The 121896-nt window shown below is 37.4% G+C and overlaps 1 protein-coding gene across 6 annotated transcripts; it reads left to right on the top strand.

Moving 5' to 3' along the window:
* The first annotated feature begins 4438 nt into the window (after positions 1-4438).
* On the top strand, positions 4439-76160 carry MTNR1A (melatonin receptor 1A). 6 transcript variants are annotated; one of them, XM_068942702.1, is made up of 3 exons: positions 4522-4810; positions 56132-56172; positions 68460-76160. In XM_068942702.1, the coding sequence occupies exon 3, from the start codon at positions 68594-68596 to the stop codon at positions 69326-69328; it is 735 nt and encodes a 244-aa protein (XP_068798803.1). In that variant the 5' UTR covers positions 4522-4810; positions 56132-56172; positions 68460-68593; the 3' UTR covers positions 69329-76160. The 6 variants fall into 6 exon arrangements, 5 of the variants coding, with proteins under 5 accessions (XP_068798800.1, XP_068798803.1, XP_068798801.1 ...); XR_011141042.1 differs by lacking the exons at positions 56132-56172; positions 68460-76160 and adding exons at positions 9625-9806; positions 12168-13803 and having other exon boundaries at positions 4722-4810; XM_068942700.1 differs by lacking the exon at positions 56132-56172 and adding an exon at positions 9625-9806 and having other exon boundaries at positions 4722-4810.
* Positions 76161-121896: the final 45736 nt, after the last annotated feature.

Here is a 121896-nt window from a genome sequence, read left to right as displayed (position 1 = left end):
GTGCTCTCAAGGCCTTGACGTGCCATGTCAAGGAATCACTGCCCAGAACCTCCCAATCCTCTGCTAAAACCTACTATTGTTTGTGACTTATTACACTGTCCAGCTGTTCTCTCTTTGTGAGATTTTTCCCTACCAGTTCCCTCGCACTCCACACTCTCTCCCTTCTTCCAAGTGCTCACTGTATCCGAATACAAACCTTTGTTCCTGATCTAGTTTTTTTTTTTCATGCATTTCTTTTTTGATCTTGTTCTGGTAGCCCTTGGCCCTATTTAGTTTCAGCATCTTCCCAGAGATTCATCTGATCCCTGCATTTCTGCTGTATCTCTCTTCCAAACTTGGTTTAATTTCTTTTTCTATAATGTCTCCTCAACAGGCCGCGCAATTCGAAGCACAGACACTTGTTGCTCAAAAAAGTTGTGGAACGTACCAGTGAAGATTTTTCAGAATAGGTTAAACAAAATGGTTTTGAAGATTATTTATTTGTAGATGATACTACTTTTGGTCAATGAGTTGGACTAGCTGACCCCTCAGAATAGACCCCTCTGCCATGCCTGTGTGTCGTTATCCTGACAGCAATAGAAAAATAGGTGTCCCTCTCCCAAAGCGTCCATTCCAGGTGAATGATCTGAAAACGATCACTGCTTACCTAGAGTTTCTTGCCACTTCTAACCACTGAAAAATAAAAAATAAAAATATGGTGAGTGGTGTTTGGCCTCCTGCTATAAAGTCAGATTAACTTAAAGCTGCTGTGAGGGGGAAAATCTCAGGAAAATTAGATAGAATCCTCTTAGTTTGGAAAGCATATACCTATGACCTCACTATAAGCTTCAAAGATGTTATGTTTTGCCAAAAATCTACCTCCAGCATCAGCTGTGACCAGAATGATTCTGAGCAGAAGAGGGGCTCCTCTAAGACTGACCAGACCAGTACTGTGTTGATTTATGTAATAAAGTAAATTCATTAAAATCTGATTATGATCTCTGCTAACTTTGCTGACTTCAGTGAAGCCAGACCTGAGCTAAACAACTGGAATGGGGAGGGAGGATGACTAACCATAATGGCTTGCTTGTTCTCATGCATCAGTCGTTCCTGTGCTGCTTTCACGTTAAGCATAATTTAACCTCACTTGCTAATTTTTTTAAAATGTATATATAGAAAAAAGTGTAGAAAATGTGAGAACAGAGAGGCCAGACTCAGACATTTTAACAGGGTACCAGATGAACTTTAAGACCAACTAACTGGCTCTGAATGCTAACCAGTGTGAGCTACCCTGATCCTGTTAGATCTGTTCCTTTGCCGTTTTCACGGCCCACTTATTTGGGTGGCACCTTGAAGTCTCTAACTCTTTAAAGTGTGACTAAACATCTGTAAAACTTTAAACAGCAGCATGTTTTCCAGGATGAAGTGTCTCTGTTAAGGTGAGAGAAGGCTAGCCCAGGAGGAAAGGGAAGGTAGTCCTGACTGTGAGCTGGCGCCTGACTCAGATACTGATGTTCCCACACTTTGAAAAGAGAAGTGAGCACCTAGAGGAATCCACACTTTCCAGCCTTAGAAAGGAAACTGTTGTTCACAGCACAGGGCTTTCCAATATATGTTGGCCCTTGCTGATGGTGCTTGGGTCACCCTTAGCTCCCACAGGGTTTCCTGGTATGACCCCTCCAATTCCTTTTCAGGTGCAGCCTTCCCTAAGCATTGCTCTCTCCAGCACAAGTGTCCTCTGTGCCCAATGTGCACTCTTGTCACAAGAGTCAAGTGGGAGTGAGTGATGCCTTCATTCCCCTGTGGGTCTAAACTGCAAACATGTGGCTGAACATCCCTGCAATGCGAAAAATGACAGCAACCCCCTCGTGGACTGGAGTCTCTCTCTCTCTTTTTTTTTTTTTTAAGCTGAATCCTGGGCTGATCCAATTCTCATCTCCTCTTTACCTTCTAGTTAAAAATATCTGACCTTGTGCAACTTCACATCTCACTCTCCGCTGCCCCTCCCTGCCAAATGAAACACCCCTCGAGGTCTTTTGAGGACCAGGCAGTTCTGGCTGGAAGCCCCAATTCCCACACGTACCTGCCTTGCTCTGTTCAGTCCCTTCTACTGGCTCCCCCCTAATTTTAATCTTCCCCCACGCCTGGGAAACCTATTTTTCATGCACCTAGATGGACACACAAAGGCTCTTTTTCCTCCCCCTGCAGAGTCGCCAGCGCGGGGGCGGGGGGGGGGGTGCTGGCTCCCCCCGGGTCCGGGGGGGGGGCCAAGCCGGCAGCTCCCCGCGGCGGGGCGCCGAGGCTGCGGCCCCCGCCCGCGCATTGAACCCCCCGGCCACCGACCCCGACTGCAGCCGCCGCTCCGGGCCGGGCTGCTGCTCTGCGTCTCCCCTGCCGGGCTTTATTCTGCCGCGGGTAGCGGGAGAGACTGCTCTGTGGTGCGGACACATCTCCACGGTCTGTCGTTTGCGGGGGCGGAGGAGGGGAGGGAAGGAGGAACGCTGCATGAATATTTAGCATTTTAAGTCAATAACTGACCAAGTAAATCGAAGCTCCCGCCCGGGAATCAAAATGCTCTCATGCACCAGCGAGGCTCCGCGCCGCATCACCCGCAGGGAGCCCACAGCGCTGGTGCACGAAAACCCTGGGTGATTTGGGAGCTCAGGGCTCCCCTGGCGCCCGCCTTAGCAGCCAAGCCGAGCTGTGCCGGGTGGGACGGCCAGGGGCTGGCCGGGGCAGGGGAGGGCGGCTGCCCCCGAGCCCGGCACCGGGCGGGCCCGAGAGGGCGCTCAGGGCGGCTGGAGCAGCACGGCCACCGGTAACGCTTCCAAATAAAAGTTGCTCCTGCACCAGCGGATGCTGTTTTTACCGAGGTTCCCGCACCCGGGGCAGCACCCGAGCACGGCACGCCTCAGCTGCCTTTCTTAGCCTCGCTGTTACTGACCGCCAGCTTTCTTGTAAAATCTGCTGCCTTCGTTGTCGTCACATAACGTGGCCAGGGGAGCCACCATTCATAATAACGGGTTTTAACCGTTCGGAGCGATGGCTTTAATTATGCGCCACCGAGGGCTTCCGTTATGAGACGGCAACGGCCAGGCTGCGAGGGCCGGTGAGGGTGCGCCGCCTGAGAGCAGCAGCAGCAGCAGCAGCAGCAGCAGCAGCAGCAGCAGCAGCAGCAGTTTCCCCAGCTGGGCGCAGCGGCTCCTCCCGGCTGAAGCAACCGCCCTCCTCCCAGCGCGTCTGCTCTCCCCGCGGGAGGAAGCGTCGCGGTCCCGCCGTGGTGCCCGTCCCCGAGCCTTCGGGCACCCCAGAAATCGCAGGACCTTAATAACCGCTTCCAGCATAATTTCCGTGCCCGGTTATCGCCTATGGCTACCAGAACTGCCCACGCTCTCTGTCAGGGCTCGCTTCTCCCCTGCAATGTTTAGCGGAGTGCAACGGGAACGACCACCTGAGCTCGCAGTCTCTGTTACAGTCTCTCAATGGGAGAGTCATGTCCCCAGTTTGATCAGATAATTTAGTCTTAAATTGCTTTATACCACGTACGCGAGGAGAGTCAGTGCAGTTATTTACAGTCAGAAGAAAACGCCTTTTTTTTTTTTTTCTACTGGAACATCCGAGGTGGGATGGACACCTGACTCACGCGCTCAGTTCCTCCTCAGGGCTGGGCAGCGGCTCCCTGTTTCCTCCGCGCTGCTTTTGGGGAGCGGCGGAGCCAGCCCCGTCGGGCTCGCCCCCCCGGCGCGCGGAAGTGGGGGGGAAGGGGCTGCCGCCCCCGTGCAGCGGCGGCACGTGCTGCTCTCGGGACGCGGCTCCTCACGCGCCCCCCACGGCGAGCGCAGCTTCGCGAGGAGCTTTTTATAGCACCACAGAGCTGCTCCGCGCGTGGGGGGGGGGGGGGCGGCGGGCGGTTCTCGCTCTTCGCGCCTCGCTCACGTTACTTTCCGAGTGCGGTGTTACATGAGGACGAAGGAGGAGGGGAAGGGTCTAATTAACGTCTAATTAAAAGTGCGCGTCTAATTGAAAGGCGGCGTTAACCGGAAAAGCTAAAAATAGCCCCCAACGCTATAAACCAAACAACCGCAGAACGAGCGAGCCCGGCGAGCGGCCCCGTCGCGCGCGCGCCCGCCGTCCCTCGGCCCGTGAATGAAGCAGCCGTACGTGAATGAGCGAGCCGGGCGCATGAATGGGGCCGCAGGGCCGGGCGCATGAATGGGGCGGCGGCGGCGGCGGGGGCAGGCGCGCGCGAGGCGCGGCGGCCGCGCGGGGGCGCTGTGGCGCCGCGGCGCCGCCCGGCAGCTGGAATCCCCCCGGCCGCGCACGTGTCGGCGGCGGGGGCGGCTCGGTGTCACCTGGAGGCAGCGGCGGCGGCGGCGGCGGCGGGGCGGGACGGGACGCGGAGGGGAGGCGCGGGGGGAAGGCTATAAAAGTATCCCACCGTGGCACATGCACACTTGGGGGGAAACTTCCGAGCCGAAGCGGCGGTCATGGGAGGAGCGCCCGCTCCCCGCGGCGTCGCCAGCCCCGGCCCGCCTTGAGGGAGCCCGCGGCCGGTCCCTCTCCCCCCCACCCTCGCGCCCCAAGAGGGAGCCCCGCGGCCGGGCTTTGCCCTGGGGTGCGGGGAGCGGGGGCAGGAGGATGAGAGTGAACGGGAGCGAGCTGAACGACTCCGTCCTCCCGCGGCACCCGCCGGGCGAGGGCGCGCCGCGTCGCCCTCCCTGGGTGATCTCCAGCCTGGCCGCCATCCTCATCTTCACCATCGTGGTGGACCTGCTGGGCAACCTCCTGGTGATCCTCTCCGTGTACCGGAACAAGAAGCTGCGGAACGCGGGTAAGGGCCGGCGGGGCCGCCCGGGGGTCCCCGCGGCTCCGCTCCGCTCGGCGGGGCCGGCGGCGGCCCGGGGCGCGCTTGGGTGGCGGGGCGCCGTGTCCTACTCGTCTGCCGGTCAAGACTTCGCCCGGGCTCCCAGCTCCAGGGCTGTGCCCGGTCCGGGTCATCGCGGGCTAGCGGTGACAGGTTGTGACAGGTGCCACGGGCTTCATGTTTCATGTTAAGTGGATGATCGAGCGGCAGGGGTATTTTTAGCAACTGCCACCGAGTCGCGGTGTTATTTTTAGCTCTTGTTCGGTCCCACCGAGCAGAAAAGAGAGAAACCACACGAGCCTTATTTAAACACGGTACTGGGGATGCTGCTGTGACATAGTGTGTGCCTGTGCATGCTAGAGGCTCTTCTGCAGATTCATGTTAAATAGAAACGTCTCCAACAATAAATACTATGGTTAGAGCTTCAAATTAAGCCAAATATTAAATTATAGCCATTGCAGGATTCAGAATAAGCAAAGACACTCCGTTCATTTTATTTGTTCACTTCTGACTTGCTATTTAGCTCTTTGGGGGATTGGAAACATCTAACAGAGAAACAGATTTAGACACGTTCTAAAAAAGTGTGATTTTGATGGGATAGAATCTGTCATGGTCTATTGAGTAAATCCCTCTTAGTTTATGGATTATTGGTTCGCCAGACAGGAACTTCTTCAGATTCATTCTGCTTTATCATGTCAGACCAGCTGCTGCGCACGTGTACCAAATCTGTGCACTCAAAACCCCATGCATCTTTCATTGAAAAAAATATGGGAGCATGTGAAGGGAGCTGCCTTGTTAATGAAAGCAGAACTCTGTTTTTTACTCCATGATAATTAAGAGGCATTGCTTTCATTTTTTCTCATGATTATCTGCCAGAATCTTTGTTTTAACCCCCCTAAACTCCAGTAGTTAGTCATTTAAAACTAATCTGAGAGGCAACTCAAGCCCTGCTTTTGCTATGAGCTAGCGTAGTAAAACAGCTAGTGTTGGACTCCAGTGAACAGTACCATGGTTGCCTTTCTAAGGTTAAGGCAGGTAATTCAAAAAGATTTCAGTTTTCATTTTTATTCAGTCATGGTGGAATGCCAACACAGAGGATCAAAATGAGGACAAACTGATGCTTATTTGTTTTTTTCCTTCTATGACTGCCACTGATGTAAAAGCTGTATTCTCCTCCTAGTTTCTTTGATACAAATACTTTCACTAAAGCTAGTAAGGTTATGTAGTGCGTTTCCCCAGAATTTAAGTCTGCTGTTGACCACCCTTATTCTATCACTTAGATCTTTATTTTTGTCCTGGACTCTTTTGATGTGAGGTTTTTATATGGAGGGAGAAAGGGTACCTCCATATAAAGGAAGAGAGCAGGCATATTACTGGGGTTACTCTAGGGCAAAGGGTGATATTCTACTCCCCCTAGTTAATAAAAATACATCTCAGCTCTTCTGTGGGGAGTTCATAATATAGATGTTCCTGGTAATAAGTTTGAACAAAATGTGGTAATTGGTGTCTTTTCTGGAAACATAATTGAATTACTGGGTTCTCTGTGTATGCATATTTTCTCTACTGCAGATCTCACATAATCCCTCTTGAATCCCCACACATGCTCACTTGCTCACTCTCATTGCATTTCTCATTCTTGCCTTTTCCCTCACAGTGGCTATTAAGAACTGCAGCAAACTGGCAACAGTTACCTACTACAGCTAGGCGAATAGAGCACTCCTCTGCACGTAAATTTTTTTTGGACTGGACCATGAAATAGATATAGTTCTCTGAAATCAACAAATAATTAGAAGTAGTAGCTACGTGGTACATGATGGGAAAAATAAAATAGTAAAAATAAGTTTTAAAGTTCCTGTGGAGACAGATAAAGTCCTCTGTCCTCTATGGATAAATCTAAGGACTTTTAGTACACAGATAAAAGAAAATCTTGGAAAGAAAATAATAAGCCTCATAAAATGGTATGTAAACTGCTTTTGACAAATCCCATGAAAAACTATGCCTGTGCATAACTCTACTTATGTGAGCAGCACCTTTAAACTTGGCATTGAATTCAGAGGGTTTACTCAGGTGAGTAAAATTATGAATAAGTATTTAGAAGACCCTTGCCTAATACTATTGAATATGAGGAGGAAAGAACTGCCTAAACTTCGTTTTTGTTAATTCAGTTTATTTAGGAAGAGATTATATTGAAAATACTGATTTATACATACAATTCAATTGTAATTTACTAATTATAAAGACAGTTACAACTTTTTACAGAGCTGTAATAAGAAAGAAACTTCTGATTTTACAACAACTATATTAATAAAGCTGGCACATTTGTTGAGGAAAAAAGACACAGGATGAAAATTCCACTGGAAAAAGGTCAGGGAGGAACAGAAGATACCTCCTGAAGAAAATGTATCTCATTGAAGACTTCCTTTCTTCCTTGCAAAAGAGGACTAACAGAAAAAAGGAATACTTAACATTTTGCCAAAAAGGTGGATTTAGTGGGGGAAAATATCTTGCATCTCTCTCCCACTCTCTCTCTAAGTATTTTTGGAAGATAACTACAAATTGAACCTGTGGACTTTTTATGGTTAAAAAAAGTGCATTGGGGCTTAGTAGGAAGGCCTAGACACCTTCTCAACAAGTGGTGTAACCTTCCTGACAGTCAGGAGGTTAGTAAAAGACACTGATCAAAGCAGAGGAGTCAGTATCTCAAAGAAGTTTGTCTCAGCAAGAGAGGAGTGTCTGATACTACAGACTCCTTCATAGCCACTGGCGTGGCTTCAATAGATGCTCTTCTAGACACAGAAGCCGATGATGCAACTGGTAGGATCCTCTTTTATTTAATGTACTTGACTTGTAATAAGTTTCATAGTTACGGTCTATTTTTTAATGATGACTTTATAAGCTAACAGGCACCTGATACCAGTTCAGTCCTGATGCAAACAGCTGCAATTTAATGCTGGTCTACACAAAGACTGAATTTGGTTTGATGTCTGTGATCTTTTAACTTTGAAATAAATTTAAAGGGAAACAGTCAAGGCATAAGGATTTTAATGCCCTTATTTTGACAATATGCTCATGAGTCTTAAACTTTAAACTTTAATAACACTCATCTTTTTAAGAGGTGTAAACCATCTTAATGTGTTTCATTTTCCACTGCTAATATTCACAGAACTGAAATAATATGGTAATTCAACAAAAGTTCCACTCTGAAAAGATAAAATGGCTAGCCTTAGGAAAGATGGATTAGAGAAATACTTGTAGTTTTTGCAACATCAAATGAAATTTTTACTTGAAACGCTCAACATTGGACTAGAGCAACTCAGGAAGTAGAGAAAAGAGATAACTTGAAGTGGCTTATGTAATGTTACACATAAATTCCTGTCACTGATTGTTAGTATCCTTATGCCTTCATTGTTACCTACACTGAGAAAACAATGCATCAAGAACATGGTAAAGGAGCAGTCTTAAGTCTTTGTGTTGACTATAAAGATTAGTTTATCACTTTTTAACTTAAAATGTCAGGGGAAGAGTCAACACACAACTGCCATTTTGGTCACAGGGGTTCTGGGTACTCAAGGATTGCGGGCCTGGACACTTCTTAAGGTCAATGAAGAAAGCTGTTTTGAACACTGTTATCCCACTTGTTCTTTCTCTTTCTTTTGGAACTGTTCTCTTGGCCCAGTGGGTTGCTTTTTTCTGGCCACTTTATGCAGAGCTAGCACTGAGGCCCAAAGGTGCCCAACTACCTCTCCAACAAACCTGTATGACAGAAGGGGCCTCCAGCAGGCCAGAGGAGATCCCCATCAGTCTCACCCTCATCTTCTGTGCCTGTCAGAAGGTGTCCTCTTGTCTGCTGACACCTGACACAGCTCAGGATAACTCAAGGACTGGTGCCATGCTGGTAACTAGCACCTGCTACCTCAGGGCAGAAAGCTGCCTTCACCCACTTCTTGCTCATCTCTGTTCTATGCTAGTCTCCTGCACATGGACACATTTGGATTTTTTGTACTTTTTCCCAGTTCCCCACATCCCTGGCCTTTTGTTGCTACAACTCTTGTGTTTTTATTACTAGTGAAGAAGCCAGACAAGAAATCTAACATTGCTGAGGCTCCAGGGCCCCAGAGCAGCAACTCATTAACCTCAGCAGGACTGCATGCATGCTTAAACTGAAGCATGCATGTAGCTACTTTTGTGAATGAGGCAACAATGAAAAAGGGAGAAAACAATGTTTATATGCTAAATCTGCCTCAGCTGCACTAGAAACAAACAAGTCTGTAAAGACAGGTCAGAGTGCTCAAAAGAATGAGCTTGAGAGTAATCCTTGAGCAAAATCTGTAAGATGAGTGAAGTCACTGATGGAAGAACTAAGGAGAACAGCTACTTAGCACTATTTTTTTTAATGTCCAACATTTGTTAATAGTACAGCACTGCAGAACTGGGGAATGGGATCTATCAATGAGAACTTTGTTTTGTAGGCTTTTCAGAATTGGCCTTTTTTTATTTGTTAAAGATGATATACTTTGAGCAGCACAGGAATCTGGTTAGTGAAGAGTGTTCCTTCCCTGCTGTATTTTCTAGAATATAAATTTTGAATATAGGATTGGAACCCTCTTTTGATAATCAGATTGAAGATCTCATCAGCCTTTTCAGAATGATTGTTCTTGATGATCTGTTTTGGTTTTTTGTTTTAAAACAACTTTTAATACAGTATTTAATATATCCATTTATCTAATAAATAAAACTCCTTCTGTGGATTCAGACTAACAGAATCATTGTTTTTATTACAGGTGATCCTTGGACTTCTTTTTGTGTCCGGAGAGAAAATGGGGGGCCTGACAAATGTGTGACTCAAGGGAGATGACCTATAGAAGATCAAGTTGTAGCAAAGTCAGGGTTCTGACGAAAACTGAGATGTTGTGACAATGAGCACTGATATTTCAGACATGAGTAACTTCAGATATTAAAAATGGTAAGCCAAATGGGAGAGGGGAAAATGTCTAGTGGATATATTGAACTTTGCCAGTTGTTGAACAGAACTGACCATAAAAATGCATAGCTTTAAATAAAGCTGTTCCTCAGACTGATTTTTGATGAATAATTTACTGAATCAAGAGTTTATTTCCAAAACTTGTTTAAATGGCACCGTCCTGTCAATGACCAAAGGTAGACATAAGCAGTTCAAATAATATTCTATTTTTTTCCTAATATAATATAGCCAAACCCAACTACTCCTATTTCTTCTGAAAGTTTCTCTTCTGAAGTTTTTAGAGGCAGTGCTTCTCATTTGCTGCTGTCAACAAGCGTTGGTACTGATAGCTTATACTATTTGCTGTCTCTTTTTAGATTATTTCTGGAGTTCTCCCTTCTCTCATTAAGATCCCTTTTCCTCTTTTCAGGTCTTTTCACTAGCAACTTTCCCTGATCTGCTTCTCCTACTCTCATTCCTTTTCTACTTTTTGTTAGCTGCCTTCCTGCCATGGTACAGCAGAGATAATTCACAATTTTCTAGCATAAGACATCAGCAGCAAATCTAGTTTTCCGTGACTGAAGTGCTACCAACAATAGGAATCCAATGCTAATACGACAATGTCCAACCTGTTTGTGCAGTGAGGCTTGCTTTCCTAGGGCAATAAAAATTGTGCAATGTCAATTCAGTGCTATGCATCACAGTTTAGTTTTGCAATCTAAAATGGGTTGCCACACTTGCTCTTGGCAGCTTTTTCTTCTACTCACATCACTCAGCTGTCTCAAATTCCAGATTAACCTTCCACTCCTGAGGAATGATTGCCAGCCTCTTCAGGAGAAGTGGTACTAACAAAACATGAACAAAATATATGCTAAATAATTCTAATGCTTGGTTATTTAATGAACAAATAAACATGTATTTAACATGTAGTTAAACAATGCTTGAGACTGTAGTACAAATTCTGCTATTGAAGTGCTCCTTCAAAATCTAGCCCTTCTGAAGTCCACAAAGATAGGCAGTTTTACAAGCGAGCAGGATCATCCAGGTTCCTACCTCACATAGTTCTCTCTTCCTCTTCCCTGAGGAAGAGGATAGCTTATTCTCTTCATTTTATAAATGACCTAATATAGCACCAGGTTGCATAGTTACAGATGCTTTTTGAAGAATAGTGAGCATCTTATTGATGATCATGAAAATGCAACTCTTATCTTGGATAGTTACGTACTTGAATTAGAGACTTGAAGTAGGTTGAATCTGGGGTAGGGGGAGAGGAGTGTTTGGTTTTTTTATCATGGAAGACTCCTAATCTTCTCCATTGCTAGAGTTCTAGGAAAGGTCCTTCCAGACTCCAATCAGACTCTTCAATTTTCCCTCACACCCAAGATCCCTGCTCTCTGAATCAAAATATGAAATAGAAGCAGCTGCTATCAAGCACTGTGAGTGACCAAACACTGGAGTTTTGAATGGAATTTTTCATTCAAATACATTGCAAGATATATGGATTGTCCCAGATTAAATGGATGTTATTTTTCTGTCTGTACTCTTAAACAGGCTATTTCAGCTACTTTTGCTATGTCAATTGAGCAGGATATGTAGTTCAGAAGATAAAGTCTAGGGTTTTTTCTGTTTAGGCCCATACAAACCTATTCCACATTTTGCTCCAAGTGATACTGAAATACAACATCTGTATATATCTTACCGCTTTGGCTTTGCTTTTTGGGGTGCACAGGCAAGGTTAAAAAAATTCAGTGTTCTGCAGGGAGAGGTTACCAAGCAAATGTACCCTGCTCCCATCCCAACATAGGCAAGCTCCTCCCTTGCTGCTTGATATTCTGTGAAGTCAATCAGTAACATCCCTTTCGTTAGAAGGCCAAGCTAGCTGAACCTGAATGAGCCTAGTGTGGTTATAGTGCAACTGTCCAATATTGTGTTAGTCAGCCGGACAAGACATCTTGTCTGCCAACTCTGTAGCTATTGGCCAAAGTGATGAATGGACATGAATATGATGTTCAGCCATGAAAATCAGTATCCAGTCAGACCCTAGAAAAGTTTCAATTTTTTTTTTGGTTGCTTTTGGGGAAGATTCATGAATATTCTTTTCCCTGTGGTAGTAGGTGTGGGCTTCATTTGATGCCTGTCTTCTACATTGAGCAATGAAAAAGTTTTTAGTCTTACTTAATTTTAAGGACACATTCCTTTTCCTGTCTGTGTTGGAGAGCAAAGAAATGTTTCTTTTCTCAAGGTAAAAGAGTGTTCTTACCCCAGTACAGTTCAGATATGGGCAGCTTCATGTTAGAGATGCTGAAAGGAAGGGACTTCTTTACTTGAATGTTCCTCATTAACTATCACTACTTGACCCTTCAGTTAAACATCACAAACTGCTCATGAAGTGAAGAATTGCAATGACTTTTTCGCCTCCGTCAGCACTACTTGGATGTTTTTTCTTGAGTAACAGTATCTACAGACTTATTCAGGAATACTGGATATTGCTGTGGAAAATGTGACATTTTGAAGAACCAATGTTTGCATAAATGTGAATGAACCAGTTATTTCAGTTGTATTTTTTGTTTTGGATGAAGAAATAATGGCCTATAAATAAAGTCCTAACAATTCATGTATCTTGCATTCATATGTTCTGACTTAATGTAAATAAATAATAATGTAATTAAAGGTATGTCTTCAGATTATCTCTGGCTGTATAATACTGGGATCTGCCTTCTCTAAGTCAAATATTGTAATGCCATTATCTAACATGCAAGTTCACATAATTGCGACTTATTAAAGAAACTTAGGTTTTCCTCCATATTTCTATTACCCCCATATTACATCTCCCAATCTTTACTGAATCTCTATGCTGCTGAATCAGCTATCGCTTAGAACAAACGACTGACAAGGAACTTCTGCATTCAGTCCAGTCCCCAGGTATAATAGGCATTCATACAAATCCCTTCAGAATCAGTCTACACCTTGAGAGCATATTGTTTTTTATTTTTTTCCTCATTCAAGCTGGATAAGGTTATTCTCTTGCCTGAATGTATTTCAGGTCAGTTTATTATGCTCTTTTGCTCTTCTACCACCATTGTTCTTTAGCATAAACTGCTAAAAATTATTCTAATTGAATAAATAGTAAAAGCATCTTAGGTGTTATTTTGCTAGTCCAAACAAGTCAAATATCAAACTCCATTAATTGACAAGATAAGCTTTCCCCTTCTGAGACTGGTGCTCTCCCCCTGTAAGTGTACCTCATCTCTAGAATATACTTTCCCTAAAAGCAAAATCCTGGTTGCAGTGAAGTCAGTAGTAAAACTTTTACCAAGATCTGGGACAGTCTCCTCTAATTTTTCTTATGTACAACACTTGCCTAATAATAAGGCTACTATACTGCTAAGAGCCTTAAACCCAAAGTGCTATAGGTAGAGAGGTTTCTACCATAACTTTCCTTCCTGTACCTGACCTCAACCCACAATCCAAAGACATAGGCTATGTTTATCTCCGTATGTCTCTGTGGTAAGATGAGAGACCACCATTTAAAAATCTACTATTATTCTGGACACCACCTTGAGGCATGGTATCTGGTGAAATCTCTGATGTTCTAAATATGGAGGGATTTATTACATACTTTAAGAACTCTGAAGGTAGAACCAGGATTATTGCTGAAGCACTGATTTCCTTGCAAAAAAGCTTGACTGCAGATAAGGGTCATTATACCCTCTGCAAATGCCTGATATGTATGTCTTGAGGTGAGTGCATGATGGAAAGTTAGTTACAACTTTATATACAGTAGAGAATTAGTATTTCAAGAACACTGCTGGGAATAAAGAAAATAAAAGGACTGTCTATTACTGCAATGCTGTCCTGTCTAATTCTTTTGTTTTGTTTTTAATGAATGGATTTTGTGTTACTTGGGTCAAGGACAGTTTGCTTGCACTTGAGTTGTCTGGTCAGATAACATCAGTTTATCCTTGATACTATCTTTGTCCTCCTCTGCTTTCTAAAAACTCATAGTTCTATAATATGTTCCTTAAGCAGAATAAACTTCAAAATTGGATCTCTGTTTCTGTAGCCTCATTGCACAGATCTACTGGTTTTGTTGCCAAACACAACATCATCATATATATTTATGGATGTTCTTTTTGAGATTTCTCTTTTCAATCTGACTACCTCCCACCGCTACCTTTTCAGCTCTCCTCTTGATTTTTTTTTCCTTGTGTAATGAACCATATTGTTGGGAATCTCCACAATGTCTCCTAAACCCATTTTATTCTCCTTCCCTGATGATACAACACACTTCAATACCTAAGTTATTAAAGGTCTTCTTAGCATTGACTGGGTCTGGATTTGGGGATATAGAATAGCACTGCTGTTACACAGACATATTCATATTAATGCATGCATAAATCCTATAGTTCATCATGCTACATGAAGTACTTGCTGCAAAGGTTTTTCAAATTTAAGGTATTTTCCACCTGTTTGATAAATTCATTGATATAGATGCATTTAGAAACACTTTCTCTGATTATTTTAGCCTTTTAATGGAAAAATACCCTTTTTATTTTCCTTTTTTTTTCTAATGATGTATTCACTGACAAATTGTAACATATTTTTATTTATTGCTTGTGAATATATACGCTTGATCTAGAAATGAGGACATCTCATATGTGGGAGAAGAATATTCAGCGTATGTGACAGGGAGGAGAGACAGTAGTGTCTCCCCAGCTTTTCTCCACTTAGGCATAGGTGGTAGCTTTAGTTCACAGTATAAATTAGAACAGTTTCAATATTTCTGTAATTTGCACTTATTTAACTGGCTCCCATAGGAATCTACGTTTAGGTGAACGCCACCAGAACACTGGTGCTTTCACTGGCCAAGCTCATTCTATCTATCCTGCATGTAACCATTAAGGGCTGTAGAGCTAACATAGTAATCTCCATCTGGCGGGGTAAGCCAGCTTTTCATCTACTCTGTATACTGATAAGTGCTGAGAAGACAACAGATCCAAGTTTTGTGTCTCAGCATATGTGAAATAACTAAAGCAGAGCTCCAAATGTTGGCATGTTTTCTTGTGCTTTCCTGCAGCAAAGATTTTCAAACGCTTTTAGCAAGTAAGTGGGCAGTTCTTTTGCAGTTTCTCTTAGAAATCTATGTACGTCCTACTTCTTTCATCTCTCTTCCTGATTCCTTTTTCTCTTGTCCATTCAGCGTACTCTACCACTGGGAATCTCTGCAGTGCCTGCTAAGATTGTTGACTATGAACATTTTGTTGGTTGCTGGAAACCTGTCTTGATTTTCATTGCTTTTATAGCATAATACTTGCTGTATTTATGGACTGCCTCCATGCCTACAGCATTTTCCTTCTGCCTCATATAGCCACTTTTGTTCAATTATTTTTGGATGCTTCTAGGAGTTTGTCCTGGTTCTGTTCAACACGTTTGTAGTTTTTCTTTGGACAGGCCACACCCACTAGGTATTATGCTGAAGGTGGCAGGAAGATGATCACTCCTATGTTGAAGAATAACTTTGCACGATCTTTGTTAAATTGCTCCTGAAGTAAATTAGGTGATTTTTCTTTTCCTTGCATTTTTCCACTGAGGACAGATCTGTCAGGTTTCCTCCAAAAGACTGTTGTTTTAGTGTTGTTTTTGACTTGGGTCTTTCCCTTATAGGATCCGTTATGCATTCTGTGAAACTGTTTTTCATACTCTTTATGGGATATAAAATACAGGGTGTAGAATATGGGATACAGAATACTGAGATGCTGCATTGTTCTTAGTGGCATTACAAATACTCGCATTTTAAAAGGGCATTGTGTGCTTACTCCTGGTAAGAATTTCTAATGCGTATTTAATGACAACCTAGAGAAGACTGTACAGGTGCACAGAGCTTGCACTTGCACCTTGTTAACAGAGCTGGAAGCATTCATTACCTAAAATGTGCCCTAAAGATATGACTGGATCTGACACGTGTAAAAAAGAAGCAAATAAGCTAAGTAGAAGCAGCCTAGTGGAGGTGGAATTTGCAGTCCACTTGTATTTGTTCTGTGTTGGGGTATCCCCTTTGTTACAATACTGATGAATCCCTTCATTGTAAGCATTTTTAGTGGGTCCTTCTTTTTGAATTTTCTCAAGCCATTCCAGTAACAAGGCAGAATGCTGCCAGAATGCTGGCTAGAGTCAGGCTGCCTGAGCATGCTTTTCTTGATAGACTACCACCAGAGCAGAGAATCGATTTCTAAGATCTTTTGCTTATATTCAGAGCTTCACATTAGTTCCTGCCACCAGGAACTAATGTTAGGATCTTCAAGATTAATACAAACTGTAATTCTGCGAGGGGGTCTTAGGGCTGTGCTATTAATTTTGCCATGGTGAATTCACCCTACTTACGTTTCTTCCATTTCTAGATGTATTTCTGAGTCTATTAACCAAAAAACATTTTTCTGAAATTTGTGCTTTTTAAGGGATGCTGTCAATCATTATAAATGTACAATGCTCTTCAATGCCCTTAGACCCTCAAACAATTGCAGACACTGCATAACTAGATTTATTTCAGTGATGGATACATTTGTGCAGAGCATGCCTAGTTTAGCATATTTAGACTTAGCAACATACAAGCTTTTCAGCTTCAGTGGCATTGTAGACCTTTCCAAGAAAAAGTATTAATAACTGTCCTTATTCTAGGCTGTTGTTTCCACTCACCTCTGGAGTGAACTCATCTCACCTCTGGAGGCCTTTTTAATTCCTTCACACCTTATAAGCACAGTCTCAGACTACCTTATCTGAAGCAGATCTGTTATGTCTATTAAATAAATAACTGTAATAATGCAATACCTTAGATTCAGTCTCATTATAAAGTTTGAGCGATACGTTCTCTAAATACAGTGTAGAATCCTACATTTCTTTGAACTCCAATCATTATATGTGATTTCTTCTATTCTGTAGTACTTCAGAGTTGAGGCAGATCTTAAAATCCTTTTTATATAGTTTGTGAAATTCTGAAAATGTACCTTGCATGTTGCAAGAATAATTCAAAAAGAAAACACTTGAATTTTTATTCCATATATCTCTCCTCACAAATGCCATTTGTTCCCAAAATTTTATTCAGAAAAAGAAAGTGCAGAATACCTTCAAACATTAGCTTGAAATGACCTGTGTAATTACATGTTCTTTCATAATCATGTTCTGAGATAACTTCCTACTTAAGTTTGCACAGCTGCTTTTGGATGAGATGACACAATGAAGATAAACATTAAGGATGTTGTTTTTATTTTTTTTGCAGTTGCTACAAAAACATACCATTTTGAGAGGCATCAATTAGATGGGAAAACTAATAGACTATGATTCATCTGATCTGCTGGGTTCCACTACAGTGATAAAATTAAAAATTTGCTATTGGATTATGGGTTTCTGAGTTGACTAAATTTCCTGATGTTGTCTGCTTTGGAAAATGCTACTGTTTCTAATTTTCATATTTTAGAGAAAATGACTGAGAAAACTACTTAGAAGATTACTGAGTAAATTAATGGCAAAATAGCCCAGGGGACATTTCAGTTCTTTAAATATCTTATCTCCATTTACCTCTCTTTTGACTTAGGTACGTCATGAAGATCATTGTATTAAACATATCAGTTGAGTAGTAGCGACGCAAAGTTCAAAAGCCCCTTTGACTGTACTGTTTTATTGACTTTTCTGCCTCATACTCCTAAGCTTCAGTAAAAAAATAGCTTTTGGACATTTCCACTATTTGTGACTCAAATGATATTTCAGATAATGCCTAATATGCCCCAGAGTGCATTTGCTCTCATTTCTTGCTCCAATGTCTAAAGTTCAAAAGGCTTCTTGCAAGGCTGGCCCTATATTCTATGTTTTCCCAAGTGAAATAAATGTTGCCATCTTTTCCACTACATTTACATTGCTTTCTATGCTGTTAAAATCAGAAACTTCACAGAAGATACTGGACTCTGATGAAAGCAGGACAGGGGCTTCAGTTGCCTTTTTTCTCCTTGCTAAGATTACTCACATCAGTTAAGCTAACGTTATTTTAAGCGTACATATGTGAAATCAGTAACCAGCCCCTCAGTTTGGCCAGAAACATACTGTACTGACTGGGAAAGCTTATAGTGCTTCTTATTTACAGATAGCTTTTATCTGTTTTCTCTTGAGACCAGCATGTGTGATGACTGTGTTCAGAAGACTGCAGATTATCGGAGAACAGCATGCCTAATACTCTGTCTAGATAAAATGAAAGTGGTTATACAGGACTGGTGGAGGGATCTCTGGAGTATGACAGAAAAGTTTTGTGCTTGCAATCTGTTACTGTAAAAGTTGCCTCCATTTTATCCAAGGAGCTAGTAATTTGGAGACCCTGTTAGTTACTTTCTTGTTTCTGGAGTCCCAGATATTAACAACGTTTTTAAAATAGCTAAACTGTTCCCACAATACTAGGCCTTCACAACCTTTGATTCGCATTTAGGATTTTACAAGTGAACTTCAATATTTTCAAGTTCAAATTCTACTTGCAAAGACCAGATGGAGGAACCATTAGAAATTAGGCTTGGCAAAGCAGAATGAGTAGTACCTCAGGGTAAGAGAATGCATTAGACACATTCTTCTGTAAGTTTTCAGAAACATAAACCTTTCTAGGGTCAACTTACAGAATTTATTGAGCTCTACAGAATCCTTTAAAGCTATCTCAATATTTCTCGTAGTGGTATTCTCTAGTGCCTGAAGTCAGTTCAGTTGATACCCCTTGATTTAAATGTGCAGTACCTAGCGAGAATAAAGAAATAGCACATTTTTGAGAACCCTTTTGCAACGTTACTAGTCTTAAAATATATGTTTTTGTGTGTCTCAGTTCCTTAGTCCTGACCATTCATCCTGTCTGTCCCTTTCCAAACCCTTCTGTAACCTACAGAATCACACAACTGCTAGTGTTGGAACGGACCTCTAAGAGATCATCTGTTCCAACTCCCTTGCTCAAAGCAGGGTCAGCTAAAGCAAGTTGCTCAGGATATTGTCCAGTCTGGGTTTGAATATCTCCAGGGAAGGAGACTCCACAGCCTCTCTGGGCAACCTGTTCCAGTGCTCAGTTACCCTCACAGTAAAAAAGGTTCTTCTTTTGTTTAAACAGAATTTCCTGTGTTTCAGTTTGTGCCAGTTGCCTCTTGTCCTTTCACTGGGCACCACCGAGAAGAGTCCGGCTCCATCTTCTTTGCTCCCTCCCTCAGCTATTCATCAACATCGATAAGATCCCCCCGACCTCCTCTTCACCAGGCTGAACAGTGCCCGCTTTCTCAGCCTTTCTGCACGTGACAGATGCTTCAGTCCCTTAATCATCTTTGTGGCCCTTCACTGGGCTTGCTCCAGTATGTCCACGTCTCTCTTGTACTGGGGAGCCCAGAACTGGACCCAGCACTCCAGGTGTGTCTCAACAGGAGTGAGCAGAGGGGAAGGATCACTCCCTTCAACCTGCTGGCGATGATGTTCCTAACGCAGCCCAAGAGGCTGTTGGCCTTCTCTGCCACAAGGGCACATCGCTCTCTCGTGTTCATCTTGTCGTCCACCAGGACCCCCAGGTCCTTCATTGCACAGCTGCTTTCCAGCTGATCAGCCCCCAGCCTGTACCAGTGCATGGAGTTATGACACTGCAGGTGTGTGACTTTGCATTTGCCTTTGTTGAACTTCATGAGGTTCCTATTTCTCCAGCCTGTTAAGTGCCTGAGGTCCCTCTGAATAGCAGCACAACCCTCTAGTGTATCTAGTGTAGATTTTGTATAATCTGCAGAAAGTTTTCCCGGTTTCAGTTCTGGTGCCTACTCCATACTGGCCTACTGTAGTTGCTAGTAATAACGTATTGGGAAGAGCATCTGCCCCCTCTTCCTGATCCTGGGCTGGATCATGATCCCTGTAGAGGTGCAGCTTTGCTCTCTTGAACACTGTAAAGAGCATGGAACATACAGATTGAAAACAGACTCTGTAAAAGATTTTAGCTCTTAAATATTGAAGAAATGTTTATAAGATTGAAGTTCTTCCCTTACATCCTGACTAACAAATTTTTCTGATTGAATACTACTAACATACTTTCTAACATACTACTAACATACTGCAGAAGAAAAAACCAGGAGTAAACTTTTTTCCAGTAAAATATTTTTATTTTAACCAGGCTTGTTGCCTTATTAACTTAATAGGAAACAGATCCATGCTTAAGGTGGAGAAACAGGTAGTTAGAATATCGTATCTAAGAGAATGATAAGGTAAATAATGATACAAGTCCAATTTATGAATTACACTGAAAGAAAGTTGTATCAAGACTCATTAGATAAACTGGAGAAACAGGGAAGAAAAAGGCCTTTGCCTTTTTTGCTTCATCAGCAAGAGAATTTGAACTGAGCACTTATGGAATATGAAATAAAAGGCAGTAAGAAATTAGTTATCAGTCAGCAAAAAGTTCTATTAAGTAGCTAGAATGAACATATTTTAAAAGTTGTATGGTGATTAATGACTGATATAAATACTAGCTCGATGGACAAAACAAAAATTTTCAGCTGATATTTAATATATCATTATCCAATATGTATGAAAGAAAATGTTTCATCCCACCTTCGAAATACCATTAAAATTTCATAATTACCTACTAAATGTTAAGAAATGTTGAAAGGTGAGCATACATTATTAAAGAGAGACTTTAGAGCTTTGAGGTTGAATGTAGACTTTTAGCTAGAGCTACACTAGATGTCACCATCTTTTATGCCAACACAAAATGATTACTGAAGTAAAACCAAACCAGAAATACTATTCCTTTAATTAAAATAATACTTAAGTTATGTGAAAAGGATTTTGCAGACGTGATATCAGAATACTTTTGTCTTCTAGTTGCCAGGTGATGCATCAGGGTAACAGATTTTGCTATTTATCACTTCAGATCTCAGATTTAGTTTAGATTGCAAAGAAAGTGAATTTACAATACCTGTATGCTTCCTGGTAGCTGCTGAAAAGAGTCTGGCATGACTTAAGCACAGGCTTCATGAACACCAGCAGAGACAAAATTTGAGTGTTTTTCAAGTATTTTGCACACTGACAAAATCGTCTACAAAAATTCTACAGTGCTCCATGGTCTGCGACTACTCAAACTGTACTAGAAGTTCTCCATCAGACTTTAAACCTCATTAGTATGTACTGTTAGACATATTAATGATAGCTTAAACTTTTTATTCCATCAATCAATTTGCAAAGAAAAAGATAGCAATGCCTTCCCATTGGAATATGGAGACACTGAGTCAATAATGTTTACATTTGCTACAATTGTATTAGCCAGGACAGGTCTGTCAAATTAGTCAGCTATCCTTTGTTTAGGTGATATTTTTAATTTCGCTAGAAAACCTTCAGATTATCAGACACCGCTTATAGTATCTATCAGTCTAGTGGGCCAAAGAAGCATGATTTGAATGAGGGGTGTTTAGAAACATAATAGTTTGCCTAAAACAGGCCAAGGTGACACTGAAGTGATTCAATAATAGTGGGACAATCTATCCTGTTACAATACCTTTACTTGCTTTTATGTCTGCTGAGTGCATAGAAGAGAAGATTTTCTGTGATCAAGTTAAAAAATTAAAGAAATTGTTCTAGTTGGTAATGGCACAGGGACTAGAGGCGTTTGGAACTCTTCTTCAGCTTGTCACTCCCTTAGCCTTGCGTTCTATTTTTAGCCTCAAAAAGTTGACTGGAGCCAATAGTGAACATTTCAATGAACATCCAGACAGATATGATGGAAGAAGATGCTTTCTGATCAGTTCAGTTTAAAGATCTCATGCTGAAAAAAATATATTATGTTTCTATCTTCTATTTTGATAATAGCTGAGATATCAACATCATAGTACCACAGTTGTTTTTCATGAAGCAATACTTAAATAACACTCGAAATCTTGGCCCAAACACTGCAAAACTTATTCAGGTAAAATTATTACTATTGCACCTAATAATTTTGCTCAAATAAGGGTTGAAAAAATAAGCCTATTTTACTTTCAGATAAAATTTACAAAGTTTCTTTTATTCCCAGAATAGCTATGAAAATCCAGTCGAAGCATGATTGTGATTCCCACACCTACCACAAAGTTTATCCAGTTGTACCTTTTCATGTGATGTAGCTGACAAGATTTCACTGATGGGAACAATAACAAAAAAATTGGGATAAACAGCACCTTTGAAAGTCCTATTTGAAACAGTAAATCAGTTCTAGAAATGACATGGAGTTACTCAGTTGCTTTGTGTATATGGCTTCTTTCACTTTTTGGAACATCTAATTGGGACAATCAGGTAGGTTTAGCTTGTAGTTGCCTTTGAATAGCCTGTTCCTCTGAATGCTTTAAAAAAGACTAATAATGTTATTGACTTTTTAAAGGTGTAGGGACACCTTTATGGTAAGAAGTTCAGGTCTCCTTTAGGGTACAATGAGCCCACAAAGTTGTTTATGCTCTTGTAAACAAGTTGAAATACCAGCCAAGTATCACTACGTGTGTGTGAAAATTCTACTGACAGCTACAGAGTTGTCACAGAATAAGGGCATGGCACAGCTTTAAAATCACTACAAGAAAAGCTAGTAATGCTTGTTACTATAATTATAGTCTTTGCCACATAAACTGCTGTCAAATAAAACCATCTAAAAAGTTTCTGTTGTGCTGACACTGTTATGTGTATTACCTTGATATTAATTTTAACAGACAAGAGTGATTTTGAGTTAGAAGTAATCATCATAGAGTTGACATTCTTTTTACATTATAATATCAGTTTAGGACTAGCAGCCAAATGGTCTCTCTCTCATAAAAGCAACAGCAAATCAATCATACTCCAGAAAAATTCCTCTCCCTGAAAAAATTGCAGTTCCTCATTGGCAAAGCTGGGGGGACATCGAGCAAACCACGTATCAAGCTGCTATTTTGACTCTCAGATTTGTTAATAGAGCTAAACTATAAACAGATATTTTCTGAAAAACATGGGGGTAGTCCCTCTGCTGTTTTTTTTTTTTTACTTTCCCTTTGAATTAAGCATAACAGGACATACCTAGATTGGGAGAAGCAATATAACTCTTTTAAGTTCAGGCTGAATAAAGCCTTTTATTCTTAAGTTTTTTGATCAATTACTTTTTTGTGTCGTGAGCTGATTTTACTTCATTTTCAAAATTCAATTCAAAATTGTAAATATCAGCAAAGTGAGAACCCCCCCTTTATATATATGTGTGTGTGCACATCTATATAAATATTCAAATTTATATTCATATACAATTCTATTTTGTTATGGTAGTGTTTCCTGAATCATAGGACAGATTCTGTTGACTAACGAAGTATCTGAATTCTGGAATCAAATATCCTTTAATTATATCAGAAGGACAAATACCCAGCTTGATCCTCTAACCCTTACTTAAATGCGCTGTAAACAGTGCGTAATGGCTACTTGTATAAATGAGTTTTTACAGTTTTAGAATTTCAGAGATTGTCAACAAGGATATATCAATTCTTAATTCATTAACTGGACTGAAATATCTCTTAAATAAGCAAGAAAGAAGTTATGTGGAAAACTATAGATCAAAACAATGTTTAGAAATAATACACCATGAAATAAACAGAAAATCAGAATATTAAGTCCTAAAATAATATTCCACCATGTGAAAAATGCTGCTAAGCATGCATGCTTAGCATGCTCAGTTACATGAAAAGCTGCCTAAAGTTTTAATGGTCTTTGATCATCTTCCCTGCAGAGCTCACAGCAGTTACTACTAACACAATGCATTTGATCCTGTCTATATTCCAAATAAACCTTTAGCAAATAAGAAGAAAAATCTCACTTATTTCTAGTCCAAAGTTGTGTTTTTCATTTATACCTTACCTTTTTTAATTTCTCTTCAGTGGCAAACTCATAGATATAGGAAGTGAAAACCTTTCTTCTCATGAGCTTTATCCAAAACTTAATTGATAGAAGGCATTACTCTGACTTCCGTTTTTTGAGTATATTCACAAAACATCTTTCTAAATTGTCTACATTTTGGAATAATCAGAAATTTTCTTTCATGTATGTCTTGTTATCTGCTAACTCTTTATTCATGAAATCTCAGCTAGAACGTGAAATATTCACAATGTTAAAATAATCTGACAGCCTCCTACTTAATTCTGAAAAACATTTTGTCAGCAGTTCTAATTCTCAGTTGAATCAATAAATTTCCTGCACAAAGCATATAGTCTATATTAAAATATTCAAGAAAGAAGTTCCTCTTAACATTTCACTTTTTTCTTGCATTTATACAAACCAATTGTACCAAGACGTAAATTAATTTATATCATTCAGAATATGATCTAAACTTATTACAAGATAACTCTCAACATTGAAAAACGTTTTTACCACAATAGAATCTACAGCTGTTGAATTCCCTAACCACTAAGCTAGTGAGTTAAAAAAAAAAAAAGGTGGTGTCCCTTTCCATGCTGTTTCCTGTAGTACCAATCCTGGGGATGCTAGAACTCAATGGTCTTCCAGCAATGTAATCTTTCTGGATCTTCATGTTTGGCTATGAGCCAAAATCAAGCTGGTCGACCCTACTAGCATTAAACATTGTAGATAGAAGTAAAAAGTGGATTACTACCAACAAAATTACGTCATGCTAAGTTTAGTCACCTCTGGAGCTAAGAAGCTGAAAGAAGGGTCTGCAACATCTGCATTTGCAGGACAAGTGTGTAGAATGGAAGCTCAATAAACATCAATCACTAAAGTTATTTTGTAGATCTACTCAAGATTCTGGTCAACTGATTCTGTGGTTTGCTTGCTCCTCAGCTTATTCTTTGTGCTTTTACGTTTTCTAGGAAGCTGAACTAGCTCCTCTGTGTCAAATGCCAGGGGAATTTCAAGTACTGCCAATAGTACTTAGTACAGTGCTTTAATCCTGGGTAAGCTACAAGTTCTTTGTGCACAAAGAAGGAGAGTGTGTTTCTTCCCCAAATTCTGTTGAAGGGGAAAAATGAGTGATGAGGGGGAAAAATGATGTCTGATGCTCCCTTGTTTTAGTGTATGTGTTTGCCAAAGAAAGGCTGTCCAAAAACAGAGACAGGAATGTATGCTGCTATTTTGTAAACAGTGCTGACCCTAACACTGAAGACTTCCGAAACTCTCTTCTTTTTCACGCTGATCTAGCTGCTCTTGTGACTTCTGCAACCATTTGTTCAGATGGTACGTTTTCAATGCACAGATCCAGATATTGCAGTTCAAAAGTTTTTAATGACCTAAACAAAATAATTTCAGAGGAAATCCTTACAGGACTCAGGGAAGAGCATGCAGCCTAGAATATCTATTGTCTGCTGTTTTATGCCATATGTTTCTGTGTGTTATAGCTGGATATCCCCAGCATTTATCTTCAAATGAATGGCATTACTGTATGGAAATTCCTAAAGTAACCTGATTAAAGGGTGGACTCTGTGATCTCCCCTAAACCCCAAAAGAAGCATTTGTCTCTTATCTTTGACAGAGACAAAAGGCAGAATTTGGACAGAAGTCAGACACAGGAACGATTTAGCTGACATCACACTGCTTTTGGTTCCTGCTCCAACAACTTCTAGAGCTTTGTCTCCTTTGGAGATGAAGTATCAGAGTCACTACTAAACAGTCTTTCACAGCAACATAAATATGTTATCAACTGCTTGCAGATGCAAACAAACTGCCCAGGGATTAAAATCTTGGGTTTGGGGGGTTTTGTGTGTGTATACTTAATATGACACATATCTGTTATAAACTAGCTGATTAATGAGCTTTTTAAGCTTTAGTGTTCAAACACAGGCCCTCTTAATAATATCAGAGAGCATCCTCAGCCTTTTTTATCTTTGCTTGGTCTTAGTTCACATCTCCTTTAATCACAGAGGAAGTTAGCTGTCCTTGATTTAGATTATATCAAACTGAAAGTTAAGTCAATAAAGACTGCAGTAACAAACTTATCTACTCCAGGGTGCAGCTATGTCTCTGTATTTCAGACGATTAGAACTACTCTATGTTTTTTTGACATACACACATGCACATCTGTGTTAAACCAAACTTTTCAGTTGCAATTGCTTACTGATAAGTTCAGTTTTGTGGAAATCTATTCTTTAGCAAGGCATATAATATGCAGTTGCCCATAAGAACAATTGCTTCATGAAATTAGTGAATACAATGTTATAAATCTTTTTAGAGACAATTTTTAATATCACTGATTACTGTTTTTCTAACATAATTAACTCACATAGCTCTGCACTACTTTATATATCTTTTTATAATAATTGCACACAGGTTACTGCATATAATGTGCAATAAAAAGTAATTCTTGCCCCACAAAATGTACAACATATGTACAATGCTGTAAGCTCATTAGAGATTTACAAATAACAGAACTAGTTTAAAAAGAGGTAAGATGCAAAGTCCATTTTAATAATGCCTCTTCTCAATACCATGACAATATATGCTACACTGAAAACTTGAAGCATATAGTACAAAACCTTTACTGCTGGAGAATATGCCAACAAGACACAAGTTATAAATTCATAGCCTATACTAAAAGCTTTCATCATATGAGGAATAAATTCTGTAATTCTGCTTGTATAGCTGAAGGGTGTAAGTAAACAGGAAGTGTCAACTAACACAATAGACAGCGTACAATCGATTTTTAATCAGTTAAGGTTTTATAACAAAATTAGTTTGTACTGATGCAAAAAATAACCTTTATTTTTAACTGATACTTTTGAATTTGCAGTCTAAGGCACAGAAAAGTATTACTACTCCTTATTGTTGACTAATGCTATTTAAAATATTTTACAGTCTCTTGTTCTTTTAGTCTATATGTCAGTCAAACAATTCTGATAGTGGTAAAGCCTATAAACACACCCGTAGTACTTTAGGAATGGTAATGGAATGCAAAAAGAGAATTAAAGAATGAATAATCTTATTTGATCTAATACTGTGTTTTTCCCCTAAAAAAATAGACATCTGAGGTAAAAGAAAATAGTTTTTTGAAGATTTGTTGGCAAATCAAACATTTGTTCTAACACTGAGTATGCTTTTATATTTCTATAATTTGGTAGTGATCCATTATAAGTGATACTATAAAACATCCTATTTCATAAAAACAACCAGAACATTATGAACAGTATGGCAGTGGAAAGATACATTAATAGTAATGCTCAGTACTATTAATAATTATTATTATTTGTACTATTGTCTTATCTATCTGGAGTATTATTTCATCCAATGAAATAACAATCCTCCAATGGCTGTTCCTTGATATCTGATTTTTGGATTTTAAGTTCCATTTGTGTAAACAGAATTTCAGCAGTTAAAATTTGCCTTGAGAAATCACAGAATTTCTTTACTGGTTCTAAATGATACTGCATGTGAAAATGCTGTGTCCATTCAGAATGCTCATCCCTAATTCCAGAGTAAGAGTGAGTGTGAAGCTTCCCAGTCTATCCTTCCTGAGGACTGAATCCTAGATAGCAGCCCCTTTGGGAAGATCAGGTACTTAAGGCCTGCAAAGAGACAGTTACTGAAGAGCAGCTGACTTTCTGTAAATTCTACCCTGAGGCAACTGGTTTGTGTGTCTTATTACAACAGTGTGTCAGTGGTTTCCTGGCTTATCCAACTGCATTAGCAGTGAAAGGACTGCCTGATGTTCAGGATGAGAAATGGTCTACTAAAAGAAAGGTCAAAATATGTAATCTCAGTAGGGCTGAATTTTGCTACAAGTGCACAAAGGAAAGATCATTTGAAAGAGTTATTTATTCAAATGAGTATTTCAAAAGAGCACTTTTCTATGTGCAATTCATTCAACTATAAGCGATTATGCACACATTTGTAAGAATTCTTGTGTAAGAACACATCACTTCGTGGACAGTTACTGGAAATATTTTCTAAATTCACTAAACACAAAAGCTCACTAGAGTAAGGTTATCCTCTCACTAAATAACACTTGCCTTCTCTCGCCCCACTGGCCTGAGTCTCAGAAGACATGAGTTTCATGCATTACATCCCAATAGTCTCCTTTGTTTTCATTTCCACGAACCTAATCTACTAATTGAAATATTACTTTCTAAACTGTAGAAAAAAGATGAAACAGAGACTTATGTTTGTGATGACAGAAATGTAATTACACAGCAATAGGAATAAAATGTACCAATTTCATGCTTATTTATACTGCCCCAGTCATGGATTGCACTTCTGTGTAGTAAATACTGTGCACACACAAAAAATGGAGGTCCCTATTAAAAGAATTGCAATCAAGTAATTACAAATTGGGTCCATGCAATTATTTAGCATTTAAGGTCTGATCACAGCAGTATTCTCAAATTCTCTGCTTATCAATCCTTCTAAGTGTGTGTCACAGCTATAACTTGTATTAGAGTTGGCTAAGAGATGAGGCAGACTGAAAGCTCATTTTGTATACATATACATACGTATATATTTGTGTATGTACATATATATTCAATGCATAGCATATACACATAAAATATATTTACCTATATGACATTTTTGTATTGCCTTGTAATAATCATTTCATTTTTAATTAACACCTACATAGCTCTGGCTGCAGATGCTTGGCCTGTCTACCCTTGCAACATGGGCGCTCCTACTGGTAGATCTGTGTTCAAACCTAATTTCAAATGGACTTTTGCTGATTTTCTCAAGCTGTTCTTTTCACTTCAGTGTATCATTTCATACACAGAATGAAAATCCAGAGCCATCTGCCCCATTGAATTCATGTATGCTAAGTTCTTACACTGAATTGCAGTAGATTTTAATAGCACTAGCGCTGCCCACATTTTGTTGTGTGACAGTAGAGCATCTGCGCTATCACAGAGTTTGGTAGTTTTCTCCTTATTCTGTTTTAAATCAAATAAACGATCCTTAAATGAGGTAAATGTTCTCAGTTTCTAGAGCTGTGACAGTCAGATCCTACACACCCCCATGTAACGATATTTGCCTATTTAATTTCAATTTTAAGCCATAGGAGACGATAGCATTTTCTTATTCAGTAAGACATCTGCTCATTCAAGCCAAAACAGAATCTGACGGGATGCTAGAAGGCAGGTTGAGTGGCCTGCCTTCAAAAGGTCTTTATTTCAGGTGTTTGCATATAATGTCATTTGAAACTCCTTACCACTTTCAGTGTGCTTTACACTACTGCAGAGGCTTCAGAAAGGACACTGGGTTTGGCCAAAGAGTCCTCTAGACATTCTTTGTTTAGAGCTGTAAGCTGCATAGAGTGGACAGGATTATTTTTATTATTATTTTTTGAGCCACCTGCAGTGAGATATGTGTATAATGTAGTGCTAGAGAGAAAAAACTAAGTTGCTTACCAGCAACTGGAGCTTTGCAATGCATGTTATCCAAATGCAGACTCTGCTTTCACTTACACTCTCCCCATCCCCTTACAAAAGTCCCTGACACGCTAGCACTCTGCAGTTAAGAACTGGGGGGTAGAAATCAAGTACCAGGCTCTCTACCCCAGCTGCAGTTTGGAGAGAACAGCAGGATGTTTGAACTCTATAGCAATATTCTTGAGATAAGCTTTCCAGTTGAAGGGTGCAAGGTGTATGTACCTACTGCACTGTTTTATGTGTATGTGGAGTTTGGAAGACCTGTAATTATTAGTGAGTACCTTTTTCTCTCTCTGACATGGTAGATGAGTTGTGGGTACTACTGACTGGGGAATAGTCCATTCTGTCCATTTCAGGAAAATCTGGATAGGTCAGTAAGTCTGTATGTTTTGCTGAAGACTTTTTTTAGAAACTTGGCTCCTGCTCTCTTTTAAATATAGTCACCTCACTGGGGACTCAGATGAAGTGTCTTCTTTTTTTCCTTTTTACATGACCTGTTTGTACAAGTGAAAAAGAGGGAAAGTGGTCACCCTTGGTTTCTTGTTTGTTTTTTTCAGACAATGTTCTTTTTGTGTAGTTCCATTTCAATATGAACATTTTAAGGATGTGAATGCTCCAATCAGACAAAGCTTACCCCTGAAACTATCTTGTGCTTAAATGCTTTGCTGATCTGGCGCTCAGCTGTAAATATCACCATTAGAAAACCTGGGACTAGAAGATATTATAAAGAATTTTTTGGCTTCATTTTGTCTCTTGTCTCAATTCAACTTAGAATTCAAATGTTTTTGAGAGTGGAAAATATGCAGGACACACAGAATGCTGTCACTTACTTTACAAGAAGTCCCAAGAATAACTTCAGTTACTTCAGACAGTTCTGTCTTCATCTTAAGTGTAACACCTCTGCAAAAGCAGAGCATGATTAATGTATTAACCATCTAGGAGAAAAAAATAGCTTTGGTGCCGGTTACACTTAAGAATAGGAGACAAATGTATTTTATTTTTTTATCCAGATGCTGACTTTCTGCTCAAATGACTTGACTCTTTTTCTGCTAAACAAAGTATTCAAAATGAAGTTCCTAAGACACATGTTTTTAGCAATGCTAACTGATGTATTTCTTATGTCACTATATCTTCATGCCTGGTATATCCACGTTCCAGTCACTCAAATCCATGGATTTATGTAAAATCAAAATCAGTTCCAACACACTGCATTCATCTTTTGCTTAGCCTTAGCTGCTTGGTTTATCACAAAAGTCATGTTAATAGAGGCAGCTGCATTTCATCAACATAAAGTTTGTGATGCTATCCTTTGAGTACTGATTGGCAAAGCTGTGCACATCAACTGTAATCTAAAGTTCAGAAGAATCTTTGAATGCTAAATTTTCTGAGGTTTGTCTTTGCTCTTTTAAAATTAATTTCTAGGTGATCTTATTCCACAGCTTCACTATACGCTTTACTCCATCTTTTACTATTTCTCCTGTGAGAGCTCTTATTGATGTTATGAAGTAGCCAGGGTTTTTCTGGTTTCCAAAGGCAAATGGAAGGTTTGCAAAAGATAGATTTGACCATTTCCAATAAATAAATGACTTCACTGTTTTGAACCAGTGATTTCTTTCATTAGTCACATCTCTTAATATAATGGCATTTTTGCATATTTTTTCTCCTATAATTATTTCCAGGAGCATGGCTGTCCTAAGAGAATGTCATCTATCTTTAAAAGAGAGATAGGGGTTACTACCTGTGGACTGGCAACCGAAATCTGTCTGACATGTATGATTTTTTAATGAGTATCATTAACACTTGCACTAAGCAGAAAGTCTTTATTTAGACTCCAGCTGTATTGTGCAATTACCCAGAATGGAAAAATGTCTCACATCAGTATTTTCAACAATTTGGAGTCACACTGATTGTTGTCTGATGCTGGCAGACTGCAATGACTGCAGAATGAACTTCTACTACATTATAATGGCATCTGAATTCTGAATGTGACACAAGAACGTGACCTTATTGCAAACAATTAAGGAACTTACAATATTTGTGGATTTTTGTTTCTACTTGGAAATTTTGATCTGTTCTACTCTTCCTTCCTTCAACTTCTTAGTCTTCTGTGCCCTCAGAATAAAATATTAATAGCTCTCAACATACTAGATACATCGAATTCTAGAGGGGTAAGAGCAAACAGCTGTGGAAGGATGTGACAGATTTCAAAAGGTCATCCAGTCTGCCTCGTCCTACCTAACGCAGGATCAGCTCTACTAAAGTAACCCTGAAAAGGTATCTCCTGAGTCAATCCATTGTTATCTTTCATAATCTGCTTCTTTCTGTGCAGAAAATTTGTGGAGTAAAAACTGACTTTGCATCTATGCATACAGTAACTATTCTCATTCTCATCAAGAAGTGTTGTTTGCTTTCTGCTTCTAAAGTCAAGTGGAATTGATGACTAGAACTTAAAAATATTACTATCAATCTCTGATGGGTTTATCTTTTTCACATCTCTGTGTCTCATACAAGATTAAAAACACGTAATTATTTTCCAATAAAGAGAATGAAATGAGAAATGTTCACTTTCCCTTTATTTTTCACTTAAGAATTCATTAAGATGTTCAGACAATTCTCAAAAGAGTTTTGCCAATTAGAAAACTAGGTTGGATCCTGCAGAAATGAATTATGCAGGTTATTTGATTCACATGAGTCAGTCATCTTATTTAGGTTTAGGACAAAAAATGTCAGCATTTGTGTTTATAGTTTTGGAATACGAAATCTTTCCTTATATTCAAACTATGTTATATTTTTATGCTTAGTGATAGGTTTGCATTATTGAAAACAAAGAAAGTGCCTGTTTCATACAGTTACATTCCTTCTGAGAAGTTGTTTTTATATGTGATTTGAGAGAGGTAAGGTATAGCTGAACCTTAAGCATTGACCATGAAGGTTCCACACGTGCTAACTGTCCATTGAAAATAGGCTTTGTCTTCTTAATTGTAAAAGCTTTTTTTCTGAAAGTTGGTATCAGCACCCTATTGAGGCTAATGATCCATAACTCTATCAGAACTTTCAGAACCTACTATGAAAGCTCAGTAAGTTTGACATCTTGACAAATTCACCTTCTCCTCTTCGGATTCTGTTTCTTTTTCTCTAGTTTGGATATGTGGAATTTTTTTAGTCTTTTTAATGATGACCGAGAAAAGTGACTTGGTCTATTGACACCTGAGTAGTGATAGCAGGGATCCAGCCTTGGCAGATTAGACAAGTCACTGTCCAGAACAGTTCAGATTGCTTTTTGCTGATGACATTTCAAATATAACAGAGAACAACAAAGGAAATAAACATACATATCTTTAATTACTTTTCATTCTGCTGATAAATGTTGTTTCTTCCACTGTGGATTTTTGTGACATTTAATTAATCAGATCTGTGCAAAAGCTAAACAGATGAATATCCCTAGAAGCAGAACTTCCTTTTCTACCTAATATGTCCCAAGGATTTTTAGCTCACTCAAGACCTGATAAAAGTCATGCAACCTTTTCACATATGTCTTGCAGTTTTCCTTACATAAAGTCCTAGTGTCATCAGCCATGATTTTAAAGCTACAAAGTGACACTATTTTTCTTCTATAAGAAAAATTGTGTAACAGTTCTTTGGTAGATAACTTTTACTAGTAGATAACTCTTACTGTTATTGTAGTCTTGCTTCATTTTCTGCAATCTGATTTCAGGCACCCCCTTTTGAAAAATTTTTCCAACAAATAATGCAGTAAGATGTCCTTACATATAATAGAACCTGAAATTATTTCAAAGACTTTATTAGGATGATGAAATAAATTATGTGTGTGGCCCTTCATATGCGGAAGGGAGAAGTGAAGGATAATATTAGAACAATCATGAATTACGTTGCAAGTCATGATACCAGCATAAAATTAAAAATACTTGATTTGGACTATTTAATAACATTCAGAAAAAAAGCTGAATGTTCAAACCCTAAATCAAATACATTGTTCCTTTCAATCCAATTTTGTGGGGGTCTTTTCCTAAAGTCTTAACCTTAATCAGCTTCTGCTTTACAGTCAGTGGGCAGTTCAGCCCATTATCTTTGCACCATTCAACCTGTCAGAATTCATTAGCTTGCCGTCTACCAAGAACTTCCTCTGCATCCAATTGCCTGTTAATTCATCTACAGTAAACTCTGAGCTATTTTGTTAAAAAGCCATTTTAGGCAATGTATTTGATTTATTTAGCCAAAGGTTCAGCAAATGTCAGATTTTTACAGCTCTCCCAAGCCTAGGATGATTTTTTTGCATCTCAAGATTTTGAAAGTAATCCATTAGCAGTGATTTTGGCAGCGAGTAGTACCACATTAAAAATCTGTGGTGATATTGCACTGAACACTGGAACGTTTTCCCCTCTAGGGCAATTATCGTAATTAAAAGACACTAAAAACAATATGATGCAGCATCTTTCAGTTTGCAAGTTCTGTAGCAGACATTACTTGATGTGCATGGAGAATATTTTTCTGAGATAGCTGCAGAACATTTAAACTTTCTTCTCTTGGAATATAATTTCTTCATTTTTGATAAACTATTGTAAGAATGTCTGTCAGGATCATCAAGAACTTCTTTAACTGAAAACTAGCTATTTGATGTCATCCTTGTACTGGAATGCTAGACTTTTTAAACGATAACAAGCTTCAGAACTGTAATTAAGTTTTGTTATAAAATGGCTCTAAAAACTGTATAACTTTTCTTGTTCCCCTCATAGGAGAGCCATAATAAAATATTCTGCCATATGTAGGAGATCTTTCTTCTACGTGTATCCTCATCCACAAAAATTGTTAGGCCGGAAAATATTTATGCAACTGCCTGAACAGAGGAAATACAGTCTTGTAGACTTTTAAAGAACTAGGGGGCAAAAAGTCCACAGAACTTCGGCAGCTACAAACTTTTGAAGTTTCAGTAGTATGTTTTCTAAACGTCAGTGTAGAAATCTAATCTTCAGCTCTGTTTACTGACTTTGTTTTGTTCAACTTCACACTCCTAACATCTCTGCTTTTTAAATTAGAATGGATAATATTTGTCATTCTTATTTTCTTGTATCTATCACTTATATCATAGGTGCTCTTTTTCTTGAAGTGTCATTCATGTCTTCTGCTGTTAGGTACCTCAGTTAGGAGTACAATATAACAGGCCTCTACAAAATCAATGGAAATGCCACAAGAAAGCTGATCAGCTGAGAGAGAATTCCCCATAATGCTTTTGCACAATGTTTCTGGGCTTCATATGAGTGTCATACAGATGGTTAATAATGGAAACTATTATGACTTTTCTGAGAGCCATCTTTTTTTTCATTAAGCAAACAGCTGGCACCTGTTTGCTCCATTACTCTCCACTAGTAACTCTTTCTGTTTATTAGTTTTATTAGTGGGATAACTACCTATCTCACAAGAAGATGGCCTATCAATTATTACAGAGAGGAGGCAAGGTGAAGAGTTTAATAGAAAAGATGGGAAATTTTGTTTTTCCTACTAAATATACAGCAATATGGGACACGCTAATGAAGATATCACTGACCAGAGCAACTGATGTCAGAGATATGAGTTAGAGCCGAGGTACTGAGAGACAAAAGAAAGGTATGATGGGTGTTAGTGTAGAGCTGATTAGAATACATGTTTGTTCATTAAGCCACCTGTGAGCTCCAGTTAGAAGGACAAGGAGGACGTAAGAAATGGAAAATCCAAAATCAGTGGAATGATGGAAAAAGGTGATTCACTAAAGGGAATATCATTGAAATAAGAGAAGAATAAACTATAGTCACATATATCTAAGGAAAAGCAAGTCTCAAAGAGAAATATTTTGTCTATGATATTAAATATGTAAGAATAGTCACAAGAGCACTGAAGTTAAGAGATGAGTTTGATTTGGTAAAAGAAGACTTCTCAACACTTTTTCTTCTATGGATAAGAACCAGTGGAAAGGTTTGGAGGAGATAAAGCTGGAAAGTGGACCTCAGAGAGGGATACAGAGTTGAGGAGAAAAAACTAAATAGGTAAAAAGAAAATAAGGAAGGAGATGTGGCCTTCTTCCTCAACGAAATCATAAGGCCTATAAAAAAAAAGATAAGAAACAGAGTAGGAAGAGAGTAAAGTACTAAATGAAGGATACTCTCATAGAGAAAAATAATTTAATAATAAAAAAATCTCCAGAAGAGTATTATTGTTTGCTTCATAAAGCAGAATGAAGATATGACAGAAATTTAGAAAAGCCACAGAATTGGTTTCTCATTAATTTTTTTGTAAAAATGATCAGAAAATAAAATAAATGATATGGTACTCTCACTTATTTTTCGTCTTTGGAATCCTGTGTGCAAACTTTAGAGTCCAAGATGAAGCCTTTTCAGATCTTCTTCTTTAAAATGAAGTATTTCTGATTACAAAACATGTATTGTAAGTATTATTTTTACGTAAATCACTGTTTTTGAAAATGTTCCCTTCAAATAATATGAAATAAATTATTACTTCATATACAGTATGAACTTTTTCTCTCTACAGATGATAGGCATATTTTATACTGATTTTTTCTGCTACACTTAAGAGCAGAGGAGTGAAAGCAGATGTGTAATAAGAAGGAAAAAGCATGCATTTCTTGATAATCTAGCTGGTTTTTAACATCCTTGTGTTCATTCATGTGGAAAATTATAATTCCCACTGCTGTTGCTGTTACTTGAAATTCTATGGAGCTAACACAAGCCTTTAAGGTACTGGTGGGGTATAAGAAGGTAGATTTTCAATTTTCATTTTGTGGCACTTTTCCTTGATTGTTTTCTCTATCACATTTGCTCTACATGAGAAATTAAATCTGGGATTGCAGTCTCTGAAATGATTCTGAAGTTTTGAAATAGCTTAGCAATGGTTTGGATATACTTAGCAGAAACCTAGGGTAAAGGTACCAGCCATTACTCCCCCTTTCAGTCAGTCTTCCACAGGTATCTGTTGTGCTTGTTTTATTTTGTTTTGTTTCTGTGTAAAGAAAGAAGGGCTGCTAACAGTTAATGTGTTAACTGTAGTAAAAACAGGACTCTTTCCACAGATTATTGGTGATATGTCTCAGGTTCATACACATCCCTTTCAGCATCTTAAGCAATTAATATTATTAATGTGAATGTGAAGGGAGAGTATATTTCACTCTATACATTTTAGAGGTATAAGCACACAATTAAATTTGAGTTTGTTTGAGTCTTCCATGGCCAAATACTTAACAGGCGTAACAAAAGTACATTTAGGGTTAGTACATTTATCTTATGCTGCAATACTGTGAGTGTCATAGATATGTTTGGTATGTTAGCTTTAGGTCAACAATCCATATTTTCTCCTAAAATTTGTTTATATTTTTGCAAGTAATATAACTGATCCTCCCCTGCTTTGCTTTCTGTGTACAATCAGATTTTAAGCACACAGTTAGTTTAAAAGAAACTTGGCTTGCACAAGGCTGTGTGGAAAGCTTGCTTTCTTTCACAGGCAAGTACTACATCAGTTTTGTGTATGTGCACTTCCCATTAGAAACTCACACCAAACTTATTGTATAATAACAGCCAAGTAACTGATTAGTTCAGCAGAGATTTTAAAAACTCAAGACAAGACCAGACTGTAAAACTAAAAAAAAGTTTCAGTTATGATGAAACTGCAGTCTACTTGTGAAAGAGAGTGTACTTGCAAATGAATGCCTAGGAGATGAAAGCACATGGGATGACATGTACAGAATGCCTGAATTACTTAGGAATATAGGTGCCATTGATTTTTTCCAATAACTTGTGAACATATAGACAGCATTTTTGGTAGGCCATGCATTTTATTTTTCAGCAACTGAACAGGAACTGTGGTTCTCCTTCTTCTTTTTCCATCTGTGACCTTTATTTATTTGGTTTTTTCTATATGAATAATTTTGGGACCTCCACCCCGATCCCCCAGCTCTTACATTATTCAATCAAGTTCTTTCCAATGACTACTCTCTTCAGTGACTACAGTGAACAAATGGCATCTCCAAGCAGACAGAAGATCCTGGAATGTCAGCCTTCTATTATTCTAATTTTCCATTATTTCACAAAAGTTTCTTTAAGCAAGTCATTACCATAAAACCTCATACCTAAGCAGAATCTTATTCTGTAGTGCAGACTTTACATTTTTAATTGACTAATTACTTTCTTGTAAATTATTCACACGAAGTAGAACCACTTTGTTCCAATAGCATATTGTATTGCCTGGACTTAAACTATTTTTTTTTTAAATAGGATTAAAGAATTTATCACATGTCAGTCTCTTTGACTTTAAGCATTATTTCCAAATATTTTTATTTATTTTACAGTGTATTTATTTGTCAATACACTTCTGATTTGATGCCAACTGAGAATATGGGAGAATTTCATCATTACTTACCGTATGAATCTTTTCTGTCTCTATTAAATAGAAGGTAAATATTCTAAATGGGAAATATGCTATATCTTTTCTGATTTTGAAGAAAAAACATGAGATTTGTTTACTTTTGCTTTTTATATTTATTTTTTCTTGGGCAAAGAGATATCTTCAAGACGTGTGTAAATGCATGCATGTGCTTTTGCATGCGTGTACTTACACCTAAAATATATCTAGGCAGCAAAATCTTGTTAGCAATACATGCTTTAAAGAGCAAAGGTTTATTTCTGCCTGCTTTGGTGCAGTTGAAGTAAAAGACATTGTCTTGATCATTTTATCTAACTTCATGCATTATGCTTGAATTAAAATAAAAGAGAAAATGTAATGTGAATTTTGCTTCCTCTAGGAACTTCTAAAATGTAATGTGAATTTTGCTTCCTCTAGGAACTTCTTTTTTACTTCAGGGCATATTATTAGCTAGGAAACTGAAAAATCACACTTGTGATTTTGAAAAATCATACCTGTGACTCACACTACTGATAATTCAATAAAATCATGGAATTATTTCAAGAAGATGAAAACAACTGATCAAAAAGTGATGACAGTAGAGATTGATGGTTTAAAGCAGCAATGTTTGTAACTAATACCTAACTAAGACTGGGACAAAGTTCAGGCTTGCGATTGAATTGGAAATAGTGGATGAATAAAAGGTATGATTAGGATTCTGGGAGAGATTCACATTCAGTGACTAGGAATTTTGTTATCCTTGGTGCACCTTAAAATGAATAGTTATTTGTGTTATAAAGCATAGGTCTATTTGTATACAGAAGGACTTTTCCCATCTTAAATATGATGAGATGCTTTGAAATTGAAAACACTTAAGACTTTTTATTTGATTTCTGGTATTTCCATTGTTATTCTATATTCTTTTGAAAATGAAAGATGCTACTTACAGCCAGAGATTTTATTAGTTAAGAGTTTAAGGAAAACACCCAACATCAGGAACTTTGCACTATAATCCTGAGAGGTGCTAACATGAGTTTTAGATAAATCCTGGAAGTTAAATTTCAGTTCATTTCTGCATAACCAAAAGAAGGTCCTTCTTTTATCTTTTCCCCTTTATCAGCCTGAGAACAGGAAAAGAGAAGAAATGGTGTATGGATACACAAGTTCTGTGAACAAATGAACAAGCAGTAGTGAGGAACAACAAGTCCAGTGAAGGGCTACTAAGATGATGAGGGGACTGGAGCATCTCCCCATGAGGAAAGGCTGAGAGAGCTGGGCCTGTTCAGCCTGGAGAAGAGAAGACTGAGGGGGGATCTTATCAATTGGAAGCAAAAGTGTCAAGAGGATGGGGCCAGACTCTTCTCCGTGGTGCCCAGTGAAAGGACAAGAGGCAACGGGCACAAACTGAAACACGGGAATTTCCGTCTGCACATGGGGAGAAACTTCTTTACTGTGAGGGTGACTGAGCACTGGAACAGGCTGCCCAGAGAGGCTGTGGAGTCTCCTTCCCTGGAGGTATTCAAAAGCCGTCTGGACACATTCCTGGGAAATGTGCTCTAGGTGACCCTGCTTGAGCAGGGGGGTTGGACTAGATGATCTCCAGAGGTCCCTTCCAACCTCAACCATTCTGTGATTCTGTGAGGAGTAGAAGGATCTATGAATTTTTTTCCTTTCCCCTTTCCCGAAACAGATGAGCTGGTGGGTAGGCTGGGTAAGACAGAGAGAGTTTATTCTCTTTGATAGCTATCACATCTTTAATGAAGAAAAAGAAAAGAAGACATTTTATTAGAAAAAAAGAAAAAATAAACAGAAGAAACAATACCCGCACACTGCCATAAATGCTATTTTGGAAAAGAAGTTACAGAAATTTAGTTTCTGAGTTAAGATTTGTAGAGAGATACAACAAATTTCACTACAGTGGTATCTGGAAAAAATGGACAGACTTTCCAAGCCCAGACTCCTTTGACCAGATCTGACAAGAAGCAACAAAATTCAAGCTAAGCATCATTTAAACACAGTAGCTTTTAGTTTAAGCTAATTAAATTATAGATGGTATATTCTCTGGGAATATATGTTTCATGCATAAGATTAGAAACATATCATTATTTAGTCTGATTTCTTTTTAATAATATTTATTACTTACAGGACATATTTGGAGAGCATACTCTGAAGCCTACAACAAAATCGGGTCGCTCCTGTGACGTTCAAGGCAGGAATTAATGGTTCACACTATCTACTCCCCAAAGCTCCCTAGACAGAAAGGAAAATGCCATATGCAAAACATTTATTCTAAGTTCCTAGTTTACATGCCTGCTTTTCTCCAGTGACTATACAAGGCTCAGATATGACAGATACAGATAGTAAGCACCCTGAAATGCTCATCGATCTCTTAAATTTAGTTGCTCTAATAGGTGTCAATATTGACCTATGGCTCCATTATGTTAAGTTTATAGATCCTACAAAGAGAAGCTTAGATGGAGCAAATCAGGTCCTGACTGCAAGTTACACAGAGGCTGGGCATTCTCAGGATTCCCAGAAAATATTGCTATATAGTGTAGATGATATTGATACATCTAAAGGTGTAGAACGTACCCTACTAAAAAGCCACATTTTCAATATGAGTTCCAATCTACATTTACTGTAATTACTTCTGACTCAGTAATATGATGTTACCTTAACTCATCTTAAATTTGTGAAAATATAAGTCTTTTCCCCAATTCTTTTCCCCAATTTCTCATTTTAATGAGGAATTTAAAGCCCATTGACATCAACAATAAAACTTTCCATAATTTCAATATAAGAATTGGGCTTAATATTAGTTCTTCATTAGGAAATAATTTCAAAATAACCCATGAGGTGTAAGTAAGATTTTAACATGCTTTTAACTTAAAACAAGGTCTTTATAAATTAATTAAAATACTGTAATTGATCAAAATCCCATTCAGCTAGTTGTATTTACTACTACCAGACACTAGAGGGAAAAATGTTCCATGCTTTTGGAGCCTTAAGAAACAAACGAAACTATAATGTGTGCCATCTGATGCATTGCTTCTCATAATGAGAATGAAGTTACTTAAAATAGGATTTTTAAAACATTTTCCAGTTCTACTAGAAAGTGATTAATTATACTGTAGTAATGATGTTATTGAGTCATTGAATTCGAACTCAGAATCTGAGACAACACTGGATTCACAGTAGTATTCTTTACTGAGCAGTCAGCTGTAATAGAGTCTGATTTTATACTCCTTACAGAAGCTGAAAATCCCCTAAATATAGTAACAATTTTATTAAGGTAATGGTGGCTGGTTCATTTCATCTCCTTCTGTGGATGGATTTTTCATGAACTTTTTACAGGTGCAAGTTTATTCACAGAGATGGTAGTTCATCTTTGCTAAGAAACATATCTTATTTTTCATGAGCACACAGAATTCTTTCATGTTTGTGCTCATCTTCTCCCAAAGAGTTCCCAGCTTTTTTTCTTGATCTGCATACTCCATATGTTCTGCTTTTCCCCAAAAAAAAGTAAGAAAGGAAACTGGGCATACGTTAGACCTATACAGACTCCAAGTGTTCATTTGCAACGAGCAATGTTTTAGAGAGTTCAACGGTGTTCTATCCCACATAGGGATATAAAGCAGCAGTGTATAACAGTCGTGGGGGAACACGGGGCATAACAGATGTGTGAAAGTGCACTCCTCAAGCTATACCAAAACACCATCTTACACAGACTTTGGAATGTCTCCAATGTTAAAACGCACATGACATTATGGAACAGTGTTCAGAGCAGTGGGAAGTTATCTGCTCCCTTTCTCTAGGTACTATAGAAAAGTTCAGTCACCTGCATGGTGTTTTCAGAGCCAGGTATTAAAAGTCACAAACTGTCACATTCTTACTCATTTCTTTGCTCATTCCTTCTAATTGTTACAACTTTACAAACTGTTCTTATGGTTGTTTCAGTTACGACTGCTTTAGATGACCTGCTGTTTTTACTGCTGAAAAATGTGGCTGAGATTTCCAAAGAAGCACAAGGAAACCAGGTTTCTGGTTCCCACTGAACTTCAGTAAGATCTGGGCATCCACGTCCCTGAGGCCCATTTTAAAACCTAAGACCAAGCTACAGCGAAAACTGCTACCTTATTACCTTGCTTTCTTTGCTTCAGTTGACAAAATTTCAGTGGGCTGGTTTCAGGAAAAGGCATAGGAATACTCTGTGTAGGGTAGAGATAAAAGTTAATCTGTTTTTCATACTGACAAATTCAAGGAATAGAGTAAATGGAAGGAAAGATAAATAGAAGTGTCTACCAGTGCAAAGGGGAATTATTCAACATAATTGGTTACCCCTTGCCTGAGTGGTACAGTACAGTGAGTGGAGTTGCTGTGATAATTCTACTACGTGACAAAAGATGAACTGAAAAGTGAAGAATAATATGGACTTTTTGTTTGACACTCATTTGGTAGGTGAGAAGAAGAGGATGCAACCAGATTCTGGGCAAAAAAAAAGAAAAGGATGCCATGATCATAGCAAGGAAAAGACTGACACCTTTCCCTCAAATATATTTTTTAGAAATATAAAAAGGAAAGAAGGGTAAGATTTTCAGAAGTCCCCAAATTCCTGACGAGGTTATATTCTAAAGTGTAAATGAATCTGAATATGAAGGAAAAGAGCTCTATAAACAGATCAGTTGGTTTAGTCATCTGAAAGTAGACCATTTCGTGCAGTCAGCCAGATACAGAGTTCAGACAGGATTGTGCACAGCTACTTCAAATATTTTGGAAGATTTATTATTTTCATTTAATCTTTCACAAATGTGACTTTATAATGATTTCATTGTCTTAGCAATAAACTTCCAGTGCCTCTCAGGAAATTGGGGCTTGATCATTAATCAAAGTGTTTTACTAATGAGAAGAACCAAGGTACCATATATGTAGCAAGTGGCATATTTACTACTGAATGATGTATAAAAGGGAACACTTCATGTTTTAGACAGCTTTATACATAAAGTAAAACAAATATGACTACTAAGCAAGGCTGAAGTGTTCCAGATAATGATTTCCAGAAATGAGTGGTAGGATTATTTGAACATATATCCATGCAATTGCTGATGCAGTTATTAAATGTCATCTTCAGTTTTAAACATGCATAAATCACTGCAGTTAATATTAATGACACTGAGGTATGCTCAACAAGGAGAAAATATAACCCTAATGCATAAGATTTGTGACTGAGATTTCTGAATGTGTTAAATCCCTTAGTTTTGTACTATTATTTCACATTGTTTTCTAATGCTATTATTTAATAACTGGTGTCATACTATAAGTTATGGTCAAATAAATGCACCTAAAAACATTACCAACCTTTAACTTGGTTTATAATATGGTCAGGCTTCTGCCATAAACTTAGTATGAACTTGAACTTCTCTGATATTCACAGAAGTATCACAGCTACCTGCAGTCTATTCCTTGCTGCTACATTTATACCAGAGACAATTTGGCATTATGTACTTGTGTATATTACCATATATGAGTATGTAAGCATTGTTACATATATGGATATAATTAAAGACATATGTTTTTCTCTTGCAGCAACATAATTATATGGAAATGCTGTAGGAGCATCATGAAGCTAGAAGGGAACTAAGGGAGGTCCCTATGAAAGAGACTGTATACATCTAGGAACATCTTCATTTTTTTTTCTGTGACTTCTTGTTTTCTGTGTATTCCTACTTCCTAGAGAGTTTGCCAATTGCAATTACTGTGATTTTCCTTTGTCTGTTGAAACCATAACCGATAAAACTTTTGTTATTGAGCTCTAAGCTATGTTAGTTCTTAATCTCTACAAATATTTCTATGTTATCTAGAAGAAACGGGAAAATATATTTTGTTAATCCACTAACAAAGATTAAGTGCAATTCAAGCTGGATTAACTTGCATTCCACAAAATTGAACTCTGCTGTACTCAGTCTTAGGCCTCCTGTTTCATAGTACTACAGATAATCCTTAATGACAGAAAATGTTATGGAGAGAATCAGTAGTACTGTAGCTGAGAATCATTGCAGGTGCATAAATGAAAAATCTGGCACAGTCTTGGGTTCTTCGTGTTACTACTAGAGTTTTCCTTGCTTTTCTGATGCAGGAACGTGACTTTTACCTACTTTCTATTTATATAGAAATATGGGTTTCCATTGATCTAATTTATATAATTTCTACATGGAAATGTATAAACTAAGGTAGTTTGATAGAGGAGTAAGACCATTGCTGCTTTTTTCCCCCTTTTCATTAATATGCTGAGTGAATTTGGAGTCTATTTGGCAAGATCCTATATGTGGTCTTTGATATTCTGTGAACAGCAAACACATTGTTGGCATGAACTTTTTCAGTCTCCTGTCAGTAAGAGAGGTCCTGAATCGTGAGAATGATGGATAGTGTCGGATTCCAGATTATCCTTCTTATTTAGGTCCTGCTGAGGCAATACGCCATGAAGAAATTAAATGAGACAGTAGAAGAACAAAGTGTTGTTATTTAAAAAATTGAAGCTAATCTGACTGGCTAAAGTAGAAATATTTTTGGTTGATCTGTGTCATAGCTCTAGTGTGTCAAGTTCAGACTTGATACTATCAGGTTCAGGTTTGCAAATATCTTGAGACTCAACCTGTTTACATCAAATCTGAACTTCCTAACATAGTGTCTATGAAATCAGTATTGAAATATTCAAAAAATTTTGGGAGATGTGCCATTAGATTATCACAGCATGCCTTATTCTTTATTTAAAACTAATTGAATTGTAATTCAATGTTTCTTATGTTTCTTAATTGAGATGATAGCATTAATTAACTGCAGGTAGGCTGACTAGCTTTCCTTAGTCAAATGGTGACATAAGCATTAAACATATAATCATTACAAGCAAGGAGTATTAGAAGTGCTAAAACTTAGAGACTAGAACTGACAGTTTCTTAAGGGTCTCCACAGAACTGGAATGAGGTAAAAAATGTGCAGAGAGTGCAATTTAGGTTCATATGAGATTAGTAGGAGAGCAAAGGAATCAAGACATCACAAGAAGACATCACAAGACTGTCCCAGCACCTTTATGATTTCTCTTCTTCTAAACAGTAAATCCAGTCTCTCCCCCAGCCCATGTTCCCTATTATGAACTTAGCAGTCAAGAGAGAGCCCTTGCTATGACTAATCCAGAGTTATCCATGTGTATCCATGTTCTGCTTCCAAACAGAACATGTAAAAATTGAAATCTGCCTTTGTTTTTACCTCAGTGGGAGTATTATTATTGGCCTCACCATTAACTAAAAGTAAATTTTCACACAACTAGCAGAAACTGTACACCAGTGTCTTACAGAGCCACTTTCAAATTTGGTTGATAAATTTAAAACATTGTTTGGGAAAAAGGCATCCAGACAGGACTGCCTTTTCTTGAAGCCTCATGAAAACAGCTAAAACAGTGAGAATTAAAAGTAACAGTGGAATAGACAGGTAGTAAAGAGGACATCGCGATAGCGGTGTGAGGGGAACACATAACTTTCTCTGTGTTTGGAACAGAATGGTCAGAAATAAGGAAATTCAACTGGAGATCAGAGTGAATTCACATGTTAAAGTAGTTAAAAAGAAGATCCTTTCAAAAGTGACAAGGACGATACTGACTTTACAGTGGTCAGTGAAAGGATATGGCGCAGGAGGCATAAAGAATACAACGGTTGTTTGGAATGTGGTAATAGGATCAGAGAGAGGGGAAAGAGCAGGAATTCTGGGAAGAAAGAAGGAATAAAAGAGAGAAGGAATAAAAGAAAAGCAGACCAGAAATAGGAATATGATCCACAGGCTTCCAGTCTGCTTACTGGAGAATCAGAATATTAACAAGTATTTTTAAAATACATACTTCCTAGGAAAATATTTTAAAAATTCCTCTTAACGTTCTGATTGATTAAATATTATTGTTGTGGAATTATCCTTTTTAAAATTGAAGCTGTAAATTTGGGACTGTTGGGACTGTTCATTTATTTATGTTTTTACAATCTTCATTTAATTTCTTACCCTCATATACAAACTGTATTTGCAACACTACAATTTATCTACAAACATCTAAATATCTTATCAAAAAAAGGATTTCTTAATGCTTAGAATCCAAGTTTGATCCTTCTTCTAGAAAATGTTATCTGTCATTAAATTTTACCTCATCTTGTTTTCCATCATAGTTTGTAGAGCAAAGAACTGTCAATAGGAATGAAATATGCCAAATTTCCAGAAATATAATGTTCTGCTCTCTTCATACAGATGGAAGAAAACTCTTTTCTCTATTATTTCTTATATCTTCATTTCAGTTCTCACTCAGCAGCTTCAGGATAGTATTTGATAGACAATATTTTATAATATTTGATAATATTTGGTAATTGATTCATTGAAGAATCTAACATCACTATAGGAGAATAAAGTACATTCTGATTTGTTCCAGGTAAACAGCTGGCTAATAGCATATATCTGCTAGCTCAGGTGAACTGACTGAAGGATTATGGGTCACAAACGATTCATAGCATTCTTTGCTTATCAGCTCAAAGAAGAATTAATAACTGCATAGAAATTGCTTATCTTTGCATTTCCATACAAGAACCTCAAGGAGGCCTCATAACAGCAGATGGTCCCTTCACGTTCTTACATTCCCATTCCTGTACAGTTTGGAACAAGATTAGAAGATGAATATGAATTCAAACCAATTAGACTCATTCACTTCTTAACCATTAACATTAGCCAAATCCCTTTGTCATCAGTTCAGTTATTCCCAATTAATTGCTGGATGAGGGACATAAGAAACATATTCCTTACGTGTTTTTAGCTGTTCTGCTTCATAGCTTTTCATCTTCTTGGACAAAAGTGTGTTTGTATATTGGAATTGAGCAGTAAAGGCTAAGGTCTGAGCCTATGATCATTCAAGAGTCAAGTTGCACTCACTGTTGATGTGGGAAAGGCTAAATGATTATCTGTGACAAGAAAACCAAATAAACAAGACCATGGTAGTATGAAAAACATTTATTAAACAGTGAAGTGCTGGATCATAGTGAATGTATTATGAATCAGTGCTGGATCAGTGAATTTATGGGACTTTTTCTGCTAAAGAAATAAAGATTACCAAACTTTTTGCTCAGTAGAAGTTTATGCATAGCTGTCACTAAGTTTACTTTTCTTTCATTTTAGACCTGTCGGGGATCACTGGCAACATAATTTAATCTCATTATTATTTCAAGCAATTACAAACCACATGTGCCCAAATCATGTTTTTTTATCGTGGCCTGCTACCATGAAAATATTAGTTTTTAAAATACTCCATTCAATATCTTCCCACTGTGCAGACTTTAATGTGCTTTTATGGCTGAGATGATTACAGTTTATTTATATTTCTACAGCACGGATTCCTGCTAGTACTTGAATAAATTTATTCCCTTTAGTTTTATTTGACTGCTTTAAAATGTCTCCATTTCTCATTCAAAAGATCAAAAGAAATGTGTATTTTCTTAAAGGTAATACACTCCCACATACTACAGGCTATTCCTTTTACATAGTTAATCTTATTACAAAACTCAGTCAAGCTGCCCGAAGTAGCCTTAGAAAACCGAATGTTACCGGAGCAAATCCTCCATTCGGGTTTGGAGTGTATTTTCTGGCATAGAAATTCATGCCTCAGTATCTTAAGACACAGGAACAAGCTTGCTGGCACGCTTTCTGTTGCATTCCATATACAATGTTATTTCAATTATTTCCACACAGATTCGTAATTAGAGAGGATATACTGAGAGGGTTCAGAGGTTCAGCTTCAACTTAAAGACAAATGAAAACAATCACTTACATGCTAGATGTATTTCATATGCAAGCTAGTAATTAGAAATCTGATGTAATGACCAAATTGTTTTGCTGTTTTAAATCACCAGTTATTGTACTAAGTACAGATTCCCAATCTGTACTTAAAGTCATTCAGACTGAAGAAAGGTTTATGTTCTTGAAAGACTGTCTGCTGTTTCCAACAATATCAGTTTAATAAAAGATCCTACCTCTATTGTTAAACCATGCCTCATTACTAAACACATTCTACAAATGTTAGATAATGGTTGTTAAACAGCCAGCCTAATGGATCTGTATGTACAAAATTTAGGCCTATATTGTGCATACTCCTAGCACAGCTGGATGGTCCTTTCTAAAGTCTATGTGCTGTGTTATGGTCGCTTCAAATGAGGCTAAATTGCCTAAACACTCTGTTTCAGCCAGTTCCCTACAGAGCAGTAAGAATGATAATGATGTCTGTGTTCTGGTTAGCAAATAAATTGGAGAGTACTCCTTTATAGAGAATGATTGTAGCTATCTTTCACTACAGCTCACAGTGCGGGAAGCATCTTTGCTAGCTCTTTAGAATGGCAGACCAAGTACTGTCTGTTATTACAGAGAGCATTCATAATGCCCTGGTTTAAAAAGTAATGGTAAGGATTCTGTTGCTGTGCTGCTGCTTGTATATCTACATGGTCAGTTCTGGAATACTATTAGAGTTTTCCATAGCTTTGTGGATAAATTCAACCTCTTCTTTTTTTTTGAGAGAGGGGAAGACTTTGAGGTAATATATGCTCAACTGGCATTCATTATATGACTTTTTTATGAAAGAAGAGACCTATTTTTTCTTAACTGCATGACATAAAAACTTCAGGACAAGAAGCTGTCCATCACTCAGTGATATACTTTCACATATCTAATAGACTAGATAATATGAAGCATTTTTCTTCTTCTTTCTTTCCCTGTCTACCACCCACCAGCAGTTTATCAGTAAGAGAAAGAAAGGGAGCAAAACAGTTGACCCTAGCAGCAATTAATGTATCCCCAAATGCCTCATTGCTTCTCATTTTGGAGCATCTGTGTTCTGGAATCACAGCTCACCTTCTAGAGATAACATCTTGTCTTCTACTTGTTCCTCAAAGTGAGGGAGGAAGGAAGGGAGAAGAAATCAAAGAACAGAGAAGGAAGCAAAAGAATGAAAAAAGCCAGTATCATTCTGGAGGCAGTCCCTGAATTTAGTGCCTGTAGGAGTGATTTATCTTCAACTTCTGCTGCTGCCTCAGGTCAGGCTGGAGATCACCAGACTGTAGCTCTCTTAAGATTACTGAAAGCATGGAATTTGTTATAGGTTTGTCCTATGAATGTCACCATTCTTTTGAAAACAGCAGCTCAACTTTTCTTCTCCAGCCTTTTAGCAGAATCTACAAGGCACAAATATGGTTGTGCTCAGTGTTAGCTTTTTTAAATTAGTTTCTCAATCCAGTCTAACACTGATGATATATTTTTTAAAAATATTCCCGTTGCCTAGAAAATGAACTGTGAAAACTAGAAGTTCTCCAGCAGGCACCGACCTTGTGGTATAGCAAGAAAGAACACTGTTCATCAGCAAAGAGTATATAGTAATGAGTTGTATAACTAATCAGCTATTCACTTTTCAAGCTTTCTAAAAGAGACTTGGAATAAGCACTTAATCAGCAAGCTTTGTGAAACATTTTCCAGATTGAAGGACAAGTCTCCATCATCCATTTCTCTGGCATTTTGTGATTTGCTTTTTATACATAGTTTTAATTTATTTCTGCAGCTGTAAGTAGTTGCACAAAGTTCAGCTTAGAAAGGGAAATATTTCTGCTCTCTGTAAAAAAGAACTATTTTTATTTGCTATAACCTTAGCCAGGAAGGCCAAGGACTTGAGACGTTTGTTTTGTACCCTTAAATTTGATTCTGAAGTTGATTCAGAACTTTATACTAAAGAATCTGTTGGGATGCTTTTATTCACTCTTAAATACACTTGAGTGCAAATAAGTGAATTCTGTTTGCAGAATGATTAACTTCACAAGGAAACACATTACATGTGATTAGTTAATTTTTGAGACTGCCCAAATGTGTTAATATTTTAAAACTTTGAAAGACTGTTTCGATTTGAAAAATAGAGCAAGCTATTCAAGTTCCATTTAAGATTTTTTGTAATCATGCTACTTTATCTAAATTTGACATAAGAAATCCTAAAGCTGTTGTCTATAGCAACATTTTAAATAGCCAACAACTAGCATTTTAATTCTATTGCTTCTCTGAATATTATTTTAGCAAAGCATTGTTACAAAATCACTACACCCTAGTTATTTTTTCTTGTGATGAAATGACAAAATTAAAATAATAACATGCAGCAGTTTTTGCTAATGGCAATTTGCAGATGCCTTCATTTTATGGAAGAGCCTGATCATGTGCAATAATAATGAATGTGACATGAAACATAACATTCTTGGTTTAAGAATTCCATGAGATTTCTGTCACTGTTTTTGGGGGGGGGGGGGAGGGGACTGGGATTCTCACTCAACGTTGTAATGAAAATTAATGGTCTCAATGAGGAAGGTATTGTAGGGATGCTAAGCGATCACAATGTAGCAACTGAACTTCTCATTGAAATGATTTTTTGTATCAACAGTAGGCTTACCATACAAGAATATGGTAAGGCACTTATTTAACATTATAAACCGTAGTTCAAAAACTATATATTTGCATAAGATACAACTAAACTGAAGTTGCTGTAATGTTGATTTGCTATTCGAACTCATATAGCATGCTTTTAATCTTAAATTTTACATTAACTATAATCAAATTTACATTGAAATTTAGATTTTCATTATAAACTAAGATAGCAGTGATTTCAAATGATCTTCCCTGCTTATCAAACCACAAATGTACTGCAGTCCATGCTTCTTTTCCTTAGCTTTAGTTCCTGGATGCATTTGTGCCAGGAAGATGGAGAAGGGTCTACCATCACTTCCCTCTTGCCTCAGGGAACTATATTTTAGAAATGCTCCCATGAATGAAGAGCAAGAGCTTCCTTCAAGATATTCTTCAAATACGTCACCACTAAACTGGGTGTTGAACAGATGTTCACACAACTAATAACACAACCCTGATTGCTACCATAAGCTGCAGTGACATAATTTCTGTGTCCTTTAAGGTTAACAGTGTTTTATCATCCTCAGGTGATTAGCATCTTGTGCACTTTACCATGTTTTTGCTCACTCAGATACAGGCATAACAGAGAGAAAGCTTGATTGTCACAATAAGTGAGGACAACATTAATTACAAGGACAACAATGGAAATACACTAACACATCCATACAGTAGTTCACCTAGCTAGTATAGTGTTAGATAGAACAGCATATGTAACACTGAGAATGCAGATATTGTTCACAGATCAATTATATATACATAATACATACTAAGTCAAGATACTGGAAAAGAAGAACATAGGGAAAATGTTGAGAAAAGAGTGAATACAAGTGTTCCTATGATCCTATGTTCCAAACGTTCCTCCTGCACCTAGGGAGAAATAATCCCATGCACGACAGGCTGGGGGTTGACCTGCTGGAAAGCAGCTCTGCCGAGAGGGACCTGGGAGTCCTGGTGGACAAGTTAAGCATGAGCCAGCAGTGTGCCCTTGTGGCCAAGAAGGCCAATGGTGTCCTGGGGTGCATTAGGCAGAGTGTTGCCAACAGGTCGAGGGAGGTGATCCTCCCCCTCTACTCAGCCCTGGGGAGGCCACACTTGGAGTACTGTGTCCAGTTCTGGGCTCCCCAGGACAAGAGAGACATGGCACTACTGGAGAGAGTCCAGCGGAGGGCTACAAAGATGATGAGGGTCCTGGAGCATCTCTCCTATGAAGAAAGGCTGAGAGAGCTGGGCCTCTTCAGCCTGGAGAAGAGAAGACTGAGAGGCGATCTCATCAACGTGTAAAAGTATCTGAAAGGGGGAGTGTCAAGAGGATGGGGCCAGTCTGTTCTCTGTGGTGCCTAGGGACAGGACAAGAGGCAACGGGCAGAAACTGAACCACAGGAAGTTCCATCTAAACCTGAGGAAAAACTTCTTTCCTGTGAGGGTGACAGAGCATTGGAGCAGGTTGCCCAGAGAGGCTGTGGAGTCTCCTTCACTGGAGATATTCAAAACCCACCTGGACGCAATCCTGGGAAATATGCACTAGAGGTTGGACTAGATGATCTCCAGAGGTCCCTTCCAGCCTCAGCCATTCTGTGATTCTGTGATTAGGTAAGAGTATGGTTTCATAGGACAAAAAGGGATCATAAGGTTGCAAAAATATGCAAGGACAAAATACAATCCTGCGTCTGCCATTCAGTGCTGGTCCCACTTATAAAGAACTGATTAGCTACATGTTCTTCTACAGATGTTGTAGCGGGAAGATTCTCTGACCGGGATCACAAAAAAATCATTTAAAGCAACTTATCAGGTTCATGTGAAGATGTCCATATTTTTCTATCTTTTTTTGGTTCTTCTTGTCTGATGAAAAGAAAATCTGAGAGCTGGCAAGGAATATAGAGCTGTCATGTTACTTACATGAAAATTTATAGCTTCTGTGTAACTTCTGCACTAGAACAGATTAGATAAAGCAAGCCAATCGCTGCAAACTGGTACAAAATTTTGGACTCTGGTGCGTCCTTTGTCCATGGAACACAATCAGATTTTCTCTTTGGTAAAGGAAAATGACTTAGAGCCTAACATCATTGCTACACTTAATCAGATTCCTCTCTTTAGAATGGCTACCTGTTTAGTAAGACTTGAACATCAGTTACGCCTGCCTGAAGCTACTGAAACGACCAGCATCCCTACAGCTTTCTTTTCTCTTTTTCAAATAGGTCTTAGAGCAAAAGAGTATACTGTCCTATAAGATAGGATTAATTGAAATGGAATATTACCTTAGGAACAATGACATACTTTTTTCCCCCTTTAACACCTGTAACTTAAATTGAATGTATTTACTCCAGAAGGATAAATTGCTCTGTGGAAAAATCTTTCAGTATTTTTTTCACCTATTTTACCCCCTATTCTTCTGACTTGAGTGACTTATTCAGAAACTGTGGAGAAAGTTCTTATTCTCAGAAATGTTTGCTTGTCAGTGAAACTGACTCCAAATGGGCCTGATGTTCAGACAACAAATCATCAGAGGAAAGATGTGGAGACCAAGCTGAGGTAGATACAGTGAGGTCAGCACTGCTGAACCTGCTCCTGCTCTGTATATCTACTGACTCTTGTACATATAACAAAAATCTCTTATCACTAAGTTTTTTCTTATCCTGGAAAAAAAGGTTTGGATATGTTTGTTTCATGTTTGTTTTGTGTTTGGCTTTTTGGCATAGGATTTTTTCTTCTCATTTAGAGTGCTATATTCCTTTAAAAAGGGCATAGCTGTGTGAGGCTGATCCTCTGGAAGGAGTGGGAAGATGGCTCCCTCTCTCAGGAGCAGCCAAGCATGGTCAAGGAGCCAATAAGTCAATAAGTCAAAGAGCCTTCATAATGGAGAAGAAAGTCTGCAGCTCCAGCAGGGACTGAGATTACAAAGAACAGAAGCAGATCAGGCCTAAGAAATGGGGAAAAGAGGACAACAGGAGACTGTCAAAACCATTGAACTGACTAAAATCAACCCTGGAGGGAAGGTTCTGCCCTGAAAGTACAGAAAAAGCAGGGAGAAAATGGCTTTTTTTTTCTCCCCATCTTAAATGGCTTTCTTAATGGAGTTCACTGTAAAGAGAAGGTAAATAGATCTATCTTACAGCTCTGACCAATTTAATATCCTGTCACACCACATTTAAAGGAAGGTTGATCTTGCTAATAAAATATGCCTAAGTATACCATAAAGAACTGACACTATTCTGAGTATTTCAGATATCGGAATTTATTTAAAAATTCCCCTTGGACTTTCCTAAAATATGGATTCAAGTCTATCAAGAAATGCCTACAATGATAGAGCAAATACTACTGTTTCCCATCAGGGCTGGAACTGACCTAAAAGTTCAGTAAAACAGTTCAGAGGAGGAATCTTTGCACGTTATCAAGATAGTCCTTTCTACATCATGGACTGACCAGTTTTATTTCACATAGATGAAGACTGAGTTTACATTTCAAGTGAAGTATTTTCAGATGTTTTAGGGAAGCCTTTTGCTATTACTTTACAAAATACATTAATCTCCTAATGATGGATTTTTTTGGCTCATACATGGAAACATCTAAGTCTATTTTAAAGTGGCTCTCTAGGAGCTCAAGCTGTCTTTCACTTCCAAAACTGTTGAAGGAATCTTTTCACCTACAAAGCTAAATACAGATGTTTCTGAAACTGAAGTAAGAAAATCCAGGAGGGTCTACTTGAAATGCAGAAGACAAATAGACATAAAAAAAGATTTATTTTTTAAATTCTCACTATCTCTGACTCTTTAAGTGGTTGTTGACTGACTTTAGTGTTCAATTAGCTGCAGAACATTTTAGGAGGATAACTTTTAAAAAACAAGGTGATTATTCCTTAATAGACAAAAGTAAAGAAAAGCAAAGGGACTATTCAGCTGAATGCTAAGATTTCATTATTACGTGCACACCACTTTATTCTTTGTGTAATAAACTTCCTATCTGGTTTTGTAGCAAAGTATAAATATGCTACATCTTTGACATGCGCTGATTGTACAGTACCTCTTCTTTCTGGCATCCTTTCAATCCTCAGCATAGGGATTTTCTTTTAACATTCACTGAGATAATTATCCCATCTTTCTTAGATGCCTTCTTTATTTTTAGCTTCCTAAGTAGAAGTGTTGTCTTCTAGTTTGCTAGATTTTGTTAAATAATTTAGTACATTTGCATACTAAAAATTGTAGCTAAAAAAAGATGGGGATCTCAAGAGTAAGGTTCAGAGGGAGAACAGGCTAAGTTTTCACTGAATATTTAAAAGGATACCTATCTTTAGCTGTCTATATATTTAGCTGTTGAGTTTGCTTAAAATCTTTTTTTGGTAAGAGTCTCTAACATATTTAAACAAAGCTAGGAAGGAGTATAAGAGAGCAAAGAAGCATAAAAAAGCAGAGAAGCTCCAACAGCCAAAATATAATATACATAATATTATGAAACTAAGATTATATTGGAAGTAGAGTTTTCCAAATCTATTTTATTTTCACACAAAGAAAAGGTTCACATTTTTTACATTGTAAGTTTTGAACTTGTGATTTTACGAAGAGTGTTTGGATTCTCAAGGTGAGCAACTGGATATTTTTGAGTCAGGGGGTATAAATACTTCAGATTAGATATGACAGCGCAGCTTTTAAATGCTAATCATACTGATATTACCAATTTAGACTTAGACAATAAAAAAAAGAATGCTTTCCAATAAATTCCACGCTACTATTCATCGAAGAAAAACCTAGAGAACAGGCAAGTAAGTAAGACAAGCTGGAGAGGAAGAATATATTCAATACACAACTTATGAGATACATTTCATACATAGAGCTACCTTTTTCTTCAGTTGCACTAGTTCAACTCCTTTGAAGTAACAGAGTTAGCTAAATCATTATGTTACCTAACTGCTTCTAGTCACAAGCCTACATCTAAGAATGTAATGGTTTGACACATTCACCCGCATACTAGATTACACATCTCCTTGGAAATGAGCTCTTAGTAAATAATTTCATTTAATACTGTTATGATAAAAGGCATAAATCCTAACCTCATTTTAATTCTAATACACCTTAAATATAAAATTCACGTATTTGGTAATTAGCTAACCAAGAATATACTGACACATTTTAGAGTTGTACGACAGTATCTACTAAAGAGAAGGAAAGTCCCTTTAACAAAGTTGATCTCAATTATGTAAGCTCATCAGAATATGTTGTGGAAATAACTGAAAAGTTTTCTATTATGGTTAAGTGTCAAAGGGCAATGATACCTGCATATTTCTCATATTAGTTTCTGTCACATATTTATTGCTTAGCGATTTTATTCTAGGCTGTGTGAAAAATCCCATCATGTAGGGGAAAAAAAAGAAAGCAATAAGCAATAAAACAATTCCCCTCCCCTTCATAACTTCTAGAGCCTAATCAAACTACAAATATCTATGGAAGTTTTACCATTCATTCTAATGGGGAAAAACGAATTACTCAGTTAAGATTTAAGTGGAAATATATTTATTACCTACAGCTATTACAATAGATAACATAAGGCAAGAGCCCTGTTTCCATATCCCATTACAAGCTATCACTAATCAATGAACCAATGAATAATCAATCAGTAAGTCATGATGTCTAGATGGCGGATGTTCCAAACATTTTGTACTACAAAAAGTTAGGTAGAAGTATACCTCTTGTTCTAAATATTATATCTAAAATGATTTACGCAGTTTTAATGTTTTCAAACACCATCATGAACACTGTTACAGAATAACTGGCTGATGCATGTGTTTTTTATACTTTTTATATACTATACTTAATTTCTATACTTCTCATATTATTGTATAGTGTAAAGGTACTATCGGTATGAATTTAAGATAACTTCATTACTTGCCTGCAGTAAAGTTGCAGTGTATATTTTAGGTAATCCAGAAGAAATACTGAAAAATCATGAAGCTCATGTCTTTATTTATCTGAATTACAGAAATAATGAATGACGTACTTAAGAATTTTTTTTAAGTCCTATTAATTCTTTATAGTCACTTTGCCCCTCTTCTTTCATCTGTAGTGGAAGTTGCTTTTCTGATGAAGAAACTAACTTGTACAAAGGTAAGACTCCTGAGAAGCCTAAAATGAATGAAAATATTTTTATAGTCATTCAAATATCATAAATATTAAAGTTTATCTCAAGAATTTTTTAGACTATTGCTGCAAGGAAAGGGATTAGCCTTAGGAAACAGAACTTATTTTTTCCAACTCCATTTTGGTCCTGTTAGAGCGGTAGCAATTAGATCTTTAGCAACAAAAAATTTTAGATGCAGAGTAATTATATATTTCTCTTGTATCATACCTCTAAATCATTCTTTTTAATTATACAAAGGGACAAAATATACTACTGCTTCTAAACTTTTGACACACTTCCATTGTCAGTGCTGTAATTTTATTTGCTTGCTGCAGCAATCCTACACAAATTTCTCATACCAATTTTATGGCTTTTTACTCACTAGCCGACATGCTCTTTCTAAGAAAGGTGTCTCAAACCTAAATTGTTGTCTTATTTTGGATTTTATAGGCAGTCTGTGTAAGCACTTGAGGTTTAGTTTGTATTTCTCACCTTTTTTCACCCCAGTGACACAGGTGCAGAACCCTGCAGTCGATGCGGATGCTCACCAAAATACAAAGGCAAATGCTGAGGAAGGGATTCTCCTGGCAGGCTACAGACATACAAAGATACACGAGAATACTGTAGGTGTTCTCAAGAGTCTATTATAATCCAATAGCTGGAGTAAATTCTTTAGGGCTTATAAAATTCTTTACAGAGAAAAGGAACGATCACACGATCAGTGGGTCTTCTCCCTTTCTTAATCTGGAATTGTAGTTTTCCCATTCACTTTTCATAAAGAAAAACACCAATTAACTAAAGGTGGGAGAGCTATATGATATGAGAGCTATATGATAATTCTCTGTGTCTTCTCACCTTTTTTTGAGGAACTTGGGACAGAGAGAGGAAATCAGGGGAAAAATAAAGAAGAAAAAAGTTTTTTTATGTTTTAAGGAGGTATGGAGAAAAAAATGTGAAGCTAGAATAAATAAGAGAAAGAATAAAAAGAACAGAGAAATAGAAAAAGAGAATGGATAGAGGAAGCAAGAGTAAATGCACATAAATTTCACTATGTATAATTGATATTTTGTGCAATGCCATTTTGCAGTTTCCTGGCAAGTGTCCTACATTGTTGATTTTATGAGAAAGAACTGGGAAGCTATTTTAAGAACTCATGTTTAATTAACAGTGTTGTCTGTCTACTCTTGCTTTTGTGTTTAAATGCTGAGGTTGGTTGAATGACTACCTATACTTTTAATACTCATAAGAGAAAGAAAAATGGATTATTCTGTACTTTGGAGAGGCTTTTTTAAAAATTATTTTTCTTCACATGAATGCTTCTAGGTACAAATTCAGCCGTAAAACCCTATTAAAACCCTATAACACAAAACAGTGACTTTGAAAGAGTTTCAGGACAGAGATTTCATATTTATATTCCATATAATATGAAAGTCTGCCAGTTATGTGGTTGTAACTCCACCTTTCTGTTTTGTCTTACTTGTTTTATCAAAATACATACTAGAACTTAGATGGGAAGAGGTTGTATCTTTTCATTTCCTAGCACACTGACCCTGATTGATCTATGAAATTCTGTACAAACACAAAATGTAATAATATTTCACATACATCCATCTCTGTCACTTCCTGCTTTTTCCCTTTGCTTTATTTTAGTATCTGAAATGTATTATTACCTTTATTTCTCTGAGCTATGATATTACTGTGATAGTAGCATTTTCTGTCCTACTTTCTCTATTCCCTAATGCAAATGCAATTGAAGGAGAAAAAATACTCTTATCCTGATTCTGCTGTGATCCAGTTTAGTAGTGTGATCCTCTGACATCAGCAGTATGGTTATTCTAATCAGTTGCATACACCTTGCTGAACTGTGATGATCACCTTAGTGTTCTGCAACATCTAGGCAATACCTTGTTGGAAAACTTGCTGTTCTGCAGGATTTTTTTTCTCCTGAATAAATTATAGAAACTAGAAATAGAAATGATAACTGGAAGGGGTAATATAATTCTCTTCTGTAAAAGTGGTAAGTTACTCAGGCAAATCCATTTGGTCTCTGAGATACTGTCATTGTGGGAGAACAGGCTAATGTTCAACAGGAGTAAATGGCATGACCTTGAAATAACACCAGCCCAGTGAATTGTAGACAAAACAATCCAAATATATACCTAAAGCACCGAAACCAACATCACAGAGCTCAAGATGCTGTTGTGCTGCTATTCAGAGGGACCCCAATGGGCTGGAGAAATGGGTAGAGAAGAATGTCAAGAAGTTCAACACAGGGAAGTGCAAAGTCCTGAATCAGGGGAGGAATAACCCCATGCACTGGTACAGGCTGGGGGCTGATCAGCTGGAAAGCAGCTGTGCAATGAAGGACCTGGGGGTCCTGGTGGACGACAAGATGAACACGAGAGAGCGATGTGCCCTTGTGGCAGAGAAGGCCAACAGCCTCTTGGGCTGCGTTAGGAACATCATCGCCAGCAGGTTGAAGGGGGTGATCCTTCCCCTCTGCTCACTCCTGTTGAGACACACCTGGAGTGCTGGGTCCAGTTCTGGGCTCCCCAGTACAAGAGAGACGTGGACATACTGGAGCAAGCCCAGTGAAGGGCCACAAAGATGATTAAGGGACTGAAGCATCTGTCACGTGCAGAAAGGCTGAGAAAGCGGGCACTGTTCAGCCTGGTGAAGAGGAGGTCGGGGGGATCTTATCGATGTTGATGAATAGCTGAGGGAGGGAGCAAAGAAGATGGAGCCGGACTCTTCTCGGTGGTGCCCAGTGAAAGGACAAGAGGCAACTGGCACAAACTGAAACACAGGAAATTCTGTTTAAACAAAAGAAGAACCTTTTTTACTGTGAGGGTAACTGAGCACTGGAACAGGTTGCCCAGAGAGGCTGTGGAGTCTCCTTCCCTGGAGATATTCAAACCCAGACTGGACAATATCCTGAGCAACTTGCTTTAGCTGACCCTGCTTTGAGCAAGGGAGTTGGAACAGATGATCTCTTAGAGGTCCCTTCCAACTTCATCTATTCTGTGACTCTGTGAAGACATCCACTGGTACATCTGCCTGCCCTGGTTTCCAACTTCCACCTGCAAGACAGCATTGTTTGTTGATTCTCTTCATTGTCATTAGTAGTTTTCTTGATATTTTACCCTGTGTCTTAATTCATCCTCTTTCCTAGGCTGCGTGGACAGAACAGAATCAAAGTTAACACAAATCAAATGATTTAAATAGAATTTTATCTGATGGGATTAGGTGTCATGACTTTTGCATTTTGATGGAAAACACTGTAGAACTGAAAAATTATATATTTATACATGGAATGGGGCACATAACTATAGTGATACTCATTTTGAGTATCAGTATGCGTGTACAGCACTGCAATTATTTGTCAGACAGCAATTAAACTGTTTTTATCTTATCAACATCTACTGGAGATCTGTCAAAAAGTATCTCAAAAAACTGAATTGTTCACTCAGATTTCAGAACTATTTATTTAATAAGAGTAGCTTTCTTCTGTTATTTTATATTGTAAAATGATAAATATATATGACAATGTTAGTTTAATCCAGTCTTCATGCCAGAGTAAATATATATTACCTGGAAATTATCCTGATAAAATTTTAAAGGCTTCTTTATAAGAATGGAAGATCTCATTCAATTCGCTCCTGCCTCTAAAGCAAAATATCTTGGATATGAACATACTGCATAGACTTTCAAAGCAAAATATTTTATGGCACTATATAATTTAATGGCGAGATGAGTATATCCTGAAGTTCGCTCAGATTACTGGCATTTACAGTCTTTTCTCATGCTACACTTCTTGAAAAAAAGCCCTGACTACCACTATATCCTTATGATAAGACCCACAAAAGACTTCAGGAAAGTCCTACATACTTCTACGCTAGGTGCCTAAATCTGTAATTGTGATCCTGGCCTTTCTTTTACTGCTGATTTTCCCACCTGCTTCATATTTCATGGCAACTAAATTACTCCAAGGGCTAACATTGCCCTTTTTGGCATAATCAGAAATATCTCAGTCTTGACAGTGCTGAGCTGTTCAAAGTCCTATGCCTCTCGTAAATCTAGTACTTTGTACAAACTAAGTATTCCTGTCATGCAAGAGATTCAGTATAAGAGGCATTTTCAAAGCAGCTCTGGCATGTCACAGAAAACTGCCAGAGGCAAGTTGCATCCCCAAGTCTGTCGCACTTATTCAGCATATTCATTCAACTCCCTCTCTGACTGACATCAAAACTCACATCACTTTACCTTATGACTGAAGCACCAACAATAGCATTAATAAATATTTTTTAGACTGTAAGGAGAGCAGTAGCTGTCTCAGCCACACCTGTGTCATGGGACCATAGAGAAAGATAGGAGATGATAAAGTCACAGAAAACTAGATGTCATTTGTGTATCTGCAAAACTAGTCAATCACACCTACATACTCTGGCTACAGCAAACTTGCAGCTGACCCTAAAATTCTCCACTCCTATTCTAAGTATTATATAATTCCTCATTGTCGTTTTCTGCCAACTATGTTTTCATGCATCTGAATTTCTTGGCCAGAAGATGGCATAGATATTTCAAATTAAATTGTTACTATAGCATCACTGCAACTCTGTATGATAATTACTATAATCTAAATTCTGTGGAGTTTATCAGTGTGATCTTTCATTTATGCTGTGCTGGTTATGTCAAATTTTCTTCAACTTGCTATGCACTGCAATGAAGCAGTACAATGCAGATTATTCTCATAGCATCTGACATCTATTGTTATGTATTGTTATGTAGTTTTCCAGCTGTCCAGACCTATGAGATCATGACCACCCTGAATGTCTATCAGCTCCAGTTAAAAGTTGAGGTTATATAGGTTCTTGCAGGATCCAAACTAGTCTATGGCATTCAAAATCTCTGCCTTAGTGAGATTATTGCATATGAATTTGGACTGTAAATATTTAACGCTTTTCCTCAGTGTCAAGCTACCTGCCTGACATCATTACAGCTGTAAGCAATTGCCATGCCTGTAATGATATAGCAGGCTTCATTAGCATCCCCACTAGATGACAGTGGGTCTGAAAATTCCTTTCACTATGAGGGAGATGTGCACTTCGAAATGAGGTTGTATGAAAACTACTATATAATATAAGGCTTTTTCTCATTTTAAAAAGAAAGAGATTTCCCTACATGTTTTATGCTGAAATATGCATTGTGGGCCTGAAGCCATTCGCATGCCCTTGTATCACCACTTGCAGCACCAGGGTTAATTTGCTAATCAGAAGCAAAACTCACAGGCCCATCACACAATTCAAATTTGATATGCACGTGGACTTCCTGATTCAGGCCAGGTTTATAAATAGCGCCTTAAGTTTAAAAATAGGCATTTAATATCTAAGGGAGTTGATATTATGACCTGCAAAATGAATGAAGCTCCCAAGAGTAACTGGAGCTTATGTAATATTTATTTCTACATTTCTGCTCAGCTGTTTTATGTCATTTTGATGCTGAGCTGCAAGGACTGTTAGCTTCATAATCCTTTAAAACCTTTCTACAGTGAAGCTGGGGCTGTCTGCACACTTGCTTGTCTAGGTAAACTTAGATGGCTTTGGGATTTTGTCTGAGAAACAGTGATCATTGGCCCTATTTATGGATACCTTTTTTTTTAATTTAATGGTTTTTATTGCATATGAGCTTTGTGGAATTTCCAACTGCGCTGCCACGTACAGCAACTTTCCAATATTAAGCTGATGCTAGAAAGACTCTGGAGAGATCTTCCTTTTCTTGAAATCTTACTATTGGTTAAGGTCTATGGGAGAAGGGTTACTGAGCCTATAAAACTCAGCTCTGTCCCCAAATACATGAACAAGAGGAGTTTATTAAAACTGCATTAGGTACACACAAAAAACAGCTTTCACTCCTTGATTTTGTAGTTGTTTGTGACATTTTAAACATGAAATACTGGTACTAATGGAAGAACATTAAGAGTAAAAACGTTCATGGATTATGAAGAAAATACAGTGTTTGCATCTGTCATTGAGACATCATTTTGTGTATGAAGACAGCTATGTGACAGAAGTAGAGGCATGACCAACAGGTATGCCTAAAAAAATGCTTTTCTAAGGAAAGTCCAGCCCTTAGTAGAAAACTAAAGCAGACTGTATTGAATATTATGCTTAACCTTCTAACCTTGCTTTCTTATAAATTAGCCCATTTCTCATTTCCTGTGATGTCTCATATTCAGATACAGAGACTTAATCACTCCCACCATTCTGTTGTGAAGGGGAGGAATTACTAGTTTTCTAAGCTAGGTGTTTTTTCCGCTGTCTATCAGTTCAGTCGATTTTGCCAGATGTTAGTATGGTGTTGAGTTCAGCTATGGCTATGAGTTGTCGTATTTTAATTTTCTACTTCCCACTGGCATGCACATAATATTAGTCTTGTTTTCACCCATCAGGACACAGTCCCAAATTCACATTCTGAGCCAGGGCTTTTTATAGAATTAAAAGAGATAAGTTCTGGGTTAATGAGCAAGATTTCAAAATGCTGCAAAATCTGTAAACTATCTTTGAAGAAAATCAGTAGAAGTATTAAGAGTAGTCAGAAATTGGTGCTTTAAGATATAAATTAAAGTTTTGGCACCATTAAATACATCAAAACTGTAGGCATAAAAATCTTGGCAATACTACATTTGAATAAATTACAGCTTTCATAGAACTTGATCTGAATTCATACCAAAGCAATCTACTAAATAAGCCTTATTATGAAATGATCAGTGACGACTGTTCACACATCTGGCAGTATCTCAGAGGTGATAAAAAGACAGTAGATAAGAATGTCAAGGACCTGCTAGTTAGAAATTATGTTTGATCCCATAATTGGTCCAACATTGCAACATTACTATCCTTTTTCCTTGAAGATACACTTAACGAGTAAACATAAAAATCTGAGCCAATGGCCACAGAAACAAAGCTTTGAACCTGACTTCAATGCAAGCTACATCTACTGTTTAGTTTTGCCTAAAAGCAAAAGCATCTCCAGTTCACATAAAAATTCTGCACTCTTAGATAAATTTGTTACAACCTGAAGCATTAATGCATAAAGAGGAAGTGTAATGTTATAGACTACACAATGTAGCAACATGACAAAAACAAGATGGTGGCTGGAAAAGATTTGTAATTAGAAGCCAATACATTATTTATATTGGAAATAATTTGAAATAGATGAACAGAAATAGTGATCTGGCAATCTGGCAGCCAATATTAGAAGGTACAGATAAATCTTGAAAAATAGGAGGAGAAAGAGTAGCTTTGCCATTTTTCCACCAAAATGAGATCTTCTCTACAATTCATTCAGATTTCATTAGTACAAAAAACTCTGGCTAGGGTTCCTAATGCTTTAAAACATTGTTATTTTGTTCCATAGATATATTCTTTTGTCCAAGCTAAAAGTTTTGGAAGAAAGAAAATACTTCACAGTTTCAACACTTGAGGAAACGTCTCTGCAGACCACATCTCTCTCAGTTATCCTCCTAAATTTGAAGGAAGAATTTGTCCCTCTGCTTCTTTTTAATCTGCTGGCAAAGTGCTCAGCCTTCCAGTCTAAGTCAATGGGAGGCACTTAGCACCATGCAGACTAAGTGACTGTAATTTTCTACTACTGTTCAGCACCTATTCAAGTTTTTGGAAACTTCGGGAAACTGTGTAATTCCCAATAACTTCAGCACCTCTTTAGCACTGAATCTAGGGAATCACAACCTACATAGCATTTTGTGTGTGTTTTGCTGATAGCAGCTGCTGTGGATGCAACGTTACGTAGTTCTTATTCGATGCTCTTCTACCCGTCTTCACATCATAACAATTAATCCCAAACACATTCTTCACAACCTGTCAGGGTCACGGTTTTTTCCATTCCATTTATGTCGTATTTTGCTCTTGGAAAAATTAAGTTATCTGGGAGAGCACTTCTTTGTTTCTTCACTTTAATGTAGTTTTTTACTTGGCAGTAGGTCTGATGTTGCTGTGTGCTTGCTGAACAGAGGGGTTTTTTTTTCAGTTATAACAGTGAAAATATTTAATGGAACATTGCTTTGGATTGCATCTCAAAGCACAGCCTGCCAAAGCTGGTTACCATTAGCTTATCTTTCTTCCCAGATACATCTATAGCACAACAGCTGCTTAAGTTATTTAAATGGCAAACTCAAGAAATTCAGCCTGTACATCCTCAGTTCAGCCAACTAGTGTTTATGCACTGTAAGGCATTCTTTAGTTACATGAATGATTTTATTTTTTCACAGCAGCCTGATCTCACTATCTGAAGGGAATGAATACCTTTTGCCCATAAAAAGTTATTCAGGATTTTGATATTATGGAGTTTGGGGTTTTTTTATTCAATGTGGAGTTCCAGACTTCATTTGCAGCCCTCTGTTCAAACCCAATTCTAAAGATAAAAATTACTTTATTCCTAGATCTTCCTTACAGTACTCATCACTACAATATCCAAGTGCTTCACAACATAAAAGAGTTTAATTTCACAACAGGCCATGTATGGGGATTTCACAGAACATTAACATTTTCCACTAATCATAGGTGCCTAAATCTAAGGCCTTATTTTTAAATTACTTATTATATAATGTGTGAAAACCTAACACCATTGCTGATCAGATGTCAGTGTCGGAAACAATGAACTTCAAAATACCCAACAAAGGTACTAAACCCAAATAAATTTTTATTTGAATTTGCCATTCTACAACTACAGCGCTCCTGTACTCACAAGGAAAATGTATTAGAACTCAAGTTTCAGGAGAACTCTTCCTGAACGGCAGGTTAAAAGTCCTCTCTGCAAGCAGGTATCTAGCTTCCAACCTGTTTTCTAGCCCAGCTATTTGGTGTCCCACCTGACATGCTAACTGTGAGCTGGAATCCTGGCATTTTGGTTTCCAAACTAATGAATTTTTAAAAGGACACACTCCCAGAATACGCTTTCTTCTCTGTCTTCTATATGAAGCAGCTAGTGTTTCCAAGACTTTCAAGCTTTCTGGCTCTAAGGCAGCCAGAGAGCATAAGCTGGGACAACAACGGCTCCTCGTTTTGGGGAAACCTGAAATTTGGCTGCTTTGTAGACAAAATTCCAACACTTTCTAAACACTCAAATATTTTGAGGATCCTTCTCACATATCCCTGTACAATCCAGTGTCCTAACTGACTAACCTCTATAGTTTTAAGTTATCACTTGTTTATCTCTATGCTTCTGTCTTCTGGCCAGATCTACCATTCAGCTTCATTTATCTTTCATTCATTATCAGTCAGCTCTCTCCAGCTTGTATTAAGACTTTTTTCACTTCCTGACCCAGTCCTAATACTGTAAAAAACAGACCTTTCTCGAACCTGTTTATCCTCCAATTTCTCCATCTCAACCTCCTCTGTCTCCATTTTTTCTTATTAACTCACAATCACAAAGAGTAAATGCAATAGAAAGTCAGGTTTCCAGAAGCCTTACCCGGCCAGTGATATTCCATTTCAACTCCTAGTTTCAGTTCTCTTGCCCAGTCTCCTTCGTGCAATGAATCATTTATCATCCACCTGCTGATATTAGTATTACCTTCAATCTGCATTAGTCCCCCACAGACCAGTATGAGCACATGATGAACAGCATGGGAAACATGCCTTTGCTGTCTTCATTCAGTTATCTGGTTTTAGCCCCAACTAAAATCACATTAAAACTTCAAGGCAAGTGCTCAGACCTATGCTACACCTTTCTAATAACAGCAGAATCTTTGACTGTGAAAATATAAGTTTCAGCTAAGAATATGAAAGCTGAATTTTTTAAAGACTTGTACCTTGGCTAACCTGTGTGGAGTTTCACAGTGATATCAGAAGAAAGGTACTATCTGGACACAGAGCTCCTCCGCTAATCTGGAACTGCATTGTTTGCCAAAGCATAAGATTGCTAAAACTATTCAGAGAAAAGCACATCAACTTCCCTTTTTTCAACATAGGGCAAAAAGAAACCATTTCTTGTAGCCGTGTTCTTTCAACTGCTGAAGCTTTTAGTTCAAGTTTGCCAATAATGGTCATAAGAATATTAATCAAAAGCACCAGCAGAGGTTGCAGCAGATGGCTGAGAGAAAAGCCTTTTATGTGCAATCTCTGGCTAAACTGACAACTTGTAATAACATATAAATAGGATTCTTTAAGTACTACACTTTAATAAGGACACTCTTTGTCACATCTAGAGTATCTATGGTGTCATTTCTGCAAATTTGCAATGTTGTGTGGAAAAAAAAAGCTACCAACAACTTTTCAGTCACTTTCTACTTCTCAGTGATAAATTATACACAGAGCTCTGGGCTTCACACAGTCTCTTGATCCATTTCTATATCATTTGCCAGTATGTCAAGGGTAGATTCTGAAAGCAATTTTTTCCCCTTGTCCTTTTCTGCTTAAAGGAGGTCTTATGTTTGCATTGAAATGATCTGGAATTCCGCCAAAGCCTTCAGGCTAAGCCTGTATCAGTCTGGCACTGAACTCCCAGACAAAAGGAAGAAACAACTACAGAAACCAGCTAGAGAAAGATATTTATAATACAGATACAAAAACTATGAAAAATAGTGCAGCAGTCTCTCACCTGAGGCCATTTATCCCAGCTACCTTTAACATAAATGTCAAATGTCAAACTCAATGCCCGCATCAAATAAACCTTGCACAAACGGAAGTAAGTGGAATCCTGAGCCAAATGATTTAAATGCTTTTCTCTGTGGGTGTTTGTAGATTTAATATTTCTACCTGACCATTTAAAGCATGAGATTAGTGAGAGAAAATGCATTTTAAAATGTGTCAAATAATATATTTTAAAATGATTATTTTGTGCGTTATAGAAGCTAAAATGCCATACTAGTGTTTTTTAATCTATTTTTATCTGTTTGTGTTTTGACTACTCAAAATAAATGCATAAAAATTTACAAAACCTCACTTTGGATTACTAGTGAAATTTTGTCATATAAAAGTAGGAATATATCTTCTTACAATTTCCAATCAGAGGTCATATTTGATCTTCAGTGAATAATCTCCAGATTCCAAAATATAATCCCATACACACACACATATCTAAACATACATGCACACATATTCATATACATACATGCATGCATATGTCAGTATGTATACATACACATTTATAGTTTTCTCTAGATATGTATGTGTTCATGCAAATAAATAGATCCATACATGTAGTAGTTATTTTTAAAAAATGAAGAAAAATATAACCATGTATCTCCTTAGAAATGTGAATGGTTGGGAGGCATTCAGATGAAATATAACAAGACTTATCATTTATGTACCTAAAAAAAAGAGAGAATACATAATCTATCTATGTTCAAAGGATTAACTCAAAACACATTATGGGTTATGATTGGATTCCATTATGATTATGATGGGTTCCATTGTCTTTGAATAAGAGTAATCTCCCTTTGTTTTTTTTCAAAAAAAAAAACAAACTAGAGAATAGATCATTGCTTAATTTCCCAGTCAGGAGGCAGAGAAGGATGGGCATCAGTGGCCTGTGGGAACTGTCTTTGTCACTGCATGGCATACCTTGTTTTCCTGAAGAGCATGTCTCTTAATTTAGGAAAAATAACTCCGTTTGCATTCTGCTCAAATCTCAGAAATTCTTTCTTAAAAAGTCCAAAGCTGCTGCTTCTCAAAACATGGATTGCAATGGTTTAGTTAAGTGATATTCAGTAGATTGAAAAAGACAATGTCACTATAATGGAAGCTTGAAATGCAAATACAAAAATAGATTTTCATTTCAGGGCTGGATAAGTTAAGGGTAATTTAAGGAAAAGGAATGAAGTTAAATATGAAAGGTAAATGTAAGTTCCGAAATGTATTAGTCATCATATTGTTTATGCTGATTTTTCAAGAAAGACTATCCATTTAGGACCAAAGCAGGCTTAGAGTTATGAATATTTTAATTATATATGAATTCTCAGTCTGTGAGATTAGGAGAATCCAAATAAATGAGACGACAAAAATAGTACTTCATGGTAATTAAAGTCCCCAAACAGTTTTCTTTTAAAAGGTGTACCTTTAAGTTGAGCATCTTCCTATTTGGATTAAAAATGCATCTTATTTCTGATATATAAAAATGAATTTTGATCTAGAAACTAAAAATTAAGTCAATGCAAATTGTTCCACTAAGGCTGACCATTAAAACACTGAGAGAAGCAGCAACAGAAGAGAGTAAAAGAGAAAATAATACTTGTCTTCTTATATTTGTTTTACAGGAAATGTATTTGTTGTAAGCCTGGCCATCGCAGACTTGGTCGTAGCAATCTACCCATATCCACTGGTCCTCACATCTGTATTTCACAATGGATGGAATTTGGGATACCTTCACTGCCAGATTAGTGGCTTCCTGATGGGCCTAAGTGTCATTGGATCAATCTTCAATATTACAGGCATCGCTATCAATCGGTATTGCTATATCTGCCACAGTCTCAAATACGACAAGCTGTACAGCGACAAGAATTCTTTGTGCTACGTTGTTCTGATTTGGGTACTAACATTTGTTGCTATCGTGCCCAATTTGTTTGTGGGATCTCTACAATACGACCCTAGGATTTACTCTTGTACATTTGCACAATCTGTGAGCTCAGCGTATACAATAGCAGTAGTGTTTTTCCATTTCATGCTTCCCATAGCCATAGTTACTTTCTGTTACTTGAGAATATGGATCCTTGTTATTCAGGTAAGGCGAAGGGTTAAACCAGACAACAACCCCAAACTGAAACCGCATGACTTCAGAAACTTTGTCACCATGTTTGTGGTATTCGTACTATTTGCAGTCTGCTGGGCTCCTTTGAACTTTATAGGCCTTGCTGTGGCTGTTAACCCAGAAACTATAATCCCTAGGATTCCAGAGTGGTTGTTTGTATCTAGTTATTACATGGCATATTTCAACAGCTGCCTTAATGCTATCATATATGGACTCCTGAACCAGAATTTCAGAAGAGAATACAAGAGAATTATTGTCACTTTTTGTACAGCAAAAGTTTTCTTCCAGGATAGTTCTAATGATGCAGCAGACAGGATGAAAAGTAAGCCTTCTCCGTTGATTACAAACAACAATCAAGTGAAGGTGGACTCTGTGTGAAAATGGGAACCTTATGAGTGTCATTCAACAACATCAAACACCGTATCTGTTTTACTAGACCTACTAATAAATATTATAGTGAAATATCTGTTCCACACTGAAGGCACTTTGATAAAATTCCTTGCATGATACTTGGGATCCAAAGTTACAGAGCCTTGACATATGGATCCTATTATACAATGATGTATCTTTCAAATAACAACACAGTCATATTCTTTAGGATAATATTACAGGATTGCACATGGATAATTTCATTTTTTTTCTTAAATGGAGGCAACAACTAGAGATAGTTTGAAGCAGAAGTATCCATCTAGCCTAGCCAAGTAAAAGAAATTGCAAAACCATTCCTACCACTTTCTACTTGGTTACGGTGGTCTTGATTCTAAAACCCCTGAGAACTTTTTTAAAAAGATGAAATCAGGCCACTAGCAAATATATTAGTGAGACTGTATTAGTGAAGTGACATATCAAAGTATTTGAAAAGAGATCGGGATATTTGATAAGTATCTCTACCTATATTCTTTTGCTCCTATAATGGACATAATTATTTATTTTTGTGGAGATTAAATCTCACCAGCCCTCCTAGGAATGGCATTCCCAGTTGACTTCTCAATTTTAAAATAGCATGTAGGAGGAGAAATACATCTGATTCATTATTTTCAAAGCTACAAAGGCAAGGAGAATAAACAGGAAGGAAAGAAAAGAGATATGATTCATAAAATTCAAATCTAGGGGTAGAAAAAAAGGTGTAGAAGGGGTGGGGAGAGAAATATGAAACATCATATTTGCAGGATGACCATGTGATATTTTTTTCAATTTGATCTCCTGAAAAGCTCTTGAGACTACAAATTATTGCCAGAGATAAGCTTTTCAAAATAATAATCAGATGTTTACCACAATTATGAAAATAGTGTAAGAACCCAGAGCAATGAAACACGTTCAAATAATCAAAAAGAGAAGATGCTATTTAAGACACTGGTACAAGGAAGAAAACACAACTCTCAGGACAAGATCTGACATAGGGACTGTCCACAGGTAGCAGGTGCCTCTTAAGTGTGAGGAGACACACTGTGAAGTGAGGAAGCAAAGCCAGACAGGCTGTCTCCTGTAACAGTGAATCTACGTTTTCTCCCTCCAGTGCAGAAAAACAGTTTACAACAATAGGCTTCATCTTTTTAATTTAACAGGCCAAGATCCTTTCAAATAATATGGAAATACCGTTCAGTAGTTTCACTGACCTTAGAGAGAAGGAGCATTTTGGTCTGGAAGGATACTCCAACTGTCATACTTTTAAAGTTCAAGTGTTCATACCCGCCCTTCCGTAAAATACACTTGTGATAGTTGAACACCAGGGTAGGTATGATACCAACCATCTCAACTGGACTAAGAGTATCTGAATAGCCTATCACACTTCTGCTAACCTAGGTTAAAATGTAGACTATATTTAGACTAATTCATTTAAACTATTACTTGGTATGCTGGAAAAAAGTACTGATTTTCAACAGCTTAGACATCTTCGAAAACAACAGTCACTCTATACTATATAATTCCTTAAACTGTATACTAATCTAATACCATGTCATCTCTCTTGGATCATATACTAGCGTACCCTTGAATTAATATTAATAATAAGGCTAAGGGAACATACTCATATTTACTTGAAAACTCCACTGATTCTTTGTCAGCTGACCAGTTTCTTACCTTAAAAACAGGTGCCTCATGTTGCCACTCACTCACGTCAAATTGGTAATGGAGCTAATTAACATTGCAAATCTCTGGAGATGAACTAGCCAGTCAACGCATTGCCAAGGTGCTTGAATCATTTTTGTTTACATTCAAACCCTTGTTGCCAGGAAACACAGTGTAAATAACCAGCTCTCTTCTACTGTGGTATCGTCGTACGATGCGATATGATAGAACATGATTAACACCATAAATATATCACAGCTTTCTTCACTGTGATTTCATCCTTAGAGGATGCTTAGCTCTGTAATTTTATCGCTTTGTGTGTAGTGATTTCAGAATAACAAGGGAGGCATGACCACCTTATAGTAGTCACTTAAGGAAAAACACTATATAAATTCTTACAAAACTTGCCTTATTTAAAGCATATTTTCAATGAAAATAATGTCTTATGATACATCTACTAAAGTACCCTAAAGATAGTTTCAGTAGCCTAATTATCAATAAATTTAGAATTCTCAAAGATTTTTCACTCACCCTTTCAAACTGAAAATGTACGTTTATCATGTCTACGCATTAATGAGCCTTGACAATTGTTCAGGATACTGTATACAACACTGTGGGTTATCTGAGGAATTAAAGTCCCTTTTAATTCACAAGTGCTAAAATATATTTTTGATGATAATGAAAATGGTTTGCTATATGCAATAAAACATATTATACCAAAGGTATATATTTTATTGAATAGGCCTGTAATTAAAATGGAGAGCATTTTTCAGAGCTGGTATTTTGACATATTTGTATTAAATCTAAAAATCACAGAAATGTGCATGTTGGTGTTGTTATGAGCTACTAAATATAGCAATAATTTTAAGAAATTAATCTCTTGTTCTTCTTTGGGAGAGGGAGGTATTTTTTTAATCTTTAGAATTTAGTTTAAATTATGGATGAAACCTTTGAGAAATATCTGCTGCCCTCTTCAAGATCATTATGCATTTACTACTGTTCAAAAGTATGTTTTAGGTACAGTTTGCAAAACAACTCATTGCAAAAGTGAAAAACTGAGCCACTGTAATGAGAATTAACTCTGTAGTAATAATTTCTTTTAATCAGAATCTGTTCCTTCAAAGTGGTTGAAATGATTCATTTGAGACAACGAGCAGCCTCCTACCATAGCAGTTCAGCACCTCATGAAATCAGACTTTTTATGGTCAATATATGGTCCATATGATCAATGAGAATAATTGTGATTTCCTTCCATTTTAGGAGGTGGAATTAGGAACTTATCCAAAATTAGTTTTTCTTCAAGTGAATGAGCCATGACATGTTTTTTTACATTCCAAGTCATGACATTTTTCCTTTTATAGAAGACTAGCATAGGACAAATGCATTACTTAGAGCTCAATCTGGATGTTTTACATACTGTACTTGTCCCGTAGCAGTCATCTGCCCTGGATAGATATAATTCTAAAACATGAGTCTTGGCAATCCTTCACACATGCAGGGCACCATCTCTACACTATTTCCTATCCATTTCTGTTTAGAGCACCAAAGTACCTCTGCAAAGGAGCAGTGACTCCCTCTATATGCAACACTTTGAAGATTTATGGCCTAATTGGGCCTAATTTAATCTACAAGAATTTCTTTCTTGTATCACAGCCTTGATTGTGTTGACAATCTGAATATCCTCTTATATTACCACATCTTGAACCTTACAGACAGACAGTTTTACTGCTGATCATGTTCATTGCAAATTCACATAACAAAGCAGCTTGACGTTATTTCATTTTTACCAGCAGACAGAATATCAATTAATACATCTGCACCAATTAACAGGGTATTTACTGTAGTCAACTGTAATTGCATGCAAAAATGTATTTTCATTTGAAATAGCTCACTTAGAGTGCTTTGCACAGTATTTTTTTTTCTTACACTGGACTAGTGGAAGTGCACAGATAGGAAGCAAACACGTTATTTCAATAGGGATAACATATAGCTTTTCCTATTTTTCCTTTTCTTCTTGTATGTTTTAGAAAATAATTACATCTTTGAATCACCCATAATAAACACACTATTGGAATCAGTCTGTGTCGCCCTGTATAACACATCCTGCTGTAATCTGTCAATATTGCACCTTTTTACTCATTTTAGACTACTTTTGAAATGGTACAGTTAGATCTAGTTAGCCGTAACACATTGAAGGGAACTCCTTAAACTGCACTGAAAAAACAACCATGAAAAAATCCTTAAAAATATAATACAAAAGTACATAAATATGTGTGGATGCCCGATTCTATCTTAGAAGACAGTCAAGAACCCTTTGATTTGAACATTTTGTTCATAAATTGTAGTAATACAGTTAGTAATAATGTTCTCGAGTTACTAGTAATATTCTTTAAACCTTTCCTAATAACTACACATTCCAAGTATCATTAATAAAGCTTACAAATAATTAAGAAGTACAAATATCTGTCATTTAACTACTGAGGCTTAGGATATCACACATGCTAAAGCCAAATTTATTGAAAGAGAAAATATCCAAGTAGTGGCCTCGCTTATACGCCATGTACTGTATCTCCCTTTTTTGCCTGTGTTAAATAAGAATTCCATTACGTGGTTTTATGAATTTAGTCACTAAAAACATTATTCCTACCTCATATATGTGTCTGAGAGGTTGCAATGAAGAATACAGTGGAAAAGACTCACAGTACAAGTCAATAGCCTTTATAATTTTTTCCAGAAATAAAAATGAATTCAGCAAAAAAATACATATGTTAATAATGATCAGGGAATATGTTTTCCAAATACAATAAAAATATTAGTCACCCAAACTATTTCTGTTACCAAACACTGATCAAGGTATGTGTACTTTGATAAGCAGGTTACTCATAAATGTATAAACCAATTATTCCAAAAGATGCAACCAAACAGTATTTAAAGCACAATGTCTGATTTTCCGCTTGCATAAACCAGCACAGCTTCATTGTTTTACACCAGCTGAGGATTTTAACTTATTAGTTTTCATAGATGTACGGAATGGCTATCTTACACCATTACACAAGCAATATTTGTTTTAATTGTAAGGAATACATCATTATCAGCTGGCCAGATTGTGGGAAAGTGTGCCTTTCCCTGCTAAATATCAGCAAAATAAACCTCCACCAGTGGAACTGTCTATATGATATGTCATTTTATAAGTAAACGTGTAAAGTCAGTAGTCTTTTATTCTGCTTCCTTACTAACTGTATTAACAGAACCCACTTAACCCATACCCAGAAAACTGCACCGACACAAGGTGACATGGGCAATACAATACAAAGACAAGAAGTCTACTTAGTTACTCTTTCTGCTTATACTGCATAGGTACACAAGGTTTTCTTTTAATAGCAAAGAGGATTTCACTTTGCAACTTTGTTTCCTGGTCCTAAAAATGCTTTTACTCAAATACACGCTCTTCACTCCATTAATATGTACAAATATTCACAGTTGTTCAGAATATAAAAGTCAGGTGCAATCCAATGAGGTTATCAGGTTCATGATTCAAAATAAGCAAAAGTGTTTTCCTGCAAAATCTGAACTGTAGAACTTACTGCCACAGAGCATGCCTACAGAAACCTTACACAGGTATACCAAAATTAATTGCCCAGGAGGAACGTTCCATGGGGATAGTAAACACAAAGATACAACTTCAGCATGAGGAAATCCCTAGACCAAGGATTGCTGAAATGTTAACTGGAGGAAATATCACTACATTCTTGCTCCATTCTTATTCTCTTCTTCAGTATGCACACAGGGATACTGAGATAGATGGACTTTTTATCTGACTTAATATGTATGTTGTAGAAATGTAAAATAGAATTAATCCAATACAGTAAACGTCAAAAGACAAAATGCAACAATGATGTCTCATCCTGAAAAGTCCTTTGTTTACTAGGACAGATTTTGTCTTGGGAGGCCCAGAGAATATGAAGATACCAGGTGGGCATTTTTTGATCTCATTAGACTTCAAGGTCTGTCACACAGATGCCTGCTATTAATCTGCAATCTATGAGTCTGGCAGTTAAAAATCCTAATTAGGACTCTCCTAAGTATCTCTTTGCTTTCTCTGCTTCCATTTTACTCCTTCAAGACAGATCTTGCATTTGGATTCACATATTGTTAGAAAACTATTGTCTGGGAAAACATTTATCGAAAGACAGAATCCATCTTATACAACTACTTGTTAGAAATTAAGTGTGTTCAGAGCTATCAGTGCAGCATCTCAAAGGAAGAAGCTATTTGGGAAGTTTCCATATTAATCCAGAAAAGCAGCAATTCTATTTTTTCAACTGTTTTATCTTACCAGAATGTTTCCATGATGTCAAAGAACTGTTTTCAGAACACAGTTAATACTTGCTCATGAATTATTTCTCTGCAACTAGCAGAATTCAAAACACATAATCCAACTGGTTGTCAAAGAAACAGCTGAGTAATATCTGTATCAAAACTTGAAGTAATACAAGCAAATCTCCAGAATAATTTTCCGCATTCCTATTCAGGACATAACCTAGGTATAAACACCACTACAATCATCAAAAAAACAACTGCCAATGTTTTTCAAAGATGGGTATGCATGTTCAGGGAGGCAAGCCAAGAGATTGTTGAGCTCTCTCACAGGTAACTCTGCAAAGCATCACTGGGTTACATTTAAACATAAATACTAGTTATTACAAACTAATCCAATCCAGACTAGTGAAAATGTTATATTTTTCATAGGTAAGGGCAGAATGATGACATTGTGGGGCGAGAGAATGAAAAAAAAATTCTATCCATAGTAGAAATATACAAATTAGGAAATTTGGAGCAGAGTCTGTAACCACGTGAAAGTATTCTTAAGCCAGAGTTCTGTTTCATTCTCATCAGTTTTTTTTTTTTTCGGCTCAGCCTCAGCTGTTATACAACCTTTGGATTGTGTTCCATGGTACTGAGAACAACAGTTTAGCATCTGCCTATGACATTCTTGGTTTCAGTACTTTCTATTTTGGAAGAAGGAAATGCTCAAGGAGAACCCAGATACTGCATTCCAAGGATGTTTGGATACAACTGGGTATACACAATTGTAGGCAGCTATGAAAAGTAACATTCCATTCAATACAGAATAGGTAAAAGCCACAGGATAAGTCATTTGAAAATCATGTGTATTGTATTTGCTTTCTCAACACCAAATAATAAACTGAACTACCCTGAACTACTGAACTTGCATTTCCCCTGTTATCCTACTTTTCAATGCAGTGGCAGCACTAACACTTTTTAGCTGTTAGAGATCTCAACAGAAAATTCTGAAGTGGACTCTCCGTGTTCGCGTGTGTGTTCGTGTGTGTGTGTGTTTGTGCACGCGTGCATGCGTGCGTGCACACCACATGGAGGTGGGAGAGTTCAATATCTTAAAAAAACTGGAACAGCATAGGTTACTCATTATCAAGATAATACTAGGACAAGAATAGTTAGCTGCTACATACAGAAAAACAACAAAATGGCCCTTACCTTGCAGAAGACCCTGTAACTTCCTGTAAATGACCGTGTAACAGGCCTCTTTTCTCTCTGTGCCTGATTTTCTGCATGCTGTTCCATGTTAGCTTGGGGAAAGGCAGAGAAATCACCATTGAGGCTACTTTGCAGGCACAGTAGACTTTCGGTTCCAGTATATACTTACTATTTTAGTGCGCTGTGGTGCTGGGCTTGGTTCTAGCTGAAGCACCATCCATGCTTAGTGCAGGAGGAAAATGACTCACAAAGATTTTTCTGGTGTTTATTATAGAGTCTGGTGGGGATGGACTACACTTCTCCTAGGAAGAGCCATCCCTGTTTCATTTTGTGGTCTATTATAGTCCTAATTCCTTCCTTTCCTAGGCTACAAGAGTGCAATCATTAACTTTGTAAAAATTTGCTGCCTCACATTCACACCAGCATATCTTGCAGATAAAGCAAATTTGGATTGGTTGGTATTTGAACAGGAGGTCACAATGAAAACCCTTAGAGTGTTATCAGAGAATTTTTCCAGTCATGACAGTCAATACTAGTCGAATTTTATTATGACAGGCTGGAGGGAACTGTGTGGTCTCATTCAGGACAGGATGATGTATTATCAGAATAGTGCTGTTTGTCTTTTTTTTTTTAAAGGACACACAGTTACAGAATAGGTAAGTTACGTCCAAATTCAAGCCTGTCTAATTACATTCTCCCTATTCAAAGGTCTTTCCTCTGTCTTAGGGATAGCCTAGTATATATTCCTTTTGCATACTAAAAGCTTATTTAACACTGAAATATATTTGTACTCGACTGTAACTGCAATTACACTCCTGGGATGGCCATAGTTCAATAGCAAATGACACAGCCAGCACTAATAGTATCTGCAATAGTATGGGATACATACTCCCTACTCACGTCCACAGGAGACATTTTTCTCCTGAATTCTGGAAACTTCAATAATATGCAGGATTCTAAGCTGATTTATGTGGAAACCGAGGAATAAATAGACATTAGCCTTTCTGAGTAGGGTTACTGCAAACTTTTGGCTCAGCACAACAACTCAGTGGTTTCATGAAAGTAAGTGAACTTTTACAGGCTTTGAGGAATTTACAGAGCCTGCAGAACATGAATATTAGTAAGTATGGAAAAAGGTGGAGGCACTTCTCTGAGAGAAACTTTACTTATTGGAGCTGAGAAAATTTTTATAGCTGTGTATTTGAGAGTTAATTATCTTGCTGTCCTTTCATTTGCTGTCCATTCCTTGTTTCAATTCAAGCATTCAGAACATTTTTTTTTATTTCAACACGTTTGGCTAGTAAGTGATTATAAAGCTTGTAGTCCACGTTTCCATCGCAGTATGACATACAGACTAGAGTGCAGAGGACAGTCATCTGTGTAGTTTGGACTGGAATTTAATTAAACTTTGTAGCGTAACCAAAGATATGCTATACTATGCTACGAATAACATATGTTATATGCTATTTAAGATTATTTAGGTTACAGTAAATTGCCTTGTGACATATATGTTTAATTTTAAGCACAAGTTTAACAATGTCAAGACTTAAGAGTCACAAAGAAAACAACACTTGCTTCATTAAGTACCTGTGAAAGACTGAATAATGCCCTAATCTCCTTTTTTCCCAAACCTCCAACAGAATGACATAACCTTTTTGTGGAAACTTCACTGAACAAAAGATAAAATTCTTCAAGCTAAACAGTGTAAATAGTTCAGTTTCCATTTCCTACAAAGGCATACGCAGTGGAAGAAAAAAAGCTACTCAGGAATAATAATACATCCTATTTCAGTCCCAGGATGAATTATTTTGATTAGTTGGAATTCATCAAAAAACAGAATGCATTTTTATTTGATGGATGGCAAGAATATTGTGTAATTTTTTGAATTCCAGTCAGCAAACTTCAAAAGAATAAAGGAAAGATCCTAGCCATCTAAAACACTAAAGAGCTCTTTCAGAGAAAATGCTGCCATTGTCAGTCTGCCTATAAACAGCGTACATTTGCCTCAGGATCTGAAATACACAAGAGAATAATAGGGCTCGATGGATTTGCTCCTCTCAAGGAAATAAAACTTTGATAAGACCTCATGGAAGCATGTTTGTTTATTGCTATACTTGAATTCATGCAAACATGCATTAACGCAAACCAAGCAACATCAGGAAGCCCTGTAACAAAACACAGTGAAGGAACGCTCCCAAAGTATTGCATCTTGATCCATGCCCTGCTTCTACATCAAAGTAATTCTGAGGCAACAGAATGATGAATCAGATCCAGGGGCCACGTTTCCACATAGTGTGGCTTGAACTAGCTCCTTCTGCCCCAGCAGAGAATGAAATTTTGACTTTTACTTCGTTAAGCCTTCCCACGACTGGCTGAGGCTCTCCTCTCTTTTGCGCACTGACACTACCACTGCACCTGGAGGCCAAGGGAACCTGCAACTGCCATTAGGATTATCAGGGCTATATATCTTCAGCTTCTGGTCATAGGCCCAAACTTCTCAATCTCCTGTAGTCCAAGAAAACTCTGGGCACTGATGTCCACTCTTGCAAGCCTCTCACCGCCTCTCCCTGCATGGAAATGTGTGCCTCAGCCAAGTGGTTCAAATCCCCCGCCCTCCTCACTCGCGCCAAAAGCGCAGGGTGGGCACAGGCCCCATGAGCTACCTTGAGCCTTCAGAGAGCAGAGGGCAGACCCAAGACCTGAGCAGGCGCGGGGAGCTTTGCACACCTCAGCTAACACAAGAAGCTTCAGATGGCCAGCAAATGATTGCCTTCCCACGTGCAGCTCTGCTTACGCTCTCTCAGATTCGTGGGGACAGCCCCTAAAAGCTTGAGCGTGTTCAGGAGCAGCGGTTTTACCTGCACTGGAAGTCCGAAAAGGGCAGATAACTCACGCTGCTGGCTCGCCCAGCTCCGCCATTTCAGGACTCTCCCAGCTCCGCCATTTCAGGACTCTGGCGGCACAGCTGCCTCTGTTGCTGTGGCAACCAGCAACCCCAGGCGCACAGCTCTCCTCAGGGAGCTGAGGCCCGCAGCCTCCCTGTGGAAGAAAGGAAAGCCGGCTCCCCAGGCCGAGTAGCTGTCTGCGGTGCAATGCCTCCCCGTCCAGATGCCTGGTTCCCCTTTCTGCGCAGACACCTGCGCTTTAGAGAGCTACGCTGTTTTCCTGAGTACGGCCTATTGCCTTTTGCCTTGACCTAGACGGCCGCAAAGCGTTGGTGCGCTGTGCCTGCTGCGTGCTGCTGTGTTGGCCCGACACCTGTCCTGCCTCCTGCGACTGGCAGGGCTTGGCCACACCGCTTACCTCCCTTCTTCCCTCAGTCCTCACATAACGTGAGGCCATGGAAACGATAGGGCTAGAGTGCGGAGGAACATCAGGGCCATGTTAAAAAACAAGGCCAGGATTATGTTAAGTAGTGTTGGAGCAGGCCTGCCCCCATCCGAGGGCAGAAGCGTGGCACCTCGCCACCAGCGCTGGCTGAAGGCAAGTGGTGAGTAAGCACACTGGCCCGTGGCAGAGCGGGTTGCAGGTTTTACTGAGCAGGAGGCCTGGCCACGGCCTATTTGTAGCAATTCCCTGTGGGGTTGGGGGCAGGAGGCCGCTTGACGAGAATGTGAATGGCGGAAAAGAGGGTAAGGCCAGCCTGCCGAGGGAAGGCGAACAAGAAGGAAGATTTTAATTAAACTCCAGGAAATTCTTGCAGGCAAGGCACAGTAAGCCAAGCAGAGCACCTGCTCCTGCTGCAGGCCAGAGGCACTTAGATGAGCCAGCAGGGACTGATACCACCTTGACCAAAGCAGGGACTGAGGCTGGATTAGAAACCAGAATGTCACCATTAGGGATCAGGCGCAGGTCTCTGGGCACCGGAGAGTAACACTGCATACGGCCCTCACACACCTGGGGTATGCCCAGGATGGCAACGGACCTGTAAGTATCTGAATTTGCACACCTCAGTCTAGATATTAAGTTAATTTGAGGGGGAAATGGGTGAGCTGGTAGGATGAACAGCAGTGTGGGACATGGTTGCTTAAACATAAACTAGACGGTTAATTTAGCTGTGGTTGATTTGGATTAGTTCAGTGGAAAAGCATGCACTCACCAATCCTATATTTTTAGCCTTATGCCAACACTTAAGAGATGTGAGGCGAAAAGATTTTGAGGAAAGCAAAACCCAGGCTTATAAACAGACTTACTTGTCTTAAATATAACCCATGAAACAGGCAGTACAGTGAGATTAAGATGAGGTCCAGCATCTAGGAGAGCCTACCTCATTACGGAAGTTGCACAGATGCCTTGCAGAGGGAATGACTCCAGGAGGATATCCTTAGTTAGTCCCAGAAATCCTAGTCTTTGCTTCACTGTGTATGTCAACACCATTACTATTTGCATGAAACTGCCATTATATGTTTTGCCACCTCAGAACTCTTATTAGCATAAAATGGGCCATCTGTAGAAATCACATAAGGATATATCTCTGCTTATAAGACGCTTACGAGATTCATGTTCACAAGCATTTGCAAAAACTAATGCATTCTTTTTTCCTTTAAACGAAAATTCATTCTCATAGTACCAGGGAGGACTACTGCTATTCAAAACATATAGCTGTGCATTATTGTAACAGACGTTATTTATAGCATGCTGTGTAATGCAATATAGCTTGAGGACAAGTCATTCAAAACAAATATTACAAATAATTTAAAGCAAACAGGCTTATCTTACAGCAGGTACCTCTATGATATGGGGCTGCTTGTCAACTTGCAGTTATTTTTAGATGTATTACCTTTTCTGTCTGACATATCTATCAAGGGACAACTGGAAATAAGTGTCACAGTGCAAATACCTATATCCTAATCTGCAAAAATACCTTTTGGAGGCTATAGATTCCTGCAGTGTATTTGATATAATTGCACTGTCATGCATTCTGATTTTGAATGAGTTGAGTTTGGATGGCTGCAATGCCTCACAGATCTGTCTGTAATTTCTGTAACACTTTTAATATGCTGTTGTTCTTGATATTTATTTCATTTCGATTTCTGAAACAGTGTGAAGAGTACTAAAATGAAGCAACAGCTAAATTTAATTGCAGCATGCCTGATGTGTCTCAAAGAATTTTAACTGGTTTTTTTTCTTGTCTTTTGGAACACACGGAGAGAAGACAATTCCCTCTGACTTTTTTTGTTTGAATTACTCTACTGATTTTTCTAGCTGCTTAAGAAAACATAGTATTGCATCTCAAATAGAATATTTAAAATATCAAGTGCTACCAAGTAATTGTTTCTGGTTGGCACATGACATTGATCTGTTTAGTAACATGTTGGTGTGGCTGGTCCTGGATTGTGAATGCAAGCATTTCTAACAAAAATATCCTATTTGCTTATTGAAAAATGTTATTTTGATGAACATTCAGATGTACATTTTTCATATAAACATCTTGTAAACATTCCTGCTAATAGCAACTGGTCACAGAATACTTGAAGAAAATGAACAGAAATAGAATATGAACACAGATGAGCAGAATTCACATAAATATTCAGGAAACTATTAATAGAAAGCCCTGGTAAAATCTATCCAGCTCTAACATCTGGATGACTTAAGTAAAAAAAAAATTAAATCCTTCTTTCAAATAAAATGTATTAAAGTTACCACAGTGCTCTGGGACCTCATGTCAGTTACTTTAGAAATTCTGTTTATCGCAGATATATTGGAGGCTCACTGAAGAGGTAAACAGTTGCTGTGGTGAAAAGGACCACAGGAGTAACTAGAGAAAGGATAGAAAAGTTATTTGTTCATATTATTTGCTTTAGGATATTAATTTCATGCCCGAATTAAAAACAAGCAGTGGTATTTACCCTGGCTATGCTGTACCACAAAAACAAATCACTTTGTTATTATGAATTAGCAGTTTTTCTTCTTAGAGGAAATAATGAAAAGCTCTTCTTCTTGGACATATAAGCAGATGAACCATCACCATAGCAACCAAAGAACGTATCTGACACGTCATTGTCAAAACAGTCCATGCATGTGACTCCAAGCTCACATTCCTTCCTTCAATCTGAAAGGAGGTTTTAGTCCTGCTATCCAATAAAATCCATACTCAGTAGGATGTTTTCTGCTTGCCACGGTTTAGAAGTAGGAGACTACAGTAGCTTTTTCTTTTACCTTAAAGGAACAGCAAAGATACTTTTCCATCAATATACTGAAAATTAATGAAAAATATAATTAATATAAAACAGATAATTTGTTTCCAGGAAAGCTCAGTTTTCTCTTTCTCTTTATTGTGTTTAGTAATTCAGTAATGTCTTTGGCACAGAATGTTGTTACAGCTTCTTTGGATAGCTCCCAGCAGTGAATCTGACTTATTTAAACAGTGTTTCTCTTTGAGAGTTAAGGAAGAGGTTTTAATTCCTCCACAAAAAGGAGGACAATCACGCTGCAAACATGTCTTATAAATCAAACAGCAGGAACCAAAGATCTATGAAGTGCAAAGTGTTAATCTTCATTCATTTCCCTTACAAACCCTAAAGCAAGACTTTATTTCCCCCTGTTCTCCCCATCTGCAAAGGCATTACAAGTCCAGCATCTATCTCAGACTCTGAACAGTCTGTTTCATCTAACTCCTCCTTTCCTCTTGATTATCCTCAGATTTCAACCTTCTCTACCGAAGCTCTCTAATAAGACATTTAGCCTGTGCCTTCCTAGGCTACTTCCCAAAATAGTCAAGCCAAGCTTTCCCAAATGTTGAAAAAAATGGCTGTATCAAGAGAAAAGGAACAGAAGAAAATATAAAATTATGTTGACATGTTTTTATCTCAAAATCACTGTGTCCCAATATACTTGAAGTTTTCCTCTGAAACAACAGAAGAACTCTCCATGGCATCATCAATAATACTTAGTGTATTAGACTCCATATTATCTTTGATTCTGTGGGTATTGAGTTTGTTTCAGAATTCATTCTCTTGCTTTAGAATTTCCTCCAGAATTATATTAAAAAAACAAACAAACAAACAAACAGAATAAACCAGAAATCACAGCAGAAGAGCAGGAATTGGCTGGATGTAAATGAAACCTGAGTTTTCACAGAGCCTGACATAATCTCTGAGAGCTGTAATATTTTTGCCCCTAGTCACTTCAGAACACTGTGAGTTCTAGGCTTGGATAATCTGGTATCTTTTTAAGATGCTCATAAAATTCAGCGTTTCTCCCTGGGAAATCACCACTTCATATACCGAGGAAGTCCATATAGTGTGTATATCACTCCTTCTGATGTCATCTCTTACTCTTTAATTTTGCATTTCCTTGTACTCCTACTTTGAGAGATCCAGTAAGATCAGTAATATCAGTAAACACAAACTGAGAGTGAGAAAAACAGATAAATATAATTTGACAGGCCAATGAAGCAAAATTAAAACTTAAAGATTGAAGGGCATTCTCCGCTACTTCATTTGAACATCAGTGATCAAGAGGTAGATATGAGGCCATGAAAGGCATTAGACAAAAACCCTTCCTTGAATAGAATTATCATAGAAACATTGCCATAGAATTTAGTGAATTCTACTGTGGAATATGGTTCTAAAGTGCCAAAAACTACTTTAGGTGCTAACCAGGCTGAGTGGTCATCCTCCTCATACAAACTCATGTAAAACTTATGCAAGTGGAAATATTTTAAAAGATATCAGAGCATCATTTGGATGAAGGCAGTAATAAAGATGAAAGCGGACTGCATCAGCATGAGTTTGGAATGTGGTTTTGGTAACTCCTGGTTTGTTTCTCTCCAAGTTTTTACTTGTTTTGTATGTGTAAAGCATTAATCAAGATGAAGACTTGACATGTTATGATGTGAATTAGATAGCTAGTTTGATATAAATAATAATGAATCACAGTGCTCAGTCTGTTAAGCCATCACTGTTTGTTTACACAAATGATTTACTGAAAAGCAGAATGATTAAAAATTTCAAAAAATCCTGGCTTCTATGACTGGGCGCTTTAAGGCTAGGAAAAATTAAATGTCAAATATTCATGGTGAATTGCCAGTTCAACTTAGTTAAAGCATTTGTGTTGATCATATGCTTATCGTATCTGAATAAAGAACTTAAACACAAGAAGGAAAGAATCTAAATTATGCATATTTCTCATACTGCATGAAGAGCATCCAGTTTCTTCACAGCATACCACTTTAAGGTACACAAGCAGGGAAGAAGCAACAAAAACTGAGCAACTAGCATGACAGTCTCATCACTCTGGAAACATCAGCGCTTATTCGTCACCTTCTTCAGTGTCGTACGGAGATGTCACCCAGAGAATTTTCTTTGGAGAGAATTTTTCTTTTCCTAACAAAGATTTAGCTGCATTTATATTCCTTAAGTGTAACATTCAGCTTTACTGGTTTAAATTACATGACTTCCATATGGCTCTGCATAAAAGCTCTTTTAAGAGGAACAGAGTATTTCCTTGCCTTGATCAAAGGTCTTTGGTCTAAAAGAAAAAATAAAAAAGATTTCCTTATCATTTCTCCAGCTCTATTAACATCTTTTTCACGTCTCTCGTGTCAGACAATAATGGCATTGCTAGTGGTTTTATCTCCCTCCCCCAGGGTTCCTGTAGTTCTTCTCTCTATATGCAAGAACTTCAATATTTCATTTTAGCAGATTTAGCATTAAATCCTCTGTAAACCCACAGAGAACACTGGCATTGCCAGTGCCTTTGTGTGATATATTTCATGTAATTTTCATCTGCTTCTCAGCTTCATTGTTTATTTGATCTGAGGACTTTTTCAGGTTATTATACAATCTGGCTAAGACAAGAAATTATTGCCTAATAACAGCAGACCGCAGACTGGTAGAAGTTCCTGGAGGACAAGACTGGCTCAATGATTGCCGGCTAAAATACACAGAATTTCAGGAGATTTGGCTCCGACTGCTAAGACTAAATTGCTCTTATGCAGAAGCACAAATATACTCTGGTTTAAGGACAGTTATGCAATTACTTTTCTTTATAATTAGCCATAGCACATTATATAATGTGGTATCTGACTTTACATGCTCTACCCTGCAAAGGACAGAGAACAGAGGATACCTGATGTAACACAGAGTTAAAATGGTAGGGACTGGCAATGTGTGGTTTGACAAAGAAACTGCTGATGGTGCAAAGCTAACCCTCCAATATTTGTGAATGTTTTTTGAACTAGTGAGTGAGTTCATAGCGGATCAGTACTGTGTCTGTGCTGCAATGTTTTTGACTATCTTCAAGGGTCCTGAAATCCAATTTTGTCATCTCATCAAAGAGATCTGTGCTTCTATTTCCTCCTTCATCCTTGTCCTCGCTCCTGTGTTTTACAGTACAAGCTCTTTGAGGCAGAGACATAGTACAAATGAAGAGCAAAATGTACTGTCCCTATGCGTAGACAGGGGCAAATGGGACATCAGTCTTACCTGATACTTTTACTTTCTATATTTTACCTATAAGATCATAGGCTGTGGATTGCTGTTAATTGCACTATAGACAGACTCAGAAATCAGTGAAAGATATTTTGAATTGGCACAGTGAAAGGAAATCTTCTGCAAAGGAGTCTTCTACTTTGAACTTTCTCAGAAACAAAGATTGGGAACACAAGATCGTTTGAGAGGTCTTGCCAAGGCATTGACTCACAAAATCTCCTTTTTTAAAAAGCAGTAAAAGTCAATTTCTCTCATCTTTTGTAGAACCTTAAAATAACCTGAAATATCTTCTTTTCTCACAGCCACAAGTGTGGATGGACTAAATATATCTCAGTCTGATCAAAAGCACTCCCAAATTTTTAAAGGATAAATAGTATTACAACACTTTCTGTCAAAAACATATTTCTCAGAAGACCTGAAAAACAGGAGTTTGAGATCATATGGCTGTATATAGTCAGTTGATTCACTTCAGTGGCTTCCTTACAGTTTTGTAAAGCAAGCAGAAGCATGCAAGGCCAGAATTTTTCTGAAGTTAGGTACGCATGGAAGAGGAAAGGACATTTCATTAGATTTACAGTTTACTAATTCTTTCTTTTGAGACCCTAGCATTGGCTTTGGTTCTGGTTAAAACAGCTGTGGGAAGGGGAAGTATTTGAATTCCTTCCTTATCTTTTTTTTTTTTTTTCGGTCACGACTTGAAAATATATAATCACAATCCTTTCTGGTTTTAAAGAGCTCTGGAAAGATGAAGGGGACAGCCTCTATTTTATAGTCTTGTTGAGAACTCTGGAAGGAGACCATTTGGCACAAATGTCTCTGCTTTGGGGTTCAAATCATTAGGCACCTAATTTTCTTTTGAAGCAGAAGTTGGAGAAAATTGGAGCTGGTCAGCAGCAACGAACAAGGACCAGTAAGTTATTTCTGAAGTTATGTTTGTGTCTATTGGCCAAAGTCATGCAACTCAAAGGAGTGGCAGGACCATTAAGATTTACAGCCTGTAATCTTCCTGTCTGCCCTTCTCCCACAGCTGCAGTACCTGTGATACCTGCTGCCTGCTCTCCTGTCCCCCGTATTCCCTACTTATTTTTTTTCCTTTTCACTGATTAGCAATGAAAATCCTAAGATTGGTGACCATGGCGTGTCTTCCAGAATATCTGTCTCCTCAGCTACTGAGTTCCCAATAACCATCTCAGCAGGTGATATCTGCAGGTGAAGAGGTGGATGCATTGCTGATTGCTCAGGAAAGGCATATGCTTTGTGTCCTGGTCACTGAGCATCTTAAGCACACTTGCCAGATGTTATACAAGCCTTTATTAAACTATCTGCCTCCTCTTCTTCAAATTCACACACAAGCATAGCTCCTTATTTAAAAAAAAAAGTAGAAGCCATTTATACTAATTCATTCCTTTATTTTATTTCATCTGGGCCTGTCCAGCTAGAGAAAAGGTAAGAGTCTATTTGTACCTGACTCTCACAATATTCTTTATAACAATGTCTCTAACCTTTGTATGTAGCTTTCCTCATTATTCCTAAGAAAGTGGTGTTAACCGGTAGCTGAGAATTTTTTCTCACGGTCTGTACTACCAAATGTGGACTCATGCACACTGATGGCAAAGTTCCAAGTGTGAGTGTAATTGTGGATATCTTCTAGATATTTTCCAATAAAGATTTCCTTCTCACTTCTACCCACGTTACTGTACATAATTTCAGTGTCATACTTGAGTGGTATGCCCCTTTGGAAGCAATGGAATAAGCACATCTGCAGTCCTATACATACCTTCTGAGAGGGGTAAGGGGTACCCTGCTATAAGGAACAGCGTCTGGATGGAATTATGCAATGCCTAGTGTTTCTCAAAGGGCTTGCCCCAGCACGTCGTGTGAGGTATCAGTGGCTTCCAGACAGGACTGGAAACTAAAAATACCTTCTGCCCAGCCACTGGGATCTCCACATTTTCTGAAAAAGAATCCATTTTATTTAAAAGTCAAAACATCCCCTTTACACCAGCAGCTTCCAAATGCTTTCCATTCCAGGCTTTGTACTCCATTGATGTTTCAGAACACATCTACACTGCAGAACCCCTGCTAGGATAGCCACATTGGCATAGCCCGTGCTGCTGGAGATGCAGTGTAGCCTGACAGAAGGACCTTTTCAGCTGTCATAGCAACACTACGTCCCTGCACAGCACAACCTAAAATGGCAAAACACTTTTGTATTGGCATGGCCGGGGCAAACAGCTGGGGGATTGTCAGTACAACGGTGTTTGCTAAATATGATGTCATAATGCACAATATCCTAGTTTCGAACATAACAAAAGGTGCTTTTTACACTGCTATTTTGCTATATGGTGATGCTTAATATTTATGGCAAAGAATATTCTGAATTAGTCCTGCAAAACATAATCCTTATGCCAAGCATCAGTCTCAGAAGAGGATCACTCTGGATCACAGGCCTACACTTAAACTTCTGAAGATGAGAGGGTGAGTAGTATTAGGATGGAAGGGTCAAACAAAATCTTAGTGCTGGAAGTTGTGCTGCACATTCCTCCCTTAGTAAGTGCCTTGGATCAGGGTCAGAGCACCCTTCACACCCAGCACTTAGCAGGATTCGTAGGGCCTCCAGCCTCTAATTCCATAGGGGGCTAATGCTAATGCTGTTGTTGTAGGAATAGTGTGTGATGTGCTCTTTTGTATTGTTAAAGCGTTTTTTTGTTTGTTTCTTAGGTTGCTTTATATATTATCCTGCTCAGCAGTGCCTGTGCCAGCAACTGGAATTTGCTGGTATTCTTCCAGAGGAGAAAAAGAGGTATTTTAAATGTGTCTTTTGCTCCCTGTAGTTCTGAAGAGTGTCAAACCTGGCCAAATGAGCGGTAAAGAGAAACTTGTCTGCAAAAGTCATTCTTTCTGAGTCATTGCAGAAACCACTCCACTTAATTTTTTTAATGTTGGGAATTGCACAGGTAGTACAAATTTACACCATATGTTGATATGCCTTTGTTGTAAGACTGTAAAAGAAGATGGAACTGATCTTGCTGACGGACGAGCAATGGCTCTAGCAAATTACCCCACCTCCTGAAGAATATTTTGGCAGCAGTCTTCTAAACTGGAGCTGCCTCTCAGCGTTGTCATTGTATAGCCATGTTTTAACAGCTATTCCCACTGCTCCCCATTCAGTTCATTGGCAAGCAGAATCCATGTTTAGGTAGGCTAGAAACACGCAGTTCTGGGAATTGTTTGATATAGCCCTTATTAAAGCGTAGACACTGAAGCAGGGGGAGTCCCCTTGTCAGAGTCCATAGGAGGGAATTCACTTTCTGAAACTTCAGCCTAAACTCAGTTTTGTCTTCCAGTTGGATGCTACGTTCAAGGTATTTTAATTTTACACTGTAATATAAGTACACCTGTTTTTGGAGCTGGATTACTGGCTTATAGCGCTTTGGCACTGCAGGCGCATCTTAGTGATTTTTATGAAGTTTTAGGCACTGCTATTTTATAAAACACTTACATGTTATTTCCCTCTATCATCCCTGTTTCTGTTGGAGATGCTTCAGGGATTAAAACTACACAAAATTAATTTTTGATCTCTCTTCCACTGTATAAGAAACCATTACATCACAGCAGAGAAAAACAATGTCTTTCTCCGTCATGTCTACTTGTAGAAACAAAATACAAAAAATACATTTTATCTAAAATTATTGGAAAATTGTTTGCAATCTTATTTTAAAGTATATCGTAATTGTTTTTATGAAGTTAACAGACAATATCTCTTAAGTCAAGTACATTTCAGAAATGAATGCTTTATTTTTGCTAATTCTGTTAGTTAAAACTATCAAATCTCATACTTTCACTGGGTCCTGCATCACATATAAATTGATTTTCTAAACTTATGAGGACATCTTTAGTATTAACGGATTTCAGGAACATAATGCTCTACCTTGCTGTCTTATTCTTGTGGCTGGCAGGCCACTGAATTCCTCTGTAAACAACAATCTACAAATAAAAAGAGAAGGGAAGGATGAACAGGAAGAAGAAACAGGCCAGATTTAAAATGCCAGGACTTACATATAAGTAGGAAAACATCTGTTCACTCTTTTGCACTTATGAACTGTTTCCGCTTCCTTAGGATTGCATATCAGGAATATGCATTCCCCCCTTTAAAAATAGTGACTAATGCTATGTCAAAATGACATACCAAGGTAAAACTTTCTTTTGTCCCCTCAGTGTAAGATTACTGCAGATAAAAATGCAAGTGGCCTTCTTTATACTTACATGATTTCTAGGAGTTTTCCAGGAACTAAATCAGATTTTCAGAATAAATCTCTCATCCTGCATACACATTTTCAATACATCTCACATCATTACTTGCATGTCAACCTAGTTAAATTACTTATGTGCATTTGCAGGGTCTCAGACTGAATCACTCAGTGTATGCTGCAGTGAAGTATATTCCAATGTACAGTTAAAATTTATTCTGTTCTCTAGCAAATTAAATGGGCATCATGTGAAAATGGTACGTCCCATCTTAGGATGGAGTCCGACTTTCTAGTAGAAAAAAAGTGTGGGTGGCTAGTTACACAATACTGAGGTATATACTGAGCAGTGAGCAGTTCTGATGGACTACTGAGCAAGCCTCTATATGCCCACATAAGATTAATCTCTAAACTGCCTCTGAACTCTTGTCGTCTCACATTAATACCTAAGTAAGCTAGTACGGTGGGAAAGGAGTTAGACAATGACCACCAGATTTTTTGATCATGTCAATATGGCTGATGAAACTCAACTAGCCACTCTAAGTCACCTTTCCATGCTTTGAGCCTAGCCCGTTCCCTCCCATTACTGCCAAAGCTCCTCTCCAGCTGTCCCCAGAGAATGTGACTGACACATAGGCAGGCAGGTCAGCTGTGATAGCAGTGAGGCTGCCTCTGACATACTGTCTGTCCATTGAGAAGAAACTATGTTTAAAATGGCAGAAGCAGGGCTGAAACTGTAGTGATCAAAATCAGAAGGCCACGTTTTCTTTATTTGGGATGTAATTTTGAACAAAGTAACTTTCTTTGACTCAGTTTTCTTATTTTCTTTACTGATGTATTGGTATTTAGGCATCTGTTTATATGCAGTTACTGAATAATTTTAGAGGGATGTGCAATATCGACACTGTTAAGATATGTAACAAATATAAAACCTTTCCTGACATTCATGTTGGTATAAACCCACTATTCTAAAATTACTGCCCAAAATGGAAACCAGATGCTTTTTTCACAACAAACTCTATCAGGGTAATTTGAATTCATGTGAAATGGTGGATATTTATGATGGCTTTTTCACAAACAACTAGTCACCCACAGATTAATTAAGAAAAATCATTTGGAATAAGAAACAAATGTGTGAAAATGGCAATCTGTTCCTGGACAAATCTCAAGCAGAAAGAAACAAGCAAGTAAGCTAATTATGTTACTCACGAATTTTCATTCAGCTTAAAATATCTTTTCTACAGTTAATTTCTTTGTAGTAGATTTTAAATTTCTCTAAGGTTGTTTTAAACAGTATGATCATCAATAATAATATTTCTTGTTTCAATAGCACCCACAATCCCAATTGCAACGATGTTGGTTAACGTTAGTTAGTCAATAATCATTTCGTCTTCCTTTCCTGAACACATTTGTGGATATGTTTTTATAGGATGAAAAGATCCTAGGATAGTTTTTAGTCTGTCCATGTTTATATGGGGATAGTTGTTGCCTCTAGAACATATATCCTTTCCCCCATGATCAGTGAACTATCTTGATTTTTGTCACAAAAAAAGGTTTTATTATTTACTAGGGAAGGAAGTGAGATTGATCTTGTCAGACTTTAGACTGTGCAATTGATACAAAATGAAAAATATTTTTTCCCTTAATCCTTTACTTTATTTGTACTAAAATACTGAAGAGAGTTAAGCAGCTTATGAAACAAACAAAAAAATAAAATAAGAAGCTTTTCCAGTGAAAAAGCTGTATCTTTTCTCTTTCTTCCCACTTTTGATCTCCCCTTATATTTTTTGACTAGAAAAGAAGAAGAGAAGGAAGGAAGCAGAAAAGGGGAATCTGAGAAGTTGAAAGAAGATATGAATTTTGCTATAGTCATTAAATTAAACATTTTGAAACCATTAAGGTATTTAATTTCTGTATGGAAAAGAACCACTTGTAATGTCTCTCACTTTTCAAAGAATGATGAAAGTTCTGCCAAGTTGCCAACATCTTTCCAGCCTTTGGGTCCTGCTCTGGTTACGTGTTGTAACTTAGCAAATTTGCAGCTCTGTGGCCTGCTGGGCTGATTATTGCAGTGTATGTTGGAATTAAACCTCTGCCTATAGAAAGCAAAAGGTTTGCTTTGATTAGAAAATAAAACTCATTCAAAACACTTCATTCAAATTATTTTCCACCCTACATGACCCACCTGGATGACCATATACTCCTACAATGGCTTCTTTCACCTACAGCAATGGGACCTTCAACTTCAAGTGTCGGTATGTCTGCTCAAGAGATAATGCTTTTGCTTCAGAGATTTGTCCAGCAACTATTCCACAACTGTAAAACTTGATGCCAAGGAGGTCAGAACGGCCATGAGCCCTAGTTGTTTCAGAACAAAACCGTAGAACCATTTGTGTAAAAAGCCAAAAAATAAATCTATAGACTCAATGGTTAAAAAAATTACTGCGAATTGGGGATAAAAAGGGAAACAAAGGAGGACATTTCATGTTTTCTACAACAAGTGTTGACATATCAGGGACGCTAACCCTGTTCAAAGACTAGATGCAGTCTTAGGTTGCATTTACATTAGCATTTAAATTCAGATGAGGAGTAAACATTTGAAGCTAAAGTCGCAATTATCTGCATTTTGCCGATTCCAGTTCACAATGAGGACTGGTCTCAGAGCACATGCACTGGATGCAACTGGATTTTGGATGAAACTGAACTGAAAGATGAATCCCAGGAGTCATCTAATAAACTGCAAACTGTGGAAGGCGTTCAGTCTAGGAAATCAGAATAAAGCTAATCTAAATGAACCCCCCCCAAAGTGCATATAGTGTGAATGTTCAGTCATCAGCACTAACTTTTTCACTCTGAAATAACTACTATTGTTGTGCCTCACTACTTGCTAATTGTATTATTTTAGCCTTTTAGAGCAGGTACAGTGAACTGTAATATGGGCTATAATGCTTAAACTACCACTTAGAAGAGAAAATGGTGGAGCTAGGTTGAGAAATACATACTTTTCTGCACAAACTAAAACAAGCCTCTAATCTTTGCTCTATAGAGCTCCTGGCAGCAGAATACCTACCTGCCTGTTGGTGTTGATACTGTGCTATAGTCATTACTTTTGTCAACAGTGGCTGACTATTATACAGCATGCCTTTAGACTGTGAGTTTTTTCAGAAGTAAGAAATCATTGCTTTTTGGTCTGTCTTCTACAATTTGCTCTTCATGATTTCATCAATTTAATGTATATTAAATGCACGGCACTAAATTAAGAACTTGAACGTCAGTTTTCTTACAAATGCAGGATTAGATAAAGTTTCACTATAATCATCCTCATTTTTTCATTACTGGTGTCCTAAAGATTAATGCTGTATTTCTCCTTCACCATCTCCATGGAGGAAATTTGGCAGAAGTGATTCTGTGATTCTGATTCTGTAATTTAACCTCTCATTTCTTCAGGCACCTGAATTTGATGATTTACATTCATTTTGTTACTTGACAGTGTGTTCTCCATCATTCCAGTGTCTTGCTCAAATTCTCGTTAAGTGATTCGTTTCCTGCATATGTATGCAGCAACATTTCTGTTCTGCTATAGTTCCACAGTTTTTTCCTAGTTACCATATATTCTTGCTTCACTTCTGCAGTTCTGACTAATTTTATTGGCTATATTTTATCATTTTGCTGTAGCATCATTATCTTGCCTTGTCTTGCACTTCTTGACATATATCCCCACCTTATGTTAAAATTTATGTTAAAATTACCATCTAGCTTCCCTTTTGCCTTCTTCCTTGTATCTTTCTTTAGTAGTGTAACTGCAGTCTATATTCCTTTTACTGTGGTGTCTCCCGCAACACTTTATTCTTCTTGCCTGTGCATCTGTGTTCAGAAGATTTGCCCACTAGAGTTTTCACGTTGCAGGCTGTTTCTCAGATGTCTGTTCTAAAACACCTGTTCCGTTTTGCAAGCATTTTGATATATAAATTCTAAGAATAATCATATACCTTTCCTTCAAGGTTCATGTTTTGAGACTATTGCTTTAGGTCTTGCTCCAGACTAATGCTTTCAATAAGAGTAGAACTGAGTCTTTAAAAATTAACTCCCTTCTTAAAGTGACCGGTTCAAAATAACTCACAAGCTCTAAAGTTTCTCATGTCTCACAGATTTGCTTCTCTACTTTGTACTTTCTACAAGTAAACTACCGCAGAAGAATATCCCTAATATAAACCCTAAAGTTTTTAATTGACTGAATCTCTGTACATCTACAATTTGTTGGAAGATGGCAACCATAAAGTTTATAGCAAGTTCTGTATGGCTTTATAACTGATTTTGTGCATGACTGCTCATTCAAATCTGTTATTTAAGCTGTGCTATGGCAGAAAAACAAATACTCAGCAATCCTTTCTGTAATTTGCAAGAGTTTATTAATAAATAAATAATTGTCATTGCCATTGCTTATAGATGATTGCTTGCACTAAGAGGCAGGATGTGAAATGCTTTTGTGTATGCTTACACATTCTTAACAATTTATTGCCAAAAGTTAGGAAGCGGACACAGTTACGAACCTCAATGAAAATCAAATTAAATTTATGACGGTAGTTACCTATCTTAAACATAAATGTTTAAAAAAGGGTGGAAGGGAGTAAGAAATTATTTAATAAAATAATAATCCTTTCAGTTTAGTTTCTGAAATGGTATTGACGTCATTTTCAGCGTCCATAAATATTCAGGTCCACTTTTAAAAGCCTATTACAGGGTATATTTTTTACGTGAAGTATAAAAAGCATTTATTTTGTTTTTCCAAGAACCTTTTACACAAATCTCAAGTCAAAAATTACATAAAACTGTACTGAAGATTTAAAGTGTATTTGAAGGAAGGAAAGTCTAGTCTCTGAAAAAATCTTTTTTTGTGGAGTGGTTCCAATTAATTAACTAATTAAATTTTGTTTTCTGTTTAAGGAAAATTTTGTTGATAACTACTTTTAGGAAACATATATTCTTTTATTGAAAAATATTGAAAATATTGGATCCAAATGGAAACCATAACTATGTTGCAAAATTCTTAATATATTACAGTTGCACTTAATACATGCAATCCTTATACTTTTTCAGGATTTGACTTAATTTATCTCTTTCCCTTTTCCCTGAACTGTAAGTGAAGTATCTTCACTGAAATAAACACAGCTCTGGGACCCAGTATATAGATGACTATACAAACACATATCTGTCACGAAGAGCTTACAGTCAAACAGACAAGATGGGACGGGAGCATAAAAGAACACTTATTATCTCACATTGATAGTTACCAAACTGATGCGTAGAAAATTGTCGCAAGACATTGCTAGTAGGAAGCCTGGAAGGAAGCCTGGAAGAAAGCCTGATCTCCTGGGTACCTCAGTGCTTCACTGCTTTCCATTCATATATTAATTCAGTTTGTGAGCCAAAGCCGCAATAAAGCTATTTCTACATATGCAGTAATGTCTGCTGATCTGCATGAGTGTGTAAATTCATCACTATTACTAGATTGATTACTGAAAGGCAGAACCAAAATAAGGAATGATTCCTTACAAATGGAAGTGTCACGTATGGATTTTCATTGTTTTAAATGAATGACCAAAAATACCTTTTTTATCTCTGAATGGTACCCACAAAACATGCATTTGCACAATAGGGACAGCACTTCTTCACAGTAGTTTAGAAGTATTCTAACAGGAACAACAGAGTGATAATCCAACAGACTATAAGTTTGATCATGTACATGGCAAAACACCCACCGAATTCACTGATGAAGCTCACACGAACTGCTGTGTATTAATTATCATGCACTAAGTATGCTGTTTGTATTGATGAATTAGAAGTGAACACTTTTTCCTAATGAATTTCAGCAAATCTTTGATTTTTACAGTTTCTTTTCAAAAGCAATGCTTTTGGCACTGGAAAAAAATTAGGTCACAGCTCATCTAAATTCCAAAATGCAGTTAACTGCTATTTCAAAGCCCTTAGCAACAACTTCAGAGATGAAACATTAAAAAGATAGTGAGTTTAACGTTGTGTAAGTATGAGAAGACAGACGCAAACAATTTGATTGAAAATATAGGTAATTGTAGGAGTTAAAAACTGTTTCCTTGACTGTGTCTCTCTTTTCCATTAAATGCGGCTGCAGAGGAATCTGAAAACATGAGAAAAAAGAGAGTCTAGAGCACAATTAGAAGAGAGAAAAATACGGTCTTTGTCCAGTCGGAGATGAGAAGTATTACTTTAGGGTTCTGACAGATGCACTTTAGTGAATTGTGTTGAAGCAGTTTCCTTGCCCTTCAGCCAGAGGTCACCATCACAGTAGCTACAGCAGAACAGAAGTGTTTCAGCTACTGCACTTTGGCATCTTACTAAAAACTAATATTCATTAGGGGCTGAAGATAATACGCGATACTGTGAACCAAAGCAACTACAGAATTAATAAGCAATCTATTATCTGCTCCTTCTGTGTGACAACAACCTCTGGCAGAAAGATGGTACAGATAGGTGAGAGTAGTAACGTCTTAAAACACTTTAAGGAATATAAGTCTACAAGAAATTATCTGTTAGAATTTTAAAATATACCTTTCTCACTTGTGGTTTTAGCTGCAGCTTTCCTATATTTTGACTGCGTTGATTCAAGTTCGGTTACCCCTCAATCCACTCCCAGGATGTTCTTCACATGACCAATGCCAAATTTGCCTTGCAGAATTTATGCTCCTAATTCTGAGAGCATTTCCTTAAGGGAAGAGCGGCAGATCCCAGTGCTAAAGTGTTTATTAATCTTGATTCTAGATGAAGCTCTAGGACTTGACCCAGTGAGGCTGACTTCATATTAAAAAGAAATTGATTTTAAATGAAGTGTTGGTAGCCTATTTTTATTTTCTCAAATTACTTAGGAAAATGTTTCTCATTTGTAGGGTACTATCTTTCAGAAAAGATATCATAACAAGAATAAAAGTTATATAAAATGCCACTTTAAGCACACTCTTTTAATATAGATAACCCAAGTCTCTAAGAAATTGTCATCAAGGTCATTTAATTTTCATACCTCATCTGTGAGCGCAAGACACAACAATTCCATCAAATCCAAACCACCTTTTATTTCTTGGTTTGATTTCACATTATATTTTCAGAGATCAACTGACTTGACCAGCTCAGAAAAACTACCACATGCCAGCAAAACCTCTTTTTAACAAGTACAATCTCTAGTTTAAACCATTGACATATTTTGGTATGTTTTAATACTGTGAATGTAATGAAGAGTCTCTTTTAGAAATTCAGGCAGTAACACACTACCCCAAAAAATGTGAGTGCAGTTTTTGAAAAAGCATATTTCATTCTTTCCAGACCATGTGTTTGATATTTTATGGCAGCCTATTCATTTTATTGCCTTGGTTATGTTCATGCGTTTTAAGGAATTATTTACAGCCCAAGTATGTGCAGCACATTTAGCGTTCACGTGTGCTAGAGTAGCCTTAGAGCCAATTTTAACAATGCTTCCCGGCATTTAGAGAAATAATTCTGGAGTGCCTATGAAGCTCGGAGTCAATGCATGAATGAGAATATTTGCAGCTGCTGAGAGTGTAAGGAGATCCTTTGAAAGACAAATGAAAAGAGATGGAGTATGGTGCCTGTAATAGTAGTGTCATAATGCAGTGGGCATACTGGAGAATTCATCCCATCATGCCCATCTTACCATTTTTTATGAGAGAGAGAAGAGAAGGAATTTACTTATGTGTTTTGGGGGGAAGAATTGCAATATCATAAAATTTGTGCCAGGTGTAATGAATTGTTAATTTCCAGCCTGGGGTTGTTTAATACCTGGATGGAACTATGATCTGTGGCAGTTTGTTGTTTAACTGTCAGTGACATTTCATCAAAATTAACTCTACAGGTCTTCCTTTTGCTGCAGAAGTACCCACAGAAGCTCTTCTTTTTGCCTTTCACATCGTTCCCACTTTCACATCCTTCCCAATTTTGAGTCCAGCAAACTTTGACTCTGGCAAGTCATCACTGGAGGTTTAGGTGATGCTGCTGCATTCGACACTGGTAGCCTGTCCCCCTTTCTATGCCCTATACAGTTGCTTTTTGTGTTTTAGATCAGTCAGGAGTACCCTGTTCAACCAGTATGGCCACCTGCCATGCCTGTTCAACTCCTTGCACATTGGAATGTATCATTAAAGAGTACTCTGTGAAGGTTGTCTTCCTAGAAGATCAATCAGCTGTCCTGGGCCCCTTTGTTCTGCCAGGCACCATCCCATGGGATCCTGCTTACCATTTCCCCAAACAAGCCAGAGTCTGCTTTCCTTAAGTCTAGGGCTGCTTGCCTCACACCCTTCCCCAGGTTTATTAGACCTCTACTGTCTCCTGGTCACCGCAGCCAAGGCTTTCATCAACTATTGCACATCTGACCAGTTCATCCTTAACTGTCAGTAGCAGATGCAGCAAAGCACCTCCCTACTTGCTGTGTCCAGCCTGTGTCAAAAAATTGTCCTGAGAAATTTTCTGGAAACCTTGCACCCCACAATGTAACCTATCCAAAAAGTATTAGGGTATTTAAAGTCAGCAGACAACTTGTGCTGTCTGGTTCCTGGTTGCAGCTTTCTAACACCGCTTACCCTGAACATGACACCCACTGCCCCTACTTTCATCCTATCCTATGCTCCATACATATGCTACCCTTATTAATGATTCTTCTAAAAATATGCAGATAGCTCAGGGAAATATACTTAATATGTATCTGCTATATCTTTAATTTGATAAAATACAAGTTTTAATCTCAGAGTTTAGACTTTAGAATTATTACTAATAATAATCTAAGGAGATCTCTTTTATTACTATACTATACAATTACTATAATTATATTAATCTCTTCTTAGTCTCTCAGATGGTATTTTCATTTCTAGGGAATAACTTGTTGACAGCCTAAACTTCAGTTATTCTGTTTGGATGTGCAATGTCTTGCCTTGCTCTTTTTTTTTTTTTTTAAACCTTGAAACCATCAGAAATAAGTCTCAAACAAAGAATGGTCATAGTCTGTAAGAAGGCAAATTTGCTTAATTTATCACTGTGGTATAATCCACTGAATCCCTTCTGTATTCTTTCCAGACCTCACAACTTTAAGTCCTTCTCTGCAAATACTGTAAACATTCAGGTTACCTTTCTGGAATTCGACTAAACTATTACTAGAAATATCTGAGTATTTTCATATAGGTTTCAAAGTGGTATACAAAGGAACCCACTGTTATTAGCAGAGAGGGGCTCTGTTCTTCACTATAGCAGATCTTGCTAGACTAACTTTTCAACGCATAGTGATTATTCTCAGTCTAAAATTTTTCTACCAATGGTTTTATTTTTGAGACGCCAATTCTGAAATATTTTATGTTTTGGAAAATATTGCCAGGTGCTGTATGGCATTACAAAAGCTGTCATTTCAGTTCCAACATACAACTTTTCTGCTCACTAGAGCAGTATTTCTGTCACAGAATTTCCTGTCCTTCTTTAGTCTTTTCTGGTCCATCACCAACAAGACTGTTTACATTTTTTTCCATTTTATTATCTCTTTGTTCCCTTTTCTATTCTTATTCAGTGTACATTTTACATTTCTTTTCAATTCTAATTAAGCAGTTAACAAGTCTCTGAGGTCACACTTTGCTTCCTATATACCTACTGTTTATTTTGATTAGGCTTGCCATAAAGACTATTATTTCATGTTGCCTTTACAACATACAAATTAAATGATTAAAAGGTCATTACTAGAGTGTAGGTACCTTTGAGTTCATTATCTCTTAAGTATGCTCATTAATTAACTTTCCCTACAAGAAAAAAAACATCCAAACCAGAGCACGCTTTATCAGAATGTTTTGTGGTTATGGTCTCTTAACAACAGGTCTGTCTAAACCTGGTAATTTTGTTGACTCTAGATCCAGAATACTTTTAAATGTCTTTAATTGTCTTCACAATATCTAAAAGTTAAGAAGTTTGAAATCTTCAGTTTCTCAAACTTGACTACTATATTAAACATGGCCAGCTGGAGTCATTATTCTGTATGTCAAGATCAGCAAAACCATGTAAAGAAAAACAGTTTTTCTCTTTTGAGAATACTACAGTGATCTATGACATGTACAGTTGCCGCTTCTTGTATAATAAACTCAACTGTAATGACAATAAAAGCCTCAAAGATCTACTGAATGCTATATCAGTAATTTAGATTTTTGCCTGATACCACCAATTGTACTATTCACTAAGATTCACTTATCCACTGTGTTACAGTCCTATTTATTCTATTTATTGCAGTTGGATGTGGCTTAGTTTAGCGGAAAATGAAGTGAAGTTAGTTAGGAAAGTTGTTAGGGAAAGTAACTGGCAGGGACAGCACATGCATATCTGATTTAGGGAGAGTGTCTGGCTAGTGTTGAAGGGATTTCTTTTGTATTTTAAAGTTCTAAAACATTTGTGATAATATTTCTGGTTGTGATCATCAGAATCGGATATGAAGGGCTTACTAGAAAGGTACTTTCCAAAATTAAGAGTTTTCATTGCTTCTGTGAATCAAAAAGAGCCTGGGTGTTTCATCGTCCTGTTGGATGGAATAGAAAGACTTCTTTGGTTTTGGTTTTGTAAGTTCTGGCAGAGACCGGCGCTTTCTTTGTAGCATAAACTGGGGACTGAAGAGCAGTTTATGTGACTGCTTTAGTAGAATATTTATGTTTACATTTGCTTTTGTTGCTTTTTTATTTGGAGATAAGATTAATTAAGGTATTGTGCTGGAAAACTATGAGATGCCTTAACTGTTTTTTCTAAATGTTATGATATGCCTAAGAGTCTGGAGAGGTGCCAGAGAGTGTAATTTTATTAAAGTAAATGTATACATTGTAAAAAACATACTAATATCCTAAAAATTAAAAGTTTGCTGACACTTTGCCATATTTGCCTTTTTAAGGCAGTTTCAGACTGTAGTTGTTCTGGAAACGTAAATGAAATCAGTGACTTACATTGGTTAATACATCGATGAGTTACTTTCACATCAATCCACCAGGGACGATATCATGATTTCTTGATGGCAGATTTGATAATGTGTGATTATTTCATCAGCTTGAAGCACTGCTACGTTAGGAACCACTTGAATCATAAGTGACACTGTGTTTATAATTTCATTGCTGAAAAGTGACTAGACAATATGTGGACTGCCAAGCTTGCATATGTCACAGAGCTCTGTGTATAATGCAATTATGGAAATACATGAATTGCTACTCGATTGTTCTGTTATAATTGCAGAATAATTCTGCCCTAGTAGCTAAGGTTTGGGGCTTTTCTTTAAGCATCTCTAAGCAAGTGCTTTTGAGGAAAAGTTGTAAAAGACTGAACTAGAACTAAATCCAAAAAGGGGTGTCCTGCCTTTTGTGAAAGCAGCTGTGTTAGAAACCATGAAGTATTTGAATTTACTCTTCTATTCTTATCACAAGATTTCCCAGAAATGTGATCATAAGAATGTCGTACCTGTTAACATAATTAACATCTTCCTATGTAGCCCAGTAAATGCCATTTCCGGAAGACCCCATTTGCACTAACTGGCCAGTGCAGGGTCTCAGGACTTGTCAGCGCTTGCCTCAGCCTGAGCTGGCTTTAGCCTGGTTTGCCAGTGGTGCAGCGGTCAGTGCCTGCTGCCTGACCTGCTTTAGCTTCAGCCCTGGGAATATTTAAGTTAAGGTAGCTATCTATCTCATTCAAAAGATGAGAAAGGAAATTACCTCTCTGTACTAAAAGATAAGCTGTCTTCTGACAGCTCTGAACCTAAACATTTCCATACATTTTAATTGGTGATGATTAGTTATTTAAAAGCACATTAACAGTTATCTCTAAATCTTTCTCTTGAAAGAACACATGAGGAACACGAGGCCATCGGTAATCAGGCTCTTATATGTCTAACCTCTGTTTGACATTTACTAATATTTATCACCTATTTGTCTCTAAATTCTGAGTAAGTTATGGTTATTCTAAAAATGTGAAAATGTTTGCTTTAAAGTCTATAGATTAAAAACAGAGAGATTTGGTTTGTTTTGAATAAAGTGCAGCTGGTCTTATTTGGAAATGTACTGCAGTTTCTATAACAGTCACAAATTAGGAAGCTAGGTGTTTACATAGGCTAGGTCTAAATTATTTTTGAATCTACAACAAAAAAGTACCTAGCTGGAGTCTGTTGATTGTTGATGAACATGTTTATGTTAAAATAGATAATCCTGGTAATCATGTAAATTTAATCATGTAAATCATCGCACCTCCACAGATTACAGCATTTCAGGTTGCCATGTCTGCGCAGGTCCTGCATTGCTTGTAACATAGTGACAATATGTTTGCTGATAGTGGTAAATTATCATTACATAAGAATGCCTAGAAAATTAAAATGGAATAAGAGCTTTACCATGTTACTGGAACCATATCTTAGTATTGCATCAAATATTGTCCTTTGTGACTGTATGGTCCAATTTCTTGCCTGAAAATTTGGGCAGATATCTACCATGAGAGAATCTTTTTTTTTTTTTATTTTAGGAAATGCAATCTTACTGCATTATCAGAGTCTTTACAACAATTCACTCGGATAAAAGGCCCAGAGAAGGAGACCTTTTCTGTCAGCCTTTTTATTTCAAGGGGTTGAATGGAAAGATTGACTAGACCTTGTTATCTGAGAATCAGAGGAACAGGGGAGGCAGCTGAAAAACAATCCAATACTGTGCCACAGGATCTCATCAGTGAGAAATAGAGATTTCAATGATCTTTGATCCTCTCTGTTATGTCATGCGTTATTCAAACATACATGAGCTCTGCCCCAAGCAAATAAACATAAGAGCCTAATTTCCCATTTCTGATCATTGCAATTTGTTCAGTATAATTCTTGCTAAGACCACAAAACATCAACTGATTTTTAAATAATTCTCCTGACTTTTATATTAGATTTGATAAATATATTTTTATCTTTATTCCACTCTCTTTTTTCTCTTATCTGAAGTGTGCATTTGAAAAATTAGTGGCCCTGATGGTTGTTCGCCGTATTGGTTCTGTAATTCCCAGGAGAGTGCCTATGGAAGTCTGCAACACAAATTCAGGAAATGTTTAAATTAGCAAAGCAAATATTGGAGAGCAGCAGACCAGTGGTGTTAAGCCGTTTTGAAATATGTAGATAAGTACAAGTAGGAAAAAAAATCAATTATGCTAAAAAAAAATCAAAAGACAGGTTGGACTAACTAGAAAATCAATGAAGTGTTCTGCTGTTTGCAACAGGCAAGCTATGTCTCAAGAGCCAAGTTTAATAAAAGATATACAGTAATACTTCAAAATTCAAGTATTCATGCAAAACAGCAGATTAACAAAATGATGCCTCTTCTTTCACAGGCTGGGAGTATTTTTATTTTAGACTTTCATCTAGATTGAGTTTCTGTCAAATTTACTTGTTTTCTACTTTCTCACATTGTCCTTGTTCTTTTTCCATTTTAAATCAAGTGTATCTTTATTTTTCCCATAATTAAAATGAAAATTCCATTAAACTATTACAGAATTTTCTCTTTATTTTCTCCCACAGCAGTACAACAAATGTTCCCCTGGTACCTATCTCATGACAGTATCATTTTGATTATCCCTTTTTGTCATTGCTAGTTTACTTTTGTAAGATTCATGTACATCCTTATTATCACCATGCAATATCCTTTTTGCATTAGATATATACCTTATAATTTAATATCAAGGTCATTTTCGCTTCCAAATCATTAGTCAAGTCTATTGAGTTTATAAAGGTGGGTTGATAATATACATTTTCAAGTGTTTTGATTGTTCCCTTTTTTAAGGCACTGAGAAGACATTTGGCTACCCATAGCTATTCGTTGTTCTGCCTTAACTGAAAAACAGTTATTCAGCAATAGATGCCTTTTAATTTTTGCAGATGTTCTTAGCAAACAGGCTATATACCATTCTCCTGCTGAAAGACAACTTGGTCTTATTCCTTGTATCTTTTGATACAAACCCACAAATAAAAACTACTATCAAATAATAGTTTGGAATATTTAAACAACTGGCTTTTCTGCCCCTTTCTCAACTTCTCATATGTTATATCTTGCTAGAGTTATCACTTGAAAAAGAATACATCTTTTTTATAGTACTTATAGTACTACATCTTTTTTTCACATATACACAAAGCAACCATTACTTTCTGTCCTGCTGAACTATATAACAGATTCACTATCTTATTTCTCTATTATGCTTTCATTTCTTTGAAGGACAATTCTGACATTTGGTTCTATTTTTCCTTCAGTTTCATACATTTGATCAAATTATGATTTCACAAACTTTTTTATTCTACTATGACTCCTTTTACTTCAACAGAGTTACTTCTGATTTACCCTCCATGTGGAAAAATAAGGCCCATTTTCTACCAGTCATAATATTTACTTATGACTGTGCTCTGAACTCTATCTTCATATCCACATATTCATTTACATAGATTCTGCTATAACATTTATAGTTATTTGGTTTCTCTTGCTTCAGCTTTTTCCACCACTTATTCTATATCTCAGCTAATCACTATTTACAGACTTACTTTCAGAGGTGATATATCCCTTAAGGAATCTTGTATTACAATCTATCATTACGGGACTAGAAAGTGTGTGATTAGTTTTGTATGTTCAGGTTTTGGCATTGAAGTCTCTCTGGACTTAGTACTCCTGAGTGCCCTAGTAGCTAAGATAACTTTAAACTTAACTATCCACTTCTTTCTGTAACTGGCCTGGAAATTGCATCTCATCCCAGCAAATACTGGCATAGATATACCTTTATGACCTGCAACTGATTACTTCAATTATATTGTATCTACCCATGAAACCTGAAGAACACATGGCTTGCACAAAATACCACAACCTGTTTTCTTAGTGAAGAAACAAGTCACCAAAAAGTTTCCACAATGTTCTTTTTTGCTGCTGATTAGTCCCCTGACTGATCTTCCTCGATGAGACCCTATTCAAATATTCAAAGCATTCTCTGGAACTGTTTCAAACTTTCTGTCCTAAGCATAACTAAGACTTCCTACAGTAGTTTTTCTATCATGGTGACCAAAACGCCAGTCAGTAATAGAAACATTTTCATAAGAGCTGGCATACGAGATGCTAGAAATATACAATTGTATGATTCTGACATGTGTATATCAATAGGATTATGTAGGAATATAAGAATGGGAACCTATCACCCTTTGAAACTAATCATAATATCATAGTTAGAAGAAAGAAGAGGGAAACTAGTAGTCTTGTTGGTATTATCTTCCAAGGAGATATTCAGATATGGTACTTTGGTAAGACGTTCTTGAACTTTCCATAAGAAAGTTAGGTAAGTTGATTTTATGCTTGATTTTATACTTGAGTAGCAAAAACAGTGATAACTGATGAATACATCTATTTCAAGATCATGAAATAAACTTTATTAGTCCTGTAATTTTGGGGAGAAGAATGTCTTGCATATTTTAAGGTATTTTTTTTAATGCACTTTTTTATATGTCCTAGTGTTTTTACTGACTAGAAACTGTGCACATGGATAGAAGAATCCTACATGAAGGACCTAACTTTACTGAATATATGTGTGGAAATAACATTATAGTCTAAAGAAATAAACAACAATTACTTGTTTTAAGATATATTAAAAAAACACACACAATCGGAAAAGGACTAGGCACTGTTTTTTTGTTGAGAACAATCTGTTGCACTAAAGAAGTGACATGACCCTCTCAACATGACCCCCTGACAGGGTTGGACAGTTTCCAGCATGGTCAAAGTTGTAAAGAAGGGTAAACTGTGTTAAAAGTAACAATGCAGCCTATCCTAAGATGCTGGACTGGCAATTTGCCTGTAAGAGATGGGATCTGTATAGTGAGAGAAAGAAAGACTCTAAACTCCTAAATGTAAATGATGTTTACAAGCTGTCTTTGAGAAAGTCCTGGAAGCCGTTGGTCTGAATGCCAAGGGGACTCTAGACATTTCTGTTGGTAATGCAGCTGGAATTTACCAGTTCCTCGTACATAAATTTACAAAGTGTGATGATATGACAACTGCTATTAGCAGGTTAGTGCAATCGCTTTCTGTTGTGTCTGTTTCCATCAATAGCATGAGGCTTAGAGAAAATTTCCAAATATGTTCTCATACTATGCACTGAGGGCTTAAGGCTATTCCCAGGCCTGTAGGCACGTATTGCGAAAAACATTTTAATAGGAGATTTCAAAATACCATAAAACTATCTAAAAACATATATAAGGAAAAATTAATCTTTTGGGGATTAATAGCACTAGTCATTAATGTTAATTTAGCTACACCATCTTGAAGATACTGCAATCATTAAAGCAAGCAGTATGAGAAGTGACATCTTTTTGTTGAGCATGCTTTTATTCTCCCTCTGGGACAATTCCTGTATTTGTAGATGCCTGGGGAAAAGTGACCTCTGTGATAGAGAAAGCCACAGGATTTGAGGGGAAGTATCTGTCTCAGACTGTGAGTGAGAAAAAACATTGAAATTGCTATCATATGGGGATGCCATGACCCCAGCAGTCAGCCATTCTAAGGAAGTTCAATAAAGAGATTCACAGCTTACAATTTTCTCCCTTTCCCCTCTTATGCTCTCACACCATCCATGTATGCTTTCTAGGGAAAAAAAACACCCATATGTGCCTATGTCTTCCAGTCTGCTAAGCTTGTGAAGTATTGTACATAATAAAGTAATGAATTGCTACTGCAAAGACTAAGAAATTTCTAAGTCACAAGAAATGTTTGGGAATATTTTTAATAAGTATCACAGCTGCTGCATTTTTTGAGATACTTCTTTAAACAAAACTAGATCCAGCTTTTTCCATATTGTGGCAAAGAGTATGCCAGTCCACAGAAGTGGACTTCTGTGCTTGTTTTGAAATCAGTTTAAATCAGTGAGTGATTTGCTTTTGTAAAATCCACATTTGGCCCCTATTGCTATGCATTTACTAGCTGAAAACACAAAAATTCTAAGCATTTATCTGATACTTGTTTTTCTTAATTTTAGGAAGTTGGGCTAGTTCTTCAGTGAGGAGAACGGAGGATTCTGAGTAGCACTTTTAAACATTGGTAAGAGCAGTCCGTCTGAAGCAAAAGCTGTTCAGTGAGCAGGATAAGGTCCTACATTCTATAACAGTTTTGCATCCATTTTTCCAGAGACAATTTAAAGGAAAAATCATCTGTTAGAGTGCAGAACTGTGATGGGAGAAGTCTTGATTTAAGCCCTCTTTTTGCCATGCTTACTGTGTGTCTTTGGCCAATTCGTTTTGCCAGACTCTTAGATCACTAGGTATTTAAAATGTGGATAACAGCAGTATTATTAACTTAAGGATCATAAAGACACTAAGCTATTCAGATGCTAAGGGGACTATGTAAGTACTTTAAATAAATGTAGCATAAAAGTTTCCTCTAGGATTAGTCTGAAAATATGAGCCTAACTCTACTACTGTGTCATCTTCTCAAACATTTTGTTTTTTGAATTGATCTGTACTGCTTTCAAAGATTGCTATACACTGCTATAATTGTTCTCATTTATTGATATGTCTACCAAAATAGGATCCTTTAGTCCCAGACTGTAAGTATAACATGAAAAAATATTTTTTGGGCTCAGAAACGAAACCACGGGAACCAATTTACCTCAGGAAGACATCATGTTGCTGTGGCAGTGGGTGTTTAAAATATCACTGTGTGGGTGGTATGTTGGCATGTGACTTTTTACAACCCAAGCTCTTCTGATTAAACAAAACATAGACAAAAAAAATCAGAAGTAATCTGCTATTTACAAATTCAGATTTCACTTTTAAAAATATTGTATTTAAAATCAATATAAACTGTAGTAACATGCTCTCATGCTATTTTGTTTATGCCCTTTGATGTTTAATCTACAGTTGATTTAAAGATTGTTTACTGAGCAGAACAAAGTCAGGATATAAGACGAAGCAGCAAAATCAAATGGTTCTATTCTCATATTTATATCTTGAGCATGTAGACTCCCAGTACTGCAGAGAACAAAGCTCCTAACAGGTTGTTAAGGCTCTTGGAAAGCATATTTTTAAGTATTTATATGTATATATCTCCATATGTGTGTGTGTTTCCATATGTGTGTGTCGGTGTAAGTATAAACATATTTCAAGAGCAGTATCCCTCTATGTGCCTCCCTGTCCCCTCCAAATGGAATGAGCTGTTGCTATGACCACTGTTGCAGTGAGTCAACATCTATTTAAATCTAGTAGGTTAGGAACATTTAGTCAATCACTGGATATGATTGGTTGAATATTCCCAAGGATTTTCTAATTAGTCCTCTCCATTTAAAATATCACATCATTTTTTCAGGCATTGCAAATTTAGAGCATTCTCTCTCTCTCTCCTTTTAAGAATAATAATCATTTAATATCAGGGATATTATTAAGTAAAGAGTTCATATAGAGAGATATGGAAATATACATATAGAATTACCTTTTTAAGATGCACACACTACAAAGAAAACAAGGCGCAGATCAGTTATGAAAACTTTGTTTATCCCCCACTCAGACAAATGAACTTAAACAAGACGTTGCAATTAAAACAATCAAATTCATTTCCAGTCAGATTCTCCAGTTAACATTTAAGGACATTTAAGACTTTAACTGGCATCTGTAGTGGTATAGCAGAGGAAATTTAATGTTCTTTTCTTTGAATAAAGTGTTGGCAAGAAGCTTAGGCAAAGAAATGGTATTTTTACATAGGCCAATAGATCATTTCCACCAGTCACTATAGGTCTGTTTATCAAACTGCTTTACGCTTAAATGCTCACCTTGCATATATGAAAAATGGACTGTCTGCCAAGGTTTTATGAGACTCACCTGGATGAGAGGAGGTCATCATCCTCAACGTCTATGAGTACCCGTCCCAGTATCCAGTTTCAAGAAAGTAACTAGTACTGGATGATTCCAAAAAAGATTTTAAAAAATGGATATAACCTATATTTTAAAAGTGTACAAGGAAAGTTGCTTTCTAATCCCCAGCCTGCCTTGCTCTCCTTTTAGAGAATTTGTTTTTGCTCAAAAAAAAGCAAAAATATATATATTGTCCATTTTGGTCTGTTTAGATAATCTTGTAGCCATTTTGATGTGAATACATAAGCGTTTAACAGAAAAGAAGTAGAAAAAGAAGACACTTCATCAATTTGTTTTTCTTCCTCTGTTACCCTTCTGCACCTTCTTCAGGGTCCCACTTCTCATATTAAGTGAAAAAATGCATCTGAAAAATACATTCTTAATGTTTTATAAGACTTCAAAGCTTAAAAAAACACAGTCACAGATGGTTCTCTGTAAGACCTAAGGTTTTCCCAGGGTACAATGATTTGCAGATTTCATATAGCAAATCTGAGTTGTAAAACATTCCTTCCCGCTCTTCTTGATATTACATGTACATAATATGCAATGACAAAACTTGACACTCTGACCACAAACCTGACTCGGTATTAAGGAATTTAATTATATCTGATTGTGGAAAGATTTTTCAGTCCTTCAGCAAGGCTTGATATGAGTGAAGAGGCATAAAATCTGTGCAAGTGACACTGTCTTTCTTTCATTGATTTTACCTGTCATCAGGCATAGGTGTTTAGAATTACAGTCTGAAGACTTAATGGAAAGTCCTTGCATTTCGGTGAGGGTGAACAGAAATGAAAAATTAGTCAGACTTCCTCTTCTGTGTTCAAGGATCTTACCTATAATTTCGTTTTTTTCATTTGAAAACAACCAACTTTCTTGAAATATTTACACTTGATATACTGTAGCTTATAGCTCTTCAGTATTGCTGCCTGAAAGTGTTCCAAAATCATGCGACAACTTCTCAAAATTATGATTTGCTTCAGTGTCATGGATTATTGATAAAATAATAAACTGTGGGTTGTTTTCCTAACTTTTTGAATTTGGAGCCTTTAGATTACTTTCAGAGCATGTTTTCTACCCTTTTCTCCAATTGATGAGGCTGGAAACACTTTTTAACATGAAAATATTTTACCCCATTCAACATTTCCAGGAAAAACAAAGCAAAATACAATAAGAAAAATCACAAAGTATTGTCAGGCCTTTATTAAAATAATGAAAATTGACAGCACTGTATTACATATCATCTTTACAGAATTCCAATACTCTATGATGTGAAGGGAGGAGAGCGTGGACTCTGTATGACAGTGATAAGAGAGAGCTGATAAGAAACATTTGCGTAAGCCATCACAAATCAGAAGGAAAACTAAGAATTCCCAAAGGCAATTCAGAAACTCCTTTAGAGATTCCACTTCATGGGGTTACAATATCCTCACAGAGGACTTGTGAAAAATAGTCACACAGCCTGTTAGTAGTTTCTAGGATCTATATTTCTGTTGTACTCAAAATGACCACCATCTTCCAAAATATTACTGGCACTTACTCTAATATCAGTGATCAGTTTAAACATTAGGATGTATTTGGGATTCATTTTCCTAATCTCAGGCAAAAAAAAAGGTTTATATATGTATAATCTAGTCTTAAACTTTAAATCTTAAAAATTTCAAACTTTCAATTGTTTTTCCACTGGAAATGTCAAAATATGGAAAATAAGCAATATTCATTGCAAAAACCTTCTCTTTCATACAAAAGCACATCGCCTCAACTCCCAGAGTACCTTTGCAAAAAAAATCCAAAAAAACAAAAACAAAAAGAAAAAACAAAGTAAGACACTGACTCTCTTTTCATCTTTAGTGCGTGATATACTTTAATGCTATTCAGTATAAATTGCTACAATACAATAGTCTGTTACGTTCACCTATTAATTTTCCTAGGCTACAAGTGGGTCTGATTGCAAGACAGAATATTCTTTGTCATTTAATGGAGAAATGTATCCTCTCTATCTCTTATCTCTTTCTTTACGGCAGGAAATTGATGGTGGAGGAGAAGGAGGAGGCAGCTGGTGAAATATGTATAATGTATAACCCAGAAAGGACATTTGGAATAAGCTTCTGAAGTTGAACAGTCTTTCTGTACAAAAGCAGGGTTATCTCTTATTTTTAGGAACTTACACTGAAGTCTTATTGCCTTATTATAGTTAATTAACCATACCATATATGTGGCTCGAATAACTCTTGAAAAAAAATTTGGGGAGTGTTGTTGCTCTCAGTTTCTGGTTATAATTTTAGCTGTTTTAACTAATGCTACAGTTATGACCTCTAAGATCTGCAGCTGGAATTTGAGAAAATCCAAACTGACCACTGTGGCGTATAATTTATACTTTTCTTTGCACACCCAGCTTTATTAAAAATGAATCCCCTAATCTCTTAAATGAGAACATTCTGTACATAATAAGAGATCAAATAACTCCACTCTGAAAAAAAGGTTGTGTACCACAGTGCAGAGGTTTTCAGCATGCAATTTTGAGGTTCCTATTTCCTGGAATAGGATACAGACTATCAGGAGGATCAACATCCTCAGTATAATGTATGAGGGTATCTGAATACTGGAGAAGTTGGTATTGACCACCTAGAGATACCCAGTGGGAATGCTAAGATAAGTTTACGCGCCTTTTCTCTCTAGAACTTAGGTGTGTTATTTCAATAAAGTGAATCCTTTCTTGCATGGCTGTCAGTACAGACACTTCCATGTAAGACAAAGGTCTGTGATTTTTCTTTGAAAAATAGAACTGGAGGCATTCTTCCCTTTCAGGACATGGTCAGATGAAGGAAAAAGCCATAGAAAAACATAACCCACACTAGAGAAGGTCTGATTTCAGCTCCCTTCTTTGGTAGGGAGATTTCAAATATCATGTTGCAGGGGAGTGCCCTAACTACTAAACTACGGAATTCCTTCTGGCCCAGTTGACTTTTCTTCACAATTACATAGCTTCAATAGGAGGAGCCTTTAGTTCCAGATAGCATCATGGTTATCATGGTTCTGAAAGGAAGCAGATGTGGATTCACATCTCCCCAGACAAAGAGAAAAACTGAACTCAGGTCCTCCGGTCCAGAGTGAGAACTCACTGAGATGCCACTATTTCAAAATTAAGAATCACAGTTTAGAATTTAGACATTGCCCAAGACTTTCTTTGATTCTAAAATACATCTGCAATCTGCAATTATGTGATATGTTAATCGTGTGATACATTTTAATCAACTTTCTGTGCTCCAGACTGCCAAGTTAAGGGAACACTTTAGCAAACGCTGCATCTGTTTTATCGTTCTAAAGGCATTCTATTTCCATTAACATAGTGCATTTTGAGGTAGCACAATTGAATTTCTTTGACTAAATAGATTACATAGCATGCTGAACAGATATTTAAAGTTGTGCCCCCTAAAGCCTTAGGAATTGCAGTTAATATTTCAAGTAAGCACCAATAAGTGGGCTTGTCTTCTTATACCAAGAGGAACACACCTATTCTTTTCTGTGTCTTTCAGTATTGCAGCTTGTGACAAAGAAAGATGTATGCTTGACTGGGATTAACCAGAGTATGTTCTTAGCTTGGTGGCAATAAAATTCTTTAAGCCAGAGAAATATTTAGTAACAATATGAGAATGTTTGTTGATTCTCACCAACCACCATTTGTGGGACCCACACTAATCTTGTCCTTTAAGGGAAAAGTTGTAGTTAAGCACATTGGTTTTAGTGAGGTCACATCTGGTTCTGTTACATTATATGATGCAGCCTAGCACCGCATTATGGCATGTGTCACAGTGCTTTAGGACCTTAAGGAAATTGTCAGTCTTTTCCTCTATGGGCTGAAGCTGTTGAAGGCACATCTGCCACCCTGTCTATAAACCAGCCAGGCCCACTTCTTGTTATTATGTACTACTGCTCCCTTCTCTCCCCTTCTTGTCCCTTTCGAGAAGAGCATTAAAGTGTAAAAACACATTTTCTTTGTTGGCTTTAGCACCCTTCACTTGCAAGCTGCATAAATATGTTCTGGTAATGGTATTTTTCAGACTTTCCCAATCATCCTTAACCTCCAGAACCACAAAATGTCATTAGTTACACATTTAGTTTTCTCCAAATAGGTGAGATAGGACATTAATCTGTAGGCCCATATGAATAGCCCTAATGGGTTGCATATTTATAAGTTGAGCAACAGCTGACCACTCATTTGTTTGGACCTATCCATAAAGCCATTAACAAATAGGAGATAAAAGAGAAGGATGGGTAATGTTCTAACGATGAACAGCTGTTATTTGTTTAATTTGCACATAAACCTTTTAGCAAGAGTCTATTTTTGGTAGTTTTCCCCTTCACCCTCTAGAACAGTTGATCTAACTTATAATCAAAATGAAAACTTGAAAGACCATACTGATTTTGTTCTCACAGCATGGCTTCTAATCAGATAATCAGACTTTAGCATACCTGACTCCTGCTTCTAAATGTGTATTCCCAGAACTTGTTCATTTGAGGTGCTTCAATACAGGAAAAGAATTTCTAGCTTTGCCCCTGAGAATCTATGAGACAGTCGCATGAGGCAGAAAAAGGCTTTTTGTTCAGCTAAAATGAACTGCATGTTGTGTTGCCTTTCTTAGGAATTATTTGATAACAAAACAACACAACAATCTTTAAAACTATTATTTTAGAAGTTAAGCTGGGCAATTTTGACACAGAACTGCTCCTGTGGTCTCTATCAATACAAAATGATTCCCAAAGCAACCTTAAAGTGACTGGACACTATAAGAGCAGAAAGGTTCAAAGTATTTGTTCAGAAATGTTATTTATACCACACCTCATTGCATAAATAATAGTACTTTGGAGGAATGAGAGCTGACAATAAGTAACATATTTAATGCGTCAGGATGACTATGATTTTTACTCACGTATTAGGAACTTCCAGAGTCAAAAGCACAAATTTGTATGGCATGATCCAGACAAATACTCTTAGCTGGTGCTGCAGCAGTTTGATTTATGTGCTGTAGATAAGGCTTGTGAAGTTACACATTCATGATATAATTAGTCCTTTTATTTTTAGCGGTGGAATTCTGTGAACAAAGAATAGTACACAAGTTCCAAGACTGAAAGTTTGTATTTGAAAAGTTACATTTGCAATTTTGCAATCCTGCACTATGGATTTAAGACAGTGAAATACCATGTGGGCTTCAGCATCCAAATCTGTTATTTCTGTTGCAGGAATGGAGTCCAAGTGATAGACGTAAGAGAAAGAAAATTAAATAAAGTCTACCTGGAAAAAAATAATTTCTAAAGATAAATACATTCATTTTATCATATTGTTTCTTCAAATCATGTTAATTGCTGCTAGTTCTTAATTCATTTTATTTTAAAAGTTGGTTCAATATATGACTTTCCATGGACAAGATGATATTCCTCACTTAAGACTAGCCTGGACAATTAGCTGGAGAATATTATATAGGGAACAGTCTTGTGCAGGCACAGAGAGACACAGAGAGGAGAAGAGAGAGAGAATAGATACAATCTCACAGCAATTTTTTATAAATCTATTTGCATATATGTCTACACCAAATTCAAAATAACCAGAATTTTCATGGTGAGATTCAGAGCGTAGCTATGTAGCATGTTTGCAGGTGCTGACTTACATAAGTCCCCAGGAAATCATTATGAACACTGAATGAGATGATCTAACAGGTCTTTCATTGTTACTACCTGTTATAAAAATTAGGTACTCAAATAAAACATACTGGGTTGATTGAATATTCAATTTAATTTTACTATATACCTTAGCCATAGTGAGGACCTTTCTCTCTCAGAGGACTCTTTCTAAATTCCCCAGGCATAATCTTCTTGACTTATTCCATTTTTATAGGGTCCTCTTGGGGTAATACTCCTCTTATATGTGTTAAGTTATGTGATTAAAAGCTAATCACAGTGAACAGAGATGCCCAGCCAGGATCACAGGAAGAACGACAAGCGGAGGAACCCTACTGATCTAAGTGGTGAAAATGGAGCTTGCAGAACCAGCTACTCCATGACCATCAGGGGAGAACAATTAGCCCATTGACTCCAGTGGTCAGAATGAGTCATCCAGCAGTCAGAATGAGTCAGCCAAAGAAACCCTCTCTCCGTAATGCCGCACACGCTAATGGGAGTGACAGCCTGAATGGGTGCAGGACTTACTGTGGGATGCAGGACGAAGAGCATTTGGGGATTGTGTAAAACTTTTTCTGAGGTGTCTTAAGGGGATTGAGGGAATAAGCAAGACCCTCTATGGGATGTTTAGGGGAAGGACCAAAAGCAGAGAAAGGGAAGGATCAAGGTGGACTGGGGACAGACAAGCATGGGAAAACAGAGGGAAAGAAAGATGAACAGGGTTTACTGACTGTAAACCGGCTGTTGGACAGTACGTTGTCTGACTGAGCTCTATGCTTGATTACTGCAGTCTATTGTATATTCTTATTAAATTCTATCTTCTGTATGGGTACACTCCCATTCTGAGTGTGTGCATGTGTTTGATCCAGCAGCAAACTTCAAGCTGAACTAGCTGGGGAGTGGGAGAAGAGATTTGAGTGCCAACACCTGGAAGGGGAACTGGACCCTCAGGGGCTTGTAGGCCCGGCTACCAGCAACTGGCTGAGACCAGGAGGGGTGGGTGCCAGCTGCTGGTTAGACTGAATTTCTCAGGCAGGCAAGTGGAGGCATCCTGCACCATGTTGTATAGATGTATTTGCTATATATATGCCACTAGCGGCCTTCGATCCTAATCAGCCAGAAGAACTGGATTGGGTTGTCCATGCTGTTTCATGTTTGTGTGAGTGCTTCCCTTAATGAGTCTCGCTGTGTCTGTCTGTGTGTTCCTGGCCAGGCATCTGTGTTCACTGTGACTAGCTTTTAATCACACAACCTACACATTTAAAATGAAATATTATAAATACAGTGAAAATATATCATTTAAATTAAATAAAAATAGTACTTGGTGTGTTAATTTGTTACATTTATCTTCATCAGTTTATTTCAACCCACATTTTAACAACTTATTCTTAATTATGTATGTTATATCCCAGTGGCATAATGAGATTATGCAAAAAGAAATATTTCAAGCCCTCTGAATCAAATCATGTTTAAATTTTTGTACTGGGAAATTTCAAAATAGGAAAGCAAATCAGAGTGATTTTAGTTGCTTTGACAGTTTTTTATTATTTAAGTTTTGCAAACGGCCTAGAAAACATATAAGCTATTACAGAATCACAGAATCACAGAATGGTTTAGGTTGGAAGGGACCTCTGGAGATCATCTAGTCCAACCTCCCTGCTCAAGCACGGTCCTCTAGCGCATATTTCCCAGGATCGCATCCAGGGGAGGATATCTTCCCTGGAGATTTGAATATCTCCAGGGAAGGAGACTCCACTACCTCTCTGGGCAACCTGCTCCAATGCTCTGTCACCCTCACAGGAAAGAAGTTTTTCCTCAGGTTTAGATGGAACTTCCTGTGGTTCAGTTTCTGCCCGTTGCCTCTTGTCCTGTCCCTTGGCACCACAGAGAACAGACTGGCCCCATCCTCTTGACACTCCCCCTTTCAGATACTTGTACACGTTGATGAGATCGCCTCTCAGTCTTCTCTTCTCCAGGCTGAAGAGGCCCAGCTCTCTCAGCCTTTCTTCATAGGAGAGATGCTCCAGGACCCTCATCATCTTTGTAGCCCTCCGCTGGACTCTCTCCAGTAGTGCCATGTCTCTCTTGTCCTGGGGAGCCCGGAACTGGACACGGTACTCCAGTACTATTAAAAAGATCAGTTTCATTCTGGAATACAGATTGTTTTTGCATAGGAGTAAGATTGGCAGATAACATATTTTCCACTTGTAAAAAATTTTTTTCACTTGTAAAAAAATATTTCCACTTTCCACAATGTAAAAAAGTTTTACATTGTTAATGTAGTTGCAAATTATGATCATGAAGAAGATTTCAAAATGAGTTGATGTAAAAAATTAAAATGGAAACTCATAAGGAAAGATATTGTACTTTTTGATATAGTTGTAAGGGAGCTCTGCTGAATTTGTCTCTTAAATCTTTAAGTGAGAAAACCATAATGTGACTTTCATGTATTTGCTAGAGTTTCTTTTCTTTGCATACACAAGTCTCCTGAAAATTGTTTCATGTTTTTCTACATAACCTGTGACAGTGCCTCATCCTTCTACACTGCTTCCAGAGGAGTTTATGTCATACAGAAAACGAATATGGCACAAAGTAAAATTTTGTTAAAGCTTTGGCTCAATCTGCATTATTAACACTGTTAGCGCTAGAACTAAATCCTTCTAAAGCCAGAAGCAGTTAAAAGCACTGCTAAACTGATGATGTAGCTATGCTGTTGCTCCTTAGAGCCCCCAGACCTATCCCATATTACATACACTGACAATTTGAGCAGTATGCTCAACTTCTTTTTTACCTCCTACTTTCAGATCAATCAGATAAGGTTAATACTATGTGAGGGTCATATTAGCATAGGTGCCGTGACTACAAAGCCAGGGACACACTTATATGGTTACGGTGACATAATATTCTGACATTTAATTTGTATGTTTCTTCAGTCATCAAATAGATCAATGAAACTAAGGTATGCTTAGGATCTGATGTTCTATATTTAACTCTCTTTCTGCTCATGAGCACATCCTTTCTTCATACATTTTCTGCTAATTGTAGTTGCACAGGTGGGTAAATGTAAGATACTGAATTGGTCATAATAGATTTGTTCTGTTAGGCTTTTCCCAGTCTCTGTTTTCTATTTATGGTGTCAAATTTATCATCTAACTCACCTTGAATTGTTTCTGCTCCCTAATTAAATGAACTTTTTAGGAAGGACCAATAAATATTTTAGAAAATGATAAACTTAATTATGAGTGTTCTGGCAAGCTCTCATTTGTGTTACAATTAGACAAATTAGTGACATTTTGGCAATATGCAAATATTTCAAGTATAAGTCAGTGACCATCTGAATATTCATAATTAATAATAATTTAGTTTTCTGAAAAACGCAGAAGAATCTTGAGAATCTCTGAAAATCACTGTTTTTTACTGTTCAAACAATTGTGGTATGTAACAGTTAAGAGTATTGTGTTATTCATCCTGTCACCCATGCAGGGTTGCTTTGTTGTACGCTTAAATAGATTTTCCACAGTGTGAACTCACTCTGTCCATCATATACCATTGTCATAGTAGATGTTTTGGTCCCAGTATTTGCACATGTATTTTTTTGGAAAGAACAAACAATAATTTCATGAGCTATAAATTCACACATATGCAAAACTATTCTACATATCTACAATAATTCTTGAACTTAGTTATTTCCTGTGAAATCTAGGATATTTATTTTATGGTAGCATTAAAATCCTGGCCCCTTCAGAAGTTTAAAATTAGCATTAATTTATAATAATCTAAAGTTCATAATAATATTCCACATAGCCTAAATAAAGCAAAAACTGCCAGAACTATGGTAAAGTATATACACCTGTAAACATGGCACAGTAAAAAAGAAAGTTCAGATTCACATTTAACTGGCATAGTTCTAATAAAGGCCACAGAACTACAACAGTGCGGAGCAAAGGATAATCCAGCTCCTAAGAATACAATTTTCCCATTACAAAACACAGAAAGAGAAATTCCATTTCAGTCCCTTTCTTCCCTTTTCTAAGCAAACCAAGTGGGATTTGGGGTATGCAGTTTGTCCTGATGCACTTCAGCTGTAGCCCGTTCTGTTGCATGGTAATTTTCAGAGTCTATTTCTTTTCTGGCCATACCAATATACTAACTGCACCTGCAAAAATCTGGTCATATTGTCCCTACAGATGTCAATATTAGAAGTCTGCAGAATCTAAACTGCTGATTTTGTCTCCTTGTCAGAATTTTCAGGTTACTGATGCTGATTTACAGGGAGTTTTAAATAGAGGATGAGGAATTTTGTAGTGACAAGAATTTATGATTTCACAAGATGATCTGAAAAAAATAAAATCAAGTAAATGGGCAGATGTACACAAGTTCAATCCATGTAGCTCCAATCATTCAATGATGGAAAGTACTCTGAAGCTTCATATATTACTTTTGCTCAAACTTACTATTGCATTTGTTCAAACCACACAGCTACTCAATATTGTGCCTCCTGCCTAGTGGTTTCTGATTATTTGAACCTCTAGTCTAATTACTTTGCACTTCTCTCTGCTGAGATGGGATGAGCCACTTGAGAGTAATTTATGTAAATTAGTTTGTCTGCTTTGTTCCGCTGCATTAGCAGATCTTCCTTCCTTTTTTACCACTTCTGAACTCTGCTCTTCACCAAGTCATTTACATGCCAAGTACAAATCAGAAGTACTAAGCAGGCATTTGCAGAACCTTTCAGGTACCCTTCTGTGGCATTTTATTTCACATTTTGATTGCCTAACTGCAAATACTCAATAACAATGGAGTTATTTTAACTTACAATGCTGGAATTCATGCCACTTTTCTGCTTTTCTGAGCTTGTTTTGGAACTTCAACTTCATGGCGTATTGTGTGTGAACAGTATAGTTTATGCTTTCTGTGAAAGATCTAGTCAGTGGTACAGAGACCACACATTCAAAAGATAGGCTTTTTAACCTACCACCAAAGAGCTCCACCCTGTGTTTCCGAACCACAAAGATGCCTCGTTCCTTCTTCTACTATTTTCTTTTGTGTGTGCTTTTTCACAGAAGATAAAATGAACCTGGCAGTCCTCCCTTCTGCTGTATATAGGTTTCATGTACCTACATATGCGTGGGTGGATAGGTTAGCAACAGGTCTTAGGGAGCTACCCTGATTTTTCATATACTTTATAAAGACTTCAGGGAAACCTGGGTGCTCATGTGTGTCAAACATAATTCTCAAAGATTCTTAGGAAGTTGCTAATTTAGGAATCTAGCAGCTTAAATTGCTAATTTAAACTGCTAATTTAGGAATCTAGGTTGAAATTGGAAACACATACTAGTCCATAGTTTCTGCTCCATGTTTTTCAAGTAAAGGTTGTGAGTTTCTTCAACCAAACAACTGAACTGATGCTATAAGGTAAATCTGTGGATAAAAGGCAAATAGTTCATATTTTCGTGGTAAGGATTCCTCTGTAATATTGACAGTGACATTAATTTTAAACACAAAAGGGTACATTTTGAGGAGAACTCTAGAATTCAGTAACTGATACCAAGTTGTTCCACTACATTTTTCATTTTAGCACATGCAGTCTTAGAGCTTGTGTCTTATCTTCTATTACTTGCTAGTTTTATAGTATATCAAAAGGAAATAGTGACTTTCTGGAATATTTTGCTTGTCAGTTGAAACAAGTTAAGGTCATCCTTGATTAAAGTAAGAAATAAATTCTTACCTTCCTATTCTTACCTAATTATGTTGTTAAATTATTGCAGCTGGAGTGAGTTCTTTTAGAAGTCTACATGCAACATAGTTTATGTGCTTTGTTTATGTCAAACAGTAGGAACGATTCAGGCCAAATAGGAATGAGATTTTAATTTCTTATCTCTAATACTCAGATCAAAATAAGGCAGTACTGAGCTTTCAGCTGCCCCAGAAATCTAAATAAATACTTTTAAAACTAAAACATACAGAACAACCTTCTAGAAGCTGGGGCATGTGTTCCACAAAGTTCTCTTGAATTTTCCAGCTTTAAAAAAGCAAAAGGCCGCAAATTATTTCTGTCTTCTCCTTTTCTTTTTTGTTCAGACATGAATCTGTAATAGTTTAATCTCTTCTCACGTATATTTTTACTCTCCTCCTTGATAGTAATTTGAAAAAACCTTCTAGAAAGCATGAGCGTCTTCTGTGTCTGATAGATTGCTGCAGCAATCACCCTTGGCCAAATTTTCTCCTGTTAAAAAATGGCAAAGCTCAATTGACTTCTATTTTGAATCTGTTTAATAGATTTGGTCTGTTCAGAACTTTTATGAAATTAGAGGAAGAAATGTCATTTAGATTGCCCATAACTTCATGTTATAAGAAAAAGATCATATATAGGACAAAACTGTACCTTGCATATTCCACTAATATTGTACTTCCAAACTTTATTCTAAATGCAAACTATGCTTGAAAATAGACTTAATTTAAATGGAGTCCCTAATAAACAGTAAAATACAACAGCATAAATTGCCAAGTGCAGCTTGACACAACCATCATTCTGTTTTCAGAGTACAATCAGCAGACAGACTCAGGATGGAGAAAGAAATACAAGCAATTATCTAGTCAATAGATAATTTCTTATCCACTAGTGAATAATTGAGATATTGTGGAGGTGGGAATCACCCAAATGTTAAGAAAACAAAATTGATACACTAATGCAAAAACAAGTTGACAGCTTTTAAAAGGTTATCTTTCTCCAAGATTTTAAAGGTGATCCCTTTAGTAATGTAGCATTGCTGTTAAAAACAAATGAAAAATTGTAATAAAAAAATCTTTACCCTGTCATTCACTTTAACAAGTAATCATTTTACACACTATTTGTAACACATGCTATCATTTTTGTATCTTAGTGAAAAGTGAGCTGCACCTATCACAGTCGTAGAGCATCAGATAAAAAAAAAAGTAGGATTACAGTAGAAGTTGATAAAAGGCCTATTAACAGCCATTAACTGTTTTTCTTTGCATTTACCTCAATTGTACCGCTGCTGAAGCAGATTCTTTTCAGCATATCCAAGAAGTATCAGAATACACTGTTGCTGAAACTCA

The sequence above is a fragment of the Struthio camelus genome, chromosome 4, assembly GCF_040807025.1.
Source record: "Struthio camelus isolate bStrCam1 chromosome 4, bStrCam1.hap1, whole genome shotgun sequence".
NCBI classification, from domain to species: Eukaryota; Metazoa; Chordata; class Aves; order Struthioniformes; family Struthionidae; genus Struthio; species Struthio camelus.
Note: the sequence above shows the minus strand (reverse complement) of the source record. Positions and strands in the feature narration are given on the sequence as shown.

Coding starts and splice junctions, on each gene's coding strand:
- MTNR1A (XM_068942699.1), top strand. CDS start 4,618: ATGAGAGTGAACGGGAGCGAGCTGAACGACTCCGTCCTCCCGCGGCAC. Junction 4,811..68,459: donor CAAGAAGCTGCGGAACGCGG/GTAAGGGCCGGC, acceptor TTTGTTTTACAG/GAAATGTATTTGTTGTAAGC.